The 144,179-nt window shown below is 32.7% G+C and overlaps 10 protein-coding genes across 12 annotated transcripts in view; 5 read left to right on the forward strand and 5 right to left on the reverse strand.

The window, feature by feature from the left end:
• Positions 1-328: 328 nt before the first annotated feature.
• On the reverse strand, positions 329-15,424 carry LOC106708405 (connectin). The gene is made up of 3 exons (XM_014499900.2): positions 15,321-15,424; positions 1,499-2,569; positions 329-819 (listed from the first exon to the last, which is right to left on the reverse strand). Exons 2-3 carry the CDS (start codon positions 2,538-2,540, stop codon positions 341-343), a joined length of 1,521 nt encoding a protein of 506 aa, XP_014355386.2. The 5' UTR covers positions 2,541-2,569; positions 15,321-15,424; the 3' UTR covers positions 329-340.
• A 2,712-nt stretch (positions 15,425-18,136) lies between these two features.
• LOC123721678 (uncharacterized protein K02A2.6-like) lies at positions 18,137-22,336 on the reverse strand. Its single transcript, XM_045681099.1, has one exon. The coding sequence runs from the start codon at positions 22,181-22,183 to the stop codon at positions 18,137-18,139; it is 4,047 nt and encodes a 1,348-aa protein (XP_045537055.1). The 5' UTR covers positions 22,184-22,336.
• A 33,947-nt stretch (positions 22,337-56,283) lies between these two features.
• On the forward strand, positions 56,284-64,778 carry LOC106708374. The gene is made up of 6 exons (XM_045680922.1): positions 56,284-56,420; positions 60,705-60,862; positions 61,334-61,550; positions 61,986-62,113; positions 63,036-63,216; positions 64,276-64,778. The coding sequence occupies exons 1-6, from the start codon at positions 56,372-56,374 to the stop codon at positions 64,326-64,328; spliced, it is 786 nt and encodes a 261-aa protein (XP_045536878.1). The 5' UTR covers positions 56,284-56,371; the 3' UTR covers positions 64,329-64,778.
• Positions 64,779-69,007: 4,229 nt separating this feature from the next.
• LOC106708455 (centrosomal protein of 164 kDa) lies at positions 69,008-82,880 on the reverse strand. Of its 2 annotated transcripts, XM_045680860.1 has the most exons (21): positions 82,682-82,880; positions 82,291-82,402; positions 81,447-81,594; positions 80,512-80,956; positions 80,084-80,294; positions 79,543-79,877; positions 78,785-78,965; positions 77,723-78,659; positions 77,115-77,292; positions 76,240-76,397; positions 75,287-75,466; positions 74,722-74,822; positions 74,100-74,262; positions 73,768-73,882; positions 73,152-73,223; positions 72,830-72,899; positions 72,428-72,561; positions 71,830-71,987; positions 70,189-70,360; positions 69,860-69,924; positions 69,008-69,224 (listed from the first exon to the last, which is right to left on the reverse strand). In XM_045680860.1, the coding sequence occupies exons 1-21, from the start codon at positions 82,746-82,748 to the stop codon at positions 69,141-69,143; spliced, it is 4,086 nt and encodes a 1,361-aa protein (XP_045536816.1). In that variant the 5' UTR covers positions 82,749-82,880; the 3' UTR covers positions 69,008-69,140. The 2 variants fall into 2 exon arrangements, with proteins under 2 accessions (XP_045536816.1, XP_045536817.1); XM_045680861.1 differs by lacking the exons at positions 69,008-69,224; positions 69,860-69,924; positions 70,189-70,360; positions 71,830-71,987 and having other exon boundaries at positions 72,486-72,561; positions 73,763-73,882.
• A 230-nt stretch (positions 82,881-83,110) lies between these two features.
• Positions 83,111-86,620, forward strand: LOC106708410 (26S proteasome non-ATPase regulatory subunit 8). Its single transcript, XM_014499909.2, has 5 exons — positions 83,111-83,316; positions 83,543-83,718; positions 85,264-85,471; positions 85,557-85,727; positions 86,456-86,620. Exons 1-5 carry the CDS (start codon positions 83,209-83,211, stop codon positions 86,597-86,599), a joined length of 807 nt encoding a protein of 268 aa, XP_014355395.1. The 5' UTR covers positions 83,111-83,208; the 3' UTR covers positions 86,600-86,620.
• Positions 86,621-87,119: 499 nt separating this feature from the next.
• On the reverse strand, positions 87,120-104,487 carry LOC106708375. Of its 2 annotated transcripts, XM_045680836.1 has the most exons (20): positions 104,366-104,487; positions 103,618-103,890; positions 102,643-102,893; positions 102,296-102,418; positions 101,516-101,596; positions 99,950-100,030; positions 99,700-99,714; positions 99,350-99,406; positions 98,718-98,939; positions 98,200-98,344; positions 97,521-97,680; positions 97,134-97,301; positions 95,756-95,993; positions 95,310-95,433; positions 94,585-94,801; positions 93,700-93,898; positions 92,496-92,668; positions 92,085-92,285; positions 87,393-87,514; positions 87,120-87,313 (listed from the first exon to the last, which is right to left on the reverse strand). In XM_045680836.1, exons 1-20 carry the CDS (start codon positions 104,392-104,394, stop codon positions 87,199-87,201), a joined length of 2,994 nt encoding a protein of 997 aa, XP_045536792.1. In that variant the 5' UTR covers positions 104,395-104,487; the 3' UTR covers positions 87,120-87,198. The 2 variants fall into 2 exon arrangements, with proteins under 2 accessions (XP_045536792.1, XP_045536793.1); XM_045680837.1 differs by lacking the exon at positions 99,950-100,030.
• On the forward strand, positions 87,632-90,556 carry LOC106708437 (nuclear valosin-containing protein-like). Its single transcript, XM_014499946.2, has one exon. The coding sequence runs from the start codon at positions 87,767-87,769 to the stop codon at positions 90,389-90,391; it is 2,625 nt and encodes an 874-aa protein (XP_014355432.2). The 5' UTR covers positions 87,632-87,766; the 3' UTR covers positions 90,392-90,556.
• A 2,415-nt stretch (positions 104,488-106,902) lies between the features above and the next one.
• On the forward strand, positions 106,903-112,005 carry LOC106708394 (insulin-like peptide receptor). Its single transcript, XM_014499887.2, has 7 exons — positions 106,903-107,110; positions 107,400-107,634; positions 107,758-107,898; positions 108,366-108,568; positions 108,824-108,970; positions 109,251-109,413; positions 110,143-112,005. The coding sequence occupies exons 1-7, from the start codon at positions 107,088-107,090 to the stop codon at positions 112,003-112,005; spliced, it is 2,775 nt and encodes a 924-aa protein (XP_014355373.2). The 5' UTR covers positions 106,903-107,087.
• An 11,396-nt stretch (positions 112,006-123,401) lies between these two features.
• LOC106708377 lies at positions 123,402-132,781 on the forward strand. Its single transcript, XM_045681100.1, has 14 exons — positions 123,402-123,492; positions 123,763-123,915; positions 124,229-124,417; positions 125,004-125,220; positions 125,469-125,565; positions 125,744-125,848; positions 128,352-128,421; positions 129,060-129,248; positions 129,763-129,991; positions 130,775-130,871; positions 131,416-131,520; positions 131,773-131,861; positions 132,182-132,248; positions 132,698-132,781. The coding sequence occupies exons 1-14, from the start codon at positions 123,402-123,404 to the stop codon at positions 132,779-132,781; spliced, it is 1,782 nt and encodes a 593-aa protein (XP_045537056.1).
• A 6,777-nt stretch (positions 132,782-139,558) lies between these two features.
• Positions 139,559-144,179, reverse strand: part of LOC106708412 — a 9,467-nt gene continuing 4,846 nt past the window's right edge. Inside the window, exon 2 of the mRNA XM_014499912.2 lies at positions 139,559-141,090. Within this exon, the coding sequence (XP_014355398.2) occupies positions 139,777-141,087 (1,311 nt within the window). The 5' untranslated portion in view covers positions 141,088-141,090 and the 3' untranslated portion in view covers positions 139,559-139,776. The remainder of the gene's footprint in view (positions 141,091-144,179) is intronic.

Here is a 144,179-nt window from a genome sequence, read left to right on the forward strand (position 1 = left end):
TTAACGGCACTATGTACCAAGGTATCTATATTACAAATAGCTAAGTGCCAAGGTTACTTCGATTCTTTATAGATATTATCAAATTATTCAATCAATTTGTTATTCTCATCGACTGAAGTGACGATAAATATAAAAAGAAAGCAAGACAAATGTAAGAAGAAGTGACCACAAAAATTCACGTTGTTTTGTTTTTCAATAAGAGACAATACAGTCTTATACTAAAATCAAATAAAGTACAAATTTATCAATGACTTCTGCCTTTAAAATTGAGACAAGTTCATAGATTATTAATTTTTTAAATAAATAACAATCATTAAAAATTTCCTTACATCATAATTTGTTATAGAGCGATGTATAAAAGTGTTATGAATAAATAAACTGTTATAACTTTTTTGCTTGCAGATGATTTATAATACTTAACTTCATCTTGAGTTGGAGGAGAGAAAGATGCTTCAAAACTTAACCGACTCGGACATGGTAACGCTTCTACAGGTATATCTATCAATTTCCTGCGATATTCTATTTTGTTACCATTCAATTCGTTATCTTGGTCTTGCATTGTATCTTCGTAAACAGTATCATCTTCAACGTTTACTTCAGTTTCTTCATAACTCTTATCCAAATTGTTTTTTAAAGACATAGTATTACCTTTATAAATGTTGCCATTATTTTTATCTCTGCCAGTACTGCCGTTTGATTTCGGTTTCATATCACTGATGCAACTGAGACGTGTAAGTGCTACTTTGACTCGCTTACTTCGGGTTTCATTTCTTAGTTTTTGAAGCCAAGCTAGACTGCAATCGCAAGTTAACTTGTTACCTGATGATCAAATAAATTTACATTAGATTTAGGATAACATGTTATTTAATACTTATTTACTCTAGGTGCATAATGAATTTTATTTTGCACGAAGTTCAATCGATACGTTTTCACACTCATAAAAACACCTAAACTATAGACTAAATGTTTGATAAAAGATTAATATTTATTTAGTTACTTTAAAATTTTAACAAATATATTTTTACTTGACTATTATAAGACCTGAAGCCATAAATGGATACTAAGTATATGGCGAAAGTCTGTTTCTGACAATGGAATAGATAAAAGTTGCTGCAAATAATGACACTTAAAGAGTAAACAAACAATAGATTTCTAGCGCTGTTTCGATCTGAAGAGCGTTTGTGGTTGATAATGTTATAACAAGCACTAGACCAAAGATTTACGACGTTTTACACTTTAGAAATTACTAGCTGTCGCCCGCGACTCCGTCTATGCGGATTAAAAAAAAACTTAATATGTAGCCTATATGTTCTTGCAGAATATGCTCTGCGTCTGTGCCAAATTTCATCAAGATCCGTTGAGCCGTTTCGGAGATACCTACTAACATCCATCCATCCATCTAAACATTCGCATTTATAATATTTCAGAAAGTATTGCTAAGTTAATGTGTAACAAATGTTTATCGAAATAAAAAAGACAGCACTTTTATTTCACTTACCATTTAGAGCTATCAAAGCATAATTTGATTTAAAATTTTCAATTAAATTAATCAAAGTTTCCTCTTTAAAGTATTCCAAATAATTATTTCTTAGGTCCAAAACATACAACTTTTGAACATCGTTGAACACATTGCCATCTAAACTTGCCAACTTATTATCAGCTATAGAAAGTTTTCGCAATTGGGTCAATCCTCCAAAACCTCTTACAGAAATAAATTCTATTTCATTGTTGTCAAGATACAATTCATGGAGGCTCCAAAGTTCGGTAAACGCTAAGTCGCCGATCATCATTAATTTATTGTTTCTCATATCTAAATTCATTAAATTCGAAAGTCCTTGAAAGTTTTCTCTAACTACGACAGCCAACAGGTTGCTACTCAGATCAAGTTTTATAAGATTATTCAAATGCTTGAAACAACCTTCGTGAATTACTTCTATCTTATTCTTCGATAAATATAATCTTTGAAGATTGGGAAGATCATAAAAAGTATCTCTTTGTAGTTCACTTATTTGATTTTCTATCAAGCTTACATTCGAGAGCATAATGAGATGTGCAAAGGACATTCTTTCTAGTTTAACTATTTTATTCTTTGGTAACATTATATCTCGGAGTGAAGTCGAGTTTGTGAAAGCAAATGATGGTATACTTTGAATATTTGCATATTGTATGTTTAGATTTTGAAGTCTCTCTAATCTAACGATTATCTTAGCTGGGATGTAGGTTAAACCACCGTCTGCTCTTACGTTAAAACTTAACTTCTCAATCATAGGTTGTGAATAAAAATTTGACCAGAATGGATCATCTTCTGCGATACCTCCATTGAAGACCCAACAATCTGCTTTCGTAGCTGTCTTTAATTTGATATTTTCACAATAGCAATGTACTTTTGATACTCTATCTTGTATATCACAAATATTAACATAATGTGAATATAAACTCTTATCCGTTTTCCATCTTCTTTTATCGCTTTGTCGACTCTCCGTAAGATTAATTTTTATAGTAGCAAATGCTATAATTATTATCAAATACTTAAACGCCATTTTGTAGTTTCCATGCGGTGGAAGATATTCTGAAACAAAGGGAAATTTTCCTTTAAATATTTCTATTTCTTTGTTTTAGTAGAAAATAAATATCAAATATAATTTCCGAAGTAATAACAACATAACATCTGGTATTTTTAATGCATGAATTTATTGATCACAATACAGTTTACAACAAAACAAGCGCCTACAATATTTTATTCGACACGGAATAAATCTTTGACATAACAGTGAATTTGCGACAAAAAATTGTAAGGTATATTTGACTGCAAGAATCCAATTCAAATATTCATCGATGCAATGCAGCGGGAATTCAAATCAAATGCATGGTTGTTCAACCATTTACCTACGTCGACATGAGTAACATATGGACAAAATAATTTGAAACTTATAGTAGAACTAAACCGTATATTGTTTTATACTCGTAATATTATAATGCTTACAAAACGATAAAGTAAAAATATTGAGTTATTTCGAGCACCTTCGAACATATGTAGCAAAACAGTAATAACAGGACGCAAATTAATAAAAAAACGAATCATGACAATTTTAGATAAATAAGTAAAAGCTCCTGACAGACAATGTATCTGACGAATTATGTCGAAGGCGTACAACAATAAAAAAATGTGTTAGTGGTAAGTAACTCTTTAACTCGTACTTACTCGAATGTTGGAAAAACGTCTAGCAACCTCAGACTTAGTACCTAAAGACTCTTAAATAAGTGTAAATATAGTAGTTACTTGTCGGTTTTCGGTGTCTGTGCTATATTATGTTTCTACTCTACCGTGGTTGCCGTTGAAGTTACCAAAGTTCACTATGTCTAACAGATGTTGTATAAACTAAAAACAGTTCAACGGTCCCTTTGAAAGTTTCAATCTATAAGTTTCCGTTGTTGAAAACATACAGAAAACTATTATCCTTCACATTCCCTTTGAACAAATAGTGACAAAAATATATTTTAATAGAAGTGTTACAGTATTGAAATATTCTTTACTGTATTCTTACAGAAGTATTCTTTACTGTTATCGTGGATTTTTGAGACCAAAGTCTTCGCTTAAAACATATTGTTATCTCTGTTTTGTCAAAGATCACGGAAGGCAAGGAAGACGATGTGTTTTATACAGAGATTTTGGTCTCAGAAACCAACGCTAAGTCGAGCCATTAACACCAATATGTCCGTACGTAAATAATATTCTTTTCTATTATAATATTATCTGTAAAACGTAAAGATTAACAACCGTTTTAAAATAGTATAAATTTTAATGTCCTTTAAAGTCTTTGGTAAGCTCAAATGAACGTTAAAAATTAATTGGAATAACTCTTTGTTAGAATTACATAATTCTTTTCGCCTGCATCCGGTCGTTCCAATTGAACTTGATTAAAGTTATAATAGACCCATTTTGATGACAACCATATCAATTAACATCGGTGTTGATTCACCGACCGTTGGTTTCTGAGATCAAAATCTCTGTATAAAACATATCGTCATCCTTGTGTTTTAAACGTAGATTTTTGTCTTAGAAACCCATAGTAATGCGTCAAATTGTACTGTTTTATTACAGTTGCATTAGCGGTTGTTCTGAACAAAATTGATTTGAAATCATAATAAGAAAACTTACGGAATAATAGTCATCTTCAAGAGTCTTGTCCCCGATATTTCAACCCATAGATGCCTTTAATAATGTACCGATTCTTTATTAATTTAAATAGGATGCAGTAAATATCTGCAATTTCTTCAAAATGACGGTTCAAAGGTGTATATCATTAAAAGAAGAGATTCAATCACAATGCTATCGTAATTTCCGACAGCTTTTTAATGTTCAATTTCATAAATTAATTTGCATTCAATATTTGTTAATACATTTAAACACTTATACCTGATAATATCAAATATAAAATAATTTATTAAAAGCACCAATAAAGGTAAGTGACAGTCAATTAATTAAAATTACGTTTTATGAGCGGACGTAAATTACAGTAAGATGGGCAGTGTAACTTTAGTCTCTAGTGACCACGTATAGTATTACTCGTATAACTGTGTTTAATTGGAAGCGACATAAAACACTAGCTTATTTGAGTACAAGTTTAATGAACTCTGAGTTTTCGGGGTTCATGAGCTTTATGACTGGTGAGTACGAAAGCTGTCGCTTGACAAATTTATGTGACCCACTATAATTAACATTGCGTGGGGTTTTAACGCAATATATATAATAAATGACTAAATTTGTCACGTAAAAATTTTGACATTTATCGTGCAAATAGTAAAGAATTATAAAGCTTATTTTGTTATGTGATTTTAAGCTATTTTTATTTTGTTTCAGCACGATATTACAAAGTCAGTACCAACATTACAATATAGCATTAATATTCTTTCTTTTGTTTCTTTTTCTTTTTTTAAATAATATACATAGAATAGATGATACCAAATTAAAACGAATATTCTATAAATGTATTTTATTATCAAATATTATAAAGTTAAATATGAGTAGAAAGAATAACCTTTTAAGTTGACAAAGTTTAGTCTCTCAATGTCATACACGTGCAATGCAATAAAAAAACTAGGTAATCCTAAAAAGAGAATTCGTTTTACGCGACTGACAGGAAGATAATATTTTACAAGGGAAAATACTTGTATAATATGAATGTATGCACATATGTATGGCCGTACCATTACGTAAACTTCTATAGTCTGTAGAACTTGACAAATTTTAATAATTGAAGTTTCATTCGCATAATATCCTTAGAGTATTATGATAACCTAACATTTTTTACACTCCATGTTCTTTGTGCATATGACGGGAATATAGCATACGAAGCAAATATATTGAAATACTTAGAGTTCCTTAAGCAATTCCAAAAATAATTTCTTGACAAACTATTATTCTTTTAAAAATAATTCAAACCATTAGACATAGAAGAACTAAAGAACAGAACGGACAAAGAAAACATTTAAACTAGTCCACGATGTCGGAGTTATTCTTATGTAAATATTTAAGGAAGTGGAATCAGAAGCTGCCAGACATTTGTATTGTGCATTTTTCAAAAAGATATTAATTTTAGCGGTCGTATTTTCGCGTCGCTCTGACAGACGTTGTGCAACAAAGTTCGGCCCCAGTAAGGTAAAATAAAAACGCTAGAAAAGTGGAACGTACGAAACTTGAATGCAGAAATAGGATAATTGTATATTTATTTTTTTACTAATAAAACTTGTAAATCACTCTGTACCCCTTTTAAATATAGGGTGATAATTTTATACTAGTGAAAAAACGATTGTAGCGAAAATAAATGTCGAAGTGGGGATATTCAGCGTATTAAAGGTTAATTAAATAAACCGCGCAGATTCAGTTTTCGCGTTAATTCGAATGTAAAAACTCATCGTTGGATTCACACAATAGCTTCATTAGTGCGAAGGTTCGATATTTTGCGCCGTAATTGTACCGCTTTAAATGCTATTGCTACTAATTAATCAAATGATAAAGTTACGAGAAATATGGAGAATGTAATCCATGCTCGTTGCTCTTCGAATGGTAATTAATTCCGGATTTTCGAAAGAGACACGCTAGTTAGAAATAGCTTATATATGATTACGTTCCGTCTCGCAGTTTTACTCCTCCTACTATCTCATTCGTAAAAATCGAACTGTCAAATAACGGCTGTTTTCCTAGATAATTGACAAACCTCTAGAATAGAGAGCGATTGTTTGTTCCTGAAGGGGGCTTCTATAAGCGAAAAACTCAGGTTAGAGCGAAAATGTCGCCGTCTCTTGAACTCAATATATCAGTGCAAAAACGTATTATCACCCCTTAAAAACTAAGATAATTTGTGTTTTTGTTTTAAGGTAGCAACCAGGTTAGGAAAGCAAACCATCGTTTCAAATACTATAGCTTTTTACGCGACTACGCCTGAGTACAATTAAAATTGATAAAATGTATCTCATGTATTAATTGTGTGAAACCGTTGCGGAGTAATTACGCGAATCAAACGTATTTCACAGGAACAGTACACATTTAGAAGATCATAAGAAGACTATGTGTATGACAATTAAAATTGTTTTCTAAATCTATGTCAAATTTCTTCGAGATTCATGCAGCCGTTCCGGAGATACCTTCTGAAAAACATTATTAGATCCCGCAACAACAATATTTTTTGGGTGCACGAATAGGTCGTATCGACCGGTGAAATACCACGACCACACAGAAGACAGGCGTGATGTGGAAGCAATTCCTCGTTTCGTCTGATGAATGTGTGTACCGGAGGCCTAATTTTAAAGCACGTTCCATTCCCACCCTTTTCTTAAGAGGAAATGATGGCAAGGTAAAGTGAATTTGGCGAAAGAGGGAATGCATAGGAAGGGGAATATCCTATTTCTGTTCGTTCCCTCCTCCGTTAATTAAAGGTAAGCAACGCATCTGCAATTGCAGATGCGTTGCTTACGTATGCGTTGCGTCCATGGGCAGCGGTTGCTTCGCTATTCAGGAGACCGCACGGTCATTGGCCAACTTATGATATTAAAAAAACATCCAAACATTCGCATTTATATTAACATAATATTAATATTAATAAGATTGCGTAGGTATTTCATAAGTGAAATATGTCTTGCGTATTAAGATTAAGGTCTGACTAAGCATTTACATAACATTTGAAATGGAACTCATTTATTCTGAAGTGAATATGAACCATGAATAAATTATATTAATTTAATGAAGTAAATAACCTTTCCTAAATAATAATACAGATAAATTATGTTGTAATATTGTTTTTGAAATAACTAAAATAACAATAAGTTTTATAGGCTGTTTTGGTCTGAAACTCAAAAAGAGATTAGACTACATCGTAAATAGAATTATTATAAAGTTAAAATCAGCATATAGTTTGAAATGTGGAATGTGGCAGTTTAGATTCAAAGCCAAAGATTATTTGAACTAAACCAACAAGATTTGAATGGACAAAGTAATGTTACGTCATGTGTAACTTCCTTTGACTACAGAGAAACGGACCAGGCAAAGAACCGCTGTTGGGCTGAATAATTTCTGCCACTTTAGCGGGGGATGAGGTAAAGATGAGAATCACTAATGTGCATCATTCTGACACTTACGTCTGAACGCATACGTTGCAGAAGAAAACGCGCACTTGACAGGTCCTGTCATTAAAAGTCAAAGGTAACTTCCAAAGATATTTGTATATCAGTTTATTTAACGTCATCAAAGAAAATTACATTGTACAATCGAGTTCATAGAAATCATGTTGACAATATACAAGTCCACTAACACTTGTATTCGTGACTATACTCCATAGCACCTATATTTTAATTGCCTTCATTGACTTCGTCAATTACGTGCGTGTAAATTGTACTGGGCTTAGCTTAGCTATTGGATTTATTTTTTAAAATTATAGAGCGTTTATCACGATTGTTCTGTTTGTTTAAAGTTTTCAAACATGTAAATAGCATGTTAAATGTTAAACGAGATAAGCACAATTATAAATAGAGAAAATAAGTTTTATAAAGCGATACAGTAATACCTTGTTCGAGGAACCATCGTGTTTTCTATTGCCAAAGACAATCAACATAATATGTGAATTATTAATTTGAATCTATTTGTGTATTGCAATATTTATATTGCATAATTATTAGCTCACTATACGTCCCCACTAAGGAGCTTGGAGCCTACATTAAGTTAGGGGTGACTATGCTATAGTCAACGTCAGTGCAGGTTGTTTAATTTCACACATATCTTTGCGTATAATCTCAGATATATGCTGGTTTCATCACGGTTTTCATTTACCGTAAAAACGTCGGATAAGTGTACATATGTAGATAGAAAATCGATACACACGGCGGGATTCGAACCCAGGATATGCAGTTTGCAAATCCAGTGCTTAACCCCTGAACCACCGACCCTCTGTTGCATAATATTGATTTTAAATTCGTGGAATTTCGTATTCGTAATTCTTGGGAAAAAGTGCATTGTCCCTTGAACATACATTCGAACCTGAATAAGCGAGAAACTTTTATAAGCGAAAGTCATTTTCCGGTCCCTACGGACGATCTCTACAAGCGACAAACTCCTCAAAGAAAACTTCCTCTTCTTTCTCAAAAAAACCTCTAGAAGCGAGACAAATATCAGGTTACCATGGACTCACGCTTTTCTAGGTTCGACTGTATTAGTATATACTAGCTTTGTTTTTACTCACCACCTATTTAAAAAAACTCAGATCAGCCTTTTTTATCTTACACGTTGACTGATATTTTTAAAACTGTTTTAAACAATTTCGCGATTCTATTTGCGTTTCGATTTTTCACTAATTCGCAGACTGTCTGCTTTATTCACTCACATTTCAAATTAGACCTTTTGCTCTTCGTTATTTTTAATAACTGTTATTTAACAATACTTTTTTTAATTCGTCACATGTTTATATGTGTCACTAATTGGATAGTACATTATGCATTTATATCAAAGTTTGGTTATTAAAAAGTAGCGTATTGTTTTATTATGCCTGATGTACTGTCGTTTAGATAAGGTACACGTACGAGTACCTAAAAGGGTGCGTGCACAACGTTACTTCCTGTACAAAACTTTTCTTGGCACGCAATTAAATACTAAACGACATGTATAATACATGTTACTCGACAATTTATCAAATATATATATTTTAATAATAGAGGTTAACACGGAAATTTAAATATATATAGACACTTGATAAATACATAAAACTAACCTTAAAAAAAAATAATGCAAATTTTGTTTTTCGCGGTTACTAAAAATATTGCTCAGTTTTAAGTAAAACATTTCTTTGGCATAAAACGAATGCGTGTAGTTATTAATTTCAATGTCCCTTTTTCTCCATTTTGTCTGTTTACTGTTAAGCGAGCAGTTTTACTACTCCAATGATTTTCGACGTGATTTTTTTAAATGTGTAAAGTTTTACGCTTCGGATAATAATAAACTTTTATTGTAGACCGTTAGTTTGCCATTACAGACGCGAGCGGCGCTCGTATCGATTTTAAAAAGCGGTATATTCCGCTTCATTGAAGATAATTATCATAAAGATATATTTAAAAAAAAATAACTTCGTCCGTATTCCTGCAACGCTCTTGCATTCTTGTTTCATGGCTCGTATCATTTAACGGCAATTTTAACTTTTATTCTTTATTTGATTTCATTTTACGGCAAGTATTATCCGGATTTACTTATGTAACTATTGTAAAATAACACTAACTCTAGTTTACGTAGTCTTTTGTTCCTTAACATATCATTAAGGAAACAAAAGACTTATCGTGGACCTCTAGTGTCGGAATACAAATAGCGTAATAGCAATCCCTTTGAATTAAAAACATCTTACTTCTTACTTTATAAATATATTGAAATTTGGCACCGATGTAGAACATAGTCTAGAAGAACATATAGACTACTTGTTATGTTTTTTTTTTTTAAATTTTGCGCGGACGGAGTCGCGAGCGACAGCTTGTAGATAGATAAATTCCATATAACCATACAATTCATGGAACCAATGCAAACAAATTATAATAATAGTAGATTAAGTATTTTCAACTAAATTTACATTTTATTTGTAGTCGGCAATAAAGCTATTTCAATATATTCACTTCACTTACGTTGACATCTGTCAACGTTTACATATTTTAAGTTCGCAGCGAAATTGCAAAAATATAACAAAATTTCAACATAATTTGAATAGTCACACAATCACCCTGACACAATACGAGTAACTGTTAATTGACAGCGCGTCATAATACTAATAGTAATAATAAATAAAAAAGGTAGTTCAAAACACCTTAATACATATTGTTTATTTTAACTTATCTTACGTTACTCTTCCATGCATACTCTATCAGCCGTCAAAGTATCTAGATTCACTCCCTTCTTACGCATATGCTCTTTTACACAATCCATCATTTGTACTCAACTCCATTCAAACTTATTACTTCCTTGTTTGTGTGTATTGCATTACTTTTTTATTTTTGATCTCTATATTTTTTTCTTTATGAATACTCTCCACTTCCAGATCTCATGAATTCGGGATTGCATTCTTAATGGGCTTCATTTACAAAATCTGCGCAAGTTCACGAACATAATTCTAAATTCTATGCCGTTCAAAAATCTGAAAAGGCGCCTCAGGCAGCCTTCTAGACTTCATAAATAACAAATTCATGGACAAGAATCTCTTTTTTATCGTATTTTTTACTTAGTAGAATAATATAAATATCCAAATATAAAAAGTAATTGCGTATAACGTAAAAAGTGATGAAACCTGCACACATTTAAGAAGAAATTCAAAGATATGTGTGAAGTCAACCAACCCGCACTTGGCCAGCGTGGTTGACTATGGCCTAGTCACCCCTAACTTGGGGTAGGCTCCGAACCCTTCAGTGGGGACGTATAGTACACTGATGATGAAACAAAAGTATATTACGCCGACTTTACATCTTTTATCAAATAATATATCTTGACGAAGTTTTAATATGGGTAAGATATGAAAATGTACGTGTGACGTTTCCCAAAGACAATATTTACACCCGAATACTCTTTTATTTTATAAAAGTTTTCCGTGACCTCGTAAATTATTCAGGAGCGTATCGCGTAAAGTATATGAAAGGCATAATGTTGGAGAAACGGGATAATGTAAAATTCACTTATGTTATGACTTTCATTTCGTATCAATATTTCAATGTGACATAACGGCCTTGATAGATCCGACCCTGTGGCTATATAACGGAGGGTTTCCACTATCAAAACACACAAAGAAAACATGTTTTTTGAAACAACCACAATGAGAAGGATGAAAATATGTTTTATATGAACTTTTCGGCAATGTAAACCCACGGTTATAATTTACAACTAGTTTCCTTTTGGTACATATTTCTCATATTTAATTTGATTTTAGATTGTGGTAAGTATTATCAAAAATGTTCTAACTTTTGTTAAATTTTAAAGTAACAATCGATCAAGCGGCCATTTGAATTCACCGAAATAATTATTGTTCCAATGTAATATTATTTACGGAGCGTTGGAACAAAAACCGATAAATCACATTTTTTTTAAAGTAAACAAATGTCCAAGTTTATAGTTCACAATCAATTTGGTTCATAATATGGGTTCAATGGTTTATAATAAAAAATATTGTCAAAATTTGATTTAAGGGTTTTTTCCGATGCTTCAAATTTAATCAAACTATTATTCATAATAAAGCTACCATTTTTCTAAAGCATTTATTTACGTATATCAATTCCAAATAATATTAAGTAATTTAATTTAAAACAAAGAAAGGTTAGTGACCGTCCGGGCACAATTCTTTATAAGAAATCTAATCAAAATTATTAAAGAATATTGTGATTTTTAAAATACATTTTCTAAACTAAGAATAATAAAACCAATATTTAGTTTGAAATTAAACGGTTCTCTCTAGAATACGTTTGCGTAATTACTACCAAAATATCTATAACTAGTAGTACAAGTTCCATCGCAACTTAGTTAAACTTGGAACTATTTACAGTCAAATTAATTACAAAAAAAAGGAAAGAAAGTTTGGAATTACTCCAATTATAGCTCTCTTTAACGCTCGATTTAACATTTTGTTTATTGCCCACGCTGATTATTTACCCAGATTGATACAGTCGGCAGTTTAACTTGCTTACATAAAAATTTAGATAATTACTCAGTTCGCTACCGCTTCTTTAACTCCGAATAACACGTAACATTGCCTGCACTGAGAAATTAGCGTACAACGAAAGTTGTTTGAAAAGAAAATTCAACATTGAAACTAAACAATGTCTAAACATTTCTATAATGTTAAGGCAGCGTTTAACTTTTTAAAACAAACGACTACTACGTAGGGTAGAAAATAATCTCACATTTGCGATGAGATCTGACTTCGATTCTTCAATATAAGGAAACAGGCATGAGGCCTCACTATCGCGTTGAGTCGTCGCAACTGACCAACGCTTTGTGTCTCCGATGTGCGTTGCGGCGCACACGATTTTGCAAAGCAATAGGCCGACGCGTCATTGCGTAGCGTCTCAATGTCCGTTGTCACACCGGAGCGCCAACAACGCAACGCATCACCCGACCTCCAATTAGTTTTTCATCCATCAATCCGATGAAACGTCGCAAGCGACGACACAATGCGGTACAATACACTAATGAGGCCTCGCCCTAAAACTAGCTAGCTGTTGCCCGCGACAGTTTAAAGGAATCAAAATTAGTAGCCTATGTATTGTCCAAACTGTGCTCTACATGTCGCCGAATTCAATAGAAATGAGATAATATTATATAACAAACCAATGTAAACAATTTTATCATTATAAAGCTTTATGTAATCAAAGACTTATTAAAAACAGACATCAATTTAAATACTAAAACTTTCCAAAATTAATTTATAGACAATAAATTATATTGTCAGCGAGAGTAAAATGTAAATAGAATTTCTAATTGCCATTGAATTCGACTATACAATCGCCTGATATGATACTTTACATTTATCTATGTGCACACCATAATGTAGAACTTTATAACTCGTTACCTTCATACATTAAACATTTAAGTTCATGTAATCAATTTAAATCAAAGCTAATTCAATAAATTTTAGATTGTTATAAAAAAGTAAACTGACAACTAAAACGACGAACGTATTGTATTATGTATAGTGTGCGATATTGTTCTCATGTAAGTTATTTTTTGTTTGTCTTTTTGAGAATAAATTCTTGAAAACCTAAACCTAGAAATTAAAATTTCAACTCACAAAAATGTTTTAGATATCGAATTCATGTCGGGTGCTCGTTTTCTATACAGAAGACAGCCTTTCAACAACGATTTAAATATTAAATGCACATTGATGTTATAAATAAATCTATTCGATTCAACGAATCGTACAATATTATTATGATGTTGCAGCAAATCCCGTTGTGAATGCGAAATACACTAAAACAACGAAACCCATGGATAAGTATTATATTTGCAGTGTATTCTATTTTTAATTTTTCTCAATATTAAAAAGAGCTTTTTATAAGTTCGAGACAGACGTTCATTGGCATCTGGAGTAGGTTTAGAGAACTTAAACGTCAAATTGTTTCGTTCGGACGAAGATGCGGAACGAATGGAATTGTAGTAGCAAACACACGAAGTTTCGGACAAAACTTCGTTTTTCGTTGAATTAGAGTAGGCCCCCTGCCAATTAAAAATCCGTAAATATAAAATTCAATTTACAATCATCTTTGTAGCAAATAGAGTCCGAAATTGAATACCTAATAAGCTAAAATTCTGTAAAAGTTTATTTATAAACTAGTGGTCGCCCATTAATCGAAATAACCATAATTCAAAATATTATTTGAATGTTTTTTTTTTATTTAAAATATCTTTAAGCACTTCTTCACAACTATAACTGTATCAAATTTCACATTCATCTGTCCGCGTATATTCCTTAAAAAAGGGTATTCACGCTTCACGTATTAATATAATGATGTAGTTATTATAATAATATTTGTGATAACGAGCGCGTCTCGCCCTTAAGCATTACAGCTTGGCTACATTAAAGTCTTTGTTAAATCGTTTTGTATAAAAAAAATAATAAACAAAAAAAAATATAAATGCGAATGTTAAGATGGATGTTTGTTTGAAGGTATCTCCAGAATGGCTCAACGGGTCTTGATGAAATTTGTTACAGATGTAGAACATATAGGCTACTTACTTACGTATAAAAGTTTTTTTTACTCCGCGTGGACGGAGTCGTTGGCGACAGCTAGTCATTTATAAATACTTATTATTGTAACAATAGTGATAAATTATATTTTCATTTAAATACGTCAGTTTATCTACATAATATAAACATCACTATGTTTTTGATTGATAAATCTATAAAAAAATACAGGAAAAAAACCCGGCCGGATTCAGATAAAGATATGAGCTGGTTAATACATTTCAAAAGTATTTTACAATATATAAAATGTTATAAGAGATAGCAACAAGCAATTGCGAAATAATTTTTATCAATATAACTGTAGAATTCCGTTGCTTTGATATTACATATTGTAGTCTCTATTTGATTGAACGGAATGAAAGGGATAACAATATGCATTAACACAAATGTCAGTATTATGGAATTATATACTAGAAGACTATATATAATTTGTAAGATTATAGATTTTATTGTTATCTGTTACGTTAGAGTTACAATACATAGGATGTGATGATGTTAACAAAGCAAGAAAAGGAAAAATAAATAGAAATTAGGAAAAGAGAATGCTGAAAAAGATGACACATGCAACAAGTAACGGAAAAGTAATGATAGTAATATTGTAAATTATTTTTCACATGGTGTTATATTAGAAATTATTCTATCGAGACTATTTTTGTAAATCTTTAAATTATATTATTATTAATAATAACGGAAAGAATATAAAATTTAAATTGCTCCTAATTGATGTAAATAACGGGACTCAATTTAATATTTATAATTCAATAAATTATATTTAATGTTCTAAATATTAAAATAGGTTATTTTATTATGTATTTTAGTGACTTTAGTACGCCATTTTCATTTTAATAACACAGTATCCGTCAATCTAAAATGGATTACTCTTTATTTGAACATACTAAGTTACCTTGAACCAACCGGATAACTTTTAATAAGAATGAAATCTGTTTACATAAATTAAATTCAAAAACTTTTTTTTCTTTCGATATACAATATTTTAAGGAAAATAGTATCAATTTTTTAATATACTAAACTAAACAGAAAATACACGTATTAATAAATAAAAATCCGTACCTAAGTGAGCATGTTTCCGACACAGTTTATAGCACGAACTCGTAACACTTTGATAAAATATCCGACTTAAAAACACGTCCTTACGCCACGATGGCCGAGACCCGACTGCGCTTAGCTTTCGACTCCTTGCGTATGAAATTAACACATATTTTTCGAGATATATTACCAGAGTAGAGATGGATCTAGCGTGATTTGTTTTAAATTACTTACTGAACTTTGTACCTGTAATTATAACTGAAATACGTAATAGATTTAAAGATATATAGTACAACAACAAAACAATATAATGAATAACTGGATTTATTTCAGAGTCTTTCTCGGGGGAGCTACGATAGACGGTGTAGCAAAGCATTCGATGGAAGATAACTATTTAAAACTATAAATAACATTTCCCTACCATTGAATTAATTTGACTCCTTTGTACTTTCCGCCTGAAATTTGGCATACGTAATTCGTCATTGCTATAGAGACCATAATATATCATGTGAAGTGTTTAATCATTTGTAAAAAGTATAAAAAACATCAGTAATCGATTTTCAATTACTCAAGTAAAACACACCTTGTATAACAGAGACGAGTGTTAGAAAAAGTGAATAAAACCTCTTCGCATTTCGGTCGGGGCGAGCTCGCAAATGCACCTTCATCATTTCTGTTATTGTTCAGTTCCCTCTTCCCACAGTCGCGTCTCTTTGCGTATACCAGACACATTCCATTAACAAGTGCAGATCCTTTGTCACAAAAGGTTTGCACCGTACAAGCTTTTTTTCTTCATAAATATACATCTTAATACGAACAATTCTATAAATTACATGCTACTATTTCTATGGGCGTCGTCGTCAATTAATATTAGGTGATCCCCTGCACGTTTGCCTCCATTTCTCATTTAAAGATAAAACTTAAATTTTATTGTTTAATAATTAAATTAAAAGAAACATGAATCTTAGTAACCATAAATATTTTATTTACTTAATAACGTAGTGCTATAAATACGCTTTGCCAAACTTTTTCACATGACTCAAGAAGAGTACTTTCGGGTTTTGTTTTATTGAAATACAGTGATAATCCAAGGTCAGATAAAGTAACAAATTATAAAATAATTTTGTAAAGTCAACCTTTGCTGACACGTGAAAAACATATACAACACAAATACAATTTCAGTTCATATATGACTTGGTGTAACTATATCGTAATTACATTTGTATTACAACAACTAATTAGTTTGATTAAAACTTAATTTCAGCTGCAAACTTCATTAAGCAAAGCAAGCCATATTAACAAATGAAAATAATTAAAGTTGCCGTGCTTAGCGGGAGATTTGACAACCGCAGAGAGGGATTCAAGCAACGTTCATACATACATTCGTGCCATTTTAATTATTCCCTTTGTCATTTCTAATGTACAACATGTACGTAGGTTGACAAGGGGTCCTTAAATCACCCCTCGCGGTAAATAGCAGAGCGCTATATTACATAGGGTCTCTGAGGCCTTGATTGAAGAATAATTCATATGGTAATTGTATTTATATTATAGGTACTGTATGTATTTATATAAGATGATAAATAAACAAAGCGTACATATATTTTTTGTAAACAAAAGAATTATGAAGTAAACTGTTTTGATAATGGGACAATAACATATACGAGTGTATATTTGAGTATTCAAGTTTTTGAAGTTACATTAAGAAATATCAGAGATAATATTTTTAATTTAATTTGAGATCCTTTAATTAATAAAAGCTAGTAGCCCCTTACTGATTTACAACAGAAATTCAACAATGAGAGATTGTTTAAGTAACAATTAATCGACACTAAATTACGACAGATCCTAGGAATCTTCTGGCCAGATACGATCCGCAACGAAGAACTCCTTGCACGTTGCAGAGAACAGCCGATTGGTCAACAAATAAGACGCCGCAAGTGGTTATGGATTGGCCACACGCTTCGTCGGGATCCCAGTCATATTCCCAGGGAGGCCCTGGAGTGGATCCCGCTAGGAACAAGAAGACGTGGTCGCCCTAAACAAACCTGGCGGCGCTCAGTGGCAGCCGACATGAAGACAGTCGGGCTGACATGGGTCGAGACCAAACGCAGAGCCCAAGATAGAGTGAGCTGGCGACGTACTGTGGACGCCCTCTGCCCCACTACGGGGACATAGGACTTTAAGTAAGTTAAGTAAGTAAATATACCATTATGACAATTTAACCTTAAGTTATTTAATCTTTAATATAACAAGTTTCTAAATAAAAACTTACCGTTAGTTTCTTGTACAAATACACGCAAAGTAACATTTATGCGCACAAAGCGAGCTTTTCTCAAGCTCGATACTTGATTCAGTTTTAAATGCAATTTGAAATAAATCTCCCGAGAAAATAATTATGTTGCAAAATTAATCCATGATGTTTTCAATGCAATTTCTTTTAGACTTAAAGCCTCGTTGAATAAAATTGAAGAAGCACTTTTGTATATAAAAATATAATCTTTTAATTTATCTTGGTCAGGGAAATATGTGAATAAATTAGGAAATTAAACTTATATAACATTTAACGAGGATTTTCTGACGATAGATTTGTTATTTTTTTATTTTACTTGTGAAACATTTTCATCGATTAGTACGTATATGTTAGATATAGGGAGTAATGATACGACCGCTAGCTTAGTGCAGACTGGTTTATTGACGTCATTGTCAAACTGACGGCAGACGCAGCAGCCGCGCACAGATTATACACTTACATATACAACATCCCTCCCCCCTAGATGATGTAACACACAATTAAACAAAACAAACATAAAAAACACTGAACATCTAAATACTTAAAATTACATAAATTGGAGAAGATCATTCCCTTCACTTTCCTCATTTAACACAGGGCGCCTAACCCCTCTAGTCACAGTGACATTGGGATGGTTCAGAGGTGGTGTAGCCGGAGGCGAGCATGCCTCTTCACCCTCCCCCTGAAGCTGACTACGGACAGTAGTATCCTGCGCAACACCCGGCTGCTGAGAGGAAGTTCTTGCTGCTGGGCTACCGACGTCTACATCGTCGTAGTCCCATCTAGTTGAACTATCTGTCTTACATAGCATTAATTGATTTTTGTGTTTCTTGACAGTACATAGAGAGGCATTATCCCGTACTAAATACATTACGTTCCCTAGTCTCTGTACTACTGTCCCTTTTAGCCACGTGAATTTGCTATTACCTATAAGTCTTTTATACAAAACTTGGTCGCCCAGCGAAAAAAAATGTATGTTTTTCCCGCCACGCGCTTTTGTTTGCAAGCGTTGTTTCGTTTTAACAACATCTGCGAGGCCGGCGAACGACGACGGCGGTACCCTGGGATTCATTAAGTCCAACCGCGATCTGAGCTTCCGCCCAAACACCAGCTCAGCTGGAGAGAAACCCGTGGTGGAGTGTATGGAGTTGCGGTAATCGAACAGAAATTTTAGTAATCTTAACTTGCTTTCTTTCGGCGCACGGCTACTCAAAACGCTACTTTTGATGCCCTTTTTGACTACCTTAACCAAGCTTTCAGCCTGGCCATTGCTGGCGGGATGATATGCCGGCGACGTTAGGTGCGAAATACCATTCCTTACACAGAAGCTGGAAAATTCCTGTGAAACAAACGCGGTTCCGTTGTCGCTGACAATCGTTTTCGGTAGTCCAAACCGCGCGATATATTCGTGTAGCCGTTCGATCACTGCACTAGAACCCGTGCTAGTACACATATCGTACACCTCAACCCACTTCGTGTACGCGTCTACGACCACCAGGTATGTACGACCATTTAGCGGACCCAAAAAATCAACGTGTACCCGGTAGAACGGTCGTGGAGGGAATTCCCACGGCGACATTTTAGCCCGTGGTGGTGACGACCTTAACCGGTTACACACATCACATGACCCTATTAATTTTTCAATTGCGTCATCAACGCCCGGAAACCAAAATCTCGCCCTAGCTTCGGCCTTGGTCTTTACGATGCCTAAATGAGAAATATGCAATTCGCTGAGCACACGATTACGTAACGTTGCAGGAATAACGACTTTATGTCCTCTCATAAGGCAACCGTTTTCGGCCGATAGCTGATTGCGGCACAAAAAATACGGTTTTAATTTTAAATCAGCTATTTTATTTGGCCAGCCGTTTAAAACATAATTAACGACGCGACTCAATATAACATCTTTAGATGTTTCGTGTCGCAGCTCGCTAACGGTTATCGGCAGCGTTCCGTCCACCACGAAACAAACATACGCGGCCCTGTCGCACAGCGCCGCGGCAGCGTCTGCGCATGACGCACGCCCCGCCTCCGCGGCCCTCGCGCCGCTCTCGCTCGCCCCCACCAGGCTCGCACGCGATAGATAATCCGCGCTGTTATCGGTGCTGCGGACATATTCAATATTAAAATTGTAAGCGCTAAGAAACAATGCGTACCGTTGCAGCCTATTAGCCGATACCTCTGGAATGCCTTTATGCGGGCCAAATATTGTAATTAGAGGCTTATGATCTGTTCGCAAAATAAACGGATCCGATCGACCGTACAAATATTGATGAAAACGGCGTACGCCGAAAATGATCGCCGTCGCCTCTTTTTGAATTTGCGAGTACCGTTTCTCCGCTGGCGTGAGTGTGCGCGACGCGAACGAGACCGGCCGCTCCGCGCCGTCTACTCCTACTTGGGATAGTATCGCGCCGAGGCCGGTAGGGGACGCATCCACAGTTAAGATAAGTTTAGCATTCGGATCGAAGTGAGCCAGGACGGAATCCGATGCTAAAAATTTTTTAATTGAAAGGAATGCGTCTGAGTGAACCTTGCACCATTCCCATTTACTATTTTTTTTCAATAAATCGTACAAGGGACTTAAAACAGTAGAAGCGCCCGGTACAAAATTTCTATAATAATTAGCAAGACCCAAAAACGACTGGAGTTGACTTACATTAGTCGGCCTAGGTGCATCCATTATTGCCTTAACTTTTTCTGGCGATTTCTTTAACCCATACTTGTTAATCACATAACCCAGGTAACTGATCTCGTTTTTAAAAAATTCACACTTTTCTTTCTGCAATGAAAGGCCGGCTTCCTCGAGCCTTTGTAATACGGCACCTAGGCGACTCAAATGTTCTTCCCTATTCCGACCGGTAACGAGTATGTCGTCGAGGAGACACAACACCCCGTCTAAGCCTGACAAAACGGTTTCCATAGCGCGCTGGAAGATCGCCGGGGCCGACGCAAGACCGAACACGAGCCGCGTGTATTGGTACAGACCTCTGTGCGTGTTGATACACGTCAACTTCTGCGATTCCTCGTCGAGACAAAGTTGGTTGTATGCGCTTGACAGGTCTAACTTGGTGAACTGTTCACCGCCGTGCAGCTTTGAAAACAGTTCATTTACCGTGGGCAGGGGGTATTGCTCGACGACGAGTTGTTTGTTTATAGTCACAGCGTAGTCGGCACATATCCTAACGGAGCCGTTTCGCTTAAGGACCGGTACGATGGGAGATGCGTAATCAGAATGGTCTATAGGTTTAAGGACCCCTAAATCGACTAACCTATCGATCTCTTCAGTAACTTTGTCTCGGAGAGCGAACGCTATAGGCCGGGCTTTAAAAAAAATCGGCTTTGAATTATCTTTTAAATATAATTTGATTTTATATTTTTTAAACGTCCCTAAAGTGTCAGAAAATGTTTTTGCATACCGAGCCTGGAGTTGTTCTATTGAAATAGATTCACAATATTTAACCGGTGCTAGTTCCAGATTGAATTTTGAAATAAAATCCCTGCCGAGAAGTGCCGGGCCCCCGCCGCGTACTACATAGACGTCTATGGCGTGGGTGACCCCGCCATACAATATCTGCGACTGAGACATAACCCCTAAACAATGTATCTTTTCGCCCGTGTAACCCAATAATTTTTTTTTCGAAGGAGACAAAGATACCTTATTGTAATGCCGTCTATAACTGGTTTCCGAAATAACCGTTACGGCCGAGCCGCTGTCGATTTCAAATTTCAACCTAACACCATTTAACTCAATAAACTCCACCATTGGCTCCCCCATAAACGATCGGATATGATACAACTCACCGTCGTCGTTCTCGTCCGTCTCGGCTGACGCCACCAGGTTCGCCTTGCTACACACACTTTTTACATGAACTTTTTGGTTGCGCTTTCTAGAACTATAGTCGGAACGACGAGACTCCAAAGTCTTATGGTCACCGTCGCCGCACATCACCTTTTCACTACTGCTCACACTGACACTTTGCTTACTATGTTGTCCAATATTAACCGAAGCGTCCGTAGGCACGATGTCGCCGACTCTGGACGCGGCCGCTGCACAGGCGGCTCCCGCCCGTGCGCACTGGATGCTCTCAGCCAGTTCCACCGCCATGGACAAAGGCAGACTGGCCAATTCCTTGCCGTATAGCTCCTCCTTCTCGATGCTTGGCAGCATGCCCATTATGAAGCGGTCCCTTACGGCTTCTTCCAGGTTACTGAAGTCACAACCCAACGTCAACCCTCGCAGCCGCGCCGCCCATTGTGTATGCGACTCGGTCGGTTGTTGTGCCGCCGCGTAAAACTTATGCCGCGCGCTGAACCCGATGTGCCTTGGCGTAAAATGCGCGTCGAGCAGGGCTAGGATGTCTTCATAGGATACGTCTTGCAGCTCCTTTGGCAACGCCAAATCCGTTGCCAGCTTGTATGTACCCTCGCTGAGCGCACTGAGCAGTATAGCGCGTCGCTTCACTCCCGCCGCATCATTTAAGTGATTTATATCGTTCGCAATAAACCACAACGTTATGCGACTTTTGTACACCTTCCACGTATGTACATTATGATCGAAACACGATAAAACACCGAAATACGACACTGCCATTTTTAATTTTCATAAGTGGGTATTTCGAATCCTCGTCGCCACTGTTAGATATAGGGAGTAATGATACGACCGCTAGCTTAGTGCAGACTGGTTTATTGACGTCATTGTCAAACTGACGGCAGACGCAGCAGCCGCGCACAGATTATACACTTACATATACAACAGTATATGTATGTATGGATATATAATATGTAAGAAGTATGGAATTATGACGGATTATGACAACGTAAATAATAAAAAAGATCCAATGGAACATTCAAATAAGATTTTTATTTAAATTAAAAATACCAAAACATTTAAAATAATTAATCTCGGCTTAATTTGAATACGGGGTCGGACATTAATTCTACTCATTAATTAAAAAAAATACTCATCTACAAAAATACAAACTTCCTACAAAACCACCCACTGAGGAATGAATACAACGAAATAAGTAGGAAAAAACATTTTCACAGAATCAAGGAGCGTCACCGGATAATTAAGGCATCGGCTATTTTATTCATTTCACTTCGAAAAGATTAAAAAATTTCATTTACGAAGAATATTTTATCATTTACTTGGTAAAATCTATTTGTGTCACGGTTCGGGCTCGGACAAAGCGCGGACTCTGTCTTTTTCTACTAAAAGAAACATTTTAACCAAATGGATTCTAGATCTGTAGATAAGGTAATGAAATTAAAAAATACTATAGTAAACCAGGTACTGTGTAAAATATGTGGTTTACTCATTAAAAAATTTCATATTTACTTTAATATTTATAATTTTTTTTCACATAGACAATAAAGCAATGAGATTGAATATGGATGGCTATAAAGGTAGAGGAAGACCAAAGAAAGTATGGATGGATTGTATGAAAGAGGATATGCGTAAGAAGGGGGTAAATTCAGATATGACGGCTGATAGAGATGTATGGAGGAGTTGTACATACTGTGCCGACCCTCCATAGGGATAAGGGCAGGTTGATGATGATTTTTTTTCAACTTTATCTAGCTTAAAAGCTAGTTAACATTTGTATAAGATTATTTCAAAAGTAGCTCTCTACTATGTTTATGTATTTCTGCTTTTTGCATACGAGCAACATATAACAAGCAACTCCGTAAGCTCGTATAACATAGCAAGTCCTACGATTTCGTAGCATATACGTGCTACGGGCGTAGCTCGCGTATAATTTGAACATTATTCTCTACGCAGATGTTAAATTCATTATGTTATTTTGTATAAGAGAAATTTTACGCTTGTCCCTATCTAACATATAAAATTCTCGTGTCACAGTTTTCGTCACCGTACTCCTCCGAAACGGCTTGACCGATTCTCATGAAATTTTGTGAGCATATTCAGTAGGTCTAAGAATCGGCCAACATCTATTTTTCATTTTTTTTTAACTGCGCGCGGACGGAGTCGCGGTCGACAGCTAGTAATTAATATAATTTTAATAAGAATTCTTATATTAGTAAAATGTCATATGTCATATTTCTGAATAAACTTAACACCATTCTCAAATATGACAAAAATGACAATAAATTTTAAAGTAAAAAAAAAAATAATTGTTGAAAATTTAATCGTTAACTATACATGTTATCAATGAGATGATTGTACTGGAAAATAAACAGTACTACAACGATAGTGGTGACAATTATTGTAATTAAATTCATAGAAATATATAACAGCTGACATAATATTAAGTTACATATGTACATTCGTCATAAGTTATGTTTCACAATATTATCATCTTCATTATAGTAAGGAACATTAGTATTCAGAAAGCAAACACATGTCAAGATGAATTACGAAGTTTGTTATACATCTTCAAGATGACCTTCTTACGGTTTTATGTTAATTGAAATGTTACCTAATCTGCCGAAACATATATGTACAAAAACATAAACATATTTACTTCGCTTTGAAATCATAAAGATAAAGTGTGAATGTGTTTTTAAGTAAACAGGGTGAGTAGTGAGACAATAATGATACTTGAGTATGGGCTTTTCGGCGATCATATAAGAAAAAATTAAAATTGAAGATAAATATTAATAAACTAAAAATTTAATCTAAAGTTAAATAATTAATAATGCAACGCATGGTCACACTACGCATGAAATGGTGCGACCATGTTACTTTGTGAAGGCGCAAGCGCCGACGACGGCCGCTTTTTCGTATTGTTTCCGCGTCGACGTTTCAATGCTTACGAAACGTTCAAACGACTGTTGCTTTTAAGGTGGAATATCGCAAGATTTCCCAATACTACGTACAGTCAGTTGGATTTTATTGGTTTTTAATTAACAAATAGTATGGTTATTGTATAGGTATTTTGGCAGTTGAAATCCAATATAACATTAATAATATATGCTTTTAGTTAATATCAGATTCTTGATACTGTCGCAGTTGCTTTACGAAACGTAATCAGATGTGAAATGCCATCAGCTCTGCAAACAGTACTACAATGTAATCTTTATCAATTATTCAACACAAGCTTTGTTCAATTAGCCTCACTTGAACTTGGGTCCTAATACAAAGGAATTGTCAAATAAAAACATTTACATTATTCAGTATATCAGACGACAAGTTGGAGTTTGTTCAATGACCATATTTTAGGTTTTATGATTCGTTAGACAAGTTAGGGGAAAAAAAAATTGAAATTTCTACTTCAACATGAGCCCGTATCATTATAAAATTCACATTTTACTAATATTATAAATGCAATTTTTTATATGGATGGATGGATGGATGGATGTTTATTTGAAGGAACTGGAACTGGAACTGCTAAACGGGTCTTCATGAAATGTGGTACGGATAGGGTACTTATTAAGTTTTTTTTTTTCTTATTCCGCGCGGACGGAGTCGCGGGTGACAGCTAGTAACATGTTAATAAAAATGATTGTAACAACTTTACCGTTGGCCTAGTACGAATATTTGCACCAATCGCCTTTGTATCATAGTCGTCTATTATGTTAGAATTAATAAGAGATTTTTGGTGAACTTTACGCCCGATAACGATGCATTTTTAATACAAATTTTATAGATGACAATACGAGTGTCACAAATATTTGTAATAGTCCCAATGTACATCAGTTAAGTTCTTTTGTTTAGGTCCCTTAAAAAATAACTTATCCGAAACACACATCACCTTAGAATATTGGTTATTTTATTTATTTAAAAAAAATATTTATCTTTTTTCTTGTCACCCTTTCAATCCCTTTTTCGTAGTAATTTCAAATCGATTTCATCAAACTTTCCAAGCCGTGGTACACTTAACCATATATGCTTTTGAGCCGGAACAATCCTTTACGGTTATAGCTTGAGCCCAACATTGACAGTAATCATTAATGCAAGCTCTAAGCAATGCAACAGAACTGCAGCTCGTTGTCTTTAATGGTACAAGCCTTAACTACCGCAGCATTGAGAAATATAGCACGGACACGTAACATTTGTATGGAAAATGGAACGTCATTTTCCATTGGTTACTTGGACATCCGAACGTGTAGTTAATATCAAATTAATATTTGTGTTAACTTTTATAAGTATACATCCCTATTCTCAGTCGAACAAAGAATTGAAAACTGTTCATAAAAATTTTGAATAAAAGCGTGAGAGCTTTTACAACGTTGCAAATACTTAACAAATTACTTAAATATTCTTATAATCCAACGTATCATCCCCCCTCAAAAACTTTTATCAAGAGGCGCGTTAACGCTGCTTTATGCATAACATTGTTCGGTATTTTCCTCAAGTATAATGCACGCTAAAATGTCCGACATGTAAATTCTCATCCTTTATTACACAAAACATATAGCGACCTGCACTTAAAATGTGGCGCTCGGCTCCAAGAATAAGGCTATGAGAATAATAAAAGGCTCAAAAGAGCTACATAACTATAACCAACTGAGCTATGCAAGATGCTTCATTTACAATTTTATACACTGCTAACAAAATTATATGAAATAGTAATATCACTTTCTATTGTTTTTATTTAACTAAACTACTAAGCTAAGTTTATTTTTAACTAAGTTTTTAAGCTAAGCTATTTATTCAACTTTTGTTGATACTAATTATTTGTATATATAAAATAAAGTCGTGTTAGTTACACTATTTATAACTCAAGAACGGCTGAATCGATTTGACTGAAAATTGGTGGGCAGGTAGCTTAGAACCAGGAAACGGACATAGGATAATTTTTACCCCATTTTCTATTTTTTATTCCGCGCGGACGGAGTCGCAGGTAAAAGCTAGTTTAAAATGAAATTAAAGCTTAACAACACACAAAAGTAATGGAAAAAACACATTTACGGGTTGTAATTTTACATACGAGTCTAAAGTAAATATTTTAAGCGCTAATATTCAAATGATCAATATAATGATTGCTATAAACTTATTTATATATTGAAAAACATAACGCTATTGAATATTTGAAATATCAGTTTTAATAACCATTTGATTCCTTTCATTACCAAAATGGCAGTGAAACATCGATTCGTTATGTATTGGTCGAAAGAGAATTTGTATTTCGTACTGATATTTTGAAGCAGATAGTGCGCGCTCGCCGAATAGAAACTGTTATCAATTGAATTCCTATCAAATAAATTATTACTTTAATGGTAATAAAATTTAAATTTAAAACCTTAGAAATTATCGCTTTCATTAATATTACTATTATAAATGCGAATGTTTAGATGGATGGATAGATGTTTGTTAAAAGATATCTCCGGAAAAGCTAAAGGAATATCGCTGAAATTTGTCATAGATATAGAAAATAATGTGGAAGAACACATAGGCTACTATTTTTTTTTATTCCACTCTGCCGGAGTCTTGGTAGACCGCTAGTATTATTATAATTATTTTAGATCTTATCATTAAATGTCTTCTCTGATCCAAACCTCTTCTTGAAACTACAACATTGTTTTTTTTATAAAAAAAAAGAATGTCAATATATAGAAAAGCCGCAGTAGTTTAAGTTTCCCGCCATTTCTTTCCGATTGCAAGTACGCTGTAAGGTTTAAGCAGCGGCACTAAATTGAAACGATATAAATTGCGGTCACGGACTTACGGTATAGCTTGGATGTTGCCTTTAATAGCTTTAAATTGTATAAAGACTTAAACCTCAATTAGAACAAGGATTCTTAGTCTTAATCTGTTTTAAATAATGTATACTAGCTCTAAATAAAATGCTAAAATACGCTCAATCCTACAGCAGAATCCAGGAGTATAGGTAGAAGTCTGATTCCGTAATCTGCGTTTATAATCTTCATATGAAACAATATTTAGGTCACACGGGATCAGAGATCATCTCCAAGAAACAAATAAGTTGCATATGCAATTCTTAAGATTTGAGTAGACAGGTCAATAGGAACTTTCATCCTATGCATAATTCTACTTAGGGTCCGTATACACAGACCTGGGAGGAGAGCAGAGCAGATTCTTATCTATCTATAAAAGAAAGTCGTGTTAGTTACACTATTTATAACTCAAGATCGGTCGAACTGATTTAGCTGAAAATTGATGAGTTGAATAAATAAAATTAATATGATTGAAACAATGTCTAATTTTCCCTTCGTACCTTTTTTACGATTGTTCTAGAAAAGAAGAGATGTATATAGTAAAATTTAACATTTTTTCAATCGTGTAAACCGCAATTTTAATTGCCATAAAAAATCTGTTCTGCTCTCTGCCCCGGTTTGTGTGAAGTGACCCTTATTATTTAAGAAACTGAGAGAATCTTGTCTGATTACGTCTTGGTGTTGCGATATCATTAAAGTATAAATAAAATCGGATTAAACTACGCTATTCGTTTATTTTGGGAATGGAAATTTCGTACAAGAAATTCAAATGAGGAAGTCTCGTCTCTGCTAAGTCTGTCAAAGGCGCGAATGTAAACGGCTTATTCCATATAAGAAGATTTAGCATTACAATCCTCTTTGTTACTGACCAAGAAATCTTTGAAACTCTTTGGATTCTGATTTGAACAATCTGATATATTTTATAACATAAAATATATATTTGTATTATTGTTAACTATATCTTGGTGTTGTTAAAAGAATTGATGACAAAAAGGATATTCAAAAAATGATCCACTTTGATACAATTTTAGAGTTTGGTAATTTGTTTAGTTTAATATTATTAACATTTATAGAAAATCTTTTTCTTTTCATTCATACATCAACTGTATTGTAGCCTTATTTTTTTTAATTCAATAATGTAAACATTTTTCTTATAAATGATTTCTAATATTCCTTTTATATACCATATGTTTTTTTTTTATTTAAAATCCTTTTTTTAAATTAGGAATTTCAAAAAGTTTGTTGAGCCCGCATTGTTTGCTGGGACTGAGTTTAAACATTAAACTAAAGCTTTCGTCAAATGAATGCTGTGTTTATGTGACTAAATTCAAAAATACTCGAAGCAAATGTTTGCATTAAAACCTTTTTGAAACTGATGCTTTATAACGGTAGAATAATTTGATGTGATTTCAGACTTGTTTGAAGGAAACGTTTAAACGAAATCTAAAAAGGAAGGAGTACTTGAATTATTTAAGTCGTTGAGCTCTTTTAAGCTTCGATGTTTAAGTACGATAAACTAAACTGTCTTTCTTAAGCACGAAAACCGGATTTGGAACAGTGTGTTTTCGTAATAATCCTGTGTTTGACGCAAGCCTTTCCCATTACAACAAATATCGGTTCCCATTCGTCTAGTGTAATTTCGACATCATTTTAAAAATAAATCAATTTTGTAACGGCATAGTTTTTTAATATATACTTAAAGGTAACTCGATGGAAATAACTTTTATCCTATACATATTAATTAAATTGGAGTGTCTGTATGTGATATAGAAAAAAAAACATATTTTATACACACAATGTATTTGCGTTGCTGACAACGAAAAACCATTTTATTTTACTTTTGTCTGTCTGTCTGTCTGTCTGTCTATCCGCAATTCCGCGTTTGGTCACTGGAGCAGCTGAACCCATTTTGTCTTCGACATTTTGACATTTTGACTTGGCTGATGCACGCGGGTGTATTATAGACTACTTTTTTAATCTTGCGCTGACGAAGTTGTGGATGCTAGTTATCTATATATTAATATTTTATAAGTGTTCTTTTTAGAATAAAATTATAAGAAAACATTCTTAAGCGAATTTTCGCCATCTGTCTGTTAAGTGTGACACTGGTTGATTATATTTCGCTCGGCGTCGGCCGCGTAATATGATCCGACCCCTGCCGACCTGACGAGATTACTTAATAGGACAAAATCTCAGAATTATCAACACAAATCTCAAACAGATTTATACTATATTTAAAGAAAATAATACCCTTTATTATTCCACTACGACGTTGTCTATATATATAGACAAATGTATTTTATAAAATTTATACTAAACTAGCTTTTGCCCGCGACTTCGTTCGCGTTGAATTAAGCATAGAAACATAGTGGATATCCTGTGTTGTCTTCCAGACTATGTTCTAGATCTGCCAAATTTCTGCGAAATCCGTTAAGCCGTTTTGGAGATACGTAGTAACAAACATAAATCCATCCAAACATTCGCATTTATAATAAAATATTAGTATGAAGTATGATTATTTTTATTTTTTTGAGGAATACTGCCTTTTTCTAAAATTTATAGAAACAACGCAGAGGACGAGCAAAGGACAGAAAATAATGTAGTTAAGACAATATTCCTAATCCACAAAACCTATATATATATATACTAGCTTTTACCCGCGACTCTGTCCGCGCGGAATAAAAAAAAAAAAAAGAAACTGGGTAATAATTATCCTATGTCCTAGTTAGTTAGTTAGTTAGTATGTCTGTATGTTACTATGTCCTATTCCTGGTTCTAAGCTACATGCCCACCAATTTTCAGTCAAATCGATTCAGCCGATCTTGAGTTATAAATGGTGTAACTAACACGACTTTCTTTTATATATATACTAGCTTTTACCCGCGACTCAGTCCGCGCGGAATAAAAAAAATTGAAAACGGGGTAAAAATTATCCTATGTCCGTTTCCTGGTTCTAAGCTACCTGCCCACCAATTTTCAGTCAAATCAGTTAGACCAATCTTGAGTTATAAATGGTGTAACTAACACAACTTTCTTTTATATATATAGATATATATATATATATATATATATATATATATATCATATTATCATATATATATATATATATATATATATAAATCATATTATCATCACTCTTACTTTCTTTGAGAAAGAGAGAGACAACACTATGTATTTATGTCCAAGTGTTTCGGCAGTTAAACCCCACCATGGTTATTCCAAGAATGAAACGCATGTTTCTGCAACACAAAATTACAACTTTCACAGTCATTTGTTTACTTTCCAGACACCAAACCGTCGCTTATGTAAGCAATTTAACAGAAGCGATTGTTAAAATAATTAAATAGGTATGTTTGTTCTCTAGGGAACGCACCGTATGTTATTGCGTCGTAATTTACAAATATATGCAACGACATAAATTTTCAACGAGTATGCTCGTAGAATGAACTGCCATGGAAACCGACAATAACATAAATTTATTGTTGTATTACATTATTGCATTGCATTTTTTTAATTGATAAGGTTTTTAAGGTTTTTTTTTAATTTGATGAATACGCCGCGACTTCGAAATAATACCAGTTCACACACCCTGAAGGCCCCTGACAGACTTGAAACTAGTCGGTGCCGACATCGGATAAATTGCGTCTTAATCGTTCAATTTTTACTTCGTAATAATGTCTCATGAAAGTTTAAATAATTAAAATAAAGAAAAAGATTTCAAAGGAAAGGTCTGACATACACGGACTGATTGAAAAATTAGGTTTCGAAATCTTTAAGCGTACGGCGTAAGGCTAGCGAGCCGCAGATCGCTGTAGGCGCTAAAAAAAGTTGCAGTCGTCAACATCTTGAAGCAGGATGTCGACTATAAATTTTTTATGAAAGAAGTCTTTGCATCCTATAATTCTGGTAATTGTATAAAGATTATTTCGACGGGTACTTCTATTTAGGGAAGTATTCATATACGCTTGTAAGTCACTTTCAATGTTCTCGTACATTTTAATTTAAGTTCAGTGACGTTTATGGACATTTAATTTTAATGGTAATATCTTTAACTTGTATAATCACAGCCTCTAATGGATTTCGGCTTGATTAATGAACGTGACATCGCCACCTTTAATGAAGATGAATGTCCTTTATAAGTGCCTTATGTAATTACTATCGTTGAATCACCGTAAAGTATGATTGTTCCATCTCCAAGCATTGTAATTTCATAATCAATATATGGTGTAACTAGCTTTCGCCCGCAACTTTGTCCACGTGCAATTAAAAAAAAACTCAAATTATTTTGAAAATTTCATCGAGATCTATGCAGCCGTTATGGAGATACGTTCAAATAAACATCCATCCATCCATCCAAACATTCGGATTTTTAATATTAGTAAGATTTACTTGCCTTATCTTATCTTGTCATGCATAAAGGAAGAATACAAAGGAATCGGAAACGCCAATAGTCTAATAGTTAAGGGTACTGACTACCAATCTTCCGATCGTAGGTTCAAATTCCGCCGTACTTCTATTGTGAACTATATTCTAGTAAAAACTGAGCTTAACGAGAATGGTTAAAGCAATTGGTAGATTAACCGAAAATCTTCTTATATTTCACTAAAAAATAACACCCTATCTTCGGTCGGATAAAAGCAATCTTAATTAAAAATATTTCATTTCAACGTACACTGAAATTTAATTACAAACTCAATGTTTAATTATACATGCTCTTTGAACTGTGCGAGACGCCGCTTGTTATTATGTACATTACAAATTAAAATTAGAAGTAGCGTTAAGTGAATGCGTTAATGTTTAATTCAAAACTGAATTGAGATCACGTGCAAGTAATGAAAACGTTGATTAGTACCTCAAATAATTATCTGACATATGTAAGCTTTAGGAGAGAAATTATTAAAGTCTATAAGTAGCATCTTCAGCAAAGATCTTATTTCATACACCCACTGTGAGAGTTTCAGAATAATTTTATTAATTATACTCGGAGAAAATGGCACGCGTGAGCTAACTGGTAAAAACGTCATGAACCTAGTCATCATCCTCATCATCAGCACACTAATCGTCCTCACTGAGGAGCTTGAAACCTACTATAAGTTAGAGTTGACTAGGCTATAGTCAACCACGCTGTGCCAGTGCGGGTTGGTTGTCTTCACACATATCATTGAATTTCTTCTCAGATATGTGCAGGTTGCATCGATGTTTTCCTTCACCGTAAGAACGTCGGATAAATGTACATATGTAAATCGAAAAAACCAGGTATATAGCGGGATACGAACCCAGGACGTGCTGATTACAAGTCAAGTACTTAACCCCTGAACCATATATCACAATCGATCCCTTGTCCTTAGAAAGTCAAATCGTACAAAGATACAACCGTTATTTTTCATTTATAGATTAAGAGCTCATTTTTAAAAGAAGAATGAATATTAAATAACAACGTTTAATTTTTTTTTTATTGCAACCTTACATTTACAATGTTATTTACTGCAAACGCATGTGACAGAGTAATATATTTTTATTATTAAAAGTGCGGTTTGTTCAGTGAAGCAAAAAAACAACCGCAGCTTTAATTATCCGTTCAGAACTCGAGCTCAGTTAGATAAAGCGGTTACTTATTTATTACACACTGATATCTTTCACTATATTTATGCTTATATACAGTTAATTGAGTACAAAAGTCACTACGATACTTTATTCAAAACTAGCTTTTACCCGCGACTCCGTCCGCGCGGAATAAAAAATAGAAAACGGGGTAAAAATTATCCTATGTCCTTTTCCTGGTTCTAAGCTACCTGCCCACCAATTTTCAGTCAAATCGATTCAGCCGTTCTTGAGTTATAAATAGTGTAACTAAAACGACTTTCTTTTATATATATAGATAGAATGGAATTATTTTAAAATGACTTGTATACGATGTTACAGTAGAGAACCTAAACTTTGTAAACAAAATGCGGCGATAACTTGTGCGTGGCCACTAAAATTTACCCCGTCTTGATTCTTTTATTACTATTCGAAGTTATCAATTGCTAACGTCAATGTTCAATATAAAATCTAATTTTATTTTCTTATCATTCTAAGAAAATAGGGTTTTCCGACTTTATGGTTACGATAAAGTAAACAAAATTGAAGCGACTTCCTTTTGCAAGGTAACAGCAATAAAGCTTATAAAACGGCCCGGCGTTCTCACAAAGCGTTTCATTTCCGATTTCAATTTACGTAAAGATTTCCTTAGCAAATGTCGCAATGTTTTCAAGCTTTACTAATAAACCCTTTAGGCGTAATAAGTGATGTGGGAAACATTTATTTGTTTTGTAAGAAAATTACCTTTCTTAAGATTAAAAGGAAAATAAGTATAACGTTAGAATTGCGATTTTATTACTTCTTTAACTTATTTTGGGAGATTATATGTATGGATAAGAAATGCGTGAATTCGAAAGACGCGAAGGGCTGATACAAATCATATAAAAGAAGGACATAAAATGCCAATAGGAAAAAAGGGCAGGCGAATGATGTTAAATTGTATTTTTTTTTTGCTAATTATTAATTTCTTCATAAAAAACTGATTACATTTTTCATGATTCTTAAATAATATGAATCTTTAAATAAAATTAAGCGTGTAAATTTTGATGTAAATTCGCATTTAAGAGGTAAAATTTAAACTTTAATTTCAAATAGCGGCTGTCGACTAATGGATGTTGTAGGAAGCAATATTATCATAAGTACGTCTTCAATGACGTAATTACACGCTCTAGAGACACGATTAAATATTAAACACGTATTAAATAAATTGCGCCATTTTTTAATTTTGCTTATACGTTATTTAATAATCTTCTTAATTGACACAATTATGTAATCAAATTCAATGTTCTTTGCTACATTGATTTAAAAATAGATTCACATTTCTAGATAACATAATTCTGGGACATTTGACTTGCGTCTTTTTTCTATTTTCATAGACTACTAGCTTTTACCCGCGACTCCGTCCGCGCGGAATAAAAAAAAAAAAAAAAACGGGGTAAAAATTATCCTATGTCCTATTCCTGGTTCTAAGCTACCTGCCCACCAATTTTCAGTCAAATCGATTCAGCCGTTCTTGAGTTATAAATGGTGTAACTAACACGACTTTCTTTTATATATATAGATAGATATAGATAGATATCAGGGATGATTTTTTTTGACAGTGAAAGCCAACAGTGTCACTTACTTTTGTACATTTTAAATGATAATAAAATGTTAAATGCAGTGTAAAAACAGTTTAACATTACCAACCTTGTTCTCTATTTCTTTGAAATAATAATGATTTGATGTCTCGGACGCGGATGCAATTTTCTTAAAACAGCTCTTCCTGTCTGCAGTTTGTTAGAAATAAAACTTCAAGTTCCATAATTTTTTTTCCTATTTTTTAAGATAACAATTTTTATAGCTTTCCATTATTATAAATGAGGTACAGTAACGTAAATGATAAAAATATAAAGAAGGTAAAATCTACGTTGACATCTTTTTATTGTTTTTTTCAATAGTGACATGAAAATATATGTTATTCAAAGCGCGGTTAACGTGTTCCTAATTTAAATGGAAGTAAGTAATAATAGTACTTTTAAACTTTCAAAAAAATAAGTTTAAAAATACTATAATAAATTATAATTAAAACTGAAATATAAAATGTTCATGAAAAGGATTTAAAGCAGTACTGGCTTTCGTCCACGACTCCGTCTGCGCGGAAAAAAACATAATTGTAGCCTATATGTTTTTCTAGACTATATCCATGCCAAGATTCATCCGAATCCGTTGAGTCGTTTTGGAGGTCTAACAAACATCCATCCATCCATCCAAACATAATATTAGTTCTTTGGGAATTGAAAGATCGAGAAGTAAAACTTTTCTTTTATGTTATAAAAATATTACATATACTATTGTTTCGTATTTGTTCACGAAATTAGTCTTTAAGAGTATTTATAATACAAGATTATGTTACATGTTTTATAATTTATACGACATGCAACAAAGTTTCCTGCAGTTACCTAAAATGGCAACAAAATGTTTTCGAAACACATGTTTTAAAAAGTACGGAAAGAAACCACAAATACTTTGTAACATGTTACGGTAACGGAAAATTTTCGTAAATTACTCTTTATTATTCAAAACATTAATTTTTTGCTTAAAACTGTGTAAAATACAATTGGAACAGTTAACTCTTTATAGCTCGAAAATTTATTGAAAAATATTTTAAATTAAATAATAAAATAGTAATCCACGTAAGTTAATAACTATATTGATAAGCACATAATTTTTCAAGTTAACAATATATAATTTTTATTTCGCTTAAAATCTTACTAATATTATAAATGCGAATATTTAGATGGTTGTATGGATGGAAGGATGAATGGATGTTTGTTTGAAGGTATCTCCAGAAAGGCTGCATGGATCTCACTGAAATTTGGCAAAGATATAGATCATATTCTGGAAAGACACAAGGCTACTTTTTATGTTTTTTTAATTGCGCGCGGGCAACAGCTATTTTTATATAAATGATAACGCAATTCCACGCTTTCTTAAAATTTCCAAATAAAATATTTCAAACAGTCAAAGTAAGCAATAATTTTAGAAATATACGTTGTAAGATGATTGCAACATTAACCAAAACAAATTTGCCATCGGCTATTTTAATAAAAACAAAGGGGACTTCACTCAATTCTTTACAGTTTCTTATTTCAACATTATTCGTTTCTAAAATAAGATGAAGTCTGCTAAAGTTATCGCAATTTTCTGATATTTTTGTAATCGAACATAAGGTTATTTGTCGATGTTTTTTCTAATATAATGAGCAACGTGGAGCAATATAAAGTATTGATTTGTAGAGGAGAGACTGAAGAAAGTGTGGATTAATTTTGTGAAAGATAAAAGGGAAAAAGAAATTTAGATATTACCACTGATAGAACTGTATGAAGGAGTAGTACAAACTCTACTTACCCTCCATAGAGAAAAGGATTGAGAGATAATAAAAAAACAAATGATAACATATTGCCAGTGCTTATTAATATTAGTTTCAAACGACTTGAACAGTGAAGCAGAGAAGTAAGAAAGTGTACTGCTGTTACTTGAACGCACGCATCGACATAGAACAGTACTGTTATAGCAGTGTGTTGTGAAACAATAGCACTGCATAGTCTACTGCTCTGTGCCATTGTTCTCACCTCGTGTGAAAGTAGCATAAACATGTAACCGCACTGCGGTGGTACACAGGATCCGTACTGAATTCATTTGCATTAAAGACGGCTGATCATCCGTGACTTTCGTTGTCTGCGTTTAATTATGCCCGTTCTATTTTACATTCAAGCTGTTGTGTAAACTTTTTGATTTATTAATTTTTTTTCGTTTCAAAATATCAGCAGGTTAAGAGTACTTTAATTAATAATTCTTGTAACTATACCGAACAAGATCTAAGCTTTTGATAGGTACTCAAGTTTCGAGTTTTTGGTACCCTTAACCATTAAGCTAAAACCATCAATACTAATATATGTAAGTATAGACTTATATTTAGATATAGTTCTAAAATATGCCTTTTAATATAATATAATTACTTAAAATACGACCACATAGCATTTAATATAAAAATAACGAGCTTTATAGAAGGCAAGGCAAGGTGGAAGAAAAGGCTTTATAGTTAATATCTTACTAATAATATAAATGCAAATGTTTAGATGGATGGCTGGATGGATGGATGAATGTTTGTTTGAAGGTATCTCCGAAACGGCTGAACGGATATTGATAAAATTTGGCACAGATGTAGATCTTAGTCTGAACACATAGGTTATTTATTCTGTTTTTTTTTTAATTCTGCGTGGACAGAGTCGCGGGCGATAGCTAGTTTATTAATATATAGGTTCATTGATCCCGTTTTACAACGTTTTAAAATAATTCAGATATTGTCTGGATACAAACGGGCATATCAAATAAGTTTTAAGTGCGGCGAACGTAAGCAAGAGTTATATTTTATCGTGCATTATACTTAAGACTACACTCTGGGATCTATAGAACACGGAGCGATGTAACTTGTGAATAAAGTCTCAAACATTAATGTTACCTTTGATAAAAGTACGAGAGACGTAAAATTTTAAGCTTCATCTCAACAATCAAGCTATTGTAAAGGTAATACTTAAAAGTATCCCAAGAAGCTATAAATTTGCAATTATTATTTTCATAAATGTTAAGTTTATTTTTTAATAGCACTAAACAAGAAAATGATTTTTGTTATAATGTAGATAAAAAATATATTTAATTTCTCTCTCTTTTGCCATGTATTCATAAACAACTGAACTATATTGTGTAAATTTTTTACCTTTTACAATGCATTTGATGACCACTTATTCTACTTCTGCTTTCTATTAGTTCATTAATATAATTTCAACAGAGAAAATCGATACAAATGATTACTTTGTTACGTTCAAAAACCTTGTACAAGTTACCCGAAGTTCGCCTAAACATTCCCGTTGAAGTTTTAACCCTTTTCCTAACTGCGCGTGAAAGATTGACCGCAGGCACTTTCTCAACAGAAAAGAAATATTGATAATGGTTAACAAAATTGTTTCGACGAAAGTTTATATCAGTCGAATTCGCTTGTTTAAATCGTTTTCTTAATACCCTTCCACTTGTATCTCTACAAGAAAATGTAATTACATTATATTGGAAAGGAAAAGTTGAATAAATAAACAGGAAAACTAAATTAGTTCTCATACTTTGTCTATATGTGTTCATAGTCAAGTCCGAGCACGTCTATGCTATGTATCTAGTCGTAACCAATAGTGTTAGACCGACGTCATGTTTGCTTCGCTCAGGTACCGTCTCATGTTTATCTATTATGTAAGCCAGGCTTCAATTAGCTGTAATGGAACATGAATAACGGTATACAATGGAATTACAAATGTATATTTCTAATGAAACAATTTAATTCTCTATTCTTTATTTGATTTTGTTAACATAATTTTTAATTACTTCTCCTGTGTTTAACACAATTTTGCTCGTTGTATAATTTACTATTATATTTTGACAGGCGCTGAATTTCATTTATCCAGCAAAAAATTACACGTAGTTTAACAAATTTGTAATAGTACTTGTTAGGTTAGTACCATTTTCTTATTTTAAGTTTCGCAATGTTAGCCATAATTAATAACATTTTAACAATTTCCTATAGAGTACTCGTATATACGAGTATATTCGTTTGTCGATAAAAGTTTTGCAAAGAAAACCCGTAAATTGGAGTAGTGCCCGGGGTCATAGCGTGAAATACACGATCATATATTTACAAGAATTTATTGACTGAAATAAAAATAGGCAGAAAATTTTCTTATACCGTGTCAAGGGACGCAGACGGCGCCCATTTCAATATATAAGTGACAGTTTTTTTACATTTTCGCGACCGTAACTTTCACAATAAATATGGTATTTTATATAAAATCAACTCCCACCAAATAAAAGCACGTGAATATGATAATGATGAATACTTATTCTGGTTTAAATTGTGTTGTTCTATGATTTTTCATAAATTGTTTAAAAAACCCTCCAAACTCAAATCCTCTAAAAGCTTGTAACCGACACTTATATACTTATTAAGATGCTTTGTAAAATTTAACAAGTTTTAAAACTTTAGTAGACAAATAATAAATTAACATCATCACTTACAGACTACATTATATAAAATTGTTACAATATATCAGTCGTCGACATTCCTATTAACCCGTTTTCAGTGGAACAAATCAAAATGATATTCTTGAAAAATGTTTGTAACAAACGCAATGCATACATTTCCTTATCTAGAGGCATCGGCATTGACAAATGCGAGCCGTACATCAATGCGGTGGTACACTCGGCGACAAACACATGCATTTTCAACTATTTTATATTCCTACTTCATACATTCTAAGAAATATACCAACTTATCTTAATGTCAGATTTATTTCAGGCAAGATTTTTATTCTAAAGGGATAATAATCGGTTTACACTTACAAATAAAAACTAGTATATTTATAAAAAAAACGACACCGACTGTTTTACAATAACAATCCAGAAAAATATACAAATCGAATAATATCTCACACTTTAAAATTATTCAAGCCGTTTAGCAACAAACATTTCTCATTTTGTCACAGTATCAGGTCACTATTGTCGTATATGATTACAATAAATAAATTACTACATTCTAGAGTTTTATATTTATTTTATGAGTCATTAATTTTGCCTTTGAGTGTACAACGTTAACGTTCTATCGTTAAATGGATCAGATTTTAAGCTTAACGATGTTTCTAATATCATAATTTACCTTTATGCTATCAACTACGTGTATAGAAAAAGGTGTACATTTGATTATACTAACCACTGCAAGTATTTCCTTATTAATAATTATTGTTGCACGTATACCTTTAGTTTGCAGGAAAATTGACACTAAAATAAAATAATTGAGCCATACATATTGTCTCAGAGGCAACCGATTCGAATATGATGAGTTATTCGCTTTGTTCATTTGTTACAAAGATGTTGGAATTTATAAAAAGAATTCCTTTGTTAATAGCCTTTGGCTCTCTTTTAATAAAATTAAAAACAAACGATGTCTTAAAGCAACACAACCAAGTCTGTGCCTCATTTCTTTTCGACTCGTTAGAAACATGAAACATGTCAAGTTATATAAGAGGTTATATTTCGGAAAATTTTCAATGTTCTCAGAAATTTAATCAAGCTTGAGGCGGGGAAGTTAATTACAATTTTAGGGTTAAAAAAAACCTTCACTACTTTTATGAAATGTAATTAAAAGATCGGGATACGGAAAAATGTTAACATATTTTTTTTTGTTAAAAACCAATTATCTCTAAAAGTACACGATGTAACCCGCAGCTTCGCATACGTTTATTACTTTTTTCGTTTATTGTTTTTTTTTAATTTCCGTTTAAAATAATCTCGATGATCCATAAAATATTTGGGGAACAATTCCGCATCGATTTGTCATAGACTATTACCGATATTATCTTTAGTAGATCCACGTGATTAACACACAAAAATTCTATGTCCTGTTTAGCCCAATCCTAAGGTCGTCGCAAGAATCGCGTTGCGCGCAATCAATACACGTATCGTAAACGCAAGTCGTCTATTCGATCGGTATAGGAATAACGACTATCGTCAACTATATAGATTTGTTCGGCTTTTCTCACAACGATGTTGACAAAAAGGTTGCGAGCAACTGGCCTTGTCGGAGACATATAGAAATGTCGGCAACGCGCGCTTTGTACGATTTTCTATAAGATTGTGTCTCGCCAGGTTTCGAAGATTACGTACGAAAGACCATAGTAATCGAATAACAAGTTAAATAATTTAAAATACGTCAATAGCAAAGTAAAGTCAAACTAGACTACCTAGTAGAACATGTCGTAGATTACAGTGAGATTCCTGATATAAGTTAGGTATGTTGAATAACATTGAAAATATGTATACAATTATATTTTTGAAACGTATTCTTTTTGTAAATTAACTTGAATCGATCGAATCTGATTAATGCCGCCGTTAGTAATAACGACGACAAGCACACCATGCGTGATATATTAATAATGCCTTGAATATTTTATTAATTGGAACAGATTTTATATCGGAAATTATGAGGTATTAAGACAATAAATCGGTTTCCAATATTAAAAATACACATTATATTTAATGAATATTCATTTTTTTTTAAACATTTTAAATATAAATTAATCATGTTGTGATAGAACGAGTAAGAAGCAAAAGGTTAGCATGAACATGTTATGAGGTGGAAGGAATGGTTTGTGACAAGGAGAACTTTTAATATGAATGTAGAGGTATACATCATACTTGTAAGGTTTCGTGATTAAAATTATAGTGACGACTGAAATGACATATGTTAGTTTCGTCAGCTATATAAACACTACATAGAACGGGGTAATGTTAGAAAGATACGACGATAATTTCTTCAAAATCCATACATTTTACATATTGACCGTGACAATCCTTATCACGACAATTATGGAGCAATTGTAGCCGGCAAAAGGATTGTAATTCAAAATTCTTATAACCCTTTATTAAAAGTATGTAAAGTCACTTTATATGATTAATGCGGTGAATATTTTTAACATTTCCGAAAGTGTTAGTCGTCGATCAAACGAGGCGTAGTCACGCGATCTACAATGTTCCAAACTTTTTACACCACGTTATCTGATAAAATTTAAATAGTTTCAAAAATAAGGACAATATTTTGAGTTCTAAAAGTATGTTTATAAAATTACTATCATTAACTTATATAGGAACGGCTAAAGCACTCACGTACATATGTCTGGTGTCGGCACCGACTAATTTTGAGCCCATCTGGGGCCCTTCATCAGGATGAGTGGGACTGTTATTATTTCGCGGACGCGGCCCGTCGCTCACTGTCTGATGAAGGGCTCGAAACTAGTCGGTGCCGACACCGGACATATGTGCGTGAGTGTTTTAGCCGTTCTTATATAAGTTAATGATAATGTCTCACGAAAGTTTGAATAATTTAAATTGCTATTAGTTTATAGTAGTCTAGAAATAAGAACAGAACTTAACGGTTTGTAATCTTAAAGCCATTTTCCACTTGGCTGAAACTTGCGCGACTCTGTACGCTTCTTTTTGTGTAACGCTTCCAGCGTTTTCTTATTCCGTTGTCTCAACTAGAACCTAATGAAAATAGTCACCTTGTACGGCGTACCTAGGCCTAATAATGATATTGTTTGAAGTTTAAATTGATGATTAATTTAATTTTTTACTTTAGAAAATACCACTAACAATCATCTCAGCAATAAAATAATTTAACCATCCTCCATCCAATTAATTTTATAAATAATCGTCCATTAGTATCAAATGATGAAGAAAATATAATTCTTTATAGAATATTTTCAAGTACATACAAAAAAATGCTCAAAAACTTTTGAGAAGGAACTCCTTAGAAACGAATGAGTTGGAAATTAAAAAGGTATTCTGACCTTCTTGCTCGTTAACTTTTTCCCGAGTTATACGAAAGGTTATTTCCAGACTCCTCGGTAGGTAATATTTAATGTTTCATGAATTGAGTTACGTACCACATTCAATCTGGTAAGGAAACTTTCAAAACAAGATAATTTAATCAAAAAAATAAGAAATTATTGTTCATAAAATCAAGATCATTTTTTATAACATTTGTATTGTTGAACTCTCCATGAGATGTTGTTAGCTACACTACCTCAGGGTAGGCTTTAAAATTAAAATCTTACGAATATTATAAATGCGAAAGTTTAGATGGATGGATGGATGAATGTTTGTTTGAAAGTATCGACAGAACGGCTCAACGGGTCTTGATTAAATTTGGCATAGATGTGGAACATAGTCTGGGAGAATACATAGACTACTTATTAAGATTTTTTTTAATTCCGCGCGAACGAAGTCGCGAGCGAAAGCTAGTTAAAAAAAATTCCCAGCAAAAATTTGCAAAGTATTTCAGTATGTATCATTAATTTGGTTCAAAAAAATGATAGTCATGTTAAACGCAATAAATATTTATGTCATTAGAAAAACAAATAATGCTAAAGTTACATAACTTGTTCCACTATAAAGCTATTAAGTTTGCCGACTGAGGAATGATTCGCAAACTGCTAAGACCCCTAAATTTAATGAGGCAATTTAAAGTTTTTCTACGATGCAAACGTAACGATTTTTCTTATAGTGATTTTATAGTGGTACAATTAACGTATCGTAGTGGCACTGCTATAATTATTTAGTGATAATCTTACTAAAGTAGACTTTAATAAAATAAAGCAAAATAATTATTACATGGACAGCTATTGATATCTATGATAAAATATTTGATTTTACAATTTACATAATCAAGTTAAATCTGACATAAGTATTCTCTTACTTCAAAAGTGCTTATTAACGAACGCTTCAAAGGGAAGTGTCGACATAATTGTAATCGGAATTGAATCGGAGCGCGGGACTTCAACTTTTACCGCTCTATTTCCTCTGTGGAAAATTACATAAAATATTACCGTATTACTGCATACTTTGTAAGAGTTATTACTATTTTTTTTTCGAATTTATTCTAGAGTTGGATGTCGAATTATTGATCTTTGACAACTAATTCCGATAAAACTACTTAGGTATAAACAGAACTAAAAATAGGAATATATGACAGTTGGAATATAATGTTAGATATTAAGAAAGTCAGAAAAGTTGCCATTAAAGTAAATTGTTTTATGAAAATAAAAATTATTATAATTTTTAAAATTTTAATTTAACAATTTACATCAATTTAAGGCAACCTTTAAGTACACAAATAATATTCCAAAATTAAATATTACTAACATTATAAATGCCAAAGTTTAGATGGATGGATGAATGTTTGTTAGAAGGTACCTCCGAAACAGCTGAACGGATCTTGATGAGCTTTGGCACAGGTGTAGAACATAGTCTGGAAGAACAACGCGCGGACAGGTTGGCAGACGACAGCTAGTATATACTAAAAATATTCCATATTTTTCCCAATGTTATTTATTAGTGAGTTTGAGGAAAACATGATTTCAAAGGGTAATGCTGTTCTACAAATATCGCGTATTTGATAGATCAAAGTGAAAAGAATAATACGATTTGTGATAATAATATTTCTGTTACCAAGCAACCGATATCACAGTTAAATTCGAATGAAAAGATTTTAGAACATTACACGTGTAAGTTTCGAACGCCTTGCGATTTGTATTGTGTATACACTGTTTGGTGTATCTGTATTTTGAAAGGTATTGTAAGGGATGACAATATTTTTCAATGTCGTCGTAATTGTCTATGCAGACAAAACCCTGTTTCAATGAAACAATATTTTATTGATTTAAAAATAAACTGGAAAATCCCGCTGTATCCACATTTAGTGCTAACATTATAAAAATTTGATTGTTCTACATTCGTATAATGGAAAATTAGCAAACGGTTATTTAAACATTCTCTAGTCTAGAATTGTATTATTTTTTAATAAGGTTATTATCCAATTAACCAATATGATGATGACTACGATTTCCTTACTATATTTAATATTAACTGTCGCCCGCGACTTTTTAAGGGCGGTATTAAAAATATAGCGTACGTCAGTGCTTATATAGTTTTCTAATGGCAAAAGAATTTTTGAAATGTGTCCAATAGTTTTTGCGTATATTTGTTTTCTTCCTCTTTAATAGTATATATGTACTTATTTATTACTTAAGTACTTCTCTGGCATGGTAACTTAGGAAGGAATAACTAATGAAAGGATAAAATAATAAACAATATGCTAAAATTTGAATTTGGAATTGTTATTGTAATTTATTATTAATGGCCATGAGTACAATCTCATGATGTTATCAAGATATTTGAGAGCCATAAGCGCGGCTCTTAATATACATGGGAGTAAAATTGCCATGTGTCAGGAAATAGAAAGCTTTGGTCCGCACGATTCATTTCTTCGAAACAATATGGCCACATTTGATTAGATTAGTGTAAGGGTAAATTGCCACAACTTAAAGATTAACAGAAAACTTGTTATAAGCTAGAAATTATATGTTACCTATAAAATATTTATTATAGGGGAATAATTAGAAGCAATTACAAAACTTGCCTTACTTGCGATAGCTAAGGTATAGAGGACTTAAAACCAAGCCAAAATATAGTCTTAATTGTTGCGCCTGATAAAATTCAATAATAATGCAAAGTACATAAGTATCACGTTCTACATACCTTAAGTATGAAATCGTTAAAAATGATTGATGAAAAACAAGTTAGTCGAAATCCCTTAAACTCGTTATTTTGGTAAAAGTATACGTAACAAAGAGGGGGCGCTCTGCGAAGCGATCGACGCAAACAAAACGACTAGACTCACCCATTTCTCATTAACTTTAATAAACTTCTATCGATTTAAACTGATCTTTTTTTTTCTTAATTTATCTGGTAAATTAAACAAGAGTAAATGTTGTATCAAGATTGTCAACCGTATTTATTATCTATTCGTCAAGATGTGGCGTTGTTGGCAAAACATCGTAATTATTAACATCAGCCCGTATCTGTATATCGCAGAACGCTTTCTTCAATGCAGAAAGCATCGGAGAAAAGTATGTCAGTGACTTCCTGCTGTCCTGAAGAGGTCATCAGTCCAACCGCTTAGCATATCAGAGGTTTAAAATATTATAAATAGAAATAGAGAAGAATACAAAAACTGTTGTCATCTTCTGCAAGTATGCAGTTTGCAAGTTGCTTTAATAAGTTAATCAAATCAAGTAACCCTATCGTACTAATCACAGTCAGTAATCTCAGAGAAGTATGTAGTCGCATAAAACTTAGTTCTGGAAATTGCATGGACCACTCTAAAATGCACTTCGTCTTTATTAAAGGTAGCACTGTCGCCGTAATTAATCACCGCCGGCACCATTAGTGACCGTGATTACGTTAAGTATCGGACGCTTTGATTACAGCCCGGCGAAACTTACGGACACGCCATCGCTTTAAATTAAAACCAACAATTTAGAACTTTGTGGCGCAAGTATAATTATCTTCTATTAATATATACTAGCATATTACTAGTTAACCGAACTCAGAGTTTTAAAGTGGTCACTAAGGAAGGCACACTAATCGGCTGCTTAAGTAACCAGAGTGTAAGATTTGACTTCTCTAGTCGAGCCATATATGGGTCTGAGAAATCGCGTGGATATAGTAATTATTGAAAACAGGGAAACGTTTTCTTTTTAATAACGAAGCTATTTCTTGATAAGAATTAAAAAATAAAATTGAAGAAGAAAATATTTGTTTTACAACAAATCTGTTTCTTGTTTGCACGGATTTAGGTCATCTGGTATGGCGCATTTATTATTTCGAAGCGGAAATAAGAAGGATCAGAAGTAAAGAGCTGCATTTTTATTGTACTCTCAAGAGAAATTATAGTTTTAGATTTGATGAAAGGGAAAAGAAAAACTTCAAGTACTTTGAAATAATTATTTACTAGCATTAGAGAGGTTAGAAAGAATATTGTTTTTAATTATTCTCTTACGATAACTATTACTAACATGTAGGTTACTGACCTCATTAAATGACTTAAATTTTGTAAGGTATGTTCACTTAAAAAAACTAATACGTATAGATTTAAAATTATAAGGTTAATTAATCTAATTTGATTAAAACCAGCTAACCATCAATATGTAATCCATCATTATAAAGCTTACGGAGTTGAAACTCAAAGATCCATTATTTTATCTATAACATATTTGAGCCATAACTCTGCAGTTCGACGGAGCTTAAAACCGATTATGCAGGACTGAGTTCATTAAATGTAACAAATGGCGCTATCGGTTTTTAAAGCTTCGTACGTTTTTGTACAGTTAAATTCCGATAGCGTGTAACATGTGTCCATACGAGTTAACTAAAACTATTTTTACGCTTTTTAATTGCATTATTTCAATTAAAGCAGTTCAGACAGATAAGTCGATAAAACTAGTGGACTTTTTAAATAGTTTTAATCCTTAAATTATTCAAGACGATCATTATAATTCTTCGACGATTTTTGAAATGAAATCAATGACTTTTATTAAGATTGTTTTTAGCCAGTAGTATATTGTAATCATTTCTTGGATATGACGTCCATTAAAAAAAAACACAAATGTGATTAGCCTATTACCATATATTTGGAAATCTAATCTAGAACACCTTTCAAACACCTACTTCGATAAATCATGGCATAAAGTATCAAATTACATCAACAAATTTATTCTAAAGTTATGTTCGAAATTTGAATCTTTAATGAGCGTGACGTATATCTCTCTTATGAGACATTTTTAAACCAGAAAATTAACATCCCATTATTATTATTATTAATTCATAATTTCTCTTTTACTAAGAAAACAACACATGATCCGTTAACATTATCAGACAATGTAGGTACGTGTACATTGTATGAATTTTCCAAGAAGCCCGTTCGCATTCAGGAATCAAAGGTGAATCCATTGAAATTCCCTTAGCATTGTACACAATGTATGTACAAGGCGTGAATTCATAACATAAGCACTAAACGTATTATTATAACAGTGTATGATTTATTGTTGTATCAATATCATATTCATTCTACTTTAGATACGTTGTACAATTTTGAAAATACATAACATTTTTGTTATGTCTATTAGTCTTCTGAAGTCTGTTCACTTACATACTTATAAGCAAAATTACTCTATTGTATGTAGTACTAGATGTCGGCTTCAAACATCTATCCATCCATTCAAACATTCGCGTTTATATTAGTAAGATTTTTATTGCTTTCATTACTTCATCATCATCAGCTCACTATGCGTCCCCACTGAGGGGCTCGGAGCCTACCCAAAGTTAGGGGTGACTAGACCATAGTCAACCACGCTGACCAAGTGCGGGTTGGTTAACTTCACACATATCATTGAATTTCTTCTCAGATATATGCAGGTTGCATCACGATGTTTTCCTTCACCGTAAGAACGTCGGATAAATGTACATATGTAAATCGAAAATCGAGAAACACAGTGGTACATGGCGGGATTCAAACCCAGGACCTGCAGATTAAAAGTCAAGTGCTTAACCCCTGAGCCACCGTCGCTCTTCATTACTTTAATTACTTACGTCAAATGTATCCACACATTTTTATTTTTAAAATAGTACATTACAAAGTTGTTAAAATAAATTTTATATTTTATTATTATTTTCACAGAATATTTTGTGTTTTGTGTTCCGAATGTCTATTTAAGTATTATATAAATTTGGGCAAGCAATTTATCGTCAGGAAATCGGTCTTTATCGGAAATTGCTTGTCCCTGCACTCTGTAATTTTCCACACGAATAATCGGCAACATTATAAACCAATTCTCTTCGCTGTGGTCCTCTGATGATGGTTTAAATGTATATGTCACCATAGCTAACATATAAAAACTCTATTTTAATTTCTCAAGAGATTTATTTATTTATTCAATATTTATATTTTTTTTGATACAACAAGGTCTTTAATATTTTCAGGATTACGGACAACATAAGAGAAAACCATGCTTAAATCCAAAACTTTTATCGAAACAGTTTAACCGTTTTTAAAGACAGTCGTAATCAATTATACAAAAAGAGTTGATCACACTTTTTGATAAAATAAAATGCTTGTTACTAGGATTTTAAAAGGCACAATCTTTAGCTAAATTAACAAGAAAAAAAAAAAGCTTTTAATTTACTTTAACCAAATGTATATATATGCAAGTAATGAAGATATTATGTGATTCTATTTGCAGATACGAAATGGTCATAAAACGATTCACTCTGGGAGATATACTGAATCGCGTGCTCCAATAAAAAGACCATTCAACGAAACAGATTTTGTACAAGCGGATTCATTTCAGCGCATGCCACAGTCTACTATATTCTTATTTTTTTCAGTTTTAACAATTTTATTTTTATTCAAATTATTCAATCTACACTATAATCACGTTTGAAACCATACCTAAAAATTAATTTACTAAATTGCATTTTAGCTATTTTAATTTACAAAAATATATGTAATAAACACGATCACTAGGTCAACGAGGTCACGAAAGAAGATCAACTAGGTTATCCAAGCCTAGGGAGAAGACGAATAATTATTCCGTAAGGTCCTTTAAGGGCCTTTTTTTAGAGGGGAATGCATTATGCATACTTCGTGCCTCGGGGCAGACACAGTAGTTTTGTGAGATTCTCTCCCCGAATGGGAACATACCCAATAAACCCCTCTGTTCCCTCACGGCCATTATGTGGGGCGCCACGGGACCATATTAATTTGCAACCGCGACGCCCCACAGGCCCTTCGTCCATAAGACGATGTACATTTTTGAATCCTGGCGTATTTAGTCGCATTGGGAGTTATGTAATACAATATCGTAGTGGTTCGTACAGAGGTGCGCGTCGTCGACATTATGCCAAAGCCGTTCGCTAGTAATCTGTTTGCCGAGATCGTCATGGAAAAGTCACCAAGATTTTCAATATCCCGGACAAAATCTATACAGTCAACATGTAGTCGCTATGCATGTAATTACCGAATTGACGATTCGCGTCTGTGTTACGTACACACAAAATTGAATCTACGACGCGAGTCGCGCGCAAGGACACAACATTACTTTCAATGATTTACGTTACCTTGTGAACGCAGGTCCTAAGTATACAAATTTATCGCGTGCTATTTTCATATTAATGTGTATGAAAAATGAATTTCCAAAGCGTTAGTAGTAATTATGAAAAAGTAACCGCTTCCGCAGTTTCAGTCGAAGTGCCGTGACCGGTTAAATCACGTTATTTCTTAGTAAATCATGAGTTTCCCAACAAAAGCAGTCCGACAAACAGCTTAAAGTGAAAACTTATACTTAGTAGTATTTGAAACTTGTAGCCGCATTATGTTGTTTCCTTTTTTGGTGTAGTTAACTGTAAACGTTATAAAAATTAAAGCTTTCAGCATGTTCGTATACTGGTAACATTATTGTTTTTAAAAATTCTAACGATTAATTTAAACTTGTTTTTAGTTTACTGGTATCATCATCATCAAATAAAAAAAAATAAGTTTTGTCTACAAACTCTTCTTCTAGTTAAATTTTTTTATCAATACATTTTTAATACCATAATTAAAGTGAATTGAATGATAGATCAACCTACTAGAATGAAAACCTACTGCGCCCACACATAAAGTGGAAGAAAGATAGGGTACAATCTATATATATAAAAGAAAGTCGTGTTAGTTACACTATTTATAACTCAAGAACGGCTGAATCAATTTGACTGAAAATTGGTGGGCAAGTAGTTTAGAACCAGGAAACAGACATAGGATAATTTATTCCCCGTTTTCTATTTTTCATTCCGCGCGGACGGAGTCGCGGGTAAAAGCTAGTTATGAATATAACAATGACAGAGTAAATAAACGAAATATCTGTCTATCTAAAATATATCTTAATTCTTAATATGATGTCAGTAACACCTAAGAAGTTATGGTAAGACAGTTAAAGTTGTGGCTTCGAACTTGTAACCGTGTAAATAATTTACCAACTTCCAAACTCATGGCAGCGACTTACTTGACGTTGGGTAAGACATCATTAACCTTCTCAATTAGTATAGTATTCGTAAAACAAAATAACTTTACCATTGCCTATCTATGAGTTTCCACAACCTAACTATATTTTCAAGTTTTTTTTTTTTTTTCAAATAGGAGATAATAAAAAAGAATAATTACGTTCACATTGAAGGACTTAAAAAAATCGAGTAAATAACAAATAGAGAATACTGTATTTGGTACTCTCAAGATATCTGACCGGATAATTAAATCCGCCATTGTTTCGTTCACTTCCTTGAAATAACAATCCATTAATGCAAAAGGATCTTTCATCTTTGTGCTTTCTTTAGCAAATCCTGGGTCTTTTTGTGAAACGTTGAAGAATTAAAAAAGTTATTCTTTTTATCGTTTCAACAAATGAAGTAAGTTTTTATTAATTGAAATACTCTCATTAATTAAATGTAAATTTCATACCTTACTTCATGCATTTTACAAATGAAATTTGAACTATACTTTGTCAACTTAATATGGAACTATGTAAATTTGATTTTTTAAGGTTAACAAGATGCTAAATGCTTAATCTATTCTAATTATTATTGAGTAGAGAAACATATTATCTTTTTAAAATATAGTCAAATTTATCTGACATTTTCGTAAATATAGTTGACAGTCAATGAACACCTTTGTTGTAGTCTAATAGCAATATTTTTAAGCAAGTTTTTCGGGTACACAATTTTGTTATATTATTTTCACACGCTGATATTTTCCGTATGTAAAATCTCATTAAAGAAATCTTTGTTTATTTGAGGAAAAATAAGACAGTATTATCATATAATTATGAAGCTTTAAAATTTTCTCTTTGACTAAAATTGTTTAGAAGATGTCAATTACGTTAAAGGCGGCCTTAACAAAGCAAATACATTGTTGTTTTCTTTTATAATAACATACATTTATTTTAGTGGCTTAACACAATTTTTCGTCTGAAAGCTTTCTTAACATTATAGACAACATTTGTATTTGAATTTAGGCATAATACATCAACAATTCAGCTACTATTATCCACCTTTAATGCTCTTAAATGCAAAGAAAGCATACCGCAAAAATATGACAAAGAAAAGTGATATTTAAAAAATTAATCAAAAAGCTTTCCTGACTAGGGAATCGAACTCTGAATTGGTAGAGCAACAACTCAAAGCTATTGCTATTGTGGTGTCGGCAATTGTTTCAATACATAATTTACCATATTTTCTATTTAACTATAAACCTTAGTACGCGATTTGTGATCGGCATTAAATGACCAATAACGAACAAGTTTTATAACAATTTCGCTGTAAAATTGAACGCGAAGCTAATTGAATAAGCTAATGAAGTCTTACACAAAGTTTAATGAGGAAGTCGACTCCACGGTTTCGTAGTTAGAAACTAATTTCCACTTTCGTCATTATGAATAATCGATTGTTCTAGAGATGTTATTACATTTTAAATATTAATCAGACACAGAGTTATTAAAAAATATACACATGTTGTAGTAATAGCCGTTTTTTTTTTTTTGTTTTTAGTATCATAACTGGGCGTTATTTTACAATCATTGTTGTTAAGAATCATACCATATTTTACACTTGTATTGGTACAAAACGTCCTGCTATCTCATTTTTATCATGAAGAAAAAAAGGGATGTCAATATGTTTTTGTACTATAAGCCCACGCCAATTGTTGTGACAAACCTAAAACGAAACACAAATGGACTAGTAATTTTCTTCCATTTTTTTAAGTATAATAAAATTGTCGAAAAACATGGAGATGCATTACGAAAAATTCAAAATATGAATCTTAGTAAAGTTCCATATTTTTTGTCTTTTGACTGTGTCGTGACTTTAATCACATTAAGAAAGTCGTCACAAAGAGACAGCTCTTAAGAAATTGCACACATGATGCTATTTCTTAAAGAGATTTTACTGGTAGCTGAACACATTGCACCAAAAATGTGAGAAATCGTAACATTTTTCTCCGTCAAATGGATTTTAAACTAACGTTAATTTAAATTACAAGTTTGGTTAAAAAAATAGATATAATTCTCCTATACCGTCTTAATGTTCTCACGATCGAATAAAGCATTTGATAGGACGACAAATTTATACGTAGTTCGCGAACAATGGTACCTAATATGTCTCATTCGACGTCGGTTTGCAATGAAATAAAAATTTTCCGAAGCAATTTGTCCCCGCAACGCCCTCCTTTGTCAGAAACTTATATACCTATAGCGATCATCAATGCTTTTGTCGATTTAAAAATGTTGATATGACATACTTAAAAACTTTGTCTCTTCCCCAAGTGAATTGCTTTTGGTCACCGTAAAATTGTAAATATAAGTTATATTATAATACGACTATATTTTGTAAAATTGTGACTTTAAACCATTTGCAATTTTACTTACTTTTTCTCTTATATTTCAACGTCGTCATATTGTAAATTGATTCAAAACAAATTTGCAACGTCGTAAACATGTAGTCATTTTTAATATAATTTTTAATATTATTTCAAAGAAAAAGTTATTCAACTGTTATTGGTTATTAGGTTCTTTACAATTCAAATTTTTATTACTTATTTCAAATCGTATATTGTATAAGGAAATGAGAATCTGAGATAATTAGATATGACAAGAGTTTTGGGGAAATATATGACGGAAAAAATGGCGGACAACCTTGTTTAACGTTTGTATTAACATTTAAATTAAATATGATGTAAGTCTAGTTAACGATTAATTATGAATGTGACTATCAAATAAATAACTATTAAAATTACTTTATTAAAATGGAGTTTTCACTAGTTTTATCTTGCGATTTTACATGGAATAAGTGGATATTAGAATCAAACATAATAGACAAAACATAAAAGTGTTACAACACAAAAGGCTTAGTACACATTGTTAGTAGTTAAAAGCACTATAGAATTTTAAGGTTATAAACGATGTACATCCGTATATTGTGTTCGATACAAAAGAAAATTCAACATGAATAAAATATAAACATACTTTTGTAATTTTGTAAACTTACAATAACCACATAAGTGTTGCTAGAAATTGAGAATAACACTTTCCACGTCAAATTTTGACGAAGCGATCGTTATAAAAATAAACTCAACCTTTATGAAACTAATGTATATTTGGACAACGAAAACGGTTTTCTATTCCAACCTTAAGAATTCCTTTGTTTTCTTATTTTGATAAAAAAATTGAGGCTGTCTATTCCAAGGAACATAATGTCAAATTAAACTTGTAATTTACAAAAATGGCTAAACGTTGCAAACGATTATGTAAATTGCTAGTACATTGTGTTACAGGTTGTAAGAGATCTTCTTACACTGGTCCAGGGTAACAAACATTTTAAATTTTAATAAGATTACAAGCCAAGATTTTAAAACGACAAAAGGAACTTTTGTAAAGAAATTCTTAATTAACAGGTACAATCACCTGAATTTTACAAATTAATGTTCTTTTTAAATTTTTCGAACTAATCCATCTCCAATTTTAAAAACACCATTTTACACTATCGATAGTAAAACTTAAGTGTAAGAGACATTCCTTGAAATCAAGGTCAACTATTCTATAAAAGAACATTTAACACATCGTGGGTTTCTGAGACCAAAATTCCCGTTTAAAACATATTGTTATCTCTGTTTTGTCAAAGATAATGACAGGGATGACGATATGTTTTATACAGAGATTTTTATGTCAGAAACCAACGATATATCATGTACATTACCTTAAGTATATATACAATGTGTTTAATCAATCATGTATGAAGACTAATATCATCATCAGCTCACTATACGTCCCCACTGAAAGGCTCGGAACCTACCCTAAGTCAGGGGCGACTAGGCCGCGGGGTCACGGAAGCAAGCTCACGCGTTCCCGTGGCCCCGCCATAATGCGTCAGAGGGCAGTCAGGTTTTAGTGTGTATTCCGGTCGCCTTCTGTGCGCCTTCCCGGCGTAGAAGTGCGTAAATGCATTTCCAGACTTTAAAAAAAAAGGGGGTGATTAGGTCATAGTGAAATATGCTAACCCAGTGCTAGTTGTTTGACTTCACAGATATCTTTGAATTTCTTCTCAGATATGTGCAGGTTGCATCACGATGTTTTCCTTCACCGTAAGAACTTCGGATAAATGTACATATATGTAAATCAAAAAACATATTAGTAAATAGCGGGACCTGCAGATTGCAAGTCAAGTGCTAAACCCCTGAGCCACCGACGCTCAAAGTAATAATAATAAGTGTGTAAGAATTAAAAAATTACAAGATTTAATTCCAAAGCACCATTCAATACACTCAATTAAAGAAAGTAGTTAAACCGACAGGTAAAGATTTTTCTTTGCGTGTAGAGAGACTATCAACACTGAAATCTTTTTAAAAGACCCGCCTGATTGCTGAACATTCATTCAATTAGTGCGCGCGAACCGTTCATTACGAGTATTATTTTAAAAGTCCTATAACCAAAATACGTTGAGCTCCGATAATTGCCGTGACGCTTAACACTTATCGAATAAACATTAAGTATACAGGTCATTTCAGTTGGTTGTTATTTAAAATTGTCGATGTTTACAAGCCATGAAATAATTATTTATGAGTAGGTGTAAATTAATTTATCTAACACTAGCTGTCGCACGCGACAATGTCCGCGCGGAGTTGTAAAAAAAAACGTAATAAGTAACCTATGTATTCTTCCAGAATATGTTCAACATCTGTGCCAAATTTCATTAAGATCCGTTGAGCCGTTCCGGAGATACCTTCAAACAAATATCCATCGATCCATCTAAACATTCGGATTTATAATATCAGTAAGATTTATGGAAGATCATGAAAAGAATGTTACGTCGTGCGTTATTTTCAATTGGCTTCTTTAGTTTTTTGATGTCAACTTAAGGCTGACTTGTACATTGTTTTATATAATAAATATATCAGTATTTTAGTTATATTTAAGTTACAAAAATGGAAAGGAAATTTATTAATTAATTAATGTCCAATTAATTTTTTTTACTGAATATAACAATCAATTTCCTAACCTTGTATTGTGTCATAAAGTTAGTTACCAGGTGTCATTATATATCAAAAATTGATATAAACTTTGTCAGTAATTGGACTTAAATGGGGTCAAACTTTTCGCATATCAGTGAAACTAGAAATTTATGTGGGACCACTTACGTGAAGTTAGTAATAGCTTTCTGCTAAATTTGTTTCTGCGCAAATTGAAACTTTCAGATTTTAATTTATGATTCTGCTTGTGTTTTGCTGTTGTACAAAACATTGTCTAATAATAGGCAATGTATTAACCTTGAAAACTTCAAGCAGAGAAGGGGGCAAACGAGCATCGGGAACACCAAGGTGTTCATCGACGCACATGGATATCTGCAATACCAGAGGAATCGCAAATACGTTGCCGGCCTTTGAGATGGTGATACGCTCGCTTCTTGAAGGACCCTAAGTCGTAGCGGTTTGGAAATACCGCCGAGGACAGACCATTCCACAACGCGGCGGTACGCGCAAACCGCACGGTTGTGAATAGCCAGCCATTGAGATGGTGTGGATGGAACTTGGCGGTCTGTCGGGTCGTCCGATGTCGGAACTCGTCGGCAGGAATTGTTCCAAACAATTCTTTCTTTTGATGTTAAAAGCGGACTTGATACTCCGATCAGTTTAACCGGTTAAATTAAGAATGATAATATACGATTATGCATAAATAATTTTACAAGTTATTTATTTAAAAATGAATTAGACTGATGAATGATACCATAACAATAGTAGAGCCATTTGAGTTACATTTTTAATATGTTAATGTAAAATTTTTCCTAATACATTCTTATGACGATGTATATTAATTTATCTTAAAGGTCATCGGATTCACTTGTCAACTGCGCGCACGCATTTAAGAGAGCAATACGCTTAGGTTCCCTGCTGACTCTGTATCAGTTTAACAACAACTACGAGACAAGTAGGACGTTGTCTGTGCTCTGTTAAATTGTACTTTTCATTCATTTTGATTACAGACTGTGACATTATTGTTCTGTGATGGCATTGAAATATACTGTGACTTTAGGCTTGTTCGCGCTGTTTTTAGGTAAATTCTTTTGTGTTTTTCTTTTCGTTTTGGTTTGAATGGTACAATTTTAGATACAATATAATTGTTGATGTTTGATATTGTTTGGGCGATTAACATATAATTGTTTAACTTTTTTTTAAATTTTTATTTTAAATACTTATGTTGTTGAAATTCGTTTGTAATAATAACAACTATTGGGGCCTTGGTATTACTTACCGCATCCAAATGCGATTAAATATAAATAGTTGTTTTTCAAAGTCTCTGAGAAGGATTCCAATTAGCTCTTGTACTCTACATACAATTTGGCAATAAAAATATTAGAGACCAGCAGTAAGATTCGCACGTCTACGTTCTAAAAACAAACGCAGGCGATCGCTATAATGTAAAAGGTAATAAATCCAAGAAACATCTTAGAAATACATTGAATATGAAATAAAAGGTGATTAGATTTTCTCCCTTAACCTATAATTCTTTGTATCATCTATACAGAACCATTCTCCGGATATTAAAGCCCCAGTTAACCTTTAGTCTTGCATATTTTTCTCACAGCAAAATAGACTTGCAGATGCTGTTCTTAATCATAACCAATTGTTAGCAATTAGTTAATGGCCCAAGTGGTACTTGTGTAAGGGACGCCATAAATTTACTTATTGTTTTGAAGAGGACATTAAAACGTTGAATTGCTTTAATAAAATAAACGAATCTTTTGATCCTTGACGACTTAGTAAGAGCAGAAATGTTTTTTTTTTTGTAATAAGCTTTACTATTTCTGAGACCAAAATCTCTGTTTAAAACATATTGTTATCAATGTTTTGTCAAAGATAATGAGAGGGATGTGTATAAAGAGATTTTCGTTTCAGAAACCATCGGCTAGTCAAAATATTTTGAAAACACGCGAGATTTTTTTTTTGTTTTTAGATTAAGATTACATACTGGCTATTCTTATTTAATTTTTGATGAAAAAAAATCAGTTTTCGTCGGAAACGAACATGATAAAGATCTAGATATTCTTTACATGAAAACATTTCGTATAAACTTACACGTTTAGAGCACTTAAATAGGAAGAGGAAGATGTCGTTACTGGAATTAGGAACCTCCGGACAAAAGCTGTACACTTAAAAGATCTTGCCAAACGAAAAAATTAAACAAAGCGTTAATCAAAATATCAAAAATTGTTTTAAAAAGAAAAAATTGTACGTAAAGGTTTAACTATATATAAAATTCACGATAAATGTTTAAGAAAAAATAGTCTAAAACTAAATTTAACTACTATAATCAAGACGCGTACAATACTATCTGCATTTATACGGAATCCGGAAATTAAAAATAATTATAGTAAACTAAACAAAAGACTAATAGAAAAAGTAAATTCTGATGAAATGTCACTTTTGTTATGTATTAATGCATCTCTCGAAACATTCTTATTAATATTATGAATGCTAAAGTTTAGATGGATGGATCCTGGAAGTATCTTGATGAAATTCGGCACAGATGTAGAACATATTCTGAAAGAACACAAAAGCTTCTTAGGAAGTTTTTTTTTAAATTTCGCGTAGACGGAGTCACGGGCGACAGCTAGTATAAAATATTCCTTAAAATGATTACTTCTAAGCAATTGTATTTCATATTAATTTATTCTAGTAACAAAGGTTCATTGCCATCTTACGATGCGGGATCGTATTACTATGTGTGTACATCGGTAATTGCTCTTCGTTCTCTTAATTATAATAACGACAAGCGTATCCAATCTCAAAGTCACAAAGATTTTAATGGAGCAATTTCTAACCGTGGTTTTCATCTGCCGAGATGCCTGTTAAAACATATTTTTTCTAAGACTCTAAAGTTAATAAAAAACAATATTCCTTGGAACCAGGATCTCTTTTGATTAAGTTTTCCCTTTCATTGATTCCAGTTACTGTTATATCTGAATTTATTGGATTTTGCTATTCCATTTTACAAATACTAACTCTTTTGAAATGAATATAAAAAATAAAACTAGTAGCTTCTGCAGTTAGTTATAATCCTTAGTGGCCTGCTCGTCTATCACTCGCATTTGAAAATATGTTTTAAAATAAATTAACTGTCAACACAACAATTGTACAGTCATATTTCTTCCGCCCCTCAAGATCTCTGCTATCAGAAGAGGCGACGTCCTAAATATGCTACATTAAAGTATCAAGGCGCGCACGACCGTCCAATTGAGCATATTAACTGTCCTCATGAGTTTTGAGCATCAAGCGATATGAGTATAGCGTGACTACTTTGTTTCCAACGCTGATGTTACGGAGAAAATTCATTATGACTTACATCGCACATCATTTAAAAGCTTAAAAACAACTACATATACCATGATATGCGTAAAATACATTTAAAAGTAAACTACGAGATCAAAAGATAATTCCTAATTATGTTAAGATTAATAAAAACTCAAAAAAATGTAACAGTATCCATACAAATTCGGTTATATCATCTCTGTTTTTGGGAAAAAGAACTTGTAACCATTAATTATACATTGTAAAGCAACCTATATAAAGTAAATACATAAGCTTTGAAACATTTATCGCTGTTATAGAAATGATTTGCATATTAAACAAGCCTAATGAAAGTGTTTTATTATCATTACAGTAATAAACGTATGACGCGCGCGTGTTTACGATTTATTGCGTACTCAAACAATTGTGTAAAAGATGGGACTCATTAGAGTGATCAAAATGGAGTACTTAAGTTACAGTAAAATTTAACGAGATATAACGGCTCATTCTCTTTTCAAATATTTGATTATATTTCTAACTAGCTGTCGCTCGTGACTCCGTCAACGCGGAATTCAAAAAAAAAACTTAATAAGCCTATGTGTTCTTCCAGACTTTCTTCTACATATGTGTCAAATTCCATCAAGATCCATTGAGCCGTTCCGGAGATACCTTCAAACAAACATCCATCCATCCATCTATCTAAACATTCGCATTTATGATATTAGTAAGATTAAGAAAATACGATTTATAAAGTGTGTATCATTTTTCCTAGCATATCAACTTAAAATTCAGTCATTTTAAATATAAAATTTAGTGATTTGCAAATTTAATTCGAAATTTTTCACATTATTGCTTACTGATTAAACTTACATTGCTAGTTTTTACTATGCAAAATATTGATTTTTCTTTGGAAAAACTAGAATTACACATTCAGCAGTTAAGTTTTGACAAAGTTAGTAAGGCGTTTGTTATTAAACTTTAACAAAACTTTAAATTATTTCGGACTACGCTTCAATAATGTATTCTACGCAAGATCGTCTCAATTAGGTATAAATAACAAAATATTTGTTTTGAAATTTGGGTGTTAAGGGTTTTTATTATTTATATTTTAGATTATTCTTGGAAATGAGCACACCTTTCTATTTTATCTAATTTTTTTTTAATTTGGAGGTTACATGAATAATTGTTACAAGAAATACTCTGCCTGGCATGTGTTTGCTATTACAGTAAATCTTACTAATATTATAAATGCGAATTTTTTGATGGATAGATGGATGGATGGATCGATCATTTTGGCATAGATGTAAAACATAGTCTGAAAGAACACATAGGTTACTAATTAATTTTTTAATCCCACGAGGACGAAGTCGTGTTCAACAGCTAGCTTTGTTTAAATTATAAATACTAAATTACGATATAAAAATAATTAAAGATACATGTTCTGCTATCTGTGTGAACTAATTACTAGTAGGTATATAAATTTTATTTCCATGTACTAAAAGGTAGCACTATTTTTTTTCTTTCATTTAACGTAGACGCAATGCAGTCGTTGTTTACACTATTTTATGACTTTATTTAAGTTAGTAAATTGGTTCGCGTGGTCACGAGTGGATTAAACAATTAATTATGTAAATGCGAAGGTATGAACAACAGTTTATAAGCATGGGTCACGCACGGGCGGCGCGGTGCAGTGGAAACGAACCTTAACGTGTGCTGGGTGTGTTGTCACATTAATTAAATGGGAATTACACTAAACAATGTGGAAAAATAACACCGACCAGCTACATATTAAATGTAAACAGGCGAATGTTAGGTATATAATTTAACAAGAAATAGGTAACTGTAGTTAAAGAAAACGTTCTGTTTGCATATGCTTGTAGCTGTTTATTTTAGGAAAATATTTTAAAACGACCAAATCTTACTCTCTTAAAGCATACATGCTTGAAGGTAAAGAAAGAAATGTTTCTAAAACTGTGCCACAAGTTATGTTATACAAATAAATGAAATGTTAAAAATGTGCAATTGTATATTTATATTGGTATCTTTCCAGAAGTAGCAACAGAAGGAATTCATTTAAATATTACGAGCGCTTGGAAGCCGGACTTCGGTTGGGAGGTGACGTGCATGTGGGAGACACCGCCCAATGATACTCTTCAGTCGGTGCGCTTGCAGAATAATGGGCAGCAGTTCATGATCTACAGACCTGAGGCAAGTTTTATTTCTACTGACTTGAGGCAAGTTTTGTTTTCACTAACCCGAGAAAAACATTTCTACTGGCCTAAGGCAACAACAACTATAACATACTCATACTCAGAAACTTTTTTTAATAATTATATTGTCAAATGCTGGTAGTATCTGGTTAGTAATTCTTGAGAATAGCGCGTTTAAACATACTTTTACGCTTTAGTATACTTCTGGGTTGTCACCCGGCATTTCGTCCGCGCGAAGTTAAAAGACTTAATTGTTAGCCTATGTGTTTTTCCAGATTATGTTCTATACCTAGGTGAAATTTTAACTAGATCTGTTTAGTTGTTCTGAAGATACGTAATAACAAACATCCATACATAAACTTTCGCATTTATAATATTAGTAAGATAGTTTAAAAATCACCTGTCACCAATTTAATTTGCAACTTACACATTACGTAACGGAAAATCTTATTAATACCTTATTCATCAGATACACGGAGCATCGAGAGTGGAAACGTTCAGAACACCAGGGAATGTGTTGAGCGTCGATTGTACATTAACCGCGACAAAGGGCCGCAAAGGGCGATGTGTCCTCACGATCGAGCCCTACCAGCCGCCCATGAGCGATTTCACGTACACGTGTGAAGTGTCCGGAGAGAGGCCGACGTTCATGATTGAGAGGATGGATTACATTGTTAAAACCATTGGTGAATAATTTTAATATACAAATTGTGATCAAAACAAACCTATAGCTCTTTTATAAAATAAACTATAGTAGGTATTATACTAGAGTTTGTCGAATAAATTGACTATGTAACTTTATTTGATGCAGTCTTAAGTTATAAATGTTTGTGCTGAAATCCTTGCTTAAAGTCTGTCAAACGTTTTGTTTGCACATAGGATCAAAACATGTTCTAGACTTTTTAACACTAAGAAAACAATTTAATTTACACTTGTAAACCCAATTATTCATATTTAATCGTGGTCAAAACAACTTGTTTTTCGCCAGAAAAAAATCTTAACATAAACTCTCAAGACTTTCATCCTTAATAAAGTAAGCAATAACAGTTTGTCTACAAATTGCAGTTAATTTCATTTTAAAATTGTTTATTTTACTTAAGTATCTGTACATTTCCATGTAGTGCCACCTGCCAGTGCCAAATTAGAATACAAGAAGTACGATGAAGTTTCTCCTGGACGTGTTATGATAAACTGCACATCTTCCGGTTTGCCAGCGCCGAACTTGCAGTGGACTGTTGCTGACGCTAAGGTAAACAGCATACAAAAGTGCAGAACTAACATTGCATAATGATTTTTTTATGTTCTCGTGTATACAAGTAAATTGGGTTCGCAAAATACATTTCTATCCGGCGTCGTAATCTGTAGTCGTTGATAAGTTTTTATTCCAAATTAGTAATTTTTTACTATTGTCTTTACAATCATTATTCAAAAGCCTTTTCTAAAAGAGAGTGGTATTAGATATAATGCTTTATATATTAAACATGATCAATTTAGATCATTTTGTCGAGTACAAATGTAAAATTATATACACAAAAGGTCTTAATTTATACCTAGCCTCAAAATGATTAAAATTCAGATAGCAAAATACTTTTAGCATACGCGGGTACGAATTTGTCGGATGTAATGTATCAGATAAAGCGTTTTAAATTAAACGTAACGTTCACGAGTGGCGTTAGGGTTGCCTTTTATCATTACTTTCTGCTCCCTAATTTATTTTCTCACAAACCATTTATCAAAGCTTGTATTTGTATGGCATATTATTGTGACGTGGGACATTTGATAAAAAGTATATTCCGGATTAGTAATACTGTCATATTAAATTCTTGATATCATCAAATAATTTGTACGAATTTTTGTGTTTTTTCTCTGAAATTCACTTGAAAAACAAATAGCTTTGGAAACGAGTACACTTTCGATTGTTGTAACTAATGACTCTTCGATTTTAATCAGAACTGTATCAATTTAGGTCAAAAGTAGAATAAAAATCATGATTTCAGAATTTGTATTTTTCATTTGATCTTTGTGTATGTACAAATTAGGTACTTTTTCTACGTACTTGGACTTTCTGAAGATCTAATTTAGTTATTTTGGGTATGGAAAACTACGCTAACGATTTCTATCACACCGTTTGTTGCCTACCTTTTAACTCAGCTTACAATAATTGTTGACAGGTTCAAGCTGACTTTACTGGAAGATTCTGGAACAGGACAACAAAGTTATGGCATGTTTGGTCTTTCTTTGCATACACTAGAGCAGATCCATCTACAACGGTCACATGTAGTCCTGAAGTATTAACCCATGAAGAGCTTCTTAAAGGAACACCAGCTACATTCAGTTCTGCAAGTCTAATAGGTATTTTTTTGTTTGTCCTCAAGCACATTTTAAACGATCAAAAATTTTTTTTTTTTCATAGTATGCTGGAAAATGCGGACAAAACCATGTACAAATACTTTGTACATATTGTTTAATGATTATTTTGATCATAGAAATATGACAAAAAATTTGATAACAGCAACACTCTGTGGACGTCTTACCGTGGGTTTCTAAGTCCAAAATTTCCGTTTAAAACATATTGTTATCTCTGTTTTGTTGATTATAATGGGATGAGGATATGTTTAATACAGATATTTTGGACTCAGAATCCACGGCTACTACTTAACGATTTTTTAAGACAAAAAAAAACTAATATTTCTGAAATATACCTTTTTATTCACATTAGCTTTTTACTTTGAAAGCTCATTTAGATAAAACAAAATCTTATGTTAAAATCATGTTTCGTGAAATTATCGTTAATTTATCTTAAATACTAGTTGCTAACGTTTTATTCTACTCGTCGCATTTTCGTACTCGACGTTAAATTACCAGAAAATCGTTGACGAGACAAGCTTGAGATTTGTAGTAATTTGCGGTAATTAAATAATTTCACAGAATGTACTTTTAGGTTTTCAATTTGATAACGTAATTTCACTTAAAGTTATAGAATTTATAAAGATATTATCTCGTGTTATTTTTTTATAAAATTTGCTCTATAGGGCAAAGCAGATGATTTTATTTTTTCAGAAACATTTTTCCTGGGCTAAATGAAATATTAGATTTATCGAATCTTAAGTAGAATAACACACATAAAAAATCAGTCGAATTGATAACCTCCTTCTTTTTGAAGTCGGCTAAAAAAGAAAAAAATAAAGGTATATTGATCAGTTCGCTATTTTAAATTATTATGAAACAAGAGAACGTCATGGTGTACATTTCACCATGAATTTTTGCTGTTATAAAATTTTTACAATAACATATCGCCCCTCCAAGGAATAAAGTTACATCTTATATGGACATATTACAGAGGTGGTCAACTAGGCAACCGGTTCTATGTATGTTTCAACAGTGATAACCCAGTTATATTTTTCTTTTCAGATTCAACCAAAACTATGATAGTGCTGTTTACAATTGTGACTCTTCTTCGGTGACGTTTGATTTATGAATAAAGGAAGTGATACTTAAATGAAACAAGACATATGTTTTAGGTTATATTTCGGCATAATATCGTTATGAACGAACTTTATATTACAATGCTGCGGTTACACTTATTAAATACCCGTAATATGTAAATAGCATGTATATATTCCAAACGACGAAAAGACGTGTAAGATATATCTTCAAATGTAAAGCCTGTCGTACACAAGGCAATGTAAATCGCCGAAACTAATATTGTATGTAGCTCCGTACACACTACGTTGAAGCGTCGACATGTCTGTACAGTAAAGGCATAGCGACTATATGTCAACAGCCAGATTTACTCCGCCATCTTAAAAATTGCAGTCTTTTCTCACGACGATCTTGATAAATAGGTCGCGAGCGACTGTCTTTGGCGATGACCCATGTTATTGTATTGCGTAAATTGTTTGGCGATTGAAATCGCTGGGGGAGGGAAGATTTATGTTACCTTGTGGACGAAAGACCTAACTCTTTTCGTCGGATGGATCGTTTAGTAAAATTTAAATATAGAACTATACAATAAAAGCTTTGAATGACACTAGCATACTATATGTATGGAACCTTAAGAAATGGATGGCCAAATTCGTTTAGCGATTGATAAATTATTTTACAATATTATTATTATTAATTGGCGATATTCCTTACATTATTAACTTATTCAATATGTTATAAACTATAGTTCTGTTGAAGTATGCGATGTACTCAGAAAGCTCCAGTGTAACCGCAGCTTAAGAGTTTGTTTGAGTGTTGGCAACACTGCATTTTTTTGTTGGCTAGTAAACTGACATGCCTCTATTTCGTTTTTCAAATATGATGAACACTAACTTTTGTGGCATTAAATCATGTTATGTACTTTTCATATTAAAAATCGTATAATTATTCTACCTTTTATTGGCAAAAAAATAGTACTTTGTAAATACGCTTTCTGGTTCCGAAGTAAAATCTGCCGCCAGACTATGCAGTGTTGCCAACATAATTAGAAAATCTTAAATTGCGTTCAATTCATTAAAGAGATTCTTAAAATCGCAGCAAAATAAAAGATTTTCATTTTAAATTTTGTAATTTTATTATTTTAATGTTCATATTATTATTGTTTCCACAAAATCAATATTTGATATATTTCATGGTGTTGAAAATTCAAAGTTTTTAATAAATTTAACTAATAGTTTAACATGGACAAAAATTGTGAATAAATAATTGTTTCTTTGTAGAATATTTTAGTTACCAAGAGTGCGAGATTTTAAAATATTAATGCATTTATTTTATTATAGTATAGGTGACTTTAAATGTAAATAATAAAAATTATTTTGGACGAATGAGATGAAATCGTTTGATTTTTTTTTTCTTAAAAATAAAATAACATTACATATTCATATGTCTTTAAAACTAAAATACATTTCAATAGGAATTGTGACTAGACATTTCAGCAAGGAGTTGTAATCCAAGATTACCATTACTCATAGTTAAATGATGTGGCTATTGTTCATATCAATTTAACTCAATAATAAAACTTAAGAAGGTAGAATTTTTTTTTTTTTACTATCCACCTTGAAATTTTCAATTTAATCAATTGATAAGGATAACCAGGACGCTATTAATGATTCTTTACCCAAATAAATCGGCTAATGTTAACTATCACAGTACCTTCCTCAATTTATTTTCTCTTTTTCCTTCTTCTATTCTCTAGGCTTGTTAAAGAATGCACAAATCTTTATATTGATGTGACCCTGTCTATTCTGACGTTGAATGTCTTTGGAATAGAGGCAAACATTTTTTGTTCTTATTACAAACGTAGAATAGACACATATTAATTTTATATATTGATACGATTGTTAACGATGAAGCGACGCAATGGGGATATTTTTTTTTTGATTCTATGGATTTATTGGTGTTACTTGAAAAAAAAAAATGCCTTTCTACCGAAAGCCAAAAATTGGTCGGTAGGATGACCAGTCTAACAGAAAACATCGATTGATTCATAAATAGTAAAATTTCAAGCAGCAAGTTTGTGCATTCTTTTAAACAGTAGGCGGATCCGCTATTACATTCAAACTGCCGGTGTACAATCAGTCTCTTTTACTTGAAAAACCTTTTTAATTTACTTTCAAATTTTACTGTATTTTTTACCTTTATATACTACTTTGACGTAAAATCTTTTAAAAAAAAAACGTTAAGTAACATTTAAGTTTCTTAAAAGAAAAAAATTGTGCGTTCTTATGAAATAAAAAGGGTCCACAGATTAAACATCTAATTTCTACATGATATTGTACAACATTTTAGTATGGATGGATTCCAAATAAGATTTTCTACAATATATTGTAATAAAGCGTTAAAAATTAACACTAATTACTAATACTGCGTATTTTTGTTATGAATCTCAATTTATATTTAATTTTGAATAGCTATCTAGTTCCAATATACGGCAAGTTTTATTTAAATAGTTTAAAAACCTTAATATTTGAGCTTACTTAACTACGAAGTTTCATATACATTGATATAATTGCCTAGATTTAATTATTACACGAACAATTCAAGACTTTTAAATGTATGAAAAATTACGTATAGTTACACACAGTTATCTGACCCGGTGAGTTAGTTGTCAAAAAATGTGGAAATAATTTGAAAATATCAAGATAGTTAGAGTCTGACAAAGATGTTTTATCTCTTTATGGCATTGATTGGCTTACGTGATAATAAATTTTAATTTCACTTATACTCACTAAGCCAGATAAATATGTCGCACTATATAAGTTTATTAGTGGGAAACATATTATATATAAAATATAAATACATTCAAGTAGACATTCATATATAAGAAGGATAATATCACGTTATAATTCAAATAATAGAATTACTTCTAAAAGATATATTTATATATATTTATGGAAATTGTCTAAAGAACTACGTACTTTAAGTTACTTTATCAAGTTACATAATTGAATACAAATGCTATTGCTTAGATTACACATGAGATGTTTTTACATTATGTTACATAACATACATAAATATATGAAATAACTAATTCAGAAATGTTTGTAACTAGTTTACTTGAGTTTTACTAAGTATATAGAGTATAACTAGAACCACTAAAAGCACTATCCAAGTATGTACTATCATATGTGACTAGACATAAATATATAAACTGGCTAACCGTGGGTTTCTAAAACTATAATCTCCGTTTAAAACTTATTATTATCTCTGTTTTGTCAAAAATAATGACATGGGTGACGATATATTTTAGACAGAGATTTTGGTCTCAGAAAAACACAGTTAATCAGCCGAACAGTCTTTAACTAAATGAAAGTAATTTTATTATAATAGACTAGTTTAAAACTGTCTAGAAATTCCAATACAAAATACTATGTAATAGAAAAAACATAAAACAACCTATTACATATCTTATATAATAAATTGTGCGAATAAAAGACACCAAGATTATCGATTTTTTTTTCTAGAATAAATATCGATTTTCACAGATAAAAAAATCGATTTTAAACAACCATGTTCACATACCATAAATTGAAGCAATTAATAAACCATAGAATGGATGATATGTTAATTGATATCGATTAAACGAAAAAAAAAAAAACATTTAATGGAATGTACGTTACGTAAATTATTTTTTTCTGTACTACCTACATTTAGAGAAGTTTTACGCATCTCCAACTTTGACTATAAAATTGCGCAATTAAATTAATTACGCGAACTAGATGTTGAGATATAATTGTTTAACAGCAGTCTTTATTAATAATTCTAGAAACACCAAACTTAAGTTATGAATCTACTAGCTGTCGTCCATGACTCCGTCCGTGCGGAATTTAAAAAAAAAACTTGAAGAACAATCTATTTGTTCTTCCAGACTATAATCTACCTATATGCGTAATTTCATCAAGATCCGCTGAGCCGTTATGGAGATAACTTCAAACAAACATCCATCCATCCAACTAAACATTCGCATTTATAATATTAGTAAGATAATTACAACCATAATTTATAAGAGTTAACGACATCTAACATTTCACAATGTGCACAAATATATGAATAAAACTATACTTATATAAAAATTATTTAAATATAAAATGAGATTATATTAGAAAGAAGAGCACCATATATCTATTATAGTCAGAAATGTTCATTATCTTCAGACATTGTGGGTAGCAAAATTATTTGACAAAAGATATTTTTGGATAATTTTCTAAAGTATTTTTCACAGCAATAACACAAAATAGTAAATTATTATTTATAATAAAAAAGACGGAATTATCCCACCGATGGTCCTTCAAGTCGGATCATATTTTTTAACAACATACCCACAATTATTAGAACAAAGTGTTTTTTAATGAACCATAATTAATGAAATCCTCGAATTAAACACTCGCCCTGAAGATGGACCCCCGACGGGTCCGAAACTAGTCGGTGCCGCCACCGGACGATCAAAACGTGAGTTAAGCCGTTTCTTAATTAATTATTCATAATTAATGATATAAGATAAATAATTTGAAATACATCATTTTCAATATTATCTTGCATGTGATGAAATAACAGAATAATAAAGTAATTTCTTATAAAGAAAAACTTTTAAACTTTCAATAAATAACTTAATAACAAAAGTTAATTTATCATTTTCTATTGTTAGAGTGTAATTCGGTTTCATTTGGCATAATTTCTCGGGATAAATAAACATTGTAACGTAAGTAAATATAATTCTATGGAATATTAGACTTCTAGATAGACATTTGGAAATTATAGACTAGATTATAAGACAAGAATCAGTCGGAAACGTTTCATGGGGCCGTTTGAAGCCAAGCCCGGAGCCCTTTAGCCCTTTCAGTCACTCCATCGGATGTTTCATTTAACATTGGATCAGGCTGTGAAATTACACTTCAAATAAATCTACATATCGACGCTTGAAAGCGTAAAAGCTGTAACCCCGAAAGTATGAACTTTACAGGAGAGCCAAAAAATGATAACTCGTGAGCTGATACGCCTACAAGCATGCGGTATTTAGCAATGTTGTGTAGTTTGTGCTAACCTATAATAAAATCATTATCGTTTGAAAAACATATTCGCGATTTCAAGGGTTACAGCGTTTATGCTTTCCAGCGTCGATTTAATTATAATTTATGCAAAGAGAAACCTTAAATAATAATGATCAAAGCTCATTATACGTCCTCACTGAAGGGTTCGTAACCTCCCCCAAGTTAGGGGTAACTAGGCCATATTCAATCACGCTGGCCCAGTGGGAGTTGGTTGACTTCATACATATCTTTGATATTTTTCTTCTCAGATATGTGCAGCATCACGATATTTCCTTCACCATAAGAACGTCGGATAAATGTAGGTACATAAGTAAATCGAAAATCGAAAAACGCATTGGTGCATGGTGGGATTCGAACCCAGGACCTGCAGATCGTAAGTCAAGTGCTTAACCTCTGAACCACCTACGCTCGTAACCTTTACTTCTAGGAAATATAGTTTATTGTATAAAAAAGTTATAACTTACTGCGGATAAAGTCATCCTAGTCTGCGATGTAGTTGCTACATTGTAGGAACTAGTTTCAGGTGAAGCTAAAACAAGGAAAATAAATGATTATAGGCTAAAAAAAAATATCACAAAATACAATAGAATCTCGATATCTCGACTTAGTGAGGAAATTTTTAGTAAAATGTAATTTTATTAACTTCAAATTCCTGCGGAAGTAAATGGAAAATATAAATTTTCTTAGATTTACTGTACATTTCAACTAAACAAGGTTCCCAGTTATTCCACTGTATGTATAAAGATATCAATTTTGAATAACAAAGTTATCTAGAGGAATAAGTTAGACTTACTGTTGTTTGGTCTTCGGGCGTCCAGAGCTCGCCAGATATCGCGCACGTCTGCGTGTAGTGCACGGAGCGACCTCAGCACTGCACCACTCGTCTCCAACCCCTCAACCCCCTCACCACCGTCACCACCATCACCACCCTCGCTACCTGAAGATGCTTCACTTGTCGTAGTCTCCTATATCACCATACAAACAATCATCATACATTCTAAGAAATCAGACAGAATTTGTATCCGTTCACATAGACCAGTACGGGTAGCACTGACATTTTATCGCTAGTAAAATTGAACTTTATACAATTGAAATAAGGTTTAATTTTACTTTGCACGTCTTAACAAGAACAAGCAAAAACACAAGAAAATTAAACCTTATTTCAATTGTATAAGGCGCAATTTTATTTGCGATACTACTCTCCTTTCCGCACAGGTCTGAGTGAACGGACCGAACATATAAACAACACTAATTTTACATTAGAAAAATAAAGATCACCACTAAGTCCAAAGTTCTAGAACGAAATTAAAAGATAAACCCAAAAGACCAAATTGAACACTAAATTAGTAAAGAAATCCAAAACATCAAAACGCAAAAAAAAAAAATGAACGAACGAACCGAAGTATTTCTTACTGTCAAGTAACTAAACCAACAATTTAACCGCATTCGAACAACAAAATATGATGAAAATAACCAAAAGCCAAAAAATCAAAACGACCAGAAATTAAACATCCAAGAACGAAGCGAAAAAACACAACTAAAGTCGAGTTCAAATGAAAAAAAAAAAAAACATTTAAAATGTCATTCCCAGACATGTTAATTCCATTGAATTGTACTACAGTTGTAACTGTATGGACCTGTATAAGGGGTGGGTGTGTATGTGGGGGGAGGTCCTGGGCGAGACGACGCAGCGCACGCTCAATGTGACGGAGACGTATCTCCTTCTCGCCGAGCAGCGCACGCGCGCGGTGCAGCGCCACCTCCAGCTCCGTGGTCTCGCGGTCCTCCTGTACCACATCTCTATTTAACCGCACTTTAACCTTTATAACGATGTCTATTTTTTCGAGCATGAGTATGGAGCATGAGTGTGGAGTATACGGTATGAGTATGAAATATGGGTATGAGTATAGAGCATGAATTCACTTTTACTTCGGTATAGATATCGATTAATTTCAGAACCATAAGAGGATCTTCAGTAGGAGTATATCAACGGGTTATATTCGCAGTCGCATCTCTCATCGAAGTATTAATTAATTTGGTATAATGTCTCATGAAATTTTTTATAACCATGGAGTAAGTAATATGGCTATGGAGTTATGTGGCATGAGTATGGAGTATATGGCATGAGTATGGAGTATATGGCATGAGTATGTAGTATGTGGCATGAGTATGGAGTATGTGGCATGAGTATGGAGTATATGGCATGAGTATGGAGTATATGGCATGAGTATGGAGTATATGGCATGAGTATGGAGTATATGGCATGAGTATGGAGTTGTTTGGCATGAGTATGGAGTGTGTGGCATGAATATGGAGTTATGTTACATGAGTATGTAGTATGTGGCATGAGTATGTAGTATGTGGCATGAGTATGGAGTATGTGGCATGAGTATGGAGTATGTGGCATGAGTATGTATTAAGGCAGTATACAGACCGAGGTGGCGCGGTGCGGGGAGAGGTTGGCGCGCGAGTCCCGCAGCGCTGCACGACGTCGCTTGAGCACGGCGCGAGCACGTCGCATGCCCTCGCGCTCCACCAGCGCGCGGTGACGTACGAACTCCAGTTCGGGAGTGTTCGCCGTCGTCACTGCACCTTCAGATATAAGTGTATTTAAAAATATTATAGTCTAATAAATATATTAGTACTTAATATTAGTTTAGGATAATATCTCACGAATGTTTGAATAATTTAATACTATATAGGGTGTGTTTTTTATTAAAGAGAGCCTGAGTAATGTCGATAACATGTTTTTTTTCAAGTACTAGCTGTCAAGCAAAAACTTAATAGCCTGTGTGTAATTTCTACAAGATCCGTTGAATTGTTCTGGTGATACATTTTAACAAACATTCATCCATTCATACATTTAAATTTTCGCAATTATATTAGTAATTAAAGATTTAATGGTAATAATACCCACAGTAGAAAATTTTAAAATCAAAACATTATGGAATGTACATATTAAATGCATATTTATTTTTAAATCATTGCAAATTGAATATTAATATCTTATAATATAGTTTACATTAGTATACCTAGTTCAGAGAAGGGATATCGCAGACTGTAAGCAGGTTGACAAGCTAAGTCCGGGAACTGATCTTCTAAGTCGTCCAACTTGCGGAGCTGCTGACGAAGAGATTCCAGCGGACTGGACCAACCTTCGCCACGTCTATACACAATCTAGTGTTATTTTCTTAAAATATAAACTTCAAAAGTTATTCTATAATACCATTAGATGTAGTCTCATATACTAAAAAAAAAAAAAAACTATAGAAATATTTCTTATTATTTCTTAACCGCTAAATAGCGTTATTAAGAAATTACAAAAAAAATCCACCATTTTTTAATTCCAGATTTTTTTTTTCGTCATCTGTAAAGTTGATAAAAATGACTTATACAGTGTTTGTTAAAGAAGGATATTTCATCTAAATACATACTTGGGTGAGTAATTGAGTCTAGATGTGGAGGCAGACTTTAATCTTGTGAAGCATCGCCGACGACCGTGACCTAAACATTTATATTATATATATTATATTTATATCTAACTAGCTATCGCCTGCGACTCCATCCACGCGTAATTAACAAAAAAAACATTATAAGTGGCTTATATATTCTTCCAGACTATGTTCTAAATCTATACCAAATTTCATCGAGATCCGTTGAGCTGTTCTTGAGATACATTCAAACAAACATCCATCCATCCAAACATTCGCATTTATAATATTAGTAAGATTAAAATAGACACAAAAAAAGATGTACCATTAATAGTTTCTTTGGGTTTTTCGTCTGCTGTGGTCGCGTCTGAGGAGTCTTGATAGTCGGTGGTAGCTCCTGGAAAATATTCTATCGTAATAACTATTTCCCATTTATATTATAACTAGCTTTTACCCGCGACTTCGTCTGCGAAGAAATTAAAAAAAATATAGCATCCTATATGTTCTACATATATGTCAAATTTCCTCAAGATCCATTGAGCCGTTCCGGAGATATCTTCAACCAAAAATCCATCCATTTTTCCATCCATCCATCCATCTAAACCTGGGATTCCCAAACTATTTTGGTCAAGTGACCCCCTTCTCCAAAATGAACTGTTACCTCAGACCCCCCATGGCCAAATTACCTTCTTTTAAGATCTATTATTATTATTATTATTATTCATTCTGACTTAGGTCAATAGAAAAAGACAGAGTGAGAATTAGCAATGCTTTAAGTTCGATATCGACGACTTTGGGAATCCCTGATCTAAACATTCACATTTATAATAGTAAGATTAAAATTATTTGTTTACTACAAATGACCATAGGTGGCGTTAGTAAAAATTTCAATAAGAAATGATCAGTATAGTTGTATGAATATGTATGAAGTCTTACATTACCGGTATCTCTGTCGCGGTCGCGGTCCGACTTCGGCGGCTCGCGGAAGGCGACTGCGGTACGTCGGCGCGGAGCCTTCGCCCCCGACGTTAACGACGACTCCGCTGATGGTAAAATCTATAAACAAAAAAAACTTTTTTTTTTAGAACCAAGGACCTCTACATACTTTGGAATCGTAATCTTCTAGTCCTTATGCTAAATTACAATTGTGAGTTCCTTATTTTTTCATATTATTTTAATAGAATGAGAGGGATGTTTTAATACAAGTATTTCACCAATGAAAACCCAAAGTTGTAAAGGTATTGTAGCAGTTATCTTTATAATTTTTACTCACGTTAGTCTTCAGTTTCCAGTCGTTGTTATTATCAGATCTGTGTGCGTTACTCTCAGAGGCGGATGTTTCGTTGTCGTTGTTTCTAACAGTATTATTGTTACGTCTCACTCGTGGTTCTGTCTCGATCACTACGCTTATACTCTTCTCGTTAGCTTCTTTACATCTGGATTGAAGAATAATTTCATTCAGTCATTCGTTTCGTTCGTTCATTCATAACGAATCTAAATGTATTAACATCTTACTTATAAATGCGAATGTTTAGATCAGGGATCCCCAAACTATTTTGGACAAAGGACCCCCTTTTCCAAAATAAACCGTTACCTTAGATCCCCGATTGCCAAATTACCTAATTATAAAATCAATTATTATTATTATTCATTCTGACTTAGGTCAATAGAAGAAGACAGAGTGAGAATTAGCAATGCTTTAAGTTCGATATAGACCCCAAGAGGTCGATATCCCCTTTGGGAATCCCTGGTTTAGATGGATGGATGTATGTTTGAAGGTATCTCTAGAACGGATCTTGATGAAATTTGGCACACATATAGACTAATTCAGTTTTTTTTTTATTTACACAAATGAAGTCGCGGGTAACAGCTAGTTACAATAAGATATGTCTTACTTTTCATGAGACTGTGTGGCTTTGTGTGAATTAGATTTCTCAGTTTCGGAGCCGGTTGTCATGCTCATCTCGCGACGTTTGTTGCGACGCTCTATTGACATCTAATAATAGAAAATTCAATCATATCTGTATTTAGTCAAAAATTTATGGAGTTAAAGAGCAAAAAAGATATCTGATCCGGTGGGCATTAGACAAATTATATTATAACAGCTTAATAGCGTCCTTCTGTCAATTTATGATATGATATTGTAGCTGTCATGTCGTATTATTTATTTTATTCAATGCCAACGTAGGTTTAACACATAGACTATATTAAAATAAGGATATTTGTCCCGATGAGAGATCAGAAAATAAATAAAAACATAAAAAAGCATATAAAATGACATAAAAACTACAGTGCAAATATCTCGTGATACTTTTTTAACATCAACAGTGACAAGGGACAGTGATCTATCATCAGTCTTACGCTGATCAGTCTAACTTCATCAATCTATACTAAAGATATCTCAAAAAAATTGAATTTCAATACGAAATAGGATAACAAAAAAAAATAAAAAAAAGTAACCTTGACATCGTGCTTGAGACGTGCATACTTCTCCTTGAGACAGCGGTACTTGTCAGCGAGCGCGCGGTCGCGGTCGTGCGGAGACGCGCGCGCGCTGCGTGCGGCGGCCGCGCGCTCTCCCGCCAGCCGCGCGCGCACCTCCTCCACGTGACACGCGTGCTGACCGCGCAACCTCTCCACCTACATCTCACTTTGTTACACCCACAATATGGCAGAGGTCGAGTGCTCTAGACCTTCAGGGGGCTATTACACCAAAATAAGGGGTTGATCTTAAACCAGGGGGTCTAAGATAAAACAGTTCTTAATAACTAATATAGAATCGGCTAAAACACTCACATTTGTCCGGTGTCGGCACCGACTAGTTTCAGTTGATGAGCGACGGGCAGCGTACGCGAAATAATACCAGTCCCAGTCACCCTTAAGGACCCCCGATGGGCTCGAAACTAGTTGGTGCCGACACCGGATATATGTACGTGAGTGTTTTAGCCGTTTTCTATAGTAGTTAATGATAATGTTCAAAAGTTTGAATAATTTAACAGTTCTTAATACGCAATACGTAATAAATAAAATAAAGCATTTCATAGAGAGAATAAATGTATGTAATGTATTATGGAACAATTGAATTAACATGTAGGCACATATATAATTAACTAGTTTTGAAATAATCACAGGCACCCTCCGCCCACGCCTCCCTTTCCCCTCCATACCTGTGCGACCAAAGCGCAAAGGGAAAGGGAGGCGTGGGCGGAAGGTGCCGGATTATTGGACGTGCCGATCTATCGAAGTGCCGGATTAGTGAGATTATACTGTAACATTTAAGGGGTTGATGATCAAAAGTTTGGCAATCCCTACACTGTATTCTCAAGGTCAAAACTTAATATGTATAGTTTCTGTGTCTGATTAAGTTTACTAGCGTAAAAAAAACTCAAATAAATATACACAAAATATAATACCTCAGCTCTATAATCGTGTCTTAGTTCAGTAATCCTCGTGGTGTGTTCTTCTCTCAGAGTCTCTATGGTAGCTCTGTTCTCTTCTATCATTCGAGTTCTCTCTCTGTTCAGACTCATCTGTAATTGCTCTCTCAATTCACAAAGAGCTCGTTCATTCTCTGTTAAAAAATAAAACAATCGTAACTAAAAACATTACATGTTGTCTATGGAAATAGAGTAAATTTAATCTTACTAATGTTATAAACTAGCTTTTACCCGCGACTTTATCCGCGCGAAATAAAAAAAAATGCACACAAGATAAAAAAAAGTTCCTATGTCCGTCTCCTAGTTCTAAGCTAACTCCCCATCAATTTTCAGCTAAACCAGTACAACCGATCTTGAGTTATAAATAGTGTAACTAACACGACTTTCTTTTATATATATGCGAATGTTTAGATGGATGTTTATTTGAAGTTATCTCCGGAATGGTATAACAGATCTTAATGAAATAGATGTAGAACATAGTCTGGAAGAACATATAGGCTACTAATAAAGTTTTTTTTTTTAATTTCGCGCGGACGAATTCGCGGGCGACAGCTAGTAACATACTCAATGTATGTCACAAGTCAAATTATAGTGGCCTTGATTTATATATATTTAAAATTGGCTTCCCATAATTTCTAACAGGACTTAACGCAATTGCATCATTCTTCTCATCAGGCCAGATAAATTTATCAGACTATAAGTATGAAAGTTTCACATTATCTTTGGAAAAAATCAGACGCAAATGAATAAATCATATAGGTACCAAACATAATAGGACCTAGAATAATATAGAATTGTTCTACAAAGTTCTAATTAGTAGGTCTTATTTTAAAGTTTTTTAAGTAGCTTACCAATTTCCAAACTCTCAGTTTCATCAGCCAACTTAATTCTATAATCTTCTCGCAGTCGCGCCATGTTCTCTGCGTGTTGTCTCTCCGCAGACTCCACTTGGTCCTGATGACGTTTTTCCAGCTCTTTCAATGCGTCTTGCAACATTTGTTCGTGATTACGCTCAGCTGTAGATAAAGCCTGAAAATATATCTTAATTACTGAATAAATAGACTATTTAAATTAAAGATACTAAAGTTATTACTAAAAAAATATTGTTTTCTTATAAGTTATGTATAAAATTATGTACTATCAGGGAAACAGATGGTGTTCCACTTGTACACCAAACCACTTAGACACTTATATTAGATGTGTCTGTACGCAAAAAGTTCGGTCAGTGGTACATGTCTAATCGCTTTTTACTATTATGTCGTCGTTTGCAAAACTCACTGCTACCTAAATAGTTATTTTGTAAGAAAGGACAGATAAAAAGAATGTTTCTGGTAGTAGAACACTGCGAGATTCCCTGACAGTACAATAACAGTTGCGAGTAAAAAAAATGAACAAAACAGAATAAAAATAAAATTAAAGACAGTAACTAAACTTTTTTAATATTTAAGAATGATCTTACCTCTTCCATGTCTCTTTTATGTCGATCTGCTTGTTCATTAAGTCTTATTCTCTTTTCAGTTAAAAACTTCTGTTCCGCTTCTTTTATCTCCTCCTGTACCTCTGCTCTCATTTTCTTCTCTTTAGCGGACCACTCCATTCTTATCAACTCTAATTCTTTTTGCAATGACAGTTCCAATCTCCTTTTTTCGTCATTTTTATTTCTTTCAATAAAATCTCTTGTACCCATATCAGGTACTAAGGGAGATTTGATTGGTTTTGGAAAATTTTCTTCTTGCGTTTCAAATTGGTATACTACGACTACATTATCTGAACTACTTTTGCCTTGTGATATAATAACTCCATCTAATCTAGGACTTGTTTTACCAAGACTAACTGAATCTGAAGATTTATTCTGTGGCGTATTTAATTTTAACGGTTTAAAGGTAGATAGGGTTGAAAAAGTTTTGCCAAAGTCCAACCTAGGCGATCTATCGGAACCCAAACTAGGTGTAGGAGACAATTTGATTTGAGTTTTTATATCTTTTGGTATATCAATGCTATTAGATCTAGGTGTTGTTTTAACATCGTCATCTCTATTAGATGATTTTCTAGAATCCTCAGAATCGGAATGTGTGAATTTAGATTGTTTAGACAGGAGATCTAATTTAGGAACTTTTATTTGTGGTATAGGCATGTCTGAAATTCTCTGAGGTCTATTCTCTGACGTCTTGGAATGATTGTGTACTGACTCATCACTTTCTTTAGAACTTTTTTCAATGTCTAAACTTTTATCGGATTTATCTTTCTTCTGACTTTCGTGGCTTTCGTTCGATTCATCGAGATCATTAAGATCGATATTCGCGAATTCTCTATCAGGAGAATCGATTGACGTTTCCGAATCTATACTTTCCATTAAATTTATTGATATTTTATTTTTTTGTGGTATCATAGGTGATCTGTGGAGACATTTAAACATAATAAAACACACATAAAAGAGTACAAAAATATTGCTATCTTGGCTAAAAAAGGTACAATATCAAATAGTAATAATTTATAGCTTATTTTGTAACAGTCATCTTACCTAGGTCTACCCTCCTTATCAGAGCCAGGTTCTTCAATGTTCACTGGAGAGTCCCCGTCACCTCGACGGACTAGATCTGATATCTTCTGGAAGTTCTTTTGAAATAAATCAGGTTTTATATAGTCGGAAGGTGACGGCTTCAAAATACGTCTTCTCGGTGATTTGTCACGAGTATCACCATCTGTTATAACAAATAGGTTCAGTTTTTGACTATGGGACTCTGCCGAATTATAACTTTAGTCTATTTTTAAAGAAAAAAAAAAAACTAAATTTGTGGTTTTAGTGACTTTTCAAACACTAAAATACGTTTATTTAAAATTTCTTCTATATTAGTTCATGCGTTCTAGAAATACTTGATAGAAAATATCCGTACATCCATCCAAACTTTCGCATTTAAAATATTAGTAAAAAAGTGAGATATGTTACAAACTTACTAATACTAGCTTTTACCCGCGACTCCGTCCGCGCGGAATAAAAAATAGAAAACGGGGTAAAAATTATCCTATGTCCGTTTCCTGGTTCTAAGCTACCTGCCCACCAATTTTCAGTCAAATCGATTCAGCCGTTCTTGAGTTATAAATGGTGTAACTAACACGACTTTCTTTTATATATATAGATAGATAGATGAATGTTTAGATGGATGGATAGATGTTTGTTAGAAAGTACCTTCAGAATGGCATAGGCTACTTATTATTTTTTAAATTCCCTTATAAATTAGTTTTCGTCGCGATAAAACAACTAGAATAATTTAAACTTACCAAAAGAATCTTTCTCGGAGCTACTCTTGGGTTCTCTCGGACTTTCTGCTATGTGTGGCCGAGGTGGCAATGGAGGTCTAGCTACTAGCGGCGATAGGTGAACGTTATTCAACATTATTGGCACTGGGGATGGACTTGGTGATAAGGGAAGAGGGGAGGAGGGTACGGTAGGGGAAGGGACAACAGGTGATGATGGGATGATAGGTGATGAAACAAGAGTTGACTGTATGGATACAGGAGGAGCACTTAATATTGAACTCTGTCCTTCATTTTGATCTGATGAACTATTTGATCCCGGACTAACAGTAGGTTCTGGAACGTTTTCTAATTTAAATCTGAAAATAATTAGTCAAAATTAAATTAAGAGTCATTTTGCACATGTTTTTTTTCTGTTAGTTGTTGAATTTACCACAATTACATACTGTCACCTTTTTTCATCTCATCTATTTAATTTTATTAAGTAAATTAAGAGAACAGTATTTTTTGACATAGTTTTTTTTTGCGGTGAAAACTCAAGGTTAGAATATCTCTAAACACTTACCTGACACTTTTCTTATCTTCATCAAAGCTATAAGTCTGCTTTGGTCTTCCCAAAATCGCACTCTCATGTTTTCTTTGGAAGGAATCCGATTTTTCTCTAAGTATCCCTTTTGGTGGATCACTTTTAGTTACAGAATCACCCGGAAGGGACTTCTCTGTATCTGGACTTGGTAAATCTGATTTACAAAGCCTCATAAACATATTACCTTTACCTTAAAAAAAAAAAACACACAGACATTAAAAGTACGTATGGAAACAAAAACTATTTAAGAGCCAAAAAATTTTGCTTTTAGTCAGTTGAATAAGTTATTGAACTACAAAAAATCCAGTAAAGTAGTGGATCACATGAAAAGTAGCAATAACAAATTAATTAATATTAATTAAAATTTAATTTTGATTAATTAATATTAATCTTTTGTGAATCAGTACCTGAAAATGGCAATCCTTTGTCTATTTTTGCAGTTGATAAGAGAGGGCTAAAGTTTTCTTCTTCTGGACTGCTTAGTATGTGCATCTTTAAATCAATGATCTCAGATTGCTGCTTGAATAGCATTTTTGGCCTTTCAAAAGTTGGTCGACTAAACAAATCTCTATCTGAAGTATTCCTTACTAAGGCTGGTTTAGGGGAAATCGGACCATCAACACTTCGTCTTAAGGGTGATATTCTCAAATCACTCAGTTTTTTATCAAGCCTCGATAGAGGGGCAAGGGGTGGTCGTCCGAGAGGTGTTAAGCGACGTTGAGCAGCGTTCACAGCATCTTTGACATCAGACGGATGATTTTCGCTGTCTGTTGATAAGTCGTCATCATCACTTTCAACTTTCGTTTCAACACGTTCTAAATTTTTTGTATTGTCCTCCGAAGTTGGTAGTTCCTAATATCAAAATTAAATATCATTTGTACCATTAATTTTAGTAACCACAAGTGCTATTTAGACTTTAATTTCCCACTCTTACAGATTTACTTGAGCATTTTTGTTCCATACTATACTTACTCTTTACCATTTAGTTAAGTTCATGCCACTTGTATTTTGTACATCTATATATATAAAAGAAAGTTGTGTTAGTTACACTATTTATAACTCAAGAACGGCTGAATCGATTTGACTGAAAATTGGTGGGCAGGTAGCTTAGAACCAGGAAACGAACATAGGATAATTTTTACCTCGTTTTCTATTTTTTATTCCGCGCGGACGGAGTCGCGGGTAAAAGCTAGTTAATCTATAAAAATTACAAGTGACACAAAAATGTATTATTTGAAATAAATTAAATCATAAATTCAAACCAAATTTTAAATTATTTGCGTACTCTGAATGTTTCGTACAAAATCATATTGGAATTTAATCTGATAATAATTGAACAAACCTGTACGGAAGCACAAGTATCATCATGTATTGAGGCATCTCTTGCCTTCTTCACAAGCTCCTTATAGACTTTATCTAGAGGATGTTCCCATTGTGTCCTTTTTGTGTCCTCATTATAATAGTAATGAGTTTGGAGCTTCTCATCAAAACTGTACAATAGAAAAGTTGATAAACAGAATTTCAATGACTATTAACATTTCTAAATTAAATTAAAAATAGTGTTATTTATAAGTTGGCAGTATTTTTATTTTTTTAATGCTTCATAACCCTGAACATTTACTTACAATATTTACACTTGTACAAAGTGGAACAATAACTATTATAAAAATAAATATACAATGTAATTATTTTTAAATAGAAAGGTTTGTGGTTTTACTGAAATAGAGAAGTTTAAGCTCAATGGAAATAGTTTTACAAACAATATATTTAATCTTGTTCTCTAGCTTAGAAATATAAACATTATTACTTTATATTATCAAAAAAACATAAGTTGTGAAAAGCACTGCGGGAGTTTTAAATTATAAATAAACTAGCGACCCGCCCCGGCTTCGCACGGGTGCAATGCAAAATATACCTACTACAGAATGTCCTTATACACAACGTTCACAGCGTTCACATTAGAAACCTTTAAATTTATCAGTGTTTCTCTACTATATTATGCATTTATTATACATACAAACCTTCCTTAAGAATCACTCTATCTATTAAAAAAAACCGCGTCAAAATCCGTTGCGTAGTTTTAAAGATCTAAGCATACATACGGACATACAGCGAAAGCGACTTTGTTTTATACTATGTATTGATATTGATAGTTTTCAAATACAAAAGGAGAAAACTTCACTAACTATGCCTTCCAGGGAGGTGGCAGAGCTTGCATAAGACCTTCCCGGGCCAAAGGCAAGAGATGGCTCTCACTTTCTGGATCAATACCCAATTGTTGAGCATATTCTGATATTTCTGAAATAAAATATTACAATTTAATTAATATAAATATTATAAATAAAATAATACGTAAAAAGCTTGTCTTTTTCCATCTAAAATACATTTCCGAATAAATCTTTCTCGGACACAGTTTTCTAGGATATAAAATATTCTTTGGAATTAGAAAGAAATCTAGACATTCCCGACCCGTAAAAGTAACAAAAAATACAAAATCACACAGATCTCTCAAGTATTAAGTATAATATAAGGTGCAATCATAGTAAAATAAAATATAAAAAAATAAACAATACAAACCATCGGCCGACGGTTGACTATTTTCATCGAATATTTCGCGACACACTATAGCAGACGGTGACGACATTTTAAACCATATTTTATTTCACTGCTCACATAAAGCTTTTTCGAAAATATTAAAGAAATTTTCGTTTAACAAAACTGAATTTCCCATAATTTAAATAATTACAACATTGATCACGAAATCCGGGCCCGATGAAAATTTTGACATTACTCTTTAATCTTTGATTGAAATTAAAAAGGTCCGCTTTTATTGAAATTTGAAACATAATGAATGTCTATGCAATTCAAATTCCTTTATTTTATTAATTCTTTTATCGAATGTTTCCAATCTTAACGAATACTATTAATAAGATTTAGAATCTATCAAGAAAATATTATTTTTACTTTTCTTTTCAAGACATTTCAAAGTCTAAGTTATGGCAACACAACACCACAATCTGATCTGAACCTGAATAAGCAAAAACTAAATCAGTCTTACAAAAGTAAATTTTTCTTTTTAAATATCATTAAAGTGAATTTTCCAAATGGCTTCTCTCAAAGATGTAGCTGCGTTGTATCAAAATCTTAAAACAGAATGGTCTAAAAAACCTCGAAAACTTGACAAGTGCGGAGAGTTGTTAAACAAAATAAAGGTAAGATGACTTGTCATAATATTTTATTGTTTTCTTTTACTTTAGTCATTATTTTCTACATTTTCATCGATTCAATAGAATTAAATAACATATTATTCACCAAAATTTGATTTATTACCCAATTAAAATTAATAACCTAGATTCGAAATAGTAAATCAGTTTACGCAATAAAAAATTAGATGTTTTATTTCTTAAGGCCTATTCAGATTTAAAATTTATCCCATAGGTAGCATTAACACAGCTGAGTTTTCTCCCGAGTAACAACGCAGCCGCTAATCAGAAAGAATTGATCCTTGCGAGAGATGTACTTGAGATTGGTGCACAATGGGCAGTTGCAAGCAAAGATGTAAAAGCCTTTGAAAGATACATGTCACAATTGAAATGTTATTACTTTGATTACAAGTAAGTACTTACTACTATTCATATTCTCTTAATAAGTTTGTTTTCAATGAAATAGACAAAATATTAGGTCCTTACATATGAAATTGGCGTTTTGTATGGGAGGAACAAAAAGTCGAATATTTTTTCATATAATATATTTAATTAATCAAAGTATAAACCATTATTTTCTATGCACTTTTGCCATCTCATAGGTAGTTCATTGATCCCTTTACTAAAAAAAACAGTCGGACGGGAATCAATAAAATCTTTGAAGGCGATTTGGACTGCCCCATCGGAGTTGAATTTTTTCCCTTGCAAGAAGTTATCCAAATTTCGAAAAAAATGGTAATCTGTTGGAGCAAGGTCCGGGGAGTACGGAGGATGTCTTAGACTTTCCAATTGAAGCTCTTCTAATTTAGTAGCCCTCTGTTGCGCAGTGTGTGGTCTAGCGTTGTCGTGAAGCAGCAGTGGCGTGGAGCGATTGACCAGCCTAGATTGTTTAGCCGCTAGCTTTTCCATCATGGTTTGCAATTGCTGACAATAGACATCAGCCGTAATAGTCTGGCCAGATTTGAGAAAACTGTAATGAACAATACCGGCACTAGTCCACCAAACGCTTACAAGTAACTTTTTTGGGGTTAATTTTCGCTTGGGGCAGGATTTGGCTGGCTGGCCAGGATCCAACCATTGCGCTGAGCGCTTCCGATTATCGTAAAGAACCCATTTTTCATCACAGGTAATGATTCGGTTTAAAATACCTTCATTATTGTGCCGGTTTAGTAATGTAACGCAACAGTCGACGCGCGTTTGCCGGTTTGCTCCAGTCAATTCGTGAGGTACCCACCTTTCAAGCTTTTTAATCTTCCCAATTTGCTTCAAGTGAATTAAAACAGTTTTATCACTAACATCGCAGCCTGCAGCTAACTCGGACGTGGTTTGCGATGGATCCGCTTCCACAATAGCCTTCAACTCTTCATTATCAACTTGAGTCTCAGGCCGTCCACGGGGCTTGTTCTGCAGATCGAAATTTCCAGAACGAAAACGTTGGAACCAAAAACGAACTGTGTTTTCTTTTGCAACACGACCGCCATACACATCATTCACCCTTCGAGTCGTTTCCGCAGCACTAGTGCCACGGCGGAACTCGTACTCGTAAATAATGCGATATTTTAAGTTTTCCATTTTGTAAAATGAGTGACGCAAACAGAAAAAACAGAAGAAAAAAAACAAATGAATGACGGTCATCGAACCACAAATACATGAGTCTATAGCTGTACAAATTTGAATTTTGAATTCCTTACCAAAGAGGAGAAATTCGTGATTAAAGTGGCCAATACGAAAAACGCCAATTTCATATGTAAGGACCTAATATATGAGTGTATTGCCACTCTTAGTTGTTAAAAGATTACTTAATGGATGAGTCCCTCAGTCATTAAAGAGAAAAATAAGCACTAAAGGAATGTTTATTTACCCATGAAACTATTGTGGAGGTTTTAGCTTTATGTAAGCCATCATTACCAATTTGTACACAGTTTTATTTTTACATACATTAAACTTATTCTACAGAGACCACTTACCAGAATCTGCATTCATGTATCAGCTACTTGGTCTAAATCTGCTATTTCTATTGGCACAAAACCGAGTAGCAGAGTTCCACACAGAACTTGAACGTCTCCCAGTGGATGTGATCAGAGCAGATCCATATGTGAGACATCCATTAGCACTTGAACAATATCTGATGGAAGGAAGTTATAATAAAATCTTTTTAGCAAAGGTATGTAATGTATAGAATTTTTTTTTTAAACCTATACTTTAATATGTTAAATGCTGTATTCAAATTCAAATTTTCCCCATCACAGGGTAATGTACCGGCAGAGAGTTATACATTATTTATGGACACTCTGTTAGAGACAGTTCGTGGAGAGATTGCGGCCTGCATTGAGAAGGCCTATCTGAGCATCCCATGTGGTGAGGCAGCAAGGCGACTCAATCTCCCATCACAAATGGCTGTTCTCGAATATGGAAAGAAGGTATATTAAAATATATCCATCCTCATCAATATGTATTCATGTGAATTTTATCAAAACACTTTTAAAATAATTATTTTGATTGGGAACACATGCAAAAGAGCAACTTTGAAAGCCCAAGGCATTCAGTTTTAACTAAAAAGTCTAACTGTTACATTAAAACTGTGCTTGTTGTAAGCAAAACTAGCTACTGTGTGTAACAGACTGACATATCAAATTTTGCCTACACATGCACAGTTTTAACAATCCAGTCCAGCAATTCAAGTCAAAGATCAAGGGTAATATATGTCATAAAAAGCTATTTCAGACACAGTTATAAAATAGGGGAATTTATAGAAGGGCCAATTTAAAGACCACATTTGACATCTATAAGTTTTAGCTTCATAGAGGAGGTCAGCTTGAAATTATTAATTAAAGTGAATTAATTGATACAAACTTCAAATATATATAAATAGATTTCAGTTATTATGAAAGATTGATGTTTTCGTTCGATTCAAACACTGCAATGATGTTCGATGGATGGTTATTATTCCAATAAACCAATTCTACACAAAGTACAAAAAAAATGGTTTATGCCCGCCGTTGTAAATTACATTATTATGTTGTCGAATTTTGATGAATTTTTAAATGTGGTAGGGCCTATTGTCTTAAAACAGAGTAAAATCGACACACCATTTAACAGTGCCGTTTTTGGCATTTAAAGCATTAATTTTTTCCACTCATTTCTGTAGCGTAATTGGGTGTTGGGTGCGGACAACTGCTATCATTTCAACGCAGCTGACGAGGCGAGCGCCGCGGCCGCAGGTGTGTTGCCATCCGCCGAGCTTGCGGAACAAACCATCGAATACGCTAGACATCTAGAAATGATTGTCTAGATACCTATATTTGTAATCTTTCATCAATAAAATTATTTAAATTTAATGTGGTTTTTATCATCATACATCTGTAAATGCATTATTAAAGTTGTGAAAAACACAACACACTTGTAAGGGTACGCAGATATTATAGGTTTCCCTTTTCAATTAAATCAAAACAAACATTAAGTCTGTTATGAGTTTGTCAGCGCAAGATAAATGAAAAACCGCAAGTTTCCACTGCTTAAAACATCAGCAAAACCATATTTTAATCTGTTTAAAAAATGAGTTTTAAGAAATTTATAGGCAAAATAAAACACAACCTTCGTACTCTTCGACTTATAATTAGATACAAGATAACATTACGAGAACGTAGCAGTATATGAAATACACTTAGAGGAAACAAATTGTTGAAAATATCTCTGTAGAAAGAGTCTACTTCGAATGGTTAAAAAGAGCCAAAGAGCATGGTTAATACCGAAAATAATTTAACCACCATCATCATTAAAAATAAAGAGAAAAGGTCATCTCTGCACTGCAACTTTTTCTAAAGAGATAAATTACATAAACTCTTAACTTTTAAAATGAATTCATAAATCATATACTACACATTTTTTTTCTTATGTGACTAATTCGCTTGAAGATGTATTGATCATGTCAGCTGGATTCAATTTGACTATATCTGTAAAGAATTGTAAAGCGTCTTTAATATTCCAGTCTTTCTCCTCCAGATACCTGAAACGAATGTTAAAATTAATGTTCCTATATCCATATGACTTAATCTAAGTTTAAAAAAATTATAAATAATTTTAACCTTTCACTATGCGGTCTATCTAATTCAGTTAAATTCATAAAAATATTTACGAGGTGATCCTTCGTATCTGTATCGGGCGGAGTATCCAATGATACATTTAAAGTTCTCTTTGATAAAGGTATCTGAAATATAAAACATATTCTTGTTAAATCATCATTTAATCAAGACAATTCATTTATTACAACATTGCATTATGTTATTAAGTGTTTTATATTCTGACATTTTATGTGAACGCACCATTTTTAATTTTTTATAGTGGCAACAATTTATCAATCCATTGATTCGGCGACGCCGCTGTCAAACATTACGAGTTACGACGAAGACAGTCGAAATCATTAATATATCCAAAATAAAAATAGTTTCGCGTGTAAAATATGAAGAAGCATCAGACTAGGCAAAAAACTCTTAATGATCCTATAATTGTGTCACGAGTGAAGAATTATTTGGCAGAAAATGTGGATAAAACGTTCGTCGATGTCAGCCAAATGGCGCGTTCTCTAAAAGAGCGATATCGTGAATACAGCAATAGAAGCGATAACGCATTCTGTCAGATGGTCGAAAGTGCTTACAAGGTGGTTTTACAGAGTTACGGTTTGGACGGCGCGACAACTTCAGAAGGTTCGGAAGAGGAATCTGACATAGAATTATTAGATGAAAACAACAGTGCACTCAACAATCGGTTATTAGCGATGTACAAGATGCAAGATAAAAAACGACCGGCGACCTCCCGCAGAGCTACAGATAAATCGGGCGAGCCTATTGACATTCTGAGCAGTGATGAAGACGGCAGCGCGGCACCAAAATTACCAAAAATCAGCGATCAAATTACTATAACCCCTCATATAAATTTGACAAACGCTACGCGTAATACTAATACGTCGGCAGAAAGTACTAATAAACAGACAAATACACAGCATCCTGTTGAAAAAAAACGAAAGGCTGACACTAATAAAAATCCTATAACAAAAAAGAAATTTGAAATAGGTGAAGCTAAAAATGTTAAGGTTAGTTTTGAGGACATTGGCGGGTTGTCAGATATAATAACACAAATTTGTGACTTGATATTGCACATGAAACATCCAGAAGTGTACAAAGAACTGGGTATAAAGGCTCCTAGAGGGGCTTTATTACATGGACCACCGGGCACAGGGAAAACATTGTTAGCACATGCTATAGCTGGTAAGCTTCAGTTGCCACTTATTGCAGTCACTGGCACTGAGTTAGTTGGGGGTGTATCCGGAGAGTCAGAGGAGCGGATACGTGAACTATTTGAGCGGGCAGTGTCTGTAGCACCATGCATCTTATTTATTGATGAAATAGACGCAGTGTGTGGTAATAGGATACATGCCCAAAAAGACATGGAGAAGCGTATGGTAGCACAATTACTGGCAAGCTTGGATAGTCTTAGTGAAAATAATACCTCTATACTAATACTTGCTGCTACAAACAATCCTGATGCATTAGATCCCGCTTTAAGAAGGGCAGGTCGCCTTGAACAAGAAATAACCTTAGGTATCCCAAGCTTAAAAGCGAGGAAGGAAATTTTAGAGATTTTATGTAAAAATTTAGCTTTGTATGAGGATGTGAATATGAATGTTCTGGCTCAAATTACTCCAGGTTTTGTTGGAGCTGATATACAAGCTCTTGTAAATAAAGCTAGCACATATGCAATTAAAAGAATTTTCAAAGAAATTCAAAATAAGACAAAGTTGCAACCTGCGATTATTCCTCAGGAAGAAGTTGAACCAAAAGATAATGTCAATAAAATTCCAAATGGAGACCAAGGTAATGAAGAGCCCGTGCAGAATGAAGAAAAGAATGGGGATAGTCCCCAAGAAGGAGAAACTGTACAAAAGGATGAATCAGAAGTACCATTAGTAGAAAACCCTCCTGAACCTGTAAATGTCTTTGAAACGAGTCCTGATGCTGTTGATGAAAAGGAAGTCCCTAATAATCCATTAAATGATGTTTTGAGTCTACTTGAAAATAGCATGCCTTACACTCATGAACAATTGACAGGACTTTCTATAAGACATGAAGACTTTACAAGAGCCTTGAAAACAACAAAACCTTGTGCCGTCCGGGAAGGTATAGTCACTGTACCAGATGTGACATGGGATGATGTTGGCTCTTTAAATCAAGTTCGCAAGGATTTGCAGATGGCAGTTTTAGCACCAGTAAAGTATCCTGAGCAATTGAAGAAGCTTGGCTTGCAAGCTCCCAGTGGTGTTCTGCTTTGTGGGCCACCTGGTTGTGGTAAAACATTACTGGCTAAAGCTGTTGCAAATGAAGCCGGAGTGAACTTTATATCAGTTAAAGGACCAGAATTATTAAACATGTATGTAGGTGAGAGTGAAAGGGCAGTACGGACGTGTTTCAGACGTGCGAGAAATTCGGCACCGTGCGTTATATTCTTCGACGAGTTTGACGCGTTATGCCCTAGACGTACGTCACAGGATCACAATGGAGCTGCAAGAGTTGTAAATCAGCTGTTGACAGAAATGGATGGTATTGAAAGCCGTGAAGGTGTGTTCGTTCTGGCGGCGTCAAATCGACCAGATATCATAGACCCTGCGGTACTTCGACCAGGGCGTTTGGACCGCGTTATGTACGTTGGTATGCCAGCCAGAGAAGATAGATATGATATACTACGAAAATTAACTAAAGAAGGTACTAGACCACGGTTAGCACCTGATGTACAAATATTACAAGTTATTGCGGAGATGACAGAAGGTTATACGGGTGCAGATCTGTCCGGCTTAGTAAGATTGGCCGCTACAAATGCTTTAACAACTCACATTACAAATGGTACTTTAGATCAAGATATTTTTGTCACATTTGATGATTTCCAAGCAGCTCTTACTAAATGTAAACCCTCGGTATCAGCAAAAGAGCAAATACATTACGAAAAACTGAGACTAAAGTATTCAGGGATAGATGAAAAGGAAATGGAAATGGAGACGGAGCCAACAAACGAGGAATCAATGGATACAGTGTGAGAATCATTCAGTAGTTGGATTACACATTCTTAGTTCATTTCTATTTATATTGAATCTTACGATGTAAGCATAAGTAATAGTGCCAAGTGTTCATTTAAGCTATATTTTGTTGTTTAGATCTGTTAAATTGAATATCTTTGATACATCTACATTCCTGAGAGTAGTCATGCAAAATAACTCTGTATACAATAATATTGTTCAAAAATTTATTTGTTATGGAGTGATTAATTGAATATTTCGTTTCGTATTGTATTGGTGTATTCTAATGGTTTTCAATATTCTTTATATGCAAATGAGTGATTATTTTTGGTAGTTAATATCATAGTCATATATAAATTACTGCACTTATAATCCAGTGGAATAAAAAATAAAAATATTATTTTTGAACATGGTTTTTATTACTGTTTATTGCATGTTTTCTCCAAGAGTAAAATTGTGTTATCATAATTATATAATATGAATTTTAATAAATAAAACTTTTGTATAAACATAGTAAATACACATTTCTATGGACTACTATATTAAAGGAAAAAACATTATTCACACAATTAAATAATTAACCACAATTGTAACAAGTGAAAGTACACTTTTTATTTCAAAGTAACACATTCTTATTTAACGTACTATTATAAAGGTTAACTTTTTATCGCTAAATCTCGCTTCAATTCTTAGATTTGCGTGACCAGAGAGTTTACTTTCTTAATTTGAGAAATGTTATTTTTACAGTAAAGGTGAAAAAAATGTAATGAAAGAGAGATGAAGCATAGCATTTCAAAAATATAGACGTGAGTAATCAGCTCTGAACCGATTCAAATTTTAAGGTCATATAGACTTGAACCGATGAGCTGCAGCTCAACAACTAAATCGTCAGATGACGGCTCATTGTGATGTATACTACAACTACGCCGACGTGCCGCGAGTTGCTTGGAACTCTAATTATAACTCCAAGAACGACAACAACAATAAACAATTACACAACAAATTAAGTTGAACTGTGAACCAGTTAACTGATCTGCTTCATACATGGAAACCGTGAGCTGATACAGATGATCAATTTTGTTGAGGTTCCCATATGACTACTGTTTACAAACAATGAGACCGAGGAAATGTTTTTGAGCAGTACGTCAATTACACTCAACACCAAACAATCGATGAAGTGATGTCAATTTCATTGTTACGCAAAGTCTTAACAATTGAGTTAACGATAAATCATCTAAAGTGTTCGAGGTTATTTTTTGTTATTTGCCTGCGGTTGTTTTTTGCGGTATATTGCAAGTCGCAAGGAATATCTTTTTTTTTAACAATTTTTACAAGGTTTTTTATTTTGTGCGCTAGAATCTCTGCATCAATTTATATCTCGACGATACCTAAACTTACGCGCAGCGTAACGAGAGAAAACCTTCATTTTAGTTTGAATTAAACTGTATAACTAACAAGAGGTCGCCCGCGATTTCGTCAGCGCAGAAAAAAGTAGTCTATAATATGCCTGTGTGCATTAGCTACCTTCCCATCAAAGCCTTGTCAAAATCGGTCCAGCCATTCCGGAGATTACTCGGAACAAACACAGCCTTGCGGACAGACATACAAAGATAAAAATTAAAAAAAAAATCATTTATACGAAATACGATTTTTTTGATATCACATAAATATTCCAATTTTATTAATGAACATAGATTAAAAAAAATTAACTCACCGCTGTCTTCGTAAACGATTGTTTGAGATATTCCTCTGAGGGAAGGTCCCAGTACACCATATCGTTGCGTATTTTGTATTCAACGTTGTCACTTGTATAGAGAAGTACAGTTTTGCTGAACGCTAACATTGGTTCATCTTCTGCTAAACTGTCTGTTGTTATTTTTAATACACCGCATATGGTGATAATAGTCGATGTATTCTAAATAAATAATTAATAATATTAGAGAAAAAAAATTCAATGGTAGACGCCAGCAACGACAACATCTACCACGACCACAAGGAAAACAGTCGTCAACTGGAAGTAAGATAAGTGTGGTGCAGGAGGAGGCATAAGGAAGGGATGGGAAGGGGGAATATTCTCTTTCTGTGTATTTCCTGCGATTGTGTACTTTACTTTCTATAGACTTACCGTATGTGTCAAGACGTCCACAGTGAATGATGTAGGATCATGTTGTAAATTCGGCAATTTCTTCAACAATTTAACTATTTTCTTCGCAGTGGATAGACATCCGCCGATCATGTCGCCCGTTTGACGGTTAAATAAGAATAGAGCACGGTTTCTTCGCCACACTGACTTACTTACTATAAACAATAATAAATTAATAAATTAACCGTATTTTTTAAGTTTTTACAAAAGAAATGAGAGAGAGATAGAGAGAGGGGGGATAACATAATTTTTTTAGTTTTTACAAAAGAAATGAGAGAGAAAGAGGATAACATTATTCATTAAAGCTTTCTAGCAGACAGAACATTACTAAATAACTAATGGCGAATAAAAGACATAGGCAATTCTGACTTCATTTGGCACATTCCAAGTATATCACTCTCATTTCAAAGTTATATATGGACAAACATATTTTGCTATGAATAAAATTTCAACAATGGTAGATAGCAGCAACATCAGTTGCACGAATTGTCCTCGCTCTGTGAAATACCACGACCTCACAGAAGACAGACGTCAAGTGGAAGTAATTCCACGTACAGTCTAATGAGTGTGCGTCCAAGAGATCTAGGAATTCGACGAAGGAAGTGACGCATAGGTAAGGGAAATATTATCGTTCTGACCGTCCCCTTCTCTGATTAAAGGTAGGCAACGCATCTGTAATGCGATTGTTTGTGGTTGTTCGTTTGCGACCTTTTAATAAAAAAGCTATTTAAATAATAAAATGTCATATCAAAATGTTATACATTATTTTTGTTATGCATTTTTTTATATTACAAGGTGGCAAACGAGCAAGCGGCTACATGAATCCGCCGAAATGGCGAAGCGACCGCTGCCATAGACATTCGAAATTGCAGATGCGTCCTACCCTCAATCGACGAAGGAGGAGACGCACAAAAAGAGAATATTTAACCTTCCTATGCATCTCCTCCATCAAATCCTCATCCCCTTCCCATCCTTTCCTTATAAGAAAAGAGTGGGAAGGGAAAGAGGACTAAAATTAGACCTCCAGCACCACACTCATCAGACTGTAGTTGGAATTACTTCCACTTGAGGCCTGTCTTCTGTAAGGTCGTGGTATTTCACTGGGCGAGGACAATTCCTGCAACTGATGTTGCTGACGTCTACCACTGTTAAAAAAACTAACTTGGATTAAGAAACTTTAACTTACATAATATAGGATTATAAGTGACAGTTAAAATGGCGTTAGTGTCGTACATATCTCCAATTAAATCTCTGTCTTGTGGCGGCGAGTCCAATATAGGGAAGTAAGTCTGTAGAAACTTATCCACTAATTCCTTCGCCAAGATGTCGCAGTAATTTTTATGTATTTTTGGCAAATCACTTTTGATTGGTATTTGTATTCCATCCTATAATATACATAAGTTTATTTGAAATTTAATAATAACTAGCTGTCGCCCGTAACTCCGTTCGCGAGGATTAAAAAAAACAATAATAAGCCTATGTGTTCTTCCGGACTATGTTCTACATCTATGATAAATTTCATCGAGATCCGTTGAGCCTTTTTGGTTTTACCTTCAAACAAACATCCATCCATCCATCTAAACTACTTTTAATATTATAAATGCGGATTATTTATGGATGGATGAATGTTTGTTTGAACGTATCTCCAGAACGGCTCAACGGATCTTGCTGAAATTTGGCATAGATGAAAAACATCGTCAGAAAGAACACATAGGCTACCAATTAAGTGTTTTTTTAATTCCGCGCGGAAGTAATCGCGGGCAATGGCTAGTAATATTATAATTGCGAATGTTTGAATGTATGGATGGATGAATGTTTATTAGAAGATATCTCCAAAACGGATCAACGGATTTCGATGAAATTTAATATAGATGTAGAACATAGTCTAGAAGAAGACATAGTGTTTTAATTCCGCGCCAACAGATTCGCGGACGACAGATAATCAATTAATAATTTAACTATCTGTTGACATTTGTCAAATTATCAAAGAATTTAGTTTACATTAGTTATAAGTTTATAACATACCTTATATTAGAACTTTAAGACATTAAAAAACATATTTTTTACTTACGATTTCTTGTAACATAGGAAACAACATTTTTGCAACTTTAATATAATCCTGCGGGTCTCTGTAGTCTGTACAAAGGGGGTTCCCCTCCAGTGTTAGCGACTTTAATTGTAACTTCCTACAGTTTAATAATACTGTAATTCTTTCTATATTATTATATGATATGTCTAAATATTGAAGTAATGGTGTTGTATGTTGGAGATCGAAACCTTCTATAGAGCTGGAAATAAACGATTACAAAATTATAGTACAATTCATGACTCGCATAATACTCCATACTTTTCACCCTTATAAGGAGATGTGAAAGGGAATTGGATTTAAAGGAAGAGACACCTAGGAAAGGGAATTTTCTTCCTATGAGTCCCCTCCTGTGTCGAGTAAAGGTAAGCAATGCATCTACAATTGTGGAGATCTATGAGCAGCTCTATATATATGATATATTTTCAATATATTTTCTTTTTTAAAAAGATAAGTTGACAAATATATTGTCATTCCTTTTATTCCCTTTGAAAAGACAGTTTTTTTTCTTTATTTTTTTTTTTGACTTTATTCTAAAATAATAAAGTGGTTTAGGTAAAATTAGATTTTAGTTTATTTTGATTAGGTTAATTGAAAATTATATATTGTAAAATTTTCAATCAGATTTCTTGTTTTTTTTTTTTTTTTTAATCTCACTTGCATATGTATATCTTAATCTAATTTAATTTTAATATGTAAGTAATACTTACGTAATTCTATTGTGAGATAATACAAGATGTGTGAGATTCTTCCACACAATGGAGACATGCAAATCTATGATACCAATTTGATTACTTATGCGATTCAGTGGATAGTAAATAAAGTGGCTTACATCTGAAAAAAATAACTACAAAATATAATATTGTCGGATTACATTACATTTTTTTTAAATTCTTGTTTTTTAAAAGAATACATTATGTGGCTATAATATGACAATTTTCTTTTGATTGGACATTCTCCCATTAACGAAAAATATTTTTGATCAAAAATAATTTAGAACAAAATAGATTTTTTTTTTTTTTTTATAAAATGTTGGATTATTATAAGTATTAAAGATTATTTCATGAAAACATTGAAAAATAGACAGAATTGTTGTAATTATAATTTACTAGATTTAACCAAAAAAACTAGTCAAATAAAACCGTTAAAAAATTACCTGGTTGTAATGTAAACTGTTGCAGATTTAATTTATTTTCATGTTCAAGGCCACGCATTATTTGTTGCCTGAGAACTACCTTGGGCTGGAAGTTTAGGGTCTTGATGTCTAGATCGATGTCATATATAGTAATGTTTAAGATGACATCTTCTTTGCGCGCGGTGAAGCCCAGCTTGTGGATAGCGATCAGCGCTGGACGAGATCTTATCACGAGGAATTTGCATTCCGTTGGTGTGAACTAACATCACATAAGGAAATAAGAAGATTTTTTTTTAACTTTATGCAAAGTGTCGACTTCAAATTGTTATAAATAGGGTGTAGTTTATAGATTATTTGATTTTATTGTTTTTTTTTTTTATTATTTTATGTTTTAATAATAATTTTTATAATTATAATTGTAAATTTAATTGTACTTTTGGAATTTTAAAGCGTTGTTTTAAGATTTTATAATATTTTTTATTTATAGTTCGGAAATTAAACAATAAAGAAATAAAGAACATCCCCACTAACACATGTTAGGGGAACAAAAGGGAGGCGTAGCACCGTCCAGAAAAAAAAAACACCACATAGTAATTTTAGTTGTACGAGCTACAGTTATTGCTAATGTTTTAAGTTAGTATTGATATTATTTAGTCTTTCGAGTCGGATATATAGAATTAAGTTAAACAATATAATTAAAAATGACATATTTTATTCTAGGCTTACTTTCCACTACGCGATTAATCCCGCGACCTAGTGGAAATTAAAATTTCTCATACAAAAAGCTATCGTGGCTAGTGAAAAAAATTATTTAGGTCAGACAGGGGATTTACTGAGCTATTAACGTAAATGAGAACAATTTGACCACTAACTACTGTATATCTTACTAATATTATAAATGCGAAAGTTTAGATGGATGGATGTTTGTTTGAAGGTATCTACAGAACGGCTCAACGGATCTGGATGAAATTTGGCATGGATATACAAAATAGTCTGTAAGAACACATAGGTAACTTATTAGTTTTGTTTTTAATACGAAGAAATCACGGGCGACAGCTAGTAATTTATAAAAGCAATATATAGGAGAGCGTCGGTGGCTCAGGGGTTAAGGCACTTGACTTGTCATCTGTAGGTCCTGGGTTCGAATCGCGTCATGTACCAATGTGTTTTTCGATTTTCGATTTACTTATGTACCTACATTTATCCGATGTTCTTATGGTGAAGGAAAACATCGTGATATAACCAGCACATATCTGAGAAGACATTCAGTGATATGTGCGAAGTCAACCCATGTGGTTGACTATGTCCTAGTCATCCCTAACTTAGTGTAGGCTCTGAGCCCCTCAGTGGGGACGTATAGTGACCTGATGATGATGATATATAAGATATTATAACGTACCTCTATGAAGCAAGGCACAAAACTCTTGCCTTTGAGATTCTCCAGCAAAGTATCTAACACATCTTCTTTACTCCACGTGTTAGGATATCCTTTGACACTTAACTGAATAAAGATATTTCCTCTCTCATAAACTTCTTCCATTTGTTCTTGTTCCATTATCATTGCACTCTAAAATAGCCACGGATAGCATATTTAATACCTATTTCCACTATGTGTCTATTAAAGTTATTATGTATTCCGGACAGTCGCGTATAGAGTCGCACGGCAAGGTGCTTAGTGGAAATTGGAACTAACTTTGTAATTTAAAAAAAATTACAACTGTATCAAGTTTAAATTAATATTGATGAAGTAACAAAGTATCTTAGATTTGTTTTCTTGGATAATTACCTTAGAAACTCTAGCGCCAACACTTTTCCTTACAACAATGTGATTCTTCCACGGCCAATGGTCTAAATAAGTTGTTACAATTTCATCAGAACTATTTATTATGTCCTCTCTCATATGAACGGGGATGTATTTATTAGATTCATCTTCACCCACTACTTCTCTATGAAAAGAAATGTACATATTTGTACATAATTACGAAAAAAAAAACTTTTAAGCTACTAGGTTTTCTATACCATAAGCGGCGATTTGAATCAGCAAATGAAGATGCTTGGCCTATTTTTAGTCGACAGAGGAGAGGACGCACAGAAAGAGGATATTTCCCCTTCATATGCACAGCGTAATGGAAATACAGAACTCAAATATATTTATCTATCTATATATATAAAAGAAAGTCATGTTAGTTACACTATTTATAACTCAAGAACGGCTGAATCGATTTGACTGAAAATTGGTGGGCAGGTAGCTTAGAACCAGGAAACGGACATAGGAACTTTTTTATCTTGTGTGCATTTCTTTTATTCCGCGCGGACGGAGTCGCGGGTAAAAGCTAGTATTATTATAAAAACACAAGTATTATTATTAAAAGAAAAAAGATTCTTACTAAAGTTAGATTAAAAAAAAAGTGTGCGCTCTCTCTCTTGCTCTTATGAGTGAATGAATGATATAAATGAATGAATACCTGATAGCTTGTTCTTTATTGAAGCTTAGATTTATAGTCAGCTTTGGTTTCTTAGGCTGAGTGAGTGGACCAAGTCTGTCAAACGCACTCTGACGTCTCTGTCCTACTTTACATATATCCGGAGATGACGAACTTTCGCGTCCCTCTGAAATAAACAAAAACATTAAAAAAATCTATTTTTTGAAGTTTTAAATATATTTTGGAGGTTGGTTTGTTGCTTTCAATTAACTATTGCACATATAATTAGAAAAAAAAAAACTATTAGCAAATTGAATGAAATCATTCCAAACTAAACCAATCCAAAAACCATAAACGTAGGCCCATTTGTTTCGTTTATGGTTATTGAAAAATCCAAATAAATTCACTCTTGCTATCGCAAACAGAGTTAAGTGATCCCCTTAGTATAGATTGAGTCTTTAGTAGAAAGAAGAAACCGTTAGTGACCATTTAAGGTTTACATGGCTTTAGGCCAAGTTCGCCATTAACCGTTTTTTCGTATTAAGCGGTTTCTGTATTACCTTCAATAGCTTTATTTACTTCACCATCTTCGGTGAAGAGATCTGAAGGTGAATATGGTTGAGATGGTACAGTAACTGGTACTTCATTATTTATATACGTCGATGTGTTTGTTGGGAAATTACTGTCCGTATATATCTGCTGTTGAGTAAATGTCTGTTGGTTCGTTTGCATTGGTATTATATTTGTCATAAGACCTGGATTGTTGGGCATGTAACCTGGAACTAATTGTTATTTTTATTTTAAAACTATAATTGTTATTTTTATTTTTAAACTAACAACAGTTAAAAAAACACAGACTAATTGAGAACATACTACTTTCGGTTAAAAACAAAGTTCAGTTCATACAACTTTGGTTCACATTGAATTACACGCTGTCACGTTATATTTAAAAAAAAAAACCAAAAAAACTTAATCAAACTATTTATTTTAATAATTTTTATTGTTAAAAACTATCGGAAATATTAAAAATAAAACAATTTTTTTTTAATAAAAATAAAGGTCCGAGTAGAGCATAAATGTATAGTAATTTAAGGAATAGATTCAGACAAATGTTGAGCGTCGACGAACAAAATAGATAGATTACTGGCAATACATAAAAATTGTAAACTAAAAAAAAATATATTGAACTTACATTGAGGTTGAATAGCTCCAAAGTTTGCCTGTTGCAGCAAAAACGTCAACGGGACTCCTAGCAAATAAAAATTTACCTTACCAAATGTATAAATTTACAAAGTTTACAAAGTAAATTTCAAACGAAACGAAATTTTTTTATTTACAGTCGAAACTAGATAAGCGATAATATATAAGAAAGAGTTATTGTACAGTTCCACCTCCATAAGCGAGGAACTTGGGTTAGAGAGAAACGAGAAAGAATATCGCGTTCACTTAGAGTCTCGCTTATCTGAGCTTTCACTGTACATATATAACTATAGAAAACAGTACTAAAATTGTGTTAAAAAGTAATTAGAGTTACTTTCTTACCACTCGGCAATGCACCTGAAACAAAATAATTATAAAATTAAAAAAAAAATAACAAAAAAAAACATATTACTCTATGTTTTTTTTTGTTATTTTTTGATAGTTAATGACTTGAATATGTTATTGTCCGAATGGAAGGAAATTTATGTATCGCAAGCATTTAAATAAGCATTTGGATTCGTACTTTCATTGTGACTAAGTATATAAGATGTGTTATTCGTATTATGTTAAACTAGCATTGTTATGTACTTACTTCTAGGTATAATGGGTTCTTGAGCATAGATGCTGTGATACAACATTTCTAAATTGGTTGTAAGGTATTTATCGGGGTCCACTGTAATGAACATTCGTTGTCACAAATCAATTAAATGAAAACATCATTTATAAATCTATATATATAAACTAGCTGTCGCCCGCGATTCCGTCCGCGCGCAGATAAAAAAAAATGAAAAATACATGTTGGCCAAGTCTCAGACCTACTGAATATGCTCACAAAATTTCATGAGAATCGGTCAAGCCGTTTCGGAGGAGTACGGTGACGAAAACTGTGACACGAGAATCTATATACTCGTATATAAAAGAAAGTCGTGTTAGTCACACTATTTATAACTCAAGAACGGCTGAATCGATCTGACTGAAAATTGGTGGGCAGGTAGCTTAAAACCAGGAAAGGGACATAGGATATTTTTTACCCCGTTTTCTATTTTTTGTTCCGCGCGGACGGAGTCGCGGGTAAGTGCTAGTCATTTATAAATCCATATATATAAAAGAAAGTCGTGTTAGTTACACCATTTATAACTCAAGAACGGCTGAATCGATTTGACTGAAAATTGGTGGGCAGGTAGCTTAGAACCAGGAAACGGACATAGGATAATTTTTATCCCGTTTTCTATTTTTTATTCCTAAAAGCTAGTCATTTATAAATTTATAATAAATAGAATTCAATAAAAATTAGAAATTATAACAAACATGAAACAAACATTTCGAATGAAAGAAGATTACATGTAGCTGAGATGAGTATGCTAAGATGGATGTGTGGTGTGACAAGAAAAGATAAAGTTAAGAATGTGTATATCAGAGGAAGTTTGAAAGTAACGCCAGTTATCGAGAAATTGAGGAGCAGAAGGTTAGCATGGTTTGGACATGTCATGGCGGGGGGATGATGATCAAATAAACAAAAAAGTAATGAGATTGAATGTGGACAGCCAAGAAAGTAAAAGACCAAAGAAAATATGGATAGATTGTGTGAAAGAGGATATGCGTAAGAAGGGGGTAAATTGATATATGACGGCTGATAGAGATGTATGGAGAAGTAGTACATACTGTGCCGACCCTCCATAGGGATAAGGGCAGGTTGATAATGAAATTATAACAAACATATGTAACAATATTTAACTTTATAAGGCTGTAATCATTGACTAAAACTGCTCTAAAGGGAGTCATATTTATATCAATTATAATTACTTGAATATTCCAAAATAACATCCATAGACAATAAAAAACATTGTCAGCCAATGAAATGTATATGTATAATTTCTTATTTCTATTGAATTCTTTCAGATATAAATCAAAATGTTTAAACTAGTAAAAATATTAATAGGCGACGCAAGCGTTACATTTAGTCACATTTCGTTACATGAAAGAAAAGGAAGATGTTAAAAATATGGAGAAGAATGTTTTAAAAAAACTATATTTATAAACAGCGATTTAATTAAATTATTAAAAGCATCTACTATTGGTGGTGTTAGCTTATTTCTTAATAAAAAAAATGTTGTATTTTTTTATTTCTTTGTACAAGTTTTCGTGAAAAGAAACTTACCCGTTGGTGGACACACAACATTGTGCATATTCTGGTAATTGTTTGATGCATTTGGTGTATTTGGAATTTTCTTTGGTTTTACTGAAATATAACAAAAATCCATGTTAATTTAATTAAAATTTTACTTAATTCCTTTTATATTATACCCATAGATTTGTAACTTAATCCGGAACACTAAAGAAAGGGGAAGAAAAATGTTTGTTGAGGGTGATTTCCTTCAGTGTTGTCTTTTGCAAAAGTATTTGAAAATCTATTATTATTATACATTTATGTATCTATTATATGTGTATCTATGGTTGAATTTTTAAGGCGCCTAAGTCCATAGACTGGAGGACTGTTTATTTAGCTGTTTTTCTGCTATTGTTAACCAAAATGAAGATAACTATAATTCACAAGAGAACTAAAAGAGTAAGCATTAGCACAGTTTCTGTAGCTAACCAAGATTAAAATATTTCCTAGGCTCTTCATTTATACACATACTAGCTTTTGCGCGCAGAATTAGAAAAATAAATTGATATTGAATATTAAGAATTCATCTTACTAATATTATAAATGCGAATGTTTAGATGGATGTTTGTTTGAAGGTATCTCCGGAACAGCTCAAGCGATCTTGATAAAATTTGCCATGGTTGTAGAACATAGTCAGGAAGAACATATAGGCTACTTATTAAGTTTTTTTTAATGCCGCATGGACAGAGTCGTGACAGCTATTAAGAATATTAAGAAAACAATATTATGTTTTTATACAAGTGTACAAACAGTGAAAACTTAGATAGTTACCTTGGTTAGTCAATGTTGGTATTGTCTTGAGAGGACTATTTGAAGTTGTTGCACCAATGTTTGTATTGGTGAGAGGTTGTTTCATCAAAACAGGAATCTGTGATCCACTGTTCAATTCATTAACTACAAAACGAACATATAAAGTTATCAAAACATACATACAATAACAGTGAATGTATGAATGGATAGATCCATACATACAAGAGTGATGTGAATAAGTTACATATTTTATGGGTCAATTTAAATTTAGAAACTAGTAAAAGCTGGACCGCTGTGAAATAAGATTCGGGTATAAAACATTTTAATCTATCAAAAATTGATTAATTTTGTAATAGTTTTCTAAGTACCTGATTTCTCTGGAATTTTCTCTTCTGTATTATTAAATGTAGTTTCATTTATGGAAGACTGTGTTGTATTTATAGATTTATTCTGTTCTTCATTTTGATTTTCATTTGGTGTTTTGGATTTTTCTTCATTTAATGTTGGGTTTTGTTCTTTATTTTGGTCGTTGTTGGGTTGCTCTTGTTGTTTCTGATTGAATTTCAATTTCTCTTGAGTTTTCTCTTGAATGTTTAGTAAAGGTTTTTTTAATGTTTGTCTGAAATAAAAGAATAATAGAAAATTTAAATTCAAACTGCTTAATACTATATGGTTAAAATCACACATCTATTAACAAACTGTAAATCCCCGACGAATGTCATAATCTATATATATAAAAGAAAGTTGTGTTAGTTGCACTATTTATAACTCAAGATCGGTCAAACTGATTTAGCTGAATATTGATGGGGAGGTCGCTTAGAACTAGATGGACATAGGAACTTTTTTTATAGCTCCATAGGCGAGAAACTCGAGTAAGACAGACACCTCTATAAGCTAGAAAAATATTGCGGTGACTTAGACTATTACTTATTCATGTTCGATTGACAGTTTTAACAGTGTTAGATGCCAGCAACAACGACATCTGTTGCATAAATGGGCCGGCTTGCCTGGCACAATACCATGACCACATGGAAGACAGGTGTGAAGTGGTGGTTTTGGTACCGCAAGCTTAATTTGTCTTCTTTCCCTTCCCACGCTTTTCTTAACAGGAAAAGATTGGAAATGGGAAATGGATTTGATGGAGGAGGAGATGCATAGGAAGGGAAATATTCTCTTTTTTGTGTGTCTCCTCCTCCATCAATTAAAGGTAGACAACACATCTACAATTACGGATGGCTATGGGCAGCGGTCGCTTCGCCATTTCGGTGAATTCAGGTGGCCACTTGCTCATTTGCCACTTTGTAATATAAAAAAATTGTATATGATAAAAAGAATAGGCTTACAGTGTTCCTTGTGCCTGTGTTTGAGCTAGAGGTATTGATGGTGAATTATCATCTGTCAAATCTGGTTCATGTTGTATTGAAGTGTTCATATCGATAACTTCACATGTACTTTCTTTCTTAACAATTTGTTGTCTTATAACTTTAGTATTATTTACTTTTTTATTTCCCGGTATATCAACATCTGCCCAGAATTGTGAATTTCTTAAAGGTCCATATCCTGGAACAAAACCTTTCCCTTGCTCCAAAAGCCTTTGCCTTTTACGTGCTCTATATCTGCAAATGAAACCTAATTCATTAGAAATGTATATATTATGACATATAAAATGTAAATGTAGACTGGTGTATTTGTACATTAATTTTGGATGTAACTCACACTGACTTTTAACTTAAAATATCTCAACAAAATTTATTTTAGTGTAGAATAACCAATAGATTTTGTAGTAACAAATGTGGATTATCCTTATTATAATCTGTTTTATAAAAGCAATGTTCAAAGCATGAAAGAGATCTAAAACTGTCTTGATAACATACATAATTTGCCAGTGTAAGCAATATCATAATTTAAATGTTTTGTATTTTTGATTTATAAGTATTTAAAATTATATCGTAGTTATTAAGTATTCTGATTTGACTTATTATATTTATCTTAATTTTAATAAATAAATAAATCATCTGTATTTTATATGTCCAGATACGATTAAGTATTTAATTAAATAAAGTGAGGCGAAAAATTCATAAAAAACAGCACCTTTGTTTTTTGCTTAAGGGAGCATTCATATCTATTTACTTATTAATGAGGTAATAACCTTTAAAATAAAATTTCAAGGGGTAAAAGTATTTAAAAGTGATATTTGGAGATATTTTTTGATGATTGACATTGACATATTAATATTTTGTTATTGTTTATGTTTTCAAATGCTCTTTGGTATGTTATCTCTGGCATGGTTTATGGCCTTCAGTGTTGCCTTATTGGCACGTACTTACCTGAGTATTTAATAGGTAAAAACTCTTCTAATTAATTGATAAACGAATATTGTATTTTAAATATTAATAAAAGTGTTGAACTAATAATGTTTTTTTCAATATTCATTCATTCCTTGTCCATATTAAAAGTTACACCTTTATCTGTAATATAATATGCCTTTATGTGCAAAACACAAATCATTGATTAAGAAGAAGGGGCTGTTATTATGATTACTATAACCAATGATAACTTTAGCAAAGTGGCCGCTACTCACACATCCAAAGGCGACTGTGAAAAGCCTAAGATCCAGATGCGTGTAACCTTAAATGGTTTTTTATCCTTTAATAGATGATAAATCCATTTCACACACCTTCCCCACAGGTTCCGATTGGAAATTAGATTCCATACGATTAGATCCTACCAGCTGCGTCATTTCGACAATTGAACACTTAATAAAACCACGAACTTCAAATGCAGACTGATTAATTTAAACTTTATTTAAAAGTACTCTAAATATACATATTTACAAATATCCGCCGCATCCACACTCACTTCCCACCCTTTCCATATTGGAAAAGATTTTGAACGAGAGGAGGATTAGGAGTCATACGTAAAGGTATTTTTTCGTATAGGTTATTTTTCTGTACGTTTCTTCATGTGTCCATTAAAAGGTAGGCGACGCATGTGCATCTTTTAACTTGCTATATCGGGAGATCGCGGCTGCGGCGAGTGAACGCCAGTGACGATCGCAAGGTGGGGCGGTGCTGGGTGGACGAGTAGTTGATGAATGCGCGTTAATCTTAATATTCTTTACCAATATAATATTAGATAGAAATTACTCCGTACACTGAATTTGATCGTATGCATACATTACTAAAATTTAAATAAAATATTGTACCAAGACATTTTCACTAGAGTCAATATAGTACAGTAGTACAAACAGATTTTCCATTGTATAAGACGGAGGTTGTTGAAATTTTTTAATATGTATTCATGAAAGAAAATTTAGTATTATCTCTGAGATCCTCAGGGTAACATGCACTCGACGCCGCGTTGTATATTGTAGCGACACAAAATGCAATATCGCTCGTTAAAACCACTTGACCTGCAGGTCTTACGGTTATACAGGCTGTTTTATTACAGCGGAGACACTTTACTGAGCGAAGATTAAAATAACAGGCAGATATTTTGCAAGAACAACCACTCAGCTGAGCCCCACGAGCCCGTCGCAGCGCAGATGAAAAAAAATATACAGCTTCTTTTTAGAAATATGAATTGGCAATGTAACTTGCTACTTATAATTTTGTATACGCGTTTTCTTTTCAAATATAGTCGCTGTATTTTTAATATGTTCCGTATTCAAAAATTGTATACGTTTGATATGAATTTGTGTAGGAAAATATAACGACTTGAGGGGCTATTCAGTATTCATTAATTACGTAAGGTTGAGTTTTACGACTATTGAATCTGTCCCCATGTGAGCGATATAAGGGATATGAGATTTTTTGAACCACCTCTTAGCCCTTCTTACATATGTTTCTATGCGTTTGTCAGAAAATGAAAATGTTAGATAAGAAAGTAATAATCCCAGGCCCTAACATCAGCTTTTCTTTCCGTTGAAATATGAAGATGACAAGAGGAGGTCAAGATTATGATGATATAACCTTTACGTCGCAAAGTTAAGAGTGTGTAAAAGTTAACTATTGTTTTGTCTCAACTAATTACGGTATGAAAAAGAATTAATTATGATTAATTGAACATCCTGTATAAACCTAACCTTCCACCTCCCTGCCATCCTATATTAAGAGTCCATCGAAATAAAAATTGGTAATTAAATAATTTGCACTAACTCCAATTGAAGCCAGTTGCAACGGAAACCTTCACACTATCGGGTCATTCTGGACTATAGTTGTTAGAAATAGTTTATTATAGCTTTTCCTTATAGTTAATTAGTCATCGGTTCATTAGATTGAGGTCGGCTGACGGATAAATTCCGAAGTCAAAGATAAAATACTTCACTAATAATTTATGCACACGGTCAGTATTTATTTTCTTACGTACTAATATTTGACATTAAAATATTGTTTTAAATTCAGCAGTTGTGTTCTATTAATGGTTTATACTGGTTACAAATGTTATATTACATATATAACAATTATTGGAGTTGTAAAAAATAATGTTATGTGTATATTTTGTATAATTTAATTTTATTCATCACTGTACAACGCTAACCTAAAATTATTAATACAGGTAGGACTAATATTCATTGATGAATTATGTTAAATATTTGTAGGATTATTAAGAGTTTTAATGAAGACAAACATTTTTATAGATGAAAGTTTATTAATAAAAGCAAAGAGGCATGAAACACATATAAAATGTGTTTTCCATTTACTGGCGGAAGATACGCTTACATGAAAATTATCCGTCGGCTTCTGCTAAAGAGAACAACAGCAAAAGCACAGAAGAAATATAAGAAGTTTGGCGGGAAAAAGTTGAAAGTGTCATGGCGACGAAAATATTAAGCTGGTACATTGACATTCTGATAATGTATAATTTTAAATTTTAATAACAAATTTTAATCTTATATCGCACTTAGTATTTAGGTTTACTTGTGAATTAAAACCACTTTCAATGATGTTCACCACTACATGATTTATTGCTTAAATGCATTTTTTTTAATATTATTGTATTAAATGTGAAGATTTTAAATTTGCTGAATTCTTTTATGCTTTCCTACATCTTTCAATTACAAAGTAAAAGAAGGCCAAGAAAACTTCAAAAATGTTTGGGCCTATAGAAGATTTTCTGTTTCCAGGTTGGCAGCTTTTACAATTATTGGGTCATGCTGTTGTCAAAAAAACAATACGAGTTTTCAAATTTCACGTTCATTCAACCATCACGGAATCTGCAAGAGTATGTTCTGCAACTCATTAGACGCTTTGAGTCGCTTGAAGAATTGTACTGTAATTCTGGGTAACCTCCACGTTGTGGTTCTTGAGAGAACTAAGCGAGAACACTTCGAAAATGTTTCCTATCCACAACTCAAAGAGGTAATGAATAGATTTGTTCATTTTTTAATTTAGCACACATGTTACGCGAAATGTTTCTGTGCATTAGTTACAAGTTTTTGAACATTTTTAATTTTTTTTCCTGTATTTAAAAAAGTTTCTCAGATTACAGGTTTCCTGTTGTTCTACCGTGTGCGTGGTTTGGAGAGTTTAGGTCAGTTGTTCCCAAACCTAATTAGGATTCGCGGAAAACAATTATTTTATAACTACGCTCTCATCGTTCATGATATGCCGAATCTAAGAGAGGTATGTGGTGTTTTAAGTAACCTAACTTAAACAGCGAAATTCAATTTTAAAATCGTAAAAAACTATTGATTCTATCATATTAAACAGGTCTTTAGCGATGATCAAGGTCAAAGTAATAAGGCAATTTATTACAGTTGAGTTATGACCTCAAATAGTTCAGAAGTTTTATTACCATTTTATTCCGATCATAGTGTAATCTAATTTAAAGTGAACACTGAATGGGCTTGGATACTGAAATCGAAAGATTTCTGTATTCAAGCCCATCATTGATTTTAAAGAGTACTGCCTGGTTTACATTAAGCCAGTGCAGTAAAAAAAAGCACCACTGTCTGACTTTACTGGCATAATATAAAACCAGGCATCACGCAACATTCTATTAGTATTCGTCGCAGTATCTCTATTTAATTATTAGATTTGTTGAAATAAAGTAACTATCGATTTTAGATTCAATCTAAATCATGTTACAGATAGGACTGTACAATCTTCTCAAGATCGATAGAGGTGGTGTCATAATATGGGGGTCAACGCAAGCTTGCTGGATAGATACTGTGGACTGGCAAGCGATAGCGCCTGGCTATAGACATGTGCTAGATGTGGACAAGCATGCCCAGTGTGATGTCGCTTGCAGATGTTCCAGAAGTTCACTTACCAATCGCTGCTGGAATATCAAGTACTGTATTTGATTGTACAAAGTCAGTTATTTTATTACCTTTACATTATTATGTAACAAAAAGAGTCGAGAATGACTTCTGTTTACTGACGGGATACTAGTAGAAATGAGTGAAATAGTCAGTAAAAATATTTTTGGTGATTGTTAATTTGTATGATTATAGTTTCAATTATCATTCGAATTATTTAAGTCCATGTCGAAAGTTTCAAAAAGATTTCGATTTTTAGATTTACCGCAATGATTATATATTTTCAGAAAATGCCAACGTTTCCTCGACGGGCCCGAAGGTGAAAAATGTAAAAGCCAATGTCTCGGTTGTCGTAAGACAAATAGCAGCGATTGCTCTGTGTGCCGACACTACACGTTCAGGGGGCAATGTGTCTCCGAATGTCCCAATGGAACGTAAGTTATAGTCTTTAAGTATTTGTTCACAATCAACGACTTTTCAAAGACGTCATGTTCAAAATTTTACAGCTAATAAATAGTGTTTTACACTTTGTCCTCATGAATTTGTATAGTAATTTGAGTATACAAATTATTTTAGTATTGACGAATGAACGAACGAGTGATCTATAATAAAGAGGAAGATGGACGGAGGTGAATTCTGATTCTGACTTTGAGGTATCTACCCGTTGCTGAGAATGAAAATATCACCACTTAATATAACTCTTTCTTATTTCAGTGTGGTTTTACCTGAAAATTCATATTGTTTGTCCGACGACGAATGTATTAAAATAGGCGGATGGTCCTGGAACAATAGTTGTGTATTTGAGTGTCCGTTAAATTACGTGAAAATAAATACATCAAACATCTCCACTTGCAAATTCTGTAAGAACTGTACAGAGGTAAGATTAACATATTGTAATTCGTTAAAAATTGATATTTCAACTTTATTTCTTCAGCCATTCGAATTTGAACTCCATGTATATTTCAATAGGGGACGGTGATCACTTAAATTCTGATTTGCTAATTATGCTATTTAATCATTTTAAATAATAAATTAAAAGTAAAATAGTTCGTAATTTTCTGACGAAGTATTCTTAATAGTTAGAACTATTATGTGACTAACCGTGGGTTTCTGATTCCAATATCTCCTTTAAAACATATTTTTAGCTTCAGCTGTAATCTAGAGATTAGTCGAAATTATAACTAAGTTCTTAGTTAGTTTTGCTTTTTGTTAAATAATAAGTATATTTGATAAAGTGTGCAGTGAAATGTGAATGTTAAAGCTCAATAAATGGCTGTAACTGTATCGTACAATAACCGTGTATCAACATCTAACATTAAGCTTTTAAACTGAGAACGTTTACGAGACCGTTAGTTACATTTATAGTGTGCCGGGAATACCTATTTCATTCTATTTACAGATAAATTTACACCCAAGTTTAACACAAACTTCACTTATTATAACTATACTACAAAGAAACCACAATGCTTGAATATTCATGAGTTCGTTGAGTGAGTTCCTTAAACTCTCTATGTCCCTAAATTATTGGACTAATTGGTTCTTGCATCGAAGCTATCAAGTGGAATTCTATGTAAAATTTGAATGTTTTATTATTTAATTTTTTTAGGTTTGCGGTAGTCAGTTTATTAAAAGCCTAGAAACGATACAGTTGGCTGGACGCTGTGTCTACATTAACGGCTCATTGACAATACACGTGTCATCGATACCAGAAGCCGTGACCGAATTGGGACTGTATCTTAGTGAACTAAAAGAAGTCTTTGATTACATACTCATATATGGTTCCGTTGAGATTACGTCAATAGATTTCTTGCCTTCACTCAGACGTATTAGAGGACAAAAGTTAGAAAGTGGAAGGTACAGCCTTGTTATATACAATATGCCTAATCTTCAATCCTTATTCATAGCTAATGTCACTCAAAATCTAATAGTCGACAATGGAACAGTGAACTTGTACGGAAACCCTATGTTATGTATGAGGCATATAGAGAAACTATTAAAAGTGTTTCCAATGAAACCAAATGACATTGATCTACCTCAGGGTATGAACGGATACAGTGGAGGATGTCAAGAAATATCTTTGGAGCTTCGTGTTGATGTTATAAATGAAACATCAGCGCTAGTCAGATTTCTCCCCATATCTGATCCTTTCGTACAATACACTATACTTTATATATTATTGCCTCAAGGAAATTCAACGAAATTTGTACCAGAAAAATGTAGCGAATCTGAATGGTTTGTGTTGGACGTTTCTACAGTATCTAACCAGTTGGTAGAAATTCAACTAACATCATTACACCCCGCTTCTAATTATGCTATTTGTGTTGAGACGTACGATCCTGTCCATCAAAATCTTGCAAGAAGCTCGATTCTTAGTTTCCAGACACATATTGGAAAACCGCAACCACCGTTCATTTTAGAACTTGTCGCTTCTACCTCGCAAAATGTGGTTATACGTTGGGTAGACCATAAGGATTATAAGTCTCATATCATCCGTTATGAACTGGATGTGAATATAATAGACATTCGTTCAAAAGATATTGCAGCAAGAGATCACTGCAAACACAAAGATGAATATTACAATAAACTAGATTACTTACGACATGCAGTTGTTTTTAGACCACCTCCGAATTATGACAAGGGTTGCAAAACATTGTGCGGCGTTCTATCATCAGTTACAGAAGGTGCATTGATCGAAGAACATTTTGATATATGTAGTAGTTATAGTACCGAATGTGACTCCGAAAATATTATAAGGAAGAATGAAACTTATGGAAAGTATATTAAAAGTTTATCGATTAATATAAGTGGTCCTAGAAATGTATACAAAGTGGGAGGACTAGCACCGTTTCGTGATTACAAATTTAATTTAAGAGCTTGCACTGAAAATCATTGCAGTAGATCGGCTAGAAATGTTGTGAGAACGTTACGGAAGAATGATATAGATACTCCAATCATCACATTTATTGTAGCGAATTCAGCCGGATTTATTACTGTACATTGGAATCCACCTGTAGAAACTAATGGTCCAGTATTATCTTATAATGTAGAAGTTGTACCAAAATTAAATTCAAACGACATTAATTATCTAATTCCTCAAGCATGGTGTACTGCTAGGAATGAGACAAGTTTGACTGTAAAGTCCGAATTGGCTAAGAATTACGTTGTTAGAGTGTGTACAACGACTTTGGGATCGAGTAAATCTTGTAGTGCGTGGACAAAAATACTTGTAACTGTTACAACGAAAAAAGTTCCCACGTGGTGGTGGAGTGGTATTTTGTACGGTGTTCTTTTGTACTTTATTTCTACAGCAATCGGATGGTTGTGGAATACGAGGAGACGTAACAGCGATAGAATGCTGTTGATAGACAACGGCTTGAATTATGAGAACGAAACGGATCCTCCGAGTTTTATGATGAGAGATTTAGCTCAGAATTATTCCATTCCATTGCGTGATACGCCATTAGATTAGAACTATAATTTTTGTTTTGTGAAATTTTTAATGCCAATATTTTATGAGTTTCTTTTTATATTTGTCTTGTTAAGAGATCTTTTTATTGAAGCTCTCTATATTATCGTATAATTGTGGATAAGTAATAAAAACGTTTCATTTTACTCATAAATATTTGTTGTTTAGTTTGTTCTAGTGATGGTGATAATTTCATTCTTTATTAAATTCAAATTTAAAGAGTTTCACACGCGAGTAAAACAATTTCTTGCCGCCGTTTATTTTCCTAATAAATTTCAATAACATTAAACAGACTGGAGATGTTTTATATGATGCGAGATTGAATTACATCTTTCTCCCGTTCTGAGCTCTGAATATTAAGGCCATGAAATTTTGTATTATACGAAATAAATCCTTTTAAAGCCCTTATAAAGACAAGCGACAATAACCCGGTCAAAATGGTTACCGAGGGACGAATAGAATTTAATGTAATTAGGTTTGGAATCTTACTCAATGGATACAAATACGAATGAAGAAATTTGTTACCCCTTTTATTTGATTATAGAAATATTGAAATGTTAAGATTCTACCTTTCTATGGTAAAGATTTCAGTATTTAAGATCACACATAAAATCTAGATACACGTGGTTACAGGTACATGTGTTATTAAAACCGAAAAATTGCACTCTGAATGCTTAATCAAATCATTTTTTTTTACCATAAAGTTAGCCTGCATCGGAACTCGTACGGAAATTTTTTCCCGTAAAAATCGAAAGCTCGTTTGCGAGATTGCATTTAAAAATTTCACAACCTCCATGAATTTGTATTGATATTTCGTTGTTCGGTAAGAAATTTAAACCAGACTTCACCGATACAAAAAACCCCGGCCTAATTATAAAGGAAAATAATTAGCTAATTTGTGTGGAGTGTAAGAGATCTTTTCATAGCACGTCTCTTAAGACAGGCACGTTGACGGCTTGACTTAATTAAAACGATCCGTTACCGTCAGTGAAGATTCATGAAAAGCTAACGCTATATGAATTACTGTTTGGAATTAAAAATAACTACTTGAATGGGGTTAGGCCGATAAGGGACAAAGTTTGAAGGAAAATAATAAAAAGCGTAATTATCAAGCGCACAATTCAAACGAAACTGTTCCTTCGCTTCCATTAAACGAGATTAAAAACCTTCTGCGCTGTAATCACTCTGAATTCGTTAAAGTGAATATTATCAGAGGTAATTTTTACAATTTCAGCTCTCTAGAAATTATAAGTTCCTAATCACTTATTTGGGATTAAAGATTAGTTAAATCAGCTTCAATTCTAAAAGGAGGTAAGTAAACAAAATAGAAAACAATTTTTGAAATAGAATTCCAGACAAGACAAAGGTCTGTGTGCTCAAATTTATGCAAGTAGTAGTCGATCTAATAGTGCTTAGATCTAGTAAGTCTCTAGTTGTGATACACTAACATATTGTTTTCTTTGTTTCTTCCAAGATAGATATGACAATCTAATATATAAAATTCTCGTGTCACAGTTTTCGTTCCCGTACTCCTCCGAAACGGCTTGACCGATTCTCATGAAATTTTGTGAGCATATTCAGTAGGTCTGAGAATCGGCCAACATCTATTTTTCATTTTTTTTTTAACTGCGCGCGGACGGAGTCGCGGGCGACAGTTAGTAGTTTTATATAAATTACACTAGGACGATATCTCGGGCAAAATCATATTTTAATTAATCATAATTTTAAATTAAATTCTATTACAGTTTGGTAGCAGTTACTGTCGCCGGTCGGTTTAACATGAAAGATGTTTAACATGATTTATTTCATTCGTTACTTACGAACGTTTGAGAACTGAAATAAAACTAACTTATTTTTAAAATAAATGTATTTATTTAAATGATAAAATATTAATAATGTTTATAAACGCAGCACTTAATTTATATCTCAGAGGATTTTTAACGAATGTTCGTGAGAAAGTTTTGCATAACGTCTTAGACAATTTTTTTATTAGAATTTATTGCATCGGGCGGAAAGTACATAAACAAATTATATACTAATTTGGTCGAAGACGTTATCAATACTTTCCCGCAACTGTCACGCTAATATTTGTGATAGACCCCCAGATCTAGTTTTCCAATGTAAGGTGACGATTGTAAGCTGAAATATAAATGAAATATATTTCGGTTCACACTTAATAAATTATTAAATCTATATATATAAAAGAAAGTTGTGTTAGTTACACCACTTATAACTCAAGAACGGCTGAATCGATTTGACTGAAAATTGGTGGGCAGGTAGCTTAGAACCAGGAAACGGACATAGGATTTTTACCCCGTTTTCTATTTTTTATTCCGCGCGGACGGAGTCGCGGGTTAAAGCTAGTTGAAAATAAAATTTCACGAAGTGACGTCACTTTTGTTAATGCATCACTTCCTCAATGATGCGACACTGACTAAATATTATGACCCTTTATCTGACAAATTATAGAATGCTTAGTCATTTCTGGATCAACAAATCGACAAATATTATATACGTCGAATAAATATGGTAATAATATAGTCAATATCATTCCATAATCATATCCAGATATCGGCAATTTCAGATGTGTTCCATACCTTTAATCCACGGAGGAAAGAACAGAAGAAACAGAAAGAGGATATTTCCCCTTCCTATGTGTCCACTCTTCCGCCAAATCCACTTCCCTTTTCTATTATTTCCTTAACAGAAAAGTATGAAAAGGAAACGTGAACTAAAGTTAGACCTCTGGCCCAGATAAATATTGCTGTCGCGTGATGTACCGCTGTTAAAAAGTTAATTTAAAGTTTTACTTAAAGATGAAAATTAAAACTAACTTTAAGAGTTGAGTAATTTGTAATCTAAAGTTAATCTCAATACGTGTAAGAATATTCACGTATTAAATATCCAATGTTAATGGTATCGTCTTTCTTAGGAATCAGATATGTGCGGAAAAATGCAGCGCAGTAAAACATTGTTTGTTTAGTGCGGTAGAGCTACCACTCCGACCGCACTAATGGGTTTTAAAGCACCGTCTATATTTCAAGTCTCCCTGTGAGGTGCACTAGGATTTGTTTCTCTGGCTTTAACCATTAATTTTTGTATCATTCGTTTCATTCCTGTTGCTGTTTCGACAAAAATGAAAGCTTAATATACTTCCAAGCGCCAACAGCTCATTGTTTAAGGGTACGGATTACCGTAGTATGGGTACGAATACCACATTCGAATAATATTGTGTACTATATCATCATCCACAAGCCTTAAGCTGGAAATGCTGGTTACAAAAAAAAAATAAAAATAGAAAACTAATGTAAAATTTTATTTAATGTTTAATGTTCAGCCATTTTGGTATTTCATGATAGATTTAAATCACATTATATTTAGGATTAGATTAATGTTTAATCAAGAAGTTGTCAATAGGACTACAAGTAGTATTTACAAATGTTTTCTTAACAATATGAATATTTGTTAAATAGTGAGTTTAGTTTGGTCTTTACTCAAGTGGAATGAATGCATTCTTTCGATCTTGGCTTATCGATGTGATTTTTCAAGTTGAGGTAGATTTTTCAAACCAACATTGCTTAAAGTGGAGCTAAATTTTGAACCAAACTTTCTAACAAAAGCGCTCGAATCGAAAGAATACTTATTTCTTAGTTTCCGTCCTTTCGCTAGAATGCTAAGGTTTTAAAAATATTTTTTATTACTTTTCAACATTTGGACGTTTTGTACAATGAATCTCTCTTGATCTGAATGAAATGAGTCATTTAATAGTTATGTAGCAAGCTACTTCTTACTAATATAAATGCGAATGTTTAGATGGATGGATTGATGGATGTTTGTTTGAAGGTATCTCTGGAACGGCTCAACAGATCTTGATGAAATTTGGCACAGATGTAGAACATAGTCTGGAAGAAGACATAGGCTACTTATGTTTTTTGTTTTTAATTCCGCGCGGACGGGGTCGCGGGCGACAGCTAGTAGTGTATAACTTTTGAACGATTTTCATTCAATAGTTTAAAAAAAATATAAACAAAAGAGAAATTTGGTGCTTATTCAAAACAATTAATCATATTTTATATACATACTTGTGTATAACCACAGATTATACAATACTACTAGCACTAGTTTTTAAATTGAATATTTCTTTACAAAGCATTTTTTTACAATGTAAACAAAATTTTATATAAATTTAGTTGATTCGAAATGGATGGACTTAAATCGTAAAGGGAAAAGCAAATCGGTTTACGAGTGCAAATATTCATTTCGTTGAACATCTCACGCTTCGGTCGGAGTTTCAAGTGTCGACCGTTCTAGAGATTTGCCTAATCGGCCGCCATCGCCGCACGAGAGGTTAACGTGTTAACGCATTGACATACATCGTCACCTGAATACATAATCTGTTAAATCTGTACAATACATTTGATTACATTTATAATCAATTTATTTAACGAGCCAAAGTAAGTTTTTTTTCTTTCTACATATCAAGGTGGCAAATGAGTAAGCGGTCATCTGAATACGCCGAAATAGCGAAGTGACCGTTGGCCATAGACATCAGAAATTGCAGATGCGTTGTCTACTTTTACTCGACGGGCACTCACAGAAAAAGGATATATTCCCTCCTGTGCAATCCACTTCCCCTTCCCATCTTTTCCTTATAAGAAAGGGTGGGAAGGAAAAGGGGACTAACAGACCTCGATACGCACACTTATCAGACGAAACGCGGAATTGGTTTTACTTCAGGTTTGTCTTCTGTTTGGTCGTAGTACTGCATCGAGCGAACCGTCCAAGTCGTGCAGCAGATGTTGTTTTTGCTGGCATTTACGATTGTTAAAAGTATTTTGTGTGGGATTAACACAAATCATTATGCATGGGAATCGCGGCAGCGCCTGTGAAAATGAAACAAGCAATTATAATGTTTCGTCCATTAAAGAAGGAGAAAAAAGACATAATATTTTTTTGCTAAAAATATTTCAAATAATAAGCATCATACTGTGCGGTGAGTACTATAACAGTTCAAGAAGAAAAGGTACAAATTGTAAGGTGCGCTCTCGTTACGCTATGAAACGCCGTATAATATAACATTAAATTACTAAGCAAAAGGAAACGGAGCGGGTCCGCATGTTTACACGGAGTTTTCTCATTATTCTTAACAAAACAAAACAACACTTGTCTTATTTAGAGTGGCCAAACTTTAGCCATTTTCTTTCTAAATTTAATGAAATTATGACAAAAAAAAGATTTTTATGTAACTGTGTTCAACAAAAAATGCACTTGTTAGCATAAATTAAATCTTTGAAATATACGAGTAGGTAGTGAAAGTGTTTAACATAAGTTCCAAATATATATATATTTTATTTAAGATATAGGTAACTATAATATTTTATTTAAGATATAGGTAAAATAAGTTATCATCATAAAAAAATTAAAAGTGAAATATAATGAAGTATTCGTTAAGTTGTCAATTATTATTATTTTATTATTACATTTATCAAAAACGAATTAAACCAAAAACATTTTCATGTTTTATATTTGTTGTAAAATTATTAATTTGTATTTTGAAAATTCTAGGATTAATATTATATTTTATAGTTTAATAGTTAAATTTTCATTGTAAATGGCACAGAGTAAAGGCCTTTTTTCTTGTCTCATTTTTGTGCTTGGGATTAGGTATTTATAGGTACATAATTATCTATGATTTTGTTTGTATTCAATACATCGAAAATAAAGATCAATAAACTCTTAATGTAGAAGAAAAAATTACATCGCTACTAGAAATTTCTTTTATAATCATAAAGATATGGTTACACTATTTTCGATCCAAAGAATTCACGTTACCGACTTGAAAACTTTGCTAACTTATTCTTGTCCGCGAATTAATGTAAAAACTATGAGACAGCTCTCTTTGACATTATCAGTTGTAGCAAATTGTGCAACTAGTTACTTTTGTAACTCTTCTATCGTTTATTAACAATAACTTTTAGTAGATATAAAAAAATATTTTACAGATACAAACATCATTTGCTCATACTTACATTTTCAAGACACACACACATACACAGTAGAGATGTCTGGAGGTTGTTCCACGGACAATTACTTTGTAGACGTTATGTTAAAGAAGAAACAACTTTTTTTATTTTTTTGTAATACACTACATGTCCACTGTACGACCAAGTTTGTTTTATAAATTTAAAATAAATACATACAATTAGAACCTTTTTGTAAAATATTCAAGCGTATCTTGACATAAATCTTTATACCGCAATAAATAACGCCTCAAATGCCACATAATGTGGGCGCTAATATCCGCACGCTTAACAAACAGCCAATATGGAAATGAAGAAAATTTATTGAGTGCTTGTGAAACTAGGCCGCGATAACGTAGTCAACATTTATATTCATATAATTACGTTTATTCTAGAATATACCATTTTCTCGTAGAACTACAAAATAAATGGTAATATTTTTAATATTTTTAATAGTGTTGTGTCCAGAATTAAATATTCTGCCAACAAGTTGCCATACTGGCCACCGAGACCTTTGTTTTTTTTGTATTAGAAAAAGATAGGCAAAAAAAAGAAGAGAAGCGCGCGGAAAGTGTGTTAACAGCGGAATATAGTAATTATTAGAGTTTTATGGAATTTTAGTGTAATATTTAGTTTTAGTATAACTGAATTTAAAAAAGGAATAAAAGCATTTTTGGCTGCATTCAATTTATACAAATAATTGCAATAAATATGTACTAGATCGATAGTGTGTCTGTTCACTGTAGTGTAGCAATCTCTGCTTTCAACTTTTTTTTTCTTACTAATATTATAAATGCGAAAGATTAGATGGATGGATGGAGGTTAGAAGGTTTGGTCTCCGAAATGGCTCAACGAATCCTGATGAAATTTAGCACAAATATAGAGCATAGTCTGGAAAAACACACAGGCTACTTATTAAGTTCGTTTCTAATTCTGCGCGGACAGAGTCGCAAGCAACAACTAGTCAATAAATAATTAAAGAACTTCGTTTTAAAAGTAGCAAAACTCATTGCAAAGTTAATAGAGGTTGTTTTAATACGAAGTTAAACATCATTAAATTTAATACGTAATAAAAAATACGATCAGAAAAGATATTGGAAATATAAGGCTTAATTGAAAGGCTCTCATTGAAGAAAGATATTGTGGCATATTAGAATAACATCACAGGGAATTTGTGTCGACTGTTATAAAAATAGGTCGTATTTTTTTTTTTTAGATGTCCATGACATTTAAATAACTTATTTTTATAGTTCTTCTGAAGAGGGCAAGAAAAATTTGACGACAAATATCTTGGATATTTTTAGGTTATGTTCACATATGAGATCGGTTTAGATACCGTAGATAGTAAAATATGGCGTCCAAAAGTCTAACCTTCTTACATCTTAGTTTTTGATAACAATACAAAATGTGGCGGCAAGCGATAGAACCTCTAATTTTTTTCTGAAATATCTTAAACAAAAGTAATGTAAGTCTTAAATTTAAACAAAAAACTTTTAATGAATCTGGACACCTATTAATGCAAGCTTTTCTTTCTTTCTAAACCGTTCTATTTCCCCTTTTTTATAAAAAAAAGACTGTGCAGCGAAGACAGAATGACAGTCGTGTTCAATGATCTTTCTGTACTGAAGTTCCATATGTCATATACCAAGTTCTTTTTAATTTGTAGTCTTATTTTTTTATTACGTCAAAAGAACAAATATTTCTAAATTAAAACGCAGTTTGCAATTTATTCCAACGTATTCATTTAACTGATTTACGTAACTTTCACGAGCTTACGTGTATATTTTAAAACAAATTAAACATTCCTGGAATCCTTTTAAGAGGTATATTTTATAATCATGTACAGAAGGAAATTATTCATTCGACCTTTTCGATACACAGAGGTTTTACTGTTTAAACAAAGAAAATTTTATAAAAAAAAAAAACAATTATCCCGATTAGAACTACAAGATAAGATAAAGTTTTTAACTACTCTATTTTCTTTCGTTACTCCACTGGTACGCTTTTATTTTTCACTGATCGGCATAAATTGTCGATTCGACGCCATTCCTAACAACTGACATTTCTAACTAAGATTCAATGGACTCAGATTTTAATTGTCCATTTTAAAACTGTTTGTAGTTTCTGAAGTATTGTGAAATATTACAAAAAATGTTACCATTAGCTTGAGAATTTAATCAGATTAATTTTATGAGGATAAACTACGCCTGGTGTACAAACTGCGGTAATTGAAATTGATTAGTAAATTAATTAATGTATTCTTTCTTAAAGCAAATATTTTTATAGTATTTTATATCATTTCAAAAAGAGAATACGTAATGTAAAAAATATTATTTTTGTTTCTTATTTATTGATTAACTAGCTGTCGCCCGCGACTCCATCCGTATGGAATTAAAAAACATAACAAGTAGCATATGTGTTCTTCCAGACTATACTCTACATTTGTGCCAAATTTCATCAAGATCCGTTGAACCATTCCGGAGATACATTCAAACAAATATACATCCATCCATCTAAACATTCCCATTTATAATATTAGTAAGATTACTAATCCTACTATTGCATTTACTAATGAATAGTAAAGCTTCATTTTAAAATACAACCGATTGTTATCCGTAAATAAAAATACGATTGTCACATAAAATATTCCATTTCGTAACGTAAAACAATCATGTAAATTTATATTCAGTGTACAACAGATGAGGTTCAGTGTACACTTAATCCGTTTTCAATTTATATTAAAATGTTTGTAGTAAACTTGTTTCACACAACGTTGATGCGTTGAATTTGATATTCTCTAAAGATAATTTTGATGGAACCGCGTTGGAGCTGGAATTAGTTGCAGGGAATTACGCGAAGCTACGTACTATAAACCACTATGTTTTGTTTTCAAAAGGATTAAAGATGTAATACTGCGAAAAACTGTATTTTGGCTTTTTTATGATATCTACTATTTCTTTCCTGTTATGACAAATAGATAAATGATTTTAAATTCAAGCCACTCCACAGATTGTATATGTTTTGATACAAATACTATGGTATCTATATATATAAAAGAAAGTCGTGTTAGTTACACTATTTGTAACTCAAGATCGGTCGAACTGATTTAGCTGAAAATTGATGGGGAGGTAGCTTAGAACTAGAAGACGGACATAGGAACTTTTATATCTTGTGTGCATTTTTTTTTATTCCGCGCGGACGAAGTCGCGGGTAAAAGCTAGTCTAATATATAAAATTCTCGTGTCACAGTTTTCGTTCCCGTACTCCTCCGAAACGGCTTGACCGATTCTCAAGAAACTTTGTGAGCATATTCAGTAGGTCTGAGAATCGGCCAACATCTATTTTTCATTTTTTTTTAACTGCGCGCGGACGGTGTCGCGGGCGACAGCTAGTATATTTATAAAATCTTAAAGCTTCATTTAAAACCTATATTTACTATTCAATACGAACGTGTATTACCCGTTGGGTTGGGCGGCCCATCCATTTGATTGACCGACTGGGAAAAAATTCCCAGAACACGAATCCACAGAATTCAATTTATATTAGGCCGATTGATCGATCGGTCCAACGGGAAACAGCAGTACAGGCAGATATAATGTCAGTGTACTGTTAACATTAGAAATTCAGTTATTCAAAACTACGTACTTATTCATTTACATTTCGAAATTGAACATTATGAACGATGAGGTAAACTTAAACAGAATCAATCAGTTTCAATGATGAAAAGCAAATTATAATCAGAAATATCAGTACATAGAATATTAATTTAGTCCTTTGCTAATGAAAATTAAATCACAATGTGTAATACTGTCAAAAGGTTTTAGACGAGGTCTTTGTCTGTCGTCGTTTGATACAGACCAAAGAGAGTATCAATTGACGTGACAACATGGACTTTAATCCAAGACTAGCAACTATTACGGACTTTTATGAAATGGCATTTGTTTGGCTACGAACGTTTGCAGTACTTTAAGTATAGTAGTATAGTAGTAGGGGCTCAGTTATCCGCAACTCCACGACAAACGCGTATTTTGCGTGAAGGCAGGCTGTAAGTTACTCCAGCCAGCCCAGCTCGCCAAAGAACCCCAGCAGTCCTTACTATGTACATTTGGCAGTACTTTTTATCATTAAAGTGTTTTAGCAAATGTTTTTAAACGTTTGCTCTACATCTCTCTTTCTCGAATCTCTTTGATAAAGACTGATGTAACTATAAAACAAGGATTACCTCTATAGCAAGTAAAATTATGTGTTATTCATTTAGTTCACAATTTTCGTGAGTTTATAATGTGCCAAGTCTGATTATTAAATGTTCAGACAGTTCTTGTCTTATCCTTTGACTTTAACGCGCGTGAGAACTTTTCCTTTTGAATGTTTACAAACTATATCATTTTAGTTCATAATAAATTAATAAATTAAGTGTTTATTATAAGGCAATACAGTTGTTTTTACTTTGTAATTTGATAAATGGAAATATTTTATGAAAGCAAATAACGCCCACAAAATTCCATAGAAAATGTATCTATACACAATGAAACGTTTGATTTGGTAATCATTATAGTGTTATATTATTGTAGGTTACAATAATATTTTATAAAAAGTTATTATGTGAACATTTCATTGAGGGTTCAGTACTTTATTTTCTACTTATCAACAGTAGTAATAAGAGAGTTTCTTCTACAGTGGTAGACGTTACCAACAACATGTGTTGTATGCCGATACAATATCACGACCACACAGAAGAAAAACGTGAAGTGAAAGCAATTCCGCGTTTCGCCTAATGAGTGCGGTTGCGGAGGCCTAATGTTGGACCTCTTCCTTTCCCTTTCTTTTCTTATTAATGAAAGGTTGGGAAGGGGATGGGGATTTGTCGGAGTAATATTCTTTTTCTGCGAGTTCCTTTATCCCTTGATTAAAGGTGGGCAACGCATCAGCAACTGCGGATGTCCACGGGTAGGGGTCGCTTTAGTATTTCAGCGAATCAGGTGGACGATTGCTCCTTTGCCACCTTATAATATAAAAAAATCCAACTGCAACTAAATTCAACAAATTATTTGCAACCTAATTTTATTTTTCTATTGTATCTAAACTCGAAAGATTTTTATCCAATATTTTAATGATCCCTAATTCCAATGACAATATTTTTCATATATAAATTCAATCGAAAAAAAAAATGTTTTCAATTCTTTAGTAGACAAATACAGATAAATATTAAAAATGAATTATTTAAATAATTTTCCTAAAGAATACGCAAAACCTATTAAAACATCTTTCAGTTTGTTGGATAATTTAAATATTACATTCTTTGAATACGATTCACCAAAATGGAAGAAAATCTTAAGATTCATAACTCTGGTACCACCTTTGCTGATCCATATAATAACAATGACTTTATACGCGAGTAAGATATTCAAGAATCAATTGAATATATCAGAACTAGCAAATATTGTTCCTGTATATTTGATTTGTATACAATGTAAGTTAGACTATTTTTAATTTCACCCTTATAAAATTAGTGCAATTTTAAAAGGAGTTACTTGAACTTATTTTACTATTGTTAGTAAAAGTACATCTATTCCACTGATTACATTTTTATATTTTAAACCTATAACCTATAACCACTTTCTTATGTGGGTATTACATCGATATAATTGAAAATTTATGGCTTTCGAATCAAGATTACATATTTAAAAATTTCAAACATGATAGTTAAATAATTTAGTTGTAATAGTGAATATTTCTGCAGCTCTTCTACGTGTAGCAATAATGATTTATAAGAAGAAAGAAATTGAAAGTTTCATCAATGATTTGGGAGTGATTTGGAGGAAGTCCGATCGAAACTTTCAGCAAATTGAAAAGAAAAGACGCCTAGTTAAACAGTTGAAGTTTTGGCAGACGAGTAAACATTTTAATTTTCTATTTAATGTTTATTACTAGATTTGTTTATCATTTTTACGGCAGAAGTCGAATAAGAAAGAAACATTTAACGTTAATTTTGCTTGTTAGTGAGTAGTGGTACCTCGACATTTGCAAAACAGTATTGGTTATCAGATGATCTTATCCATTTATCTTATGGCCTAGGGTAAGAACTGTGTTCAAACAAATACACTTTGACTTTTAAATTCACGAACGCCATCTTAAAAAATATTGATCTAGTGGTGATTGTGTTTAATATTCTACATTCTATTCTATAAATATTGTTTTAATTTCAGTGTATTATTGGATCGATATATCTGGTTCTTGGGAATACGTTTTCGCGCCATTAGTTTCCACAATCATAAGGATTTTTATATTAAAACAGAATTTTGCATTTGCATTACCAGTTGGTTGTGTCTATCCATTTGATCCAACTTCTGATTGGTTTAAATATTTGGCTACATATGCTTTCCAAGCGATCAACGGTAGATATAATTTATTAAAATACAAATAATGTATTTTTTGTGATGTCAATAAGGCGGTAAACGAGCAATCAGGTCACCTGGTGTTAAGAGACCGTTATCCAGAGACATCTGCAACAACATAATTGTGTTGCAGATGCGTTACTAACGTTTATTGCCATTGAACAGAGGAGGTGGACCTCTCCACAGACTGAAGCAAGATATATTTTCAAAATTTTGAAGTTTTTACTTAAAGTTTTGATTGAATTTTATTTCATTGTACAATAATACAGTGCACCATAAAAACTCAGGACGCTGTCACGAAATGGTGTATCACATATTTTTGTACAACTGAAAAATTGGTAACAAATGAAAGGGTTTGCCAAGTAGAATATAGAAAACTATGTTGAATCCAAAATGGCCGCCATTAAAAATGTCGAATACTGACATATTTTTGCAAAACCCTCCAACATGGGTATCAAATGAAAGGGCTCGACTAGTACAGTGCACTACGAAAAATCCAGAATGGCCGCCGTCACAAAACGGCTTTACTATTACTTTTAAATTTTTTAACTTTTTCTATTTCTTGTATTCTTATTTTTTTTTCTAGTTCTTCGTTACTCATGGTTTTACATAGGTATTGAATATATGATGGTAAGTTTGTGCGCTGATTTAGCTATAGAATTTTCAATACTACGAGAAGATTTACTTCGCGTGAAGCCAAACTTAATGAACCCAGAATTACAATTATCATCGGAAACGGATTCCGGAGACTACGAAAGAGTTTCTATTCAGGATTTTATACGTCGACATCAAAAGCTTATAAGGTATTAATACTGTTTTAGTCCATTGAATACTGTAGTTTTCCTTAATCAAAATACTGACATCGAAACATTTATCATCCCGCTCATTTTATCGAAAAAAAAGGAATAATAATACGTCTTTGTAACATGAGCTTCGGTAATGAAAACTTAACTTATTAACGTAAAAAAATTAAAGCATCTCTGTAAAATTCAATTCAAGTTATTTTATTAGAATTAACTGCAATTTGCTACATCTGATTGTTTTATTGAAGCTTGGCAGACATATTGGATGATGTATTTAACAAGATTGTTTTCGTTCATATTGTTATCGTGACGATTACTGTGGGATTTTTTGCGTTTGCTACAACAGTGAGTAATCTAGTCTAATATTAAATGAAATTTAATGCGTTTGCTTAAAATACTTTTTTTTTTAAAAACTAAGTTAAATCGATTTTATTAACCCGTTTGCCAATGTGTAATTATTGTACACTATTTTTTGATCTTTTTTGGGATTTACTCTAATCGTTGTGTTTTTCTTCAATTGCAGGTGGGCACTGGCATGGTAGGGAAAGCGAACAATATCGTTGGAAGTGTAGCAATATTGTCAACAGCTTATGTTGTGTGTTACTACGGTGAAATGTTGAAAGATGAGGTCTGTTGGTTAATTTCTGGATTTTGTCTCTATTTATAGCTTTTTACCTACTAAATGACAGGGGTTCTCCGATTCGATCTTCTTTTGTTTAAGGCGATACTTAGTAGTAATTACAAAGACTTCAGGCATTTGAAGATCATTAACTCGTTTTCTACTTGTATTCTTTTTAAAGACTTTCAGTAAGGTTCTTTTTTAAATAAGATGTTTTATGTTACTTATATTAAAGTCTATATTTCAGAGTTCGGGTATAGCTGATGCAGCGTATGCTAGTTTATGGACCAAAGGAAATATCCGATATCAGAAAATAATATGCTTCATAATAACTCGGTGATTATAGATACGGAAAAGATACTCTAGACTATATTTCTCCTGCGTTTATACTAGGGTTGTAACGGAGGCCTGCTTAACGGAAGCGGAGGTGGATGTACAGATGCCACGACTTCGCAGATGCAAAGGATAAATACTAAAAAAGTGAAAATTTCTTTAAATTGACATATAAAAAAAATTTCATATCTCTCACATCATAAGTCAACGTAAATAAACCTCCGCTATACTCGTATGTAAGCTGGCATGCAAAAAAGATACTGAGGTGGATGTGAAAGCGAACGTACGAATTCATGTGGAAGTCCCGCTCTTTCGGAGGGGAGGTTCCGATACAACCCTACATTTGTTTATACATCTACTAGCCTTTTGCTGTCTTTATCTCCAATTAACCACGCGCAGAAGGTTTACCCATCACCCTCTCACTAACACCGACCGCGTTCCGCGCACGTCTTCTTAGTACCGTCACTTAATGTGTGACGTCATTAAGTCATAGGTAAAGCTTCTGCGCTACTTCTGTTTTGATTTTATATTTTTCATATAAGAATAACATATTCGACAGGTCGCAAAAGCCCTGCTGTCTGACATCACTGAAACGAGTACCAGTTACGTTAAATATGTTTAGTAAGGTATATATGTTTTCTAAGTACATGTAGAAATACTTGGAAGAGATATATAAAAAGGTATATCTGTTCAAAGTATTTCTACAAAAGTGTATTATTTTTCAGATATTGAGCACAACGTGGTCGTATTTTTCATTAATAACTACTATCTATTCGAGCGATGAAACTAACTGAGAATATAATGCGTGCACAATAACATGATTACCAAGAACTTATAAAAAACATTGAAAAAATGTTTCTTTGTAATTAATAAACACAACAAATCAATTACAAATAATTTTTTCATCAAAATGTAGCTATGTTTTTAGCATTAGTGTAAGTAATGGTTTAATTATTTAAATCGATGCAAGTGACGCCTGGCACAAATTTTATTTGTAAAATACCTTTAATAATTTGAATACACAATTAAATTTTATAAAAAATAAGATTTTATTTCTTAATATTTAGAAGTATATGTTCCCAAGTAGGGTTGGCGATAGGCAGGCGGTCGGCTTAATAGACTTAAGCCAAAACTTTAAGGTTTATAAAAACTTTTGTGCCGACCCCACGTGAGTGGGAAAAGGCCAGGGAGATGATGATTATGTATTTCGAAGTATATATATGAAGAATGTAATAACGGTTTAAATTAGTTTGTCCTGATTTATATACGATACTATTTAACATGAAAAATATAAAAAATGTTTTTTATAATAGTAAATTGCTTACTACGTATTGAAGAAATAAATTGTATTTTTTTTTGGTAGCGGCAGTAATTGAATTTTTGATTGCAATGTTATAGTTATTTTTCTACGTTTTGAAGCCCAATTAAGACATAAACGATTTCAATTTTATTCACATTTTCGTAATTTACTAAACTGCCTGATATTAAACAATGAAACATAAGTAACTGGGTTCAGTACGTTTTCTTTGTTTTAACCTTACATGGATGGATGTTTGTTTGAAGGTATCTCCGGAACAGCTGAACGGATCTTGATGAAATTTGGTAAAGAGATAGTCTGGAAGAACACATAGGCTAATTAAGGTTTTATTTAATCCCGCGCAGACGAAGTCGCGGGTGTCAGCTAGTAACCAATAAATTGTTAAAGCTACTTCTGCTTTAGGGGAAGGGAGGAATTGTTAACTCTATCTTACCAATTAGAATAAAAGATATGACAAAACGTATTAATACAACAGACAAGGCAGTGAAGTCCTACGGTTAAAACACTCGAAATAACAAAAACGGTAAACTTTAAACACAACAGCTGATCTCTAGAATGACATACGAAGGATAATTAAATACAATTAAAAGTATACGAATGAAAACAATTTAAGTACAGTAAAAACAATCACTAGCGTTCAAGAGTTGGGACAAACTTTAACAAAAGTCTCAGAAATAAGAGTCCAAAATGAATGATGATAAATTTTCGGGACCTTTAAAACAATGTTTCGAATTGTTTAATAAATGTTATATTTATTTCTTTCCTATCAGTAACTCGAAATTGAATAAATATTGGAAACTATGCTGTCTGGCTCCTTTTGTGATCATGCATAATATTAGTATATTAGCATTTTTATGTAAGGTATTCAAGGAGGAAGTAAATGCTTTTGAAGTGGCCTATATGATTCCTGTTTACTTAGTATCCGTGCAAGGTAAGTGAACATTCACTACAGCTTCGCTGGTATTTACACACGTTCCATATCAAAACAATTTTTTTCATTATAAAACTTGCGAAATGTTTCGATGGCAATGAATATATTAAATATCAGTCCTAAACTTATAATAAAAAAATAATAGTTAAGTTATTTACAGCTATCCTAAAAGCAGCGGCTATTTTATCAAAAATATCAGACATAGAAGACTTAATCAACCATTTAAGTTTCCTAAGGGAAACTTCGAACCTAACTGATAAACAAATTAAGAAAAAGAAACACCTGACAAAGCGTTTAAAGATTTATCTTGCAAGTAATTTTTTTTGTTACTTATTTTAAGACTTGGAAATTATTGAAAATTTTTAAGTAGATTTTTAATCTACTGTTGTGTAAAATATTTTAAATACTACATTAAAATTACCTTTATCAAATTACCATTTAGTTTTTTATATACGAATATATTTAGTATAATACAGTTTTCTAATAGAAAATGCCTTCGGAGTGAGTGGTGTGAGACGAATTTCATTTTTAGACAACTTACTTTTGGAGAAAATGTTGTTCAGAAATAATAAAACATTATATTGTTAACGCCCGAAAAAATATTCTTCTAATGGAAATAAATACAGTCTTGTTTACAGTGTTTTATTGGAGCAATATTCTCGGAACGTGGCTACATCTTTTAGGGCCGCTGACTTCAGTGCTGTTCCGTCGATTCATTTTAGGACAGTACTGTGAACTTGTGCTACCATTTGGAAGTGTATATCCGTATGAGCCATCAGACAGTTGGTTCAAATATTTGGCAACATATGCGTTTCAGGTTTACACTAGTATGTTATTTTTATTATTTTTAAATAAAGGTTAGAAACAATTGGTGAACCAAAAGTTAATAAACTTCCTTCAAATCGATTTGATGCCATTATTAGGCAAATAAGTTTCTTACAAAAGAAGACAAGAAGGAATGTATAATAAATGTGACGCGAAACTAGAAAAGGTTTCCGAACGATAACTTACTCCACTGGCGCAACGACCAAAAGTGGGTTTACTTGTTCGAAACAAATGATCGCCAGCGTCGCCTGTTCTGGGCTGTCAGGAGAGTCACCAAGGAGCTGCACTTACAATGTCTCAAAGCAGTCGACTGGCAGGAATTATAACTTATATATACGACTATAGTCAATAAAGTTAATAAGAAAACATTGTTCCTGGTCTTACCTGGATAGCCCATAAAGTATTATGCGTGAGGAGACAGAAACCCTAAGAAGTCCTCTTCCCGTTCCCATATTTTTCGAAAAACAAAAGGAGTTATGGATTTTTTTTTAGTTTGTTATTTATAATATTTTTCAGTGAGCTGTGAAGTTTATGCCTACGTTGGTACTGAATTTTTGATGATAGCACTTTGTGCAAATATAGCTATTGAATTTTCAATATTACGCGAGGATTTGCTACACGTTGCACCACATTTTAAGACGGACAATCCTCGCAATCAAATGGGAATTGGATTAGAAACAAACTCTGAAAGTAACACGACTACTTCGATTCAGGATTTTATTCGTCGACATCAAATGCTTATTAGGTATACATTCATTCGTGATTTTGTAACTAATAATATTTACTATTTATTACTCAAATAGATTTTTGTCACTAAAATAGTTATCTTCTTTAAATTAGCTGGTATTTATATATTTTTTGTCAATAAAAAAAAACAACTTGATGACAACTTGTTGTAAATACTAGAAATAGAAAGCAAAGCCTAAGATTTTTAGCCAAATATTTTATGGGTAAGGTGAAAGGATAGGTTTTTTATTTTAATTAAATCCAGCACACCGTCAGTTTATTTCAAATAGACAATAAGATTACTAGTAAAATGCGATGCTAATATTCTTTCGAATAGAAGCAGTTTGTTCTTTGCTACTGACAATGAGCGACGGAGTAAAGAGCTTTGTCTCAATTAAAGGATTCTTCGCAACAAAAGGAGGGCCTTCACAGTCTTGATGTTTGACAATAGAAAGAACAGACACGTTCATAAAATAGTTTGTAGTCGTGCTAGTTTAATTAACAGCGAAATTAGTCTGTCATTTACAAGTATATTGATAGATAAGTATAGTAAGTTGATAGAGCGGGTTTGGACTGTCCAGTATTAGATACGTGGACACGTCTACTTGTGGTGTAACTTTATTTTATTTGTAATTTGTATGGTTCATGTGTCTGTAATAAAAGTTATTATTATTATATTGTCGGTGGAGATTACGATTTTTCTTGATATTTTAAGATATCAAACAACATAAATTTCATGCATATACTAGTTATGTAGTAATTAAATTGAATAAGGTTTTTTCTACATTTATTTTAATTTCAGATTAGCAAAGCAACTTGATGACATATTTAATAAAATAATATTCATAAATTTACTCTTCGTTACTGCCACCTTATGTTTTTTTGGTTTCGCAACTACGGTAAGATTTTGTACCAAGTTAAATATTTACAGTAAAATAGTTAAAATCCTTTTTTTCTCGAGAGTTTTCCCTCTTTACTTCTCTCGAGATAACTCCAAGTTATGGGTGACTAGGCCATAGATAACTAAACTGGCTAATTGCGATTGTTGAATTCACACAGATCTCTGAATTTCTTCGCCGTTTTGTACAGGTTATATCACGATGTTTTTCTTCATCGTAAGATTATTAGTTTTGTATTAATATTTTTGCACACAACTGTAGAAGTACGTTACTTGTATTACGTTCTATAATTATTTAAATAATAGCTATCGCCGGCGACTCTGTTTGGAATGAAAAAAAAAAACTTAATAAGTAGCCTATGTGTTCTTCCAGACTATGTTCTACACCTGTGACAAATTTTATCAAGATCCGTTGAGCTGTTCCGGAGATACCTTCAAACAAACATCCATCCATCCATCCATCTCAACATTCGCATTTAAAACATTAGTAAGATATAAATATAATTCTTTTTGTTCAATTCTTTCAAGGAAATATTTTATTTCAGGTGGCCCGTGGTGCAGTAGAAACTATGAATAATTTAGTAGCAGTGCTTGCGTTGTTACTTCCAACTTATACATTTTGTTACTACGGTGAATTGTTGAAAGATGAGGTTTGTTAATGGTATATTTATTGAAGTTTAATAATATTTTTGAACTTTATTAATTCAACTAATTTAAGTAGTATGTAATGTACTGTTATACATACGGATTAAAAATAATTATTCAACAAGGCGTACCAAAAAAACAGAAAACAAAATCGGCTGTGGATTTTGTGGAAAATAATACAAAAAAAATACTGAATTTACTCAAAAAACTAAGGTTTTCTTCTAGTGTATTTAGTGTATTTTAAATTTATATTCCAGAGTTCAGGTATAGCGGAGTCAGCGTATTTTAATGAATGGTACAAAGGAAACATTTGTTATCAGAGAATGATTAATTTCATTATAGCAAGGTAAGTTAACGTGCGTTAATTTTGTAATTATTTTTTATCTTTTAGTTCTTTTTAAATTATCGTAATGTTACATGAGTTCTTTTTTTAGCCGACTTCAAAAAGAAGGAGGTTGATAACCTCCTTATTTTCGACTGTATTTTTTTTATGTTTGTTACTGCGAATCTCCGACCCTGGTGGTCCGATTTTGATAAAAAATATTTTAATCTAAAGGAAGTGCTTGCAGATGGGTCCCATTTTTTTTTTAAGTAAATGATGACCTAATGATTGTGAAAACAATTAATGATAAAACTATATGTTTTATTTAATTATTTTTTTCATAGATCGCAACGTCCTTGTTGTCTGACGTCATTAAGACATGTACCTGTTACAATGAACATGTTCACAAAGGTAAATTCATTTATCTTATGTACGTTACTTCTTACAAACCGGGACAGGAGATTGTTTATCGTAAATAAAATTGAGCTTTATGTTTTTGAAATAAGGTATAAAATTACTTTCCACCTCATTTCTTATCAAAAGCAAGCGTAAAAAAACATGATAAGTAAAATTGAGCATTGTTTCAACCGTGTAAAGCTTAATATTACTTGCGATAAAATCTGCTCAGCTCTGAACGGACTCACCTAATAACCGCTATGTTTTGAGTCTTGATAGAGATATGATTACAGCTCTTTATTAAGTTATCGGAATTCAATATCCGATCATTATTAGAAACCGATTCTATTTTTTCAAAGCAATGTATTAGGTATATTTCATAAGCTTTTATTATTCATTGAAGCTTTTTTAGGTTTATGCGGATAACAAGTTCGAATTGTGATTCTATAATTTAACATTTTCAGGTACTCAGCACAACTTGGTCATATTTTTCCTTGGCTACAAGTATTTATTCAAGAGGAATTGCACATGCAGGAAAAAAAGATTAAAACTCTGAAATCATTAATTCCACTTCCAGAAAGTTTAAATTAAATTTATATTCTCTGAATAGTTGAGAAATTAATCGAGAATGTAAAAAAGGAAAAAAAAATTGAAAATATAGACACTTTCTCATTGTATATATCTGCTTATGTCATCTTTTGTAATATTTCTCGGTCCAATATATTATATACTAATATATTGTACGTTACATTGAATGTAAGCGAGTGAGGACAAGATTCTGCACTTTTGTACTCATACTAACGTCTCAAAGCAAAGCTTTTAAAAATATTACTACCCGAGATTATATTAACTATTCGTAGTAAACCTGTTATTTAGAAATATCTTCGATTCGGTTGATTTGTGCTTCTAGAGATTATTATAGACTATTCTACAAAAAAATATTAACCCTGCTTTTAACATCTGCTTTGTCAATATATGAAAGCCAATATTACCAATGCAGATGTTGCTACAGTGAAGACTCACCGTAGAATTATAACAATGTCTACATATTGCTACGAATTAGTGCTACGAAAACTTTTTGACTATTCAACTTTTTATTTGTATCGGTTTGTAGAGAAAATTTATGTTTTATTTAAGAATATTAAACCTTTAACTCCCTTAACACATAAATCATATTTATTTCATGAAAATTAAGTTAACTCCGGTGTAGGAAGCATTTCGTTTTATAGACGGCCGTAAAATTCAAGCTTATCTCGACTGTGCAGATTGTCTTCAAATTATATTTCGACACGGAGACAGAATTTACACTTGACATCCAAGCAAAATTTTATTCATTAATTGGTATAAATTAATAAGGAACATTTTATATATTAATGTTTCATCCGTTTAGTAATTTAAAAATGTTTAAAGTATTGAAACTAGCCATAAAAGATAATAATATTTGAAAAATCGAAATATAAAAACGAATTTGAATTTGGAACATTAGAAATTTATATTCATTGTCTTTTGTTTCAATCCTTGTTCATAACGTCTTACTAGTATTATAAATGCGCAAGCACGTGTTCATAGCGATACAAAAGGTTTCATTTTTGAGTTGTTAAAAATCTCTATTTACTTCTTACTTGGATGGATGGATGTTTGATAGATGGTATCTTCGGAACTGCTAAACAGATGTCGATGATATTTAGCACGGATGGCACAAACATAGTCCGCGCGGACACAGTTACGGACGACAGTTAGTTTATATATAAATCAAAATTGTAATGAATTGAGTATTGGGTAAGGAATCAAATCAAATTTCTAAAACGTTATAAAAATAGGTATAAAACTGTGTACAGAGAAAAAAAGTATAACCCGCAGACCTTTCTTTCATACTCTATTATACTGCTGTACTTAGAAAGTGAATCTACCGGAATTGTTGTGACTTGATTCAACTTGAATTAATAATCACAGTTGAGACAGTTCCATTGCTCCTTTCGTAAAAAAAATAGAAAACACGTATGCAAAATTTACCTTTTAACTGTATTGAATAAATTGGATTTAAAATATGCATATATCAAAATCCAAAACAACATGCGAGCATCACAGACAAGAGTAAAATCCGCTGAGTGGCACTCCCGCAAAGTGAGTGGGTGTTTGCCGCAAACAAGTGTACAACATGAAATATGCATACACCTTTCATTTTCCATTATCTCTAACACTTTTGTACGGCTTGAGGTTTTAATCGTTGAAAGGATGAAATAATTTTGTCTACGGTCGTCAGATTAAAGTGTCACTCGACGGTTCTGTCACCGATCGATTGCGAAATACGTCAGTGAAACAGTCAACTAATTGAGAGATTAACGATTCAATAATAACTAGCTTTTGATTGCGACTTAGTATATCAGGAATCTGTTAAACCTTTTGGGAGATACGTAGTAACAAATATCCATTCATTTATCTTTCCAAACGTTGGCATTTATAATATTAGAATTAAGCGTAATATAGCGTATTAACTTACAGGGGACCAAACTTTTAATATAGTTATTTTTATTTTTAAATGCAATAAACATAATATTTTGTAAGAAATTTTTCGTTTAGTTTACGATTCGCTGATAGTTTATGATATACTTAGTTCGAGTACAAACTTATTATGATTTATTAAACTAATATAAAACTAATACTAAACTAAAGGACATAAGTACCATTTAACCCAGTTTTAAATTAAAATTTACTACTGCTTGTTATTTAACTCGTTTTGTATGTACCTTTTCTTTGCTAAGTCTGTTGTTTGATCTATTTCGATACGTCACCGGGGCTCGGTAGGTCAAGATAAAACACGCACGTGTTATCGAAAATTTCATGCGTGTTTTCTTTCAATTTGAAAAAAAAAATGTTATAATATAGATTGTTAAAAAAGGAAAGTTATTTTATCAAAAAGTTAGTGTTGGAGTAAAATAGTTTAAGGAAAAGTGTATGACGTCATTAAGGCTTACACTTAGATAAATAATAATTAAATCTTACTAATATTATAAATGGGAATGTTTGGATGGAACGGCTCAACGTATCTTGATGAAATTTGGGATAGATGTAGAACATAGTATGGTAGAGTACATAGGCTACTAATAAAGTTTTGTATTAATTCCGCGCAAATGGAGTCGCGGGCGACAGCTAGTAATGCTATATTTATACGATAACTAAAATTGCCTCACAGAAAAGCTTAACATTAGTATTAATTAAGTATAAAGACATATTTTATATACTTTTTAAGTTGATCTGAAACAAATTAATCTTTTCTCACAGGAAAAAAAATAAATTTACTGTTGTACTGATTCGGATTAATTCGGTTTTAAAAGTGTGTATTTTGGATAACGTACCAAATAATGGACTACAGCGGTTTGTGGTTGCTTAATTTAATTTTCTATGATCGTTCGACCGATACGAAACATTTATTAAATTATAAACCTTTGGTGGCATACTGTTTTTATAAGCAAATTTCATCTTCGTGTTTCAGTATATTAAAAAAAAAAACAGTTTAACAACATATCTTTACTAGCTATAGCCCGCGATTTCATCCGCGCGAAAATAGGAAAAACGTAAGCATTAGCCTTTGTATTTTTCCAGTCTATGTTCTACATTTATGCTAAATTTCATCGAGATCCGTGCAGCTTTTTTTGGAGATACTTTCTAACAAACATCCATCCATCCAAACATTCGATAACCATTTATTTTTTTAAGGAGAACCTTGCAAAATGTACAAAGTAATTTGTGCTGTATTAGTTGTATTTTTAAATTATTATTATTAATTAAATTGATCTACGAACCCCTAGAGCTTTGTTTTATTTAACATACTCGTACATACTGCAGAGTATGTGTTAGTTGGCAGGCGCTGCTCGGTCATATATTATGTGGTTAACAAGAGAGTCTGCAGTATTATGTCTTACAGCAACTAGCGTGAACGATAGCTACAATATATTGTAAAATATGATCTTCAATTTTTTTTTACGTATTTTAACATACCCTTATCTTTAATACGTAAAAGATCTTAAATGGTTTGGATATCTAACTTCATATTCACGAATATTCAACGTAATATTTAGTAATTTTGTACATTGAGACTGTTGACTCCCCAATTTATATTCGACCCTGTTGACATTTCGGAGTCAAATTAGAAGATATCATTTCAATGCTTTTCGTGATTAAAATTTGAATTTCAAATTCATTATAGAAACAAAAGGGATCTGAAATTACGCGCCTTACATTCAATGTCTTCACTATGGTTCTTATAAGGAATTAATATTGAAATGTTATTATAAAAGAGGTAAAGTTCATTGCTACGCTTAAATATTTTGATGAAATTAATACGTCGCATAAATTTAACTATTTAATTGAAAAACATAAAAAAGCGCCTGCTGAAAAATAATAGCATTTATTTCTAAAAGTTTTATAAACAATCTACAAATTAATTTTTATTTCAGTTAGGTAATTTTATACCGCTTTCTGCCTCCCTTGTGTATAAAAGTAGAGTTGTCAGAGACACAGACAAAAAGAGACACTTACATTCTATAAAATAAGTAAAGGTGAGAAGCACATCTGAAGAGTCAGTGTTAGATTTTACAAGGTTTTTATTTGTAAAGCAAACCATATACAATTTAAATATATGCTAACGAGAACTAAATCTAAAACTTTGATTACTCCACGTCAGTTACACGCTTAACTTCCGATGGATTCCCGCGAGACTTCGCTGTATCAGATTAGCTTCAAACTTGTTCTATCTTCCCGCAGACACTACTCAAAATGTAATTGCCAATTAAGTCATAATTCTAACACGCATACAATATTACAGATTATGTAAGATAATATTACAGAATTAATTATGTACACGTTGCGGAAAGATCGGGATGTGTAAAGATTTCTCTCAAGTAAATATTGTATCTCGTAAGGGTGAGTCAAAATCACTTAATATTATGAAATTAGTGATTTAATATTGCCACAGATAATACAATGTTATTTTAATACTATATTATCTTATAGGTAAAATTCTCTTGTCACAATGTTACTGACCATACTCCTCCTAAACGGCTTGACCGATTTATGTAATTATAGGCATATTCAGCAGGTCTGAGAATCTGCTACTATTTATTTTTAATACCCCTTAAGGTATTTGAGGTAATTAAGGTATTTTTAACTGCACGCGGACGAAATTGCGGGCGACAGCTAGATATACTATATTACTTTTTGTACTAGTTATATTTATGTATCTGTCTAAAGAAGCTAGACTTATTTTACCTCTTTGGTAGCCAAGGAGTTTAAATGCTAACAAAGACGTACTGGCCACTTAAAACAGATGAAAAAATTTATTAGGTGAACAAAAGAACGTCAAATTTCATACGCCATGTATGAAATTACGCTAAACCACTTCTTACTTCAGTTATTTTGTGAAAAAAATTATAGAAAATTACTGTTAGGCCAATCAAACACAAGGCAACGTAAATTTTTGAAACTAATGTTGTATCCTTGCGGCGCTAGTAACGACTGCAAATTTCAACTGTATAGATTTTCTCCGCCATCTTGAAAATCACGGCGACCTACCACATTGTATTGTGTAAGTCGCTTAGAGACTAAATCGCCTGATTTCGAAGATTTACGTTGCCTTATGTACGAAGGGCCTGAGTCTGTCATGATATGATTTTGTTTCCTGAATTCAAATGTAGAAAATGTATGTAGCTCAAAACAACAAAATATAATAAGCTAAAAACAAACTTTACCATTCTAGTTTTCAGGAACATACAAAAGAAGGCATAATAAAGAAAATAATGAGTTAAGAGCAAAGGGAAAGTAGGTAAGTTGCCTTTAGCGTAAACTTGTTTTTGAGTAATCAAAAGATGTTTTTGTACCTTTGAATATGTGCTCGTTCTTTAGAAATCGTAGCGATGATGATTCTCAGCCCCAGTATCGCATACTCTTTGTGCATATACCTTTATGTCACGCCTTATACTGTAAGTTTGAAGTTGTTAGAACGCGAGCAAAGAATGAGGGGAATTCGACTATAAAGAGGTGCTGTTCCAGCGCTTAAGTAATTTTTATAGAATCTAACTGTAAATCTATTTTTATTGAAATACTTACCGATTGAGTAACATTAAATAGCATGTTGTGTAGTGGATGATTTTGGCTTTTTATTTTATTTCTTAAAGTCTGCCTTAATATCTATGCCAACTCAGCTGTAGTTGGAGAGGTGAGTCCTACTAATAATAGAACGTGTTAATCTCTTACATTTGATTTCAAAAAAACTATACTGCAAATTTTTCAACGGCAGGGTTGAAACATACAGTTATGTTGTCAATAGCAACACGATCAAGCTGAATATCTGCATACTAATTTACTCCGATTCTGAATATTTATTTTAAAATAAAAAACAACCCTTTAAATGACATACGTTCCTCATTTGCATTACATGATGCGTTGACAATTATTCACAGTGAATACATCTAAAATGTTAAATCAAAATTTACATATTGATGATTTAATTTATAAACACGTATTAATTTGGTAGTCACATGCCTGAAGTGCATTCAGTTTGAGTCGAATCCAAAAATAAATATGTAATTGAAGAGTAAAATTCGACAAAACACGGATGTCTCATGAGTCCACAATAATAGCTATATGTAATTAGTTGTGTAATTTTCAATCATAATTTAAAAACAGCTCTAAAGCTGTGACAAAATTTTGGTAAAATATACTGATAATAACTAAAGAAAACTCCTAATTAAAACAATTACTTGTTAATTGTTGTTATAACTTTAACATTATCAAGTTTTCAGACCGTGTACCAGAAAGAAAACCTACAAAGTATAAAGTAACAATTACCTTTTTTGTGGAGGTAAATGAAACAAATACCTGCAGGTTGCAACACAAACTTGCCTTAGTTTAGCAACACAAGAAGTAACACAGCTTGTAGCGACGAATTTATTGAACTGTAACGTTAACTATACTTTCTTTCTGTTACAAAATGCTAAAATAGAAGTAATGATCAAATTAATTTAAAAATGAATAGTGAATTTATTTATTACTTTAATACTTATTTCTAAGAAAGTAATTGGGTAGCAATTAAGTGTCTAGTGGCATCACCTTAAAACCTATTAGAGGACATAATGAACCTTGTCATGTCGTCGCTTTCTAGTTTAAATATAAAATTGACAAGAAAATGAAAAACTATTTAATTTGTAAATTATTTAATTTATAAAATACAAATTATAAAACAATTTTTGGTACACTATAGCCTATTCTAAATTTACTATTAGTTTACCAACCACATGAATATTTAACGTTTATGTCTAAACCTTATTTCTAATTTGTTTTTATATACAAGGATTATTTTGCTGTTTGTTGTAAAGATTTTATCATTTTCATTAAAATTAAATTGCAGATTATTTGAAGTACATTTCTATTTCATGTCAATTAATATGGCAGTTACCTTTGGAGTAGAATATAAAATAGTCTAGAGAAAGCCGTGGAATTACTTAAACCAGATCAGACTAGACAACTACTCAGAAGTTCTAACATATTAAGGAACATTTACTGGTAAAAACATTTGTGGATCTCCTAATTTTGGTTCAAAACGAATGTTGACTTTTGAATCACCATCGCCTACTTCAAGAAAACTGTTCCAATCTAACATCCAATAAAATCCATTTTTTCTTGGTGGCGGTAGTACGGAATCGCCAGGTACCTCAGGTGCTGCACCTCCAAAAGAATCTTCAAGATCAGCAATCGATGCACCCTGGTCATTATCTGCCGCGGGTACTGCATCTTTAAGCTCACTTGCTACAGTAGTCGGCACTTCTGTAGTTATCGTATCATTAGTAAAGTCTTCCTTATTCGTACTTTCATTAGTCTGCCTTTTATTTTGTTCTAAATTGAAAATGATTTTTTCATCGTCTATCGGACTTGGTCCCTTGTTTAGTGGTATAACTTTTACTGAATCGTAATCTATGGGTTCGTAGTTCGGAGTTGAGGTGACTGCTTTCGGTTTTCTCGGTTTTGGCATATCATAAGGAAATATCGTTTCTTTATTTTCAGATGATGATGTATCTAATTCAAATGGATATTGCGGTGGTAAAGGGTCATATAAAAAATTGGTTTGAGAACCAACATTAGTTTTAGCTGAAGTTGATTTACTATCTGAAGGTGATATCAAGTCGTAAGCTAGTAATATACTTTCAGGTAATTCAATAGATCCATCCACGACCTTTGCCGGAGGTGGTAAAGGCTTAAAACCATCTAGGGGTAACAAAAAATTATCCTGACCTGGTTTACCTTCCAAACCATGCGCATTTAGAAATGCTTGTAACTCAGCTGGAAAATCTTGTTTGAAGATTTCGTTCATATTGTTATTCGACTTTGCGTTTTCTTTAGACTTTGGCGTAGTTGATGGTCTCTTTGTTACCTTAGATTCAGGTACAATTTCAACACGAGGTGGTCTTGTATATAATTCTTGTAACGATGATCCATCTCGAGGAGTATACGGGAGGACTACTGCTAGTTTTGTGCTACCACTTTTTGTTGTACTTTCAACAGTACTTGTTACTTCTGTTGGTTGCAAAGTTGTTTTTATATTTAACAACTGAGTCTGTGTTGTTGTACTTTCTTGATTTTTGCTTTCTTCGTTTTCCATTTTACTTAGTGGTATAGTATTTTTCGCATCTTCATCTCTTAAATCGTTTAATAGTTGTAATATTTCATCTCGTGTTAGTCTTGGTAGTAGAGAATTGGTTTTTAATATATTCTCAACCTGTTTCACCGTTTTTTCTACGTCTACAGCTCCTTGCGATATGTTACTGTAGATCAGTACCACGAAGAGGAAGAACAACTTCATTTTCTGTAATAAAGAGAAATAATTTCATTAAATATATGTTCTTCCAAATTTATTACTATTAGTGCTTGTCTAACTTTTTATATGCCCCCACGTTTTTGCGTTGAAATGTTAGTAATTTGCATTGTACTCATATAATCTATTCAACAAAATTGATGTTAAACCTAAGAGATACTGCATCCTTACGATGTCTGTATGTTAAATTATTGCTTATATTGGACACTCGAATTATTAACTATACGGTATTGCGCATACATTACTTGAATGTCCGTTCATTTGTCCGAATATCTATAGCACTGCAATACAACGCATTTAGTAACAAACGAAGACAATGTACAAAGGCTATTTGATACTGATATCTGTTATTTCCTATGTTTTGTACTATAATTGTGTATATAACATTTGTAAATACGTCCATTGATTGTACAGATGCGTCAAAATTAAGATGACATAAATTGATATACTGTAATTTTCAAGTTGCCGGCAAAAGGAGTGTTGGCCGTCGGAAGAAATCGTGGTTGCGCAACATCAGAGAGTGGACTGGAATTGCGAGTGCCGCCCAACTGTTTCGCCTCGCAAGGAATAAACAGAAATATGGAGAACTGACCGCCAACCTTCGCTAGTCGGAGAGGCACCTCAAGAAGAAGAAGAATTTTCAATACCTATTGTTTTCCATTAGCGTATTGTACAATAAGTGTGCCAAAATTGAATAAATTATGATAAACAATAGAATTAAAAAGCAATGCACTCTATGAAGTTAACTTTTGACTCAATGACGAAAATTCATGCTTTATAGGTTTACATTTAAACTATCTGTTTAATAAATCAAATTTTATTCTCGTTTACGTTAACGTAACGTTATTGATCTTAAGTATGATGTTATAGTACATGAGTAGTGATAATAAATTCTTAACGGACCCAGATGGTAGGTAATTGTTTTTCACGAGAATGTACGTGAAATCGTATATTGCCGTACCAATATGTTCTTATGTAGTCAATTCGTTGGCGAGTTCATTAAAAAAGGGTGTTTTAACACGTCCATTGCAACCATTCATATAACATGTTAGTGTTTACTAAAACATCTTCGTTGAAATTATATTATGAGAAACTATGAGGCGTGTTGAATTCCAGCAAGCTATTGACTTCGACCAAACTAAATTAACCAGCATGCACTGGATAACTTTATCGAACCAAGTTCCCATTTGATGTTTGCTAATTTAATTTACCTCGCAGAATATTTAATTGTATGTAACATTCAAGTCTTAAGATGCTAAACTTGTAGTAGCATTTCCAAAAAATGATCTGATTCTTAAGGATCGAATAATTTCAGGCGAATAATGGTTTGTGCTGTTCTGTAACGCCTCTAATCTGCGGACACGAAAATGGAACATATAATTTTACTACATTATAAATCCAGTTTTGTGTAATGAGCCTTTCTGCGAAACGGTTCGATAGCACGTAACAAATTCTTTAGTTTTTTATCAAAATGATTAACTCCGGTTCCAGTTCGCTTTGGATCCGTAGGAAACTTATTCGGTGACCAAAAACAAATATTTGTTTTGTATAAGGGACTCTGAGGGAGTATAAGGGTTTCTTGGTATTAAACACATAATTTGTAAAACACGATGTTATATAAATCTCTAACAAGCGTAAACAAATCACTCATGTTGCAAACAACTTTAATTGGTTATCGCAGTACAAATAAACTTTACGGCAATTTTATTGGATCGATGTTTTCATTCTTCATCAACGGGCTTTAGTATTTGTTTATTTTCATAAAATAAAAAGAGATGAAAAAAAAAAAGAATTAAGTAACAGTATTTTTATAGACATGTAGAAGGTGTCATGTACTAAAAGTAAAAAAAAAAGTATTTTTAGTAGCGATTATAAATTTTAACAAGAGTTGTAATAAAAGATAGAAAGAAAGTAATAAATAATAGAAATTGAAAAACTCTTCAGTTCAATTGAAAGAATTTAAATATCCTAATGCTTACAAATTGAAAATGAAAATGATACAAAATAATCATCCCAAATCAAAGAACATCGAACATTGTCATGAAATAGAAAAAGTTGAAGAAAATTATTAAAACAATCATGACTTCTTAGATCCCTTCGTTTGAATTTAACGAAAGCTTACAAAGTTACAAAAATTTATATACCCCCATTCAATTTCCTTCGATATCCTTTAAACAACGCGAGTCTCATTCATTCCTGGAATTCGTGAAACTTTTTGGGTCAATGTTTAGTTTGTTAAACTTTCCTTTTGTGCCGTAAAGTTGCTGGCTTAATTATACAGTGAAATGAAGAATTTATTCGGTTATTCAATAAAAGATAAAACCGCCTGGCCGGTTGCGTAATCGGTACACCGCGTCTACTTTGTTACCAAGTTACCGGTCCCCTTTGTAAGACAATTGCAAGTCTTTCGTGTCTTGACTTACAATTTAAATTAGGTGCGTGTGGTTTTTCAATAATTCGATCAACAGATGGCGCTAATAAATTAAGCGCAAGAGTAATACATATTTTATATTAATTAGATTATTTATTTAGAATAAGAGTTCATTTAATTCAACGTAATTTATAGAAAATATAATTATTTTAATATGTAATATTTTTGATGTAATAACTGGCCACCAATAACACCTTCACCTAATCAAGTAAAAAAAAACATTGATAGATTTAGGCGCGAAAAAAAGTGCAAGATGTGATTCGAACGGGATAACAATTGGAAATTGATTGTGATCACGTAATTTGTTTAAAGTAGTGTATTAACAACGGAATAAAGAATATTTTTTATATTAGTTTACATTTACCCAACGTGAAAAACAATATGGTCTCAACTAAGCAGAGTTCCAAGATTTCCAATGTATGATTTAGATTAAAATTAATACACTATACAATATAATACAGAACAAAGAGACAGCGTGAAAAAATACTTGCAGGATATGTATCTTTTCTTTCATCAGTCCAAAAAAATTATAGTAATTTCCTGTGACTAACCATTAACTGGACTTTTGGGAATTGAATAATTTTTGTTTGACTGGAAATGGAACTGGAAATGAGAGCGTCAGTGGCTCAGAGGTTAAGCACTTGACTTG

Source organism: Papilio machaon, chromosome 14 (assembly GCF_912999745.1).
Source record: "Papilio machaon chromosome 14, ilPapMach1.1, whole genome shotgun sequence".
In the NCBI taxonomy this organism is placed as follows: domain Eukaryota; kingdom Metazoa; phylum Arthropoda; class Insecta; order Lepidoptera; family Papilionidae; genus Papilio; species Papilio machaon.

What these genes read in the sequence shown, in the direction of transcription:
- LOC106708455 (XM_045680860.1), bottom strand. Translation starts at nt 82,748, where the DNA reads ATGTCGTCACCGTCTGCTATAGTGTGTCGCGAAATATTCGATGAAAAT. An exon ending in GAAGATAAGAAAAGTGTCAG is followed by an intron (nt 79,878 to 80,083) that starts GTAAGTGTTTAG and finishes AATTATTTTCAG; the next exon opens with ATTTAAATTAGAAAACGTTC. An exon ending in AGACTCAATTACTCACCCAA is followed by an intron (nt 72,562 to 72,829) that starts GTATGTATTTAG and finishes GATTGTGTATAG; the next exon opens with ACGTGGCGAAGGTTGGTCCA.
- LOC106708410 (XM_014499909.2), top strand. Translation starts at nt 83,209, where the DNA reads ATGGCTTCTCTCAAAGATGTAGCTGCGTTGTATCAAAATCTTAAAACA. An exon ending in TGTTATTACTTTGATTACAA is followed by an intron (nt 83,719 to 85,263) that starts GTAAGTACTTAC and finishes CTTATTCTACAG; the next exon opens with AGACCACTTACCAGAATCTG. An exon ending in TTCTCGAATATGGAAAGAAG is followed by an intron (nt 85,728 to 86,455) that starts GTATATTAAAAT and finishes TCATTTCTGTAG; the next exon opens with CGTAATTGGGTGTTGGGTGC.
- LOC106708405 (XM_014499900.2), bottom strand. Translation starts at nt 2,540, where the DNA reads ATGGCGTTTAAGTATTTGATAATAATTATAGCATTTGCTACTATAAAA. An exon ending in TGCTTTGATAGCTCTAAATG is followed by an intron (nt 820 to 1,498) that starts GTAAGTGAAATA and finishes TTTGATCATCAG; the next exon opens with GTAACAAGTTAACTTGCGAT.
- LOC106708437 (XM_014499946.2), top strand. Translation starts at nt 87,767, where the DNA reads ATGAAGAAGCATCAGACTAGGCAAAAAACTCTTAATGATCCTATAATT.
- LOC106708374 (XM_045680922.1), top strand. Translation starts at nt 56,372, where the DNA reads ATGGCATTGAAATATACTGTGACTTTAGGCTTGTTCGCGCTGTTTTTA. An exon ending in GGACTGTTGCTGACGCTAAG is followed by an intron (nt 62,114 to 63,035) that starts GTAAACAGCATA and finishes AATTGTTGACAG; the next exon opens with GTTCAAGCTGACTTTACTGG. An exon ending in CAGTTCTGCAAGTCTAATAG is followed by an intron (nt 63,217 to 64,275) that starts GTATTTTTTTGT and finishes TTTTCTTTTCAG; the next exon opens with ATTCAACCAAAACTATGATA.
- LOC106708377 (XM_045681100.1), top strand. Translation starts at nt 123,402, where the DNA reads ATGACTTTATACGCGAGTAAGATATTCAAGAATCAATTGAATATATCA. An exon ending in ATATTTGATTTGTATACAAT is followed by an intron (nt 123,493 to 123,762) that starts GTAAGTTAGACT and finishes ATATTTCTGCAG; the next exon opens with CTCTTCTACGTGTAGCAATA. An exon ending in TTTTTGCGTTTGCTACAACA is followed by an intron (nt 125,566 to 125,743) that starts GTGAGTAATCTA and finishes CTTCAATTGCAG; the next exon opens with GTGGGCACTGGCATGGTAGG.
- LOC123721678 (XM_045681099.1), bottom strand. Translation starts at nt 22,183, where the DNA reads ATGGCAGTGTCGTATTTCGGTGTTTTATCGTGTTTCGATCATAATGTA.
- LOC106708375 (XM_045680836.1), bottom strand. Translation starts at nt 104,394, where the DNA reads ATGAATGCTCCCTTAAGCAAAAAACAAAG. An exon ending in TTGGCGCTAGAGTTTCTAAG is followed by an intron (nt 97,302 to 97,520) that starts GTAATTATCCAA and finishes TGGCTATTTTAG; the next exon opens with AGTGCAATGATAATGGAACA. An exon ending in TTGTGCCTTGCTTCATAGAG is followed by an intron (nt 95,994 to 97,133) that starts GTACGTTATAAT and finishes ATGTGATGTTAG; the next exon opens with TTCACACCAACGGAATGCAA.
- LOC106708394 (XM_014499887.2), top strand. Translation starts at nt 107,088, where the DNA reads ATGGCGACGAAAATATTAAGCTG. An exon ending in GCGACGAAAATATTAAGCTG is followed by an intron (nt 107,111 to 107,399) that starts GTACATTGACAT and finishes TTCTGTTTCCAG; the next exon opens with GTTGGCAGCTTTTACAATTA. An exon ending in TCCGAATGTCCCAATGGAAC is followed by an intron (nt 108,971 to 109,250) that starts GTAAGTTATAGT and finishes TTCTTATTTCAG; the next exon opens with TGTGGTTTTACCTGAAAATT.